Source organism: Gouania willdenowi, chromosome 6, assembly GCF_900634775.1.
Source record: "Gouania willdenowi chromosome 6, fGouWil2.1, whole genome shotgun sequence".
NCBI classification, from domain to species: domain Eukaryota; kingdom Metazoa; phylum Chordata; class Actinopteri; order Blenniiformes; family Gobiesocidae; genus Gouania; species Gouania willdenowi.
The window spans coordinates 56,162,564-56,306,742 of record NC_041049.1 but is presented as its reverse complement, the minus strand read 5'-3'; the positions used below and the strand labels follow the sequence as shown (position 1 = coordinate 56,306,742).

General features: G+C 38.0%; 6 protein-coding genes across 9 annotated transcripts in view; 1 reads left to right on the top strand and 5 right to left on the bottom strand.

Annotated features, from left to right (window-relative positions):
- Positions 1 to 28,448, bottom strand: part of anpeplb (alanyl (membrane) aminopeptidase-like b) — a 28,883-nt gene extending 435 nt beyond the window's left edge. Inside the window, exons 1-20 of the mRNA XM_028450630.1 lie at positions 27,648 to 28,448; positions 24,826 to 24,968; positions 24,611 to 24,744; positions 24,394 to 24,514; positions 22,026 to 22,180; positions 21,836 to 21,949; positions 21,179 to 21,322; positions 18,894 to 18,959; positions 17,049 to 17,114; positions 16,095 to 16,237; positions 15,390 to 15,469; positions 14,501 to 14,634; positions 13,805 to 13,860; positions 13,282 to 13,429; positions 9,270 to 9,358; positions 7,819 to 7,929; positions 3,943 to 4,110; positions 3,695 to 3,835; positions 1,299 to 1,362; positions 1 to 144 (exon numbers count right to left, since the gene is read on the bottom strand). The exon at positions 1 to 144 is cut by the window's left edge and continues 435 nt beyond it. Coding sequence (XP_028306431.1) covers positions 1 to 144; positions 1,299 to 1,362; positions 3,695 to 3,835; positions 3,943 to 4,110; positions 7,819 to 7,929; positions 9,270 to 9,358; positions 13,282 to 13,429; positions 13,805 to 13,860; positions 14,501 to 14,634; positions 15,390 to 15,469; positions 16,095 to 16,237; positions 17,049 to 17,114; positions 18,894 to 18,959; positions 21,179 to 21,322; positions 21,836 to 21,949; positions 22,026 to 22,180; positions 24,394 to 24,514; positions 24,611 to 24,744; positions 24,826 to 24,968; positions 27,648 to 28,255 — 2,829 coding nt within the window. The 5' untranslated portion in view covers positions 28,256 to 28,448. The remainder of the gene's footprint in view (positions 145 to 1,298; positions 1,363 to 3,694; positions 3,836 to 3,942; positions 4,111 to 7,818; positions 7,930 to 9,269; positions 9,359 to 13,281; positions 13,430 to 13,804; positions 13,861 to 14,500; positions 14,635 to 15,389; positions 15,470 to 16,094; positions 16,238 to 17,048; positions 17,115 to 18,893; positions 18,960 to 21,178; positions 21,323 to 21,835; positions 21,950 to 22,025; positions 22,181 to 24,393; positions 24,515 to 24,610; positions 24,745 to 24,825; positions 24,969 to 27,647) is intronic.
- Positions 28,449 to 32,482: 4,034 nt separating this feature from the next.
- Positions 32,483 to 42,146, bottom strand: LOC114465297 (uncharacterized). 2 transcript variants are annotated; one of them, XM_028450221.1, is made up of 3 exons: positions 41,894 to 42,146; positions 36,079 to 36,706; positions 32,483 to 34,355 (listed from the first exon to the last, which is right to left on the bottom strand). In XM_028450221.1, exons 2-3 carry the CDS (start codon positions 36,631 to 36,633, stop codon positions 33,768 to 33,770), a joined length of 1,143 nt encoding a protein of 380 aa, XP_028306022.1. In that variant the 5' UTR covers positions 36,634 to 36,706; positions 41,894 to 42,146; the 3' UTR covers positions 32,483 to 33,767. The 2 variants fall into 2 exon arrangements, with proteins under 2 accessions (XP_028306022.1, XP_028306020.1); XM_028450219.1 differs by lacking the exon at positions 41,894 to 42,146 and adding an exon at positions 37,702 to 37,968.
- On the top strand, positions 41,651 to 71,342 carry chka (choline kinase alpha). 2 transcript variants are annotated; one of them, XM_028450218.1, is made up of 13 exons: positions 42,512 to 42,649; positions 44,490 to 44,598; positions 45,122 to 45,188; positions 49,325 to 49,378; positions 57,049 to 57,162; positions 58,179 to 58,312; positions 61,503 to 61,607; positions 62,083 to 62,141; positions 62,242 to 62,329; positions 66,003 to 66,111; positions 66,185 to 66,291; positions 67,244 to 67,325; positions 68,607 to 71,342. In XM_028450218.1, the coding sequence occupies exons 2-13, from the start codon at positions 44,552 to 44,554 to the stop codon at positions 68,664 to 68,666; spliced, it is 1,026 nt and encodes a 341-aa protein (XP_028306019.1). In that variant the 5' UTR covers positions 42,512 to 42,649; positions 44,490 to 44,551; the 3' UTR covers positions 68,667 to 71,342. The 2 variants fall into 2 exon arrangements, with proteins under 2 accessions (XP_028306018.1, XP_028306019.1); XM_028450217.1 differs by lacking the exon at positions 45,122 to 45,188 and having other exon boundaries at positions 41,651 to 42,649; positions 68,607 to 71,340.
- Positions 71,343 to 82,078: 10,736 nt separating this feature from the next.
- On the bottom strand, positions 82,079 to 113,418 carry cetp (cholesteryl ester transfer protein, plasma). Its single transcript, XM_028450472.1, has 17 exons — positions 113,182 to 113,418; positions 111,879 to 111,993; positions 111,669 to 111,800; positions 111,147 to 111,217; positions 87,058 to 87,145; positions 86,524 to 86,593; positions 86,376 to 86,436; positions 85,936 to 86,027; positions 85,734 to 85,833; positions 85,310 to 85,389; positions 85,141 to 85,191; positions 84,898 to 85,050; positions 84,011 to 84,078; positions 83,903 to 83,945; positions 82,611 to 82,683; positions 82,366 to 82,451; positions 82,079 to 82,286 (listed from the first exon to the last, which is right to left on the bottom strand). Exons 1-17 carry the CDS (start codon positions 113,306 to 113,308, stop codon positions 82,209 to 82,211), a joined length of 1,488 nt encoding a protein of 495 aa, XP_028306273.1. The 5' UTR covers positions 113,309 to 113,418; the 3' UTR covers positions 82,079 to 82,208.
- Positions 113,419 to 114,502: 1,084 nt separating this feature from the next.
- On the bottom strand, positions 114,503 to 129,128 carry herpud1 (homocysteine-inducible, endoplasmic reticulum stress-inducible, ubiquitin-like domain member 1). Of its 2 annotated transcripts, none has more exons than XM_028448532.1 (9): positions 129,106 to 129,128; positions 128,139 to 128,301; positions 125,410 to 125,487; positions 123,759 to 123,827; positions 123,377 to 123,510; positions 122,352 to 122,465; positions 121,893 to 122,264; positions 117,704 to 117,830; positions 114,503 to 116,069 (listed from the first exon to the last, which is right to left on the bottom strand). In XM_028448532.1, exons 1-9 carry the CDS (start codon positions 129,111 to 129,113, stop codon positions 115,899 to 115,901), a joined length of 1,236 nt encoding a protein of 411 aa, XP_028304333.1. In that variant the 5' UTR covers positions 129,114 to 129,128; the 3' UTR covers positions 114,503 to 115,898. The 2 variants fall into 2 exon arrangements, with proteins under 2 accessions (XP_028304333.1, XP_028304334.1); XM_028448533.1 differs by lacking the exon at positions 129,106 to 129,128 and adding an exon at positions 128,432 to 128,527.
- Positions 129,129 to 129,666: 538 nt separating this feature from the next.
- Positions 129,667 to 143,636, bottom strand: slc12a3 (solute carrier family 12 member 3). Its single transcript, XM_028448531.1, has 26 exons — positions 143,263 to 143,636; positions 142,058 to 142,198; positions 141,456 to 141,531; positions 141,267 to 141,362; positions 140,827 to 140,966; positions 140,622 to 140,732; positions 138,944 to 139,055; positions 138,636 to 138,766; positions 138,450 to 138,534; positions 138,218 to 138,378; positions 137,763 to 137,870; positions 137,011 to 137,134; positions 135,690 to 135,791; positions 135,426 to 135,581; positions 135,251 to 135,350; positions 134,953 to 135,067; positions 134,716 to 134,853; positions 133,394 to 133,500; positions 133,232 to 133,311; positions 133,036 to 133,113; positions 132,853 to 132,951; positions 132,653 to 132,764; positions 130,841 to 130,927; positions 130,420 to 130,555; positions 129,901 to 129,968; positions 129,667 to 129,808 (listed from the first exon to the last, which is right to left on the bottom strand). The coding sequence occupies exons 1-26, from the start codon at positions 143,533 to 143,535 to the stop codon at positions 129,667 to 129,669; spliced, it is 3,078 nt and encodes a 1,025-aa protein (XP_028304332.1). The 5' UTR covers positions 143,536 to 143,636.
- Between the last annotated feature and the right edge of the window lie 543 nt (positions 143,637 to 144,179).

The following is a 144,179-nucleotide window of genomic DNA, read 5'->3' as shown; positions in this document are numbered from 1 at the left end:
GAATCCATTTGATTTCTTGGTTTCTTGTTCAAACCAACGCAGGACGATGTCTTTGTTCTCACGGACCCACTCAATGTTGACTTGGGTTTGTTCTATAGCTTGTTTCACTGAACTCACTTTGTGATCACTGGCAAAACGCTCCAGCTACACACACACACACACACACAAACACACACAAATCCTCATAGTTAGTGATACATACTTTAAAACATTTTTCCTACAATTAAACTTTGTCACAGCTCAGTAATGAAAGGATTAAAAAAATTGGGCTGCATCTGTAGCGTTTATTAGCACTAACCTGTTTTTACTCCTAATTTGTAACCAGTGCATTTTCATTGATCAACTGAAAAGATTGAAAATGTAGATTTTTTGTGACAAAATTGCATAGGAATACAGTTGCTAGGCAATGCTAATTAAAAACAGCAAAACTCGTAAGTTACTGTGTTAATAGGTAATAATAAGTGTTAACAAGAAAAAGTGTGAAATACAATTCTGCAAACATTATAAAGAGAACCTGAAGTAAAACCTTTAGTATTTTTTAATTATTTAATAGCAATACTAATAATTATTAATAATTAGACAAGCTGCGTTTGCCAAAGTAAATGCATGGGATGCAAGCTAAACCCTTCAGAGTAAGAATTACCCCTCAGAGTCAGTAAAACCCCTCGGAATTAGTATAACCCTTCAGAGTCAGAATTACCCCTCAGAGTAAATATACAGTAAACCCTCGGAATTAGTATAACCCCTCAGAGTAAGAATTATCCCTCAGTCAGTATAACCCCTCAGAGTAAGAATTACCCCTCAGAGTCAGTATAACCCCTCAGAGTAAGAATTATCCCTCAGTCAGTATAACCCCTCAGAGTAAGAATTATCCCTCAGTCAGTATAACCCCTCAGAGTCAGTATAACCCCTCAGAGTAAGAATTACCCCTCAGAGTCAGTATAACCCCTCAGAGTCAGTATAACCCCTCAGAGTAAGAATTACCCCTCAGAGTCAGTATAACCCCTCAGAGTAAGAATTACCCCTCAGTCAGTATAACCCCTCAGAACTACTTCTGATGCGAAGGAATATAATGAGGAGCCAGACCCCCCTACGATGGATATTTTTGGTCATCTTTTTCATGCCTTTGGGATTTGCATGCCTGGTATAAATAAGCTGAACTTATAAAAAGGGGGGGGCAGTCTCATGGGAAGCAGACATTATGTACACAGTGTAGTGATAGTGTATCAGGGTGGATGAGTTGGTGATAAATGACTGTTGTTGCTCCATCTGTGTAAGATTAAAGATAATAAACCCACCTCTTCCAGCTCAAACTGTGTGGAGAACCTGTTAGTCACTGCCATGATCATCGTTGACTCATCTCTGGTAAAATATTGACAAAAAGCTTTGAGAACATCGCACTGATCCACTGAGACAAGAGTGTTTGGCAGGTGTAAAACTCAACAGATACAATGTGGCACAACTATATCAAAACATTAAATATCCATGTAAAGTTTAATATAATTTTACAGTGTGGAAATTCTATAGTTTAACAATAAAGTGTTTTTTATTTTTTATTTTATAGAATCAGTGACTGCTTTCTGAAGCTTCCTAATCAGGAACTGCCAGATTAAGAGAACTAAATGTTGATGTCTGAGCACATTAAAATGCACGTCTACATTTACAGTGGCAGATCTGGATTATTCAATATGAGTGCTTAACCTGAGGTTCAATGTTCTGAAAGCGGTAAACACCTGTAATTCCAATCACTGTGGACTCTTGTGCATTTTAAATGTATGCATTTCAGCATTGTTAAGTTTCCTGTGACCAAACCAAGCGTGTCACTGTTTGCTCATGATATTAAACTTGTGGCGTCTACGTAAACAAACTTTCATGTCAATCACTTTAGCTACCTGGTAACAGCACAATCAGTGATGGTACACATTGGGAAAGGGGCACCTTTGCACTATGTGACACGTTTATAAGCTGCTGTTTATAGTCATAAGATCTTTATGGGTTCGTTTAGGTGACTTAACCACAGATCTTTGCTTTCCTTCAGCAGCAGCGGGAGAGCTTTAGGTGGCTGTAGTTTATGAGAAATCACAGGTTATACTTTGATTATGACTAATCAATCTGGATTATGCAGCAGTTTATCTTTGTAAATCATTTTCAATATAAATCATTAAAAAATAATGACAAAAAAAAGGAAAGTAGAAAGTTTTTCTAAAAACTGCAGTGATTTGATGGATTTTTAGATTGGATTCTTATCATATTGTAAGTCGTCGACAAAGTTACACAAACAGTTCTGATTAAAGGTAATGCAAAGTCATGTTGTAGTGTTACAAGTCAAATTTAGCAGTGATTGGTTATATAAATAAATAATAATCAACATGCAACTTTTTATTTTGGTCAGCTCTATTTAAATGGAATCCTAGATAAATAAATAAATACTTTATGATACTGGTAGACACAAAAATGAAAAAAAAAAAAAACATATTTAAACTGTTTTGACAATGGACCAATTTTGTAGCTCTAGTTAGTTTTTTTTTAAACTTTTTTTTATTATACTTGGGTGTTTTTTGTTGTTTTTTTCTCAAAACAATTGTATTCTGAAAGGTGGAAAAAGGCATTGTTGTTTTTGCTTGACAATTTTTGTAATCCATGATTTACTAATAAATCAAATTTGACACTTGTATGGAATGCAGACTGCTAATTGTGTGTTCTGGAGTAAAAGTGCAATTTTTTTTAATCAATGTGTTGGATTTTAAAACACTTATATTAAAAACTAGCGGTAACACTTTACTGGAACTTTTATACATGAGGCTGACATTACGCTGTCATTTTTCATTAGCATAAATGAGGTCTGGAATCCATCCTAATCTCCTTGTATTATTCAATGTTTAATACAGGCTATTAGTCTGGAAGCGGTCACAGGAAGTTTGAGTTATGGGAAGCTGAGCGTGGCGGGACAAACAAGCGCAGAGTAACCAATCAAACGAAGAGCCGACATGACACCCATAGTGTGACAAGATAAGCCAGTTCCCTAAATGGAGCGGACAGGAAAATTGTACTTTACAGACTTACGGTTTTAAAGCCTCTTTTTGTTGTGGTTTCAACAATATATCCAACTTAAGTATCTTAAAACAGAGCAGAACTGAACGTCTTCTCCGTGACGGACGCCATGTTTGTTTTGATACTGCTTGGCGCAGGAGATATGACGTTCTTTCTGTACGGCTCTGATTAGCTCGGTTTCTTTCGAACCGAGGAAGTGAGCAGAAACGGCGGCATTACCAATGTAAGTAAGGAAGTGGGTGTGGCTTATTGCCAGGCTATAAATAAGGTGTCATGAAGGCTGCCATTAAACTGTCATCAATGTCGTTTCGTACATTATGATACCTTTTGCTAAATGATGACACCTTTGGAGGTATGTTGGTATTTTTGGTGTTAGGTGGAGGGATCTAGTGGAGTTAGGGTTAAGGTTAGGGTAATGAAGGGTTAAGGTAACAAACAACACTTAATGGCAGCCTTCATGACACCTTATTCATGCTAATAACAGGTGTCATGTCATAATAATGACTGCGTAATGTCAGCCTTATGTATAAAACTTCAAGTAAAGTGTTACCAAAGGAACTTGCTAGTAAGATTGAAATGAAATGCACCATCGTGCAAAGGGTGATCAGTGGAGGCCAATGCCTGCATGGAACCAGCAACCTACCCACGACTGAGTGTTCCCCAGTGTGCTCGGATGAAGTTCCATGCCAGTGCCTGACCCGCTGCATTCATGGCTATGAAGCTGATTGTGGAAGCAACATCCCTGAAGCGGATCTTCTCAGAGTCCAAAGTGTACTTCAAGTATCTGTGAGATAAGAAAGACCCTTGACAAGCCACGCCAACATGATTGGGTTTCAACTTTTCACAGGAGTGCCTGTGAGGACAGGGATGTTATCATGTGTGAGCCCCTGCCTGTTCAGAAGCCAGATCTTCTTGGTGCAGGACATAGCGTATTGCAGGTACTCTCTCTCAGACGTGTCTCTGGAGCTCTGATACTTGTCCCAGGCAAACTCCCACTCCTCCTTCCCACCGGCAGCCACGGCATGGCAATAGATCATAGAGCGCAGGTTGGGGTGGATGCTGAATCACATACATTCATACTCACAATTCTTTATACGCTTATGGACTAATTCCTTTTGTTTTATTTGTTGATTAAACCAGTGGTTCTCAAACTTTTCAACCCATGACCCCCAAAATAAAGGTGCCAGAGACCGGTGACCCCCATTGTATCTGAAGGTGGTTGAACACAGACATGAACATTGAATAACAGTCAAGTAGAGACAGGGCCATCTATAAGGGGGGATAAAGGGAAGATCTATTGGGGGCCTGTCCACTGTTATATAAAGTATTATAATTTGTGTCATAGTAAAAAAAATTAAAAATTTAATCGGTTCAAAGTCACCAAAAATGGTGGAAAAGGTGGTGAAATGCGATATCAAAAACTACAGAAATTGGTTACAAGACATTAGAGTGGCTAAAAATGGACAGAAAAAGTGGTAAAAAAATTAAAAAGGGGGTTCAAAGTGTCAATATTGGCTTAAAAGTGGCAGAAAAAAGTAGGAACAATCAGTTTAAATTTGGCAAATAATCGGCATGACAAATCTTGAATGTGGTTGAATTGGTAAAAATATGAAATATGGTAAAAAAGAGGTTAAAAGTGGTGGAAAGGGTTTTTAAGTGCCAAAAAATGTCTTGAAAGTGGAAAAATGTGCAAAAAAGGCATTGAAATTTGATAGAGAAGTGGCAAAAATGAGAGTAATGTAGCAAAAATGCACTAAAAGGAGCAAAAATATGGCAAGAAAATAGGTTAAAATATGGCAAGTTTGGTGTAGTTGCAGAAAAAGGGTGAAAATAAGCAAAAATGGGCTCAAATTATCTGGCATCTGGGGACCCCTTCCCAGTGTCTCACGACACCAAGGTTGAGAACCCCTGGATTAAACTACTCTGGTACATTTTCAAATCTTTCCCCAAAAGTAGCATTGATGTAATTGAGAATCCTTAATGCTGGTGTTCTACTTTATTTGTTTCTCCTTTTTAAAGAATAAAAAACATCTATCTTTTTAACGTATGTCAGGGGTGTCAAACTCATTTTAGTTCAGGGGACCAGTTTGACCTAATGCGGGCCGTAGCTTTTAGGTGGGGGAAAAATAGCAACTTTAACATTATTGTGCCCTAGTTTTAAAAAATATTGATTTTGTTACCGAGTTTTGTGTAATTTAAAGGAATTTTGTGGAATTGTTCATGAGAAATTGCAAGATTTGTGGAACAAATGAGATTCTTTCCACAATTTGCAATTAAAAATGACTGCATTCATGGGACACAAAGAGAAACATGTCCCTAAAATATTGTGGAGTTGCTGAATTTGAGAAATCTACAACTGGATTATTTACGTAGTTATTTACACAATAATTCATGTTTTCTCTGTTGTTTTTACTTTCTGCTGTGGGCCAAATTGGATGCTCTAAAGGGCCGGATTTGGCCCGCGGGCCTTAAATTGGACACATATGACATATGTTCTCAATCTTGGTCTGGATGAATTCATTTTTGAAAGATTTATTAATCGTTTACAATGAATCAGGTCAGCGTTAAGGGGCGGATCCTGTACTCTGCAACCAGAATTGGCAGATGTTGACATCTGTAGCGTGCATGATTAGTTGTTGGGTTTTGCGAGTGGGAGAAACGAGCCATAACATGCAAACGCTGCATAAAAATGTGCACAATATAATAAAGGGATGATGAAAGCTTCCATATGCCAATAAAGATAAAAGAGGGTTCTCGGTAACCTTAGGCAATATCAAACATTTTCACATTCCTGATATCAGATTTCCACATTTTAAATGAGCACAAGTTACAATGTGTGAAAGATGCTGAAAAAAAGAAATGCATCCCAGCTGGAAAAAAAAAAAAAACCTTGATTGTGGGCGGGGCTCCTGGTGCAGTTAAGACACGCCCAGTCTATACTTTAAACACTCAAAAGAACCATTCTATGCTGAATAAACTTTTTCACACTTCCGCATTTTAAACCGGAAGTGGTGTGCAACAACTTCCTGTGGCTATAGCTTTAGCGTTAGACAGTGACAAACATGCTCATTATTGGCGTGGTTGCTCTTGTGGGGCAAGAAAACAGCCGTACCTGTCTAACCACGCTTTTCCGACGGACCCAGACCAAAGGAGGCGGTGGATCTAAGCAGTTAGGAGGGATGAGGGTCTGGAATCTGTATTCTACACTACACCGGTACTTCACGCAGGAGGAGTTTGTCAGCGGATCCACCATCAGACGCCCTAAAATGGAGCTGTTCTATCTTTCTTTTACTGGAATAATTTTATCGCACTACCGTAGAGCGAGTCTGCCTTCGAGAGGGCTCAGAAACGGCATCTTGTCCTCTTCATAGCAAGCTAGCTATGCTAAAGCTATGGTGCTGCTAGGCACATCCACCCACAGGTAAATAAGACAAACACATATCAGAATGTTAAAATATAATTTAAAGGTCTATAAAATGCCTCTCTTTAAACATTCCGAATATTTTAGCAGACTAAATTAGGTTTCTTTATTACAATGTTTATATTTCATATGTTGTATATAGCAGTTAGTTCACGAAGCTTCTTATTTTCTTATCTACTGTAGATAGCCGTGAATATATTCTTCAACAACAAAAAAACACGCAATTGCCTTCGCAATCGAGTTACTTAGAATTAAAGAATGTATTATTTATTTTGGGTAATTTGTGTCTACAGCTTCATATCAGTGCTGTAATAATATAATAATCCACTGTTGATCAACTGCTATAAAACAACCATAAATGATGTACATATAAAGCTCAAAACTGCTGCTCCAAAATTAAAACAGTATTTTTTCAGCCTTAGCACAGTAATGTAAAGTAAGCTGTGCATATTCCAGGTGCACATTCTGCTGTTGAAAATGCTTATGAAAATAAATGTGGAAAAACAAATTCACAGCATTTTTCTCAGCTACACAATGCTAAATATATCAGGCTAATGAGCTGCTGTTAGCAGTGACTCAGCAGTAGCGACAGGCTGCATATTTACAACAACATACTGTGCAATAGTTTGGCTGACCTGTCCCTGGATAACTGTCACAGTCCGTTAAAATCCAGTCGCAGCGTTAGCTTAGCTTCACTGATGCATCTTTTGGAGACAAAAATAATGCGCGTATTTCCACTCTGAGAAGCTCGTCCTGCTCTCGCATTGACTCGTCATGATTGGCGCAGATGATGTAAACAGAAACACGCTGACAATGCTTATTCTTCTACTGTTTTACCGCGTTGGGCACGGCATCCTGCAAAAATATGTAGCGCCACTGTAAACAGGAAGTACACTGCTGCTAGCAAAGTAACGGACAAACGCACCGTATTGTAGCGGTAACGGCGTTATTTCTTTTGAAATATATTGCGTTACAGTACTAGTTACTGTCAAATGCTCACTGGTTACAGGAGCCAAAAAAGTTTGAGAACCACTGATTCATAGGATGCATTTGTGTTTACTATAAGGACTGTATCATTTTTTTCTTCTATACTTCATGTGAACACAGTGAGAAAGAGTGTGTTTTGTATTTAGCAGTGCAATGTGCTACAGTTCTGTGCTCTGTGTGGTACTCATTTCGAAAATGAAGATTTTGACAATACAGTGCACTTTTGAAGCAAGTGTGCAGTGCTTTTAGAATTGTGTCCTCATAAAGAAAATAGGGTGCAGTGTTTAGGGAAATGTGTGGTATTTTTTCAGGAAAAGTGTCTTATCAATCGAGGAAAAACTGTAACAAAAGGTTCGTACTTGTTGGTGGAATTGCTCCTCATCCAGTTGGAAAATTTGGATTTAGCCATCTCTATGCACTCTGGAAGTCCATTGGAACAGGCCACGTCTATGGCAGTGATCTGGTTATGCCTTAGTGAGAAGAAACACAGTTTAAACACGGTGGACGGGTTCAGTTTAAATCTTCATTTAGACCTGGATTAGCTCTAGTAGGAGATTACTTAAATTAAGACTAGGACAAGTCTGAGACTATTTTAATCCATATCTAAGAAAGCTATTTGGAAGTAGTAGTAGTAGTAGTAGTAGTAGTAGTAGTAGTAGTAGTAGTAGTAGTTTATTTCTTCAGTCATTATAAACATTTAAAACACACGTCACATGTTTTCAGAGATCTTGTACATTACAATAAGAAAACATGTACTTTAAGTATTTCAAGAGCTAAAAGATACCTAACTGAAGGGTTTTAGGCTGAAATCAAGACTTATACTGCCTAACCCCATTTATAACTATGACACTATTACCAAAGTGTAATTTATTTCAATAAATACTTGATTAAAATGTGATTTAGTCTAGAACTAGGGCCTAACAACTGTATGGAAAACACGGTGCTGTTATGTATATGAAGTCATTTATGTGAGTGTATCTGAACCATAGACTGTAAAAAAAGATGGACGATGCACTCTCACAAGGACGCGAAGCTATTTTTTTTTAGCTCCCCCTGCTGACTGGCTGCAGTATCAGTCAGAAACCCCGCCTCCTCAATGATAACGGATTGGAAGTTGGTCAAACTGTGAAGTTAAAATACTTGTCACATAATTTTTTTCCAAACCTGAACTCTGCTGTGATCATTATTTATTATCGCCCGACTCTGTGTTCAAATGCTCATTTTTCTGTGAAGTTTTTTTTAAATAAGTTATTTGAGGTTGAAAACGGAACTTGACGTCATATCTGACGGTGATTGGCAGCCGATGATTGGGCAGTATGCAAAATGGGCGGAGTGTGTTACTAGGGCTCCTCCCGCCGGACCCTACTGCGCAGACTCTGGCTCCAAATGATGTCAAATTTCCAAGATGGCAGCACCCCTAAGCACCGTATTCTGGCTTCAAGAACGTTGAGTGGGAACTATGGAGGACGTGACGTTGATCTTTTTTACAGTCTATGATCTGAACACACCCAAAACAACCTCTATTACTTCATTAGGCTCTGTGCCTCATAAGCACTCACACATTATCGGCAGTCCATGAACAGTGCACATGTGCTGATTTGTCATCAACATGTGTGCATGTGATGAAGCCATAAACGAGCACATCTGCTCTCCATTGGCGCTTTTGGACTACACAGTGGATTTGTAAAAAACTTTCAATTGCAGCCATGTGTAAATCTGTAAACCATCACCCAGGGTTTACGTCCTGTCTGTATACAACAGCTCTGAGTAGCAGCTGGATTAGTAAAAAAAAAAATCTGTGTTTGCTCACTGTGAGGCGTGATCATGTGGCACCGATGAGTTGTCTGTTTCATTCCTGTAGAAGTTGTACAGACCCTTCACCTGATTCTGGAGGTATGTCTGTGGGCAGAGAGAACTTTAAAGGAAATCTTGTGGTGTGGGGGGGGAGGGGTTTACTACTCATAAATGTCTGTTGTGAAGATAAATAAATGTATGCAGTAAATCACATTTACTACCTTTAGAGTTAACTTTTATGGTTACTTTGGATTTTATTGTTCTTATTGTAAAACCACTTAGATGAAATGGAAACAAAAGCCTCAGTGGGGGAACTATGAAACAAGACACAATAAGGTATTAAATTTATTTTTGCCAGATTTAAGTAATCCCTCAACCACATTCACATCTGATGTCCAGCTGTCGACCCTTTTCAGGATCTCGTCTTTTCTCTGCGTGCGTAATTTCCCTGAGCTTGTGTGTGTTTTTTTTCTCTGAGCCCTTTGACCTCCTCCCACAATTCAAAAACTTGTACATTAAGTTCACTGGAGACTCCCAAACTGACCACAGGAGTGATCAAGTGTGTGACTTGGCGCGTGTGTTGTTATCCCTACGATAACTGCCTTGTGTGCACCCCACGGCAGGATAAATGGGTGTGAGTTGACAACTGGATGGATGAGCGTAAACTATAGGCCAACTTTACTTGAACACAATCTGATGCCTTTCTAAATAATCCCTGTAATAGATAGGGTTACGGGTCACGGGAGAAGTTGCTAATGACTCATCTCTGCAGTAGTGCCCTTCAGAATAAGGTCAGTTACAGCAACATTTACCGACACACTTTAAATTTGCAGAAGAGTTATTAAAGAAAAAAACTTGCCACCCAAATCATCAGTGGATAACATTCTAGAACTCTAGTCACTCATTTACGCTACGTTCAGACAGCATCGTATTTTGGAGAAGTCCAATTTTTTAGTTTTGTGTGCTCGTTAGGGGTGTCCATTGCCATGAATCTAACAATACGATACGATTCACGCTTTGCATGTCACGATACGATATGTCCCAATACTAAACAATACAATAACATTGTATCAGTAATTACAAAATTCACCTTGACAAATACAAAATGGTATAAGATTTATTTTATTTTTTCAAACTTGTGAGAACAAGCAAATGTCTAGATCAGGGGTCTGCAACCTGCGGCTCTGGAGCCTCATGTGGCTCTTTTACTCTTTTGCAATGGCTCCCTATAGCTTTAAAAGAATAAAAAACAATGAATTGTTATTTTTCTTACAGAGGGTATCGATGATTGATGACATTAACTTCAAATACAATTATGATAAAACAATTTGTTAAGCTAAAAAATAAATCACATTGTGCAATAACTCTGCCATCTTCCTACTTCATCAACCAACAACTTTCCTGCACCTGTGGCTAACCATAAATTTTAAGATAACTAAACTAACAAAAACACTATTCTGGAAGAAAATAGAGATTTTATTTGTTTGGGGAAAGATTTATTTAATTGCCAACATGTCGGCTTAATATGCATGCTTGATATGTTGCAAGAAATGAGCAATTGGCATGTGACATCACATGATCATGTGTTATCAAATTCAAGTTATTTTTTGTAACCCTTTCAATCCATTAACTCATAACATTTTTCTATACTATTTTAAGTGTTTAGAATTTTAAACACTATTTTCTTCATTGAGAAGGTATTTTTTCGGCTCCAGAAGGATTTTAATCCAGGTGAGATTAGACAAAATGGCTCCTTTCAGAGTAAAGGTTGCAGACCCCTGGTCTAGATCAAAACCAAGTGTTATGTTTATCAAACTGTCAAATTAAATTATTGTACAAATGTAACATACATCTAGAAAAGTGCCCAGTATGCTAAAGTGCTATAGCTAAAATGCATTGATGAGTGAGGTAGTTTAACAAGGTCTGATGTGGTTCACTGACATCTAGTGACCATCCGTTTATGTGCTATGCATATGTTAGCGCAATTTAAAAAAAAAAAAAATGTTAGAAAACATCATTAAAAAAATCGATTTGGACATTTTTTGGATCGATACGGTAATTGCGCAAGAAATATCGCAATTTATCCCCGAATAGATTTTTTCTTACGCCCTTAGTGCTTGTTCATATTACACATTAAATGCGACTCATATCAGTTTGGAGTATGAACTGAATGCAACACTGAAGTGACCCAATGTGCAAAAGATTTCCTGAGGTAATACTTTACCACGCAGTCACGCCTCGGCGTGTGTGTTTCTCTACAACCGAAGTCAGCATCATAACGGTCAACCACTTTTTTAAAGGGCCCATGTTAAGCTAAATTAACTTTTCTGTGCTTTAAACATCATAAAGTGCTGTATGGGCTTCATACACATTCCCAAAGTTTTTTTTTTCATTGATTCCCTCAGTCGTTAGTTAGAGGGTGATTTGCTCCTTTCTTACTGCAGGGTGAGCCCAAACACCTCGCTCCAATTTGATGACGCGTTCACACTTTGATGACAAATTTGACGTGGCACTCAGCTGGAGAAGCCGCGCCTCCAGGAAACTCTCTGCCATGATTGGCATGTAAACAGACACACCCACGAAGGTGAGCATTTCAGCGTCCTTCGTGCAGTGCTATGTATGTATTTTCTACAGTCTATGTATGTACCAGTGAACGCTCCGCCCCCACACTCTGCCTCATGTTTATAAAGCAGCATGAGCTCGGCTACGGAATGGGTGGGAGGAGGGAGGGCGGGCCGTCCTCTGGCCCTACGTCATCGTGCAGGGAGGAGGAAGGCAGTGTCCCGTCTATAGATACGCCCACTCATGAATATGCATAAGTAGGCCACAAATCAGCCTGTTTGTAGAGTTGCTCAGAAAGTGACTTTTCAGAGGCTAAAACTCTGGAAAAAAGGTGAGTTTTGGAAAATAAACCTTAAATACTATGTTTTTGGGGTTCTTAGAACAAATGGAGATGGGTGAAAAATAGTATGACATGGGACCTTTAAAGACTGTCCACTTTCCAGTCCGTCCTCCTCAATGGCTATTTTATTTTCCCCGCTGCTCGTACTGAGATGCAGAATTGTGATGTTTTTTGCATTTAAATGACATAAAGGTCAGATAAATGCGATAAATGGCCTTTCAGACATCAATCACATTGCAAAATATCAGATACGTATCAGATTTACGACCACAAATGAAAGAGGCCAAACAGATTGGATATGCTGTAGGTCGGATTAAAAAAAAAATATATATATCTGATTTAGGCCACATTTGCCTGCAGTCTGAACGTAGCCTAATTGTGCCTAAATTAACTGCTGGTGGTGTTTGTCAATCGCAGAATGATATCTCCCGTGCAGATAGGAGTTTGGCTGGTGAGTGGTTAAACTTGCACACATGAATGTACTTTATATGATGGTCAAAAGCTGAAAAATAAAACTTACTATTAATCAAACTGTTACTAATTCATGTGGGAAAAGTTTTTGGAGTCATTTATACCGTGTATCCTTCAAATATTCCTTTATATGTGGGCAACATTCAGCCAATCAGCTTTCGCATAATTTTCTCGTCATATCAGGCTAATTTTTTGTATTTCTGCTCCCAGACAAGTGTATTATGAAATAATATTTAAATCTGCCATTTTAGAGCTTGGTTGAATGTTATCATCTTCCTTGGACATTATGACATTATTCCTAAGACGACCAGGATCATTACAGTGGATGGATTTTGACGTTGCACTCACCAATAAATGAAAAACCGGCCTTGGAAAATGCCAATAGGTGCAACATTTGGATGCCAATATGAGCCATCTTACTACAGATCAACTCATTTCTTACAACTAAACAATGAAGACACCTGAAAACGGGAAAGTCTTCGCTACCATGGGAACCATCGGATGCCTTTAACTGCATTAAACCAGTTGGAGTTCCATGAATGGAGCACTTCCTTGAGTCATCACTACATCACAATTTGCCGAACATGGCTCATTTGAAGTCTCTTCATTTTTTGTCTTTATTCACTAATGATCATTTTCTTTGGAAGATACTTGCCTGCATTGGACCGTAGACCTCGCAGCGGTCAAACATAATGACAAAGTATTCAAGATTCTTCACTGCTGAATCCCAGGGAAGGTACGCTCTCTCTTTACTCAGGAAGCGGGTAAAGTTCAGTGCTAGAGTCACATTAACCAGTTTGGCTCTGAAGAAAAAATAAATTAAATTAGCCCCAAAGTACTGAGCTTCTTTCGTTACCCTGTGAGTTCAAAACTATCCAAAAACAGTTAAGAATAGGCTTCTGTTTATGTGTGTGTCTTCAATTGTTCTGATGTAATGTAACTACTAGTATCTGCAATTAGAACAAATGGTTTTCTGTTGCTTTGGACTGTACTGAAAGGTCGATTTGGATTTAAAAACTACAATGAAGGATGTCTAGGAAAAGGACATGGACATACTAATGATCATCAAACTATTTACTATATCCACTATGAATATACTTTACAAAATAAATGTGGTTTGCTGTTTTAATTTCGTGTTTTCTCTCGATTTCTTCTTTAATGTTAGTCAGAGTTGGTACCTTGCCAAGTTAAAGACGTCATCGATGAGCTGCCCTCTGTTGATCGGTGGAATCCGCTGGAAAAAAAAACCAAACGGACATTTCTCTTTGCATTAGGACGATCAATTCAATGAAACGGTGTTTCTGATTAACACATTTCTCATCAACCGGACTTTGGACTTTTCACTTGATCAATAAATGATATATTGATAAAAGAGGCTAGTAAAACTTGGCCCAAGTGTCTTATGTTGATATGTAACACCTGAGTTAGTGTTTTAAAGGAAAAACCTTTTGACTATATAGTACTCAATTATAAATCATAAAAATGGATTAGTTTTGGATTACAGTTTAGCTCAGTGACAGAACAATTATCTGTTGTCTTTTTTTGGCTTAAATTCTTTATGCTGAGGCCAGTTTGAATTACTTTCTGGTCCTCCAAAGACAATTCAGACATCACTGTTTCTTTCTTCTTCCTAGTTTGTAAAGGTTTTCCATGTGTAAAATGATAGTTTCATTGTTCCTCCCAAAGGCCTTGAGTCAGTTTCAAGTCACAGAAATCAGCCTGTTTAACATGCGAGTCCCTGCATTTCCAATCTGGTCCCAACAGGGGAATTCCAGCCCTTATCCTGTTTGGATTTCTTTCTTGTAACAACCCTATCCTCTGATGACAATAATCTGGGTTTATGTTTCATTCTGTGATTTTTGTCCAAAACTCACTTGTGGGTCTCTCTCCAGCTGCGTCAGGAGCCGTTCCCAGTTCTCTGGGTTGTAATTGACTCTATAGTATCCAGTGCTGTTCACGTTCACCAGGATCCACTCTCCACTCTTAGAAATAAACTCCTCCTTCTTTACTGATAAGGACAAGCATTGGCTGAATGTCAGTCATACCAATACAATAAAATATAGACAGAAAAACATGGACTTATTTGTATCTTTAGGTGGATGTTGTGGGCAGTTTATCAATCATTTCTCTTAATATATGTACACATTCTCTGTCTGCAATATCCTAACTTGGTTTATCCACTTGTTCTAACTGCCTCCATGAACTATAAACGCCTCCTTCCAGATGTTATGTCGGACCACTTCTTTTTTCTTTTCTTACCTCACAAACTTAGAATTATAATTATTTATTTTTTTGCCACATTCATAACAAAGACAGAGACAATTACAGAAAAAATGCTGACAGGTTACCATAGACTATTTACAAATCTTATATATTATACAACAGTGTGTGCGCGTGTGTGTGTGTGATATGATAATCATAATAATGGTTTTATGCTAAAAGTGGGTGAGGGCCGCAGACAATAACAACTTAATAAAAGACAAATATGTGGGGGAAAGGAACCATATATGTCTATATACTGTATATCTTTTGAAAGCTTGACTTAACAAGTTTTTGTTTGGTCTTTATATTTGGCCATGCTTGCACCTTGCAGTTCGTTTGCATATTTTTTCAGTAATCGTGACGAAAGCAAATAGAAAGTATTTTTTATTTAAGCCTGATTTTAAACAGGCTATTGTCTCCTTATCTTCAAACAAAGCGTGTCATGACATTTTTTTTCAGAGACCTGTGTTTACGTTGAGATTGTGTCCGTGTGTCTGTTACCTGGTCCTCTGACATCCAGCAGTACCATCGATGTGTCGGATGTATTTGACATGAATCTGATCGGGATTTGCCACCAAAGGCTATTCCAACAAAAGACAGGGTGCATGTTAAGATGTGGCCAGGACGTTTCATACACTCAAAAATCATCTGTATCAGCAACACGTTACAAATCCTCAGGGTTGTGTGTACGTAACATGACTAACTTTGGTTGACACTCCTGTGGTTTAAGAAGGACCTCAGTGAACAGGTCACAACAGGTGAAATGACTCACCGCAGCAACGTGGTAACAAAACACTGCCTTTACACAGTATAATTTACTGTAATCAGCTGCAGTGATTTCATGCAGGTCTGCCTACAACATACTCAGATGACTGATGTACTTTTGACAAAATACCTCACAGCTGGCTTTAATCACTTTAATGAAAGTCCAGCATTTGTTGGTTTGAACCATGTGACTACAATGTAACGTCTTCAGATGACTGTCCATGTAGCAATGGGTCAAATCATCTCAAAAGGGTTTTCTTGGACATTATAATAAGTTCATAGTACTCTAAAAGACGACTACATTAACTGTGCATCCATCTAATGCAGAACCTTTTTGACATGAGGAAACATTCACAATCATTTTCACATCAATGTAACCAGGCATTGATTCATTTTCAATTCTGTTTACGTTTCCCCATTCTCTGAATTTCAGGCACATACCTGGATTCAGCAGTGTTGTTGAACAGGAAATGTTTCTGGTAGATTTCACCTGAAGTTGTGTTGATGGTGATGACAGGATACCCAATTTGATTGACCCAAGGGTCCATCAACTTAGCAATGGAGATGGCACTGCTGGGGTCAGCCTACAAACACAAACTCAGGTTACGTTATTCAATAGTGTACTCTTAAGTGGTTCTAGATATTTGCAAAGATGTACACATGCATCCTCATGTTTACTTTGCAACTTTAATAATTCTGATGATTTGGATTCAACTTGTGGTGTTGCCAGTAAACAGATATAACGTAACAGGGCTGGGCAATTTTTAAAGCAACATTTGAGTTTCGATTCGATTTTTTTTTTTTTTCTTTCAATGCTCTTCAAAATGACTGCAGACATCAGATAAAATGTCAAAAGTGCAACTTTATTGCTGTGATTGTCCTCAAGAGTTAAAATGCATAGAACAATCCCAAAATAAAAAGTAAATGATTCTCTGTCATTCAACAATTTCAAGCTTTAACCCAGGTTTAAGTAAAAGTACAACAGCAACTTCACAGTAGCTTAAATTATTTGATTAAGAAATCAGATAACTACATATTTTATAACATATAACAAAAAAATAGCTCTACCCTTAGCATCTCAGCATAGTGGGAATAAAAATTGAAACGTGCCTATGGCACACATATAGCCTACTCAAAGGGTAAACAAAGAGGGGGCTGGCTCATATCACGCTACGGTAACCCACAAGGACAGAGAGCGAAAAAGTCAGAAAAACTGTGGTGCGAAAAACTTTTTTTTTTTTTTTTGAAAAAAATAAAAAATAATGAAATTCTTTTTTTTAACTCAAATTTACAAAATAAAAATCGTTTTTATCTACAAATTAGATTAATTGATTAAATCGTTTTTTTCTCCCAGCCCAATCGTAACTTTTTCAAAAAATGTCACCTTGATTTCACCTTTTGAATGTATTCCCAGAAGTCGTTCTGGTCTGCGGTTATTCCCTGGAATGCCTTCAGGTACATCTGCAGAACAGAGTTGAAGAACAGCATTTTGGGAAACTCATTTTTTTTCTTTTTTTTAGAGTAAGTTTTAAAAAATTAGCCTCATGGGGTCGAGGACAAAATCCAAACACAGCTGCTCGAAGCCAAACCCAACACAATATCAATTTAAATGCTTGGAGAAACCCATTTGCAGGCCTTGCAGGACTTGAAGGGAATGTTAAAATCGGCCTCTTCAAATATAATTCTCTTCCAGTAAATCATCACATCTCTCACGGGAAACATTATACACACAGAAAGGTGGGACACACACCAGGATAAAGCACACAGACTTTTGCAGTCAATCAGACATGAACCAGATGTTAAATTGTTTAATTTCCAAACATCGGTTTTGACATTTTGCTCAACAGATCATGGATCTGTGAACAGAAACTGGTGTTTGACATTATCTCATTGACAACATGAGAAAGTTCATGTTTTAGCCCAGAGGCTCAGTGGTCTATCCCAAAAAAAAAAAAAGAAGTGACGTGAGCTTTAAGTCACAAACTGATCCCAAAAGAAATAACAAATCTTGATCTAAACAAGTTAATGATGACAAACCTGCAAACATATTCAAAAGTTGGCTACAATATACAGCCTAACCAACAAAATATAAGATTACTCTTTTATTTAGCAGCTTTCTAATGCTTTTCTATAAGTTGAAACAAAAAGTACCCCGTAGTTTATATGATGACAGTTTATTGATTGAACAGACTAGTACGGTGCCTGTCAGAAGTATGTATTCATATAGTGGGAGGAGCTTAAGTAGAGTTGTCAATTATGACCAAATGAGTATGTGTTTGAAGGTTGGATGTACAAAGAGGTGTACATACTCTGTACTCTGTAGTGTTATAAAGGGGTTTATTTGTGGGTGCAAAGTAAAATACCGTGTGCGATTTCCCTGGTTTAATTCTATGGGACATGCGCATGATAAATGTGTTTGTTTTTTTGACTCATTTTTTTATATTTTTTTTCTGTAATGTATGTTTTTTTGAGTCATTATGTGTATTTTTGTATCTTTCTGATGTCTTTTTGTCCATTTTTTGTATAATTATTGTTTTTGTCGCCATTGTAATGAGATTCTGAAGTCATTTTGTGTATTTTTTGTAAATCTTTTGTTGTAGTTTTGTGAATTTCTGTTGTCATTTTGTGTATTGTTTGTATAAAAATTTAGTTTTGTGTATTGTGACTCATTTTCATATTTTTGTTGTTTTTTGTGTATTTTTTGTAATATATAATTTTTGGAGTCATTTTGTATGTTTTTGTGCCTTTCTGTGGTCATTTTGTGTACTTTTTGTCTAAATATGGTTTAGTTTTTTGTTTTATTTGACTCATTTAGTATATTTTTAGATGTGTGTGTGTGTGCGCGCACGCACACGCAGAACTTCCTTGGTTTATTAGAGAGATGTATAAACTCATTATGACAAGAAGGAGCTGTAATAAAACAATTGAGATAAGCTACTAACACAGCAGCTATAAAGATAAACTATGGTTTATTCCATTATAAAATAGTCTTCAAACAACTCTCTGAGTGTTCAGTTTTTCAAAAATCAAATGGTAATTTGCTTTTGTTACCAAATACTACAAAATGATGATTAAACATGAGCTTGAAAACACTTAGAAGGAAGACGTTAAAAAAAAAAAAAGTGATTGAAACAGTAACAGTACAAAGTAACCATTCAGCCTGATTACAAACTGTGTTTTGGAGGAAAATAAGAGTTATCATAAAGAATGACATGAAATCAAAAACAGTGTATGGCTTACTTTGATCCCATTGTTGAAAACATTTTCTCCAACAAAGTCAGCAAGCATCCGCAGCACGCTGGCACCCTGAGGGAGGAGCAAACAAAAAGTCCATGGAAATAGCAAGAAATACATTTTTTAATCGTACAAACCAATGGTTATAATAAAAAGAAAACTTAGAAAAATTACATAATGAAAGATAATTCGCCACACTGATGAGACAGACAACAAAACTGTACCTAAAAGGTGAATTTTATTAAGCTCTGAGGTTTTTTTTTGTGTGTGTGTTTTTTTAACGCAATATTATTAATCCTGTTGATTTAATCCAGACAGTTTTATGTGAGGAGTTCAATGAAAGAACTGGTGCCGTATGGACAATGATAATAAAGCACATAAAAACTGCTTGATTACAAATCCATTGTGGTGCTGTACGAAGCTAAAATGCTGTATATCATGTAGCTGTGTAATTAGCATGTTTGTTGGATTGGATATTCTAGTATAAAATGCTCTTCAGAAGAGCAATGAAACACTATAGAAAATACTAATCAATAATACAAATACTGAATTTTGATGCACTCCTATTCAAATTATTTTGATTACTCTCAAACATCTGCAACACAATCTCAAGGGGAAAAATTGATGAAAAGTCTGTTTTGTGTCAGTGTCACAATCTTCAAGAATGGTCTAGCTGAGTGCTTCCATTTATGTAGAGGCCAAGTACTTCAACTACAAACTTTAATTTTCCTCTCTTTATCAATAATATAATCAACAAGACCACCAAATAAATAAAATAAAGCTCCTCTAACTTTAGTATTTTCCCTACCAAAGGGCTTTCTAAACTTTGTACTAGAGTAAGTAGCTACTGCAAGTAGCTTTTTTGCTAGCGCTCTTCAGCTTAGGCTTCAGCATTTTCACATTGTTGCAAAATGTTGATAATAGCCCAAGTATTTATTTCAACAAACTAAGGGCTCTATTCTCCCATGCGCGTAAGTCCAAAAAGCCGCGCAGTAGCACTGTTTTTAGCTGTGTGCTATTCCCCCCTATACTTAAGTCAGTCACTTCATCCAAGTTACGCACTGTGGGTGGAGCGTCCCTGAAATGTGGGCATTCTCATTCAAATCTGGCTTTACGCGCATTCTCCGGTGTGCGTAAGTCCTTTTCCTCTTGCGCGCTTCTAACCCTGGAATAAGTGCAGCGCCCCAATACGGTGAAACATTATATTGCACTAGAAATATGGACTTAGTTACATTTGAAGCCGCATGGAATCAAATGTAATGTAGCTGTGATCACCCAGCTGCTGCTGCTACGCGATTAATTAAAACTGTGACAGACGCAGACTTCTGTCCACGTTGGACGCAGACTTCTGTCCACGTTGGACGCAGACTTCTGTCCACGTTGGTCACAGTGATTCAACTATTTTCATACTATGTCCAACGTAAAGTCACAGTTTGATCCACTACAGAGTGAAACAAGCTGTCATATGCAGATGAGGATGGAACACAAACTGTTCCCACACATATTTTAATGAGGCTCAGCTCAGGTCGCTTTAAACAATTTATATTTAAAACTGCGTATTATGGAAGCCAATAGTTCTGTTTCACTGTAAACATCCCTCTGTATTAAAGCAGGACGCTCTGCGCCCGTGTTATTTCCTCATATCTCCAGCATTTAACTCGGTCACGCTTTACAGCGACGACGATGATGATCAACTGTGACTCGAACAGAAGAATGTGGCCGATCCTCAGTCACACTGCAATAATCTGATCAATGATCAACGAAGGCATTTCAAATTAAAAGTGAACTTCATCATTTTCACGGATTTCAATGACATTTACAAGCGTTGGGAAAACTCCATGTTCCGTGATTTCTAGACAGCCCAAAAAAATGACATCACCGCCTCCTTTCCTTCAGCCTGCCTTCATTCACAGACTCCGTGGTTTTGTTCTACCTACGCGCGGTAGGCGTGTCAGGAGCCTGGAACGAAGGATACGCGTAGGAGAGAAGTGCGTAACTGCAGGCGCGCAAAAAAGCTCTTAAATTCAGACGGGAGAATATACTCCTAAGAGAATATGTTTTAATGAAATAGAATCTTTACTTGTTAACTTAACATTTGACTCAACATTTGATAATATCCTGTGTGTTTGGGTTTGTACAGTAATTCTAAAGTCAAACTAGCTGGCGGCTAACAAACCTGTGTTGCTATTTGCTATTGTGAATTAGCCACACTGGCTAGCGCTACTAAGCCATGGTGAAATCTTGGTGGTGGGGATGAGGCATTGTGTCTATTCACTATTGTGACTCCTAACCTTGTTGTAGGTGATGGAGTCGTACATTTGTCTAATGTCATCAATTGTCTGGACGTCCTCAGGCCGAGAGCTGAGAGGATGGGACGAGGTGAGAGCATCCGCCTCAAAAGCAAAATGAAGGGTTTCCATCATAAACACGTCTTTCTGAGGAAAAATACATGCAGGTCGGTCAATTGCTAGAATAAATATCAGTATTTGAAACTATTTATGAAAAAGATCATTTTAAGTTCGGTTTCCTATATTCAAAAAATAAGAAACAAATGAAGAAAATGTAATGTACATGGAATTGTGGTAAAAACCAAAGACATCATCATCAATAATAATAATAATTAATGTGCGTGTTTTCCTTGTATAAACAGTTTAATCTGCTCGCTGCAGCCGTTAATGGGCTAATGAATTGTTTGATGGATCTGAATTAAAAAAATTACTGTAATGATGACATTGAGGTTTTGTCTTCAAGCACCAGCATTAAAGTTTTACTCTTTAGTTGACAATTTTCAGCCTCGGATTTCCCGAAAACCCTTTTTCAAACTAATAAAAACTAAAGCTCTTAAAGATTCTATTCAATCCCAACCAATTGTTCCATCAGTTACTAAATTGTAGGTAGATTAAATTTCATGTAAATCTACTACCAGTATAGACAAAAATACTACTCACCATTTTAAATGTGGGCTCTACATAATCTACTGCAGGAAATGAAAAGTAAGTGGCAAAGCCTTCCTTTAGCCAGAGATCACTCCACCATTTTATGGTCACCAGGTTTCCAAACCACTGATGAAAAATGTATAAAATATGAGAATGATCAAAATGCCATTGAGTGTCAGTTGCCCACAGTTTGGCTCCTGACCTGGTGTGCCAGCTCATGTGCGACGATAATGGCGATATCTTCTTTGTGTAGCAGCGAGGACACTCCCTCCTCAAAGAGCAGGGATCCTTCCACATATGTAATAAGTCCCCAGTTTTCCATTGCAAGGGAGGCCAGGTCTGGCAACGCAATTTGGTCTGGAGGAATCAACAACAAAGGTGAATGAGCCTGGGAGCTGAGAGGCAACAGAATGTTTAAGCAGATGGGCTAACAATAAAGGGAACGTATTATGAAAAATCCAATTTTGCAGTGTTTTTGAGCACATATGAGGTAACTTGAGTGTCACAAAATGTGAAATAAAACCATCCAGTCCTTTGTGGTTTGTGTAAATCTTACAACACAGTACAAATACCCGCTGCTTTTTCCACCCATGGACTCCACCCCCAACTCAATTAAAACTTTTGCGTAAGTCCGCCATTGTTTTTTTCGCTAGCGAAGGAGTGAAGTTGCGTTCTCACCAAACGCAACTGTAGCGAATGCAGTTACTTCAATCCCCCGTGGTTATCACTATGTGATGTACGTTCATATCGGGGCTGTGTTGTAGGTCGATGTGTTGTTAACTGGCAGCATTAGTTTGTGATCTTTGAATCTGAGGCTGAAATGTGCACAAACAAAGTAAACTTTACTCTTTACTATACTCTGTACTCTGTACTGTTATAAAGGGGTTTATTTGTGGGTGCAAAGTAAAATAGCGTGTGCGATTTCCCTGGTTTAATTCTAAGGGACATGCGCATGATAAATGTGTTTGTTTTTTGACTCATTTTTTTATATATTTTTTTCCTGTAATGTATGTTTTTTTGAGTCATTATGTGTATTTTTGTATCTTTCTGTTGTCTTTTTGTGCATTTTTTGTATAATTATTGTTTTTGTCGCCATTGTAATGTGATTCTGAAGTCATTTTGTGTATTTTTTTGTACATTTTTTGTTGTAGTTTTGTGAATTTCTGTTGTCATTTTGTGTATTGTTTGTATAAAAATTTAGTTTTGTGTATTGTGACTCATTTTCATATTTTTGTTGTTTTTTTGTGTATTTTTTTGTAATATATGATTTTTGGAGTCATTTTGTATGTTTTTGTGCCTTTCTGTGGTCATTTTGTGTACTTTTTGTATAAATATGGTTTAGTTTTTTGTTTTATTTGACTCAATTAGTATATTTTTAGATGTGTGTGTGTGTGTGTGTGTGTGTGTGTGTGTGTGTGTGTGTGTGTGTGTGTGTGTGTGTGTTGAATCATATATTCATACGGCGGTGTGTTTACTTAGGCTTGTGAATGTTTATGAGCCAGCCTTGTGTTTACCACAGAATGTTGAGAAGTGGGTTTATGCTCTTTATGTCTTCATTTTAATTATTATTCCCCCAGAAAACCTGAAAAGGGGAAACATTTTAACCCCTTTTTACTTATTTCCTTTGGCCATTTTGCAACATTCTTTGTCCCATTTTCAAAAAGCTCTGACACTTTTTTTTTTACAGATTTTAACTACCTTTTGCCAATGAATATCTATTTTTTTTCCTTTTTTGTGTCAATTTTTGCCTGTTCTTTTATCCAATTTTTGTCATTTCTTTAATTTTTTGGCCACTTTACATCCTAACAAGCTATAAATACCACTTGTTTACTTTCTCCCCTGCATTTTGCCTCTTTTTGTTCCACATTTTTGCCCTTTTTCACTATTGTTGCCACATTTTGCCCGTTTAATCTACCCTTTGCCATTACATACCACCTAGTTCCTTCTTATTTACCCATTTTTTTTGGCCACGTTTTTCCCACTTTTGGACCATTTTTTGGCCACCTGTTACCATGTCTGCCTCCACTCGCTCGTCAAAAAAAGTAAAACGTAGTGGACTGGACCGGCTCACTTTGGGTCGACGGCCCAAGGTAAAGGTAAAGAGAAAAACCTTATACAAATGCAACCTGTGACAATCTGCAATCTTTACTAAAGCAACAAATATGCTGTGTTTACTATAGAGAGTCTTTAAAGTGCGGTGGCTGAGAAGTGCAAAAACATGTTTAAAAATTCCACAACAAATTTACAATTTCGAAAAGAACTTTTGCACTTACAATGCACCATTTTAAATCTGTGTCAACATTTGTAAGAGTTTTGCTATTTGCATTTTTTCTTTTAGTTCATATGTAAATTTGTTATGGCATTCATACAAGCGTTTTGCTGAAAAATTTATATTTGTTGTGGTATTTGTAAATGTGTTTTGCACTTCTCAGCCACTGTCCTTTAAAAATGTGTTTTCACACATTATGTGTGAGCAAAAAAAAAAAATCTGAAATGTTCAACAAACCTTCATCTGTCAGAAAAGAACAATACCAGTTGTAGAAGGACATAAGTTCAAAACAAATGGTTACCGAGCTTCCCCAGTGTATAGTCAATTTCAAAAAGCTTCTCAAAGAACGTCAGAGTCGATCCAGCGATGTGGGCGGCATATTTTGTGTGTCCTTTTTCAGTGGCTTCAGGTCGTGCATACGTCTGCACAAGAGAAAAATGACGTTAACGTAAACATGATATACAGTACATTCATACAGTTGTACTGAAGTAAAGATTAATCTCTGGAATGACACAAACTTTTATTTCCACTCGTTCGTGAGACGAGGGAATTGATGTAAACTCGGAAACGGCAAATGCGAACAAGTAGGTGGACATTCTTGGTGTTGGATAAAATTGAGTGTATTTCCATTCATCATCTATAATATTGGAGACTGAGAGAAAGGAAGGACTGTTAAAACCTTTGACGGTAACTTTTATTAAACTCTTTATTACATACTTTTTCCTCCTCTCACCTAGAATCGCTGTATTTCCCAGAGCTGATGTAGTTCGTCTGTGGATGATGGTCAAGTGGAATTCTGCCTTCATTGCTGGTTCATCGAAACAAGGAAATAACATTCTGGCATGTGTTGGCTCCATGTTGGTGGCAACAAGAAACCTGAGAACAGGATGTTCTGTTTGGTTAAGTTGGTTCTTCATGAGCTGAAGATAAGTAGTGATACTTATTTATTGGAAAACTCTACAACAGGGGTCACTAACGCGGTGTTCGCGGGGACCACGTTGCCTTCATGGACCATGTGAGGGTCCCTCAGGAGCTTTAGTCACAAATGAGCTCCATCTAAAATCTGATTAACGTTGCAGGATTAAAACTCACAACTATAAATACATATGATAGATGTAGTTAGTACTTAGTACAGTTAAATATGTTTTTATTTAGTATTAAATTAACCATCTTTCAATAACATGAAACATTGTGACAAATGTTTTTAGAAGCTGCAGATTTGGTGTAACCGCATGTTATATATAATAATATGATATTAAAAAAATTAAATGCAAGGTGGATTTTCCAAATTTTACATGTTTTACAATTAGTTAAAAGTTGTTTGTAGCTAAAACAACTACATAGGGATTTTCTATGAAATGTAGAAAATGAAACAATTGAATAATAAATTAAGAGAAATTGTGTTGAAACGTAAACATTTCCTACTTTTTAAGTGCCTGCTAGCACTTATATCTGGTTATTTTATCAGAACCAGATATAACTATTTAGACATATGCTTAGTCCAGATCAGAGATTAGAGGTGTACTGCTTCCAAACAAATGACTCATGGTAACACCGATTTTCTTCCAAATATTATAATTTTTTTTTTTCTTATCTTTTAAAGGGCCCGTGTTATGTTAAATCAACTTTTCTGTGCTTTAAACATCACAAAAGTGCTATTTGTGCTTCATACACATGCCCAAAGTGCTTTTTTCATTGATTCCCTCATCTCTGCCGTGATTGACATGTAACCGACACGCCCACGATGGTGAGCATTTCAACATCCTTCGCGCAGTGTAATGTATGTATTTTCTACAGTCTATGTATATTCCAGTAAACGCCCCGCCCCCACGCTCTGTCTCATGTTTATTAAGCAGCATGAGCTCGGCTACGGAGTGGGTGGGAGGAGGGCGGGTCGTCCTCTGGCCCTACGTCACCATGCGGAGATGAGGAAGTCAGTGCCCCGTCTATAGACACGCCTACTCATGAATATGCATAAATAGGCCACAAATCAGCCTGTTTGTAGAGTTGCTCAGAAAGTGACTTTTCAGAGGCTAAAACTCTGGAAAACAGGTGAGTTTTGGAAAATAAACCTCAAATACTATGTTTTTGGGGTTCTTAGAACAAATGGAGATGGGTGAAAAATAGCATGACATGGGACCTTTAACCTTACACAACTACAATTGCATATAACAAATTTTAGACATCTTAAAACACATTTTAGACATCTTAAAGAAAATTATTTACAGACAATATCTGTTAATTTCAAAAGATATACACACAAAACGCCTACACACCGCAAACAACATACCTGTTAAGGACTTTGGTCATGGTGGTGGGTTTTACAGTATGTGACGCTCAGTCACAGCTACAATGTTATCGTTTGATTCACTGTTCAGAAACAAGCAACAACATTTTTGCTGAGCAATACACTCAAAACTATAATTTTTAAATCTGTAACAAAAGTGAAATAACCAATACAAAACACAATGCTAGTTTTAATTAATATTTCAAATAAATGTATTACCTCCTGACAAAGTATGAACCAAAAGTAGACCTTAAACCACACATAGGCAACTGGCGGCCCAGGGGCCACATACGGCCCTCGGTCTAATTTTGTGCGGCCCCAAAAGTAAATGTACAAAATGACGGAAAAATACACAAAACAAGAGCAAGAATACATTAGGAAATACAAATAATTACAACATTGCAGGAAAATACAGTAAAAGACAAGAGAAAACAGAAAATACTTCAAAAATTAACAAATACAACAACAGTAATACAAAAATTACTCAGAAAAATAAACAAAATTACAGAAAATAACAACAAACGTACACAAAAAGACAATACAAACACAAAAAATGACTCTGCAAACCCTCCACAATATTAACAAACAAGCAAAACGACAACAGAAATACACAAAAATGACTTTAAAAAATGCAAAATGGCAACATAAATACACAATGACTCCAAAAAACATATATTTTACAGGAAAAATACACAAAAGGACAACAGAAATGCACAAAATGCCTCACGAGTAAGACAACAACAAACATACACAGAATGACAGAAAAACACACAAAATTACAATAAAAACGTTTTGTTCTTTGCTGTATTAATGCTCATATCGCTCATTATTCTAAATGCTGTCATGAATGTTGATCATGTGGCCCCGCTGTAATAAAAGTTGCCTACCTCTGCCTTAAACCATGGAAGATTCTGTTACATTACACAGGGGATCTGGACCAAAATACTGATTTTGGATCAGTTTCAATAATCAAAGAATCCCATTTCTTATCACTGGCGAAAATTTAAATAAATGCCATCTCAGTACATAATTGACAGATCTTTATTCAATTTGACTCAGTTATGTCGGGTTTGTTCCAGATAACTGTCAATATCTGGCAGAGAGGACATTTAGTGCTTGGCTGAGTTTTTCTTTTTTTAGTTTTGAGCTTTAGAATGACTTTAGGATAGTTCTACAAACTTATTTTTAGAAGAAAAAAAAATACTTTTACAAGTGTATTTAAAATGTTTCTTCAACATGGGACTTTTTCTATGGAAGAAGTTACTTACCTTAGGGCGTTTTCGTCATCTTCATCCTTGGGATAACCTTCAATGTATACGCATTCATAAAGTCCCTCAAGAGAAGCTGAAACCTCTCCCTCAAATGCCAGAAACAAACTGTAGTTCCCTCCAGCCATCAAATCCTCCTCCAAGTTCACTTTAAGAAAGTCGTTGACGTCCTCCTGCTGTTCCAAGTCAGAAACACCAATTTGTTCATTTGTGTCTTGGTTCATCACCCAGGGGTTGGAAAGGGTTAAGTCCATGCTGTGGAGGTAGATGCTGCGCGCTGCTTGGGTGCAGTGAAAGTGAACCGTGGAGTTTCCAGTGAAGAGCATAGTCTGATTAGGACTGGTTACATTGACCATCTCAATGATTCTGGTGTGAAACCAAGGCTGGAGGAAGATCTCGTAGCTCTCGGGCACCAGGTTCGTTGGCAGACGGCTGTCCGGCGGTGGAGCCGTGGTCGTGGGCGAGAAGGTTGGAGGTGGCGTCGGGTTCAAGATGTTAATCTCAGACTTGTACAGGATGGTCAGGGTGATGATTCCACTGATGATGGAGATGGTCAGCACGGCAAAGGCGGCGGCGAAGGCCTTGGACATACTGGACTTATTCGGCATGGCTGCCAATGGTCAGGACTGAAGGTTCCGTTCACAGAATTAGCTGATACGAGCTCCAGGATGCATCTGGTTATGTTTCTGCACTGACTGCTGTGTAACATCACTGTAACCTCCCTCCCATAAACTGGGCTTGGCCTGAGCAATTAGGCTTCGTGTTAGGATTAGGCATTAACCTGGACTAAGGAGCAAAGAGTAAAAGTGTTGAGGAGGGCGATGTTGGTTGTAAATGATCAGTTACGCTGTGCTTGTAAACATCTGGAGGTGATTTAATGGTCCTGCCACTAATACGGGGGGTTAGGTAAACCTCAAGGAACGCTGAATTCATCACTGCACTACGCAACTCATCACACATTCCTATAAACACTAAATACAACCACACAACGCCCTCAGAGTCCAGAGCATACATTGTTTCTGCGCTCCTTTACTTTGAAATCCACAGGCAGGTACAAGCCTCAGCTGCAGGGGCGAGGCTGTCCATTCAAGTCCAAGCAGACAACTGCATTTAGCAAAGAGAAATATATCAGAGTAGGACTGAGAAGTAGGATGGATAAGATAGAAGGAGGGTTGAAAATGAGATGAACAGAGATATGAGAAATACTAAAGAGACCCATCTAAGGGAGTGGTTCTAAACTTTTTTGGCTCAAGTCGACCCTTTCTCTTACTTTAGAATCCAAGTCCCCCCTTATGTCCGACTACAACATTTTCCTAAGAATTGTGTGAAAAAACAACTAACATAATGCATAATGATGGAATAGATCAGTGTTAACACACATTTCAAATAATCTCCTTTTGTAAATAAGTGGAACAGTATTTAGTGTCTCCTGAAGAGATTTATTTCTGTAGTTTTTGTCATTTACGGTCATTCCCTCCTGATGGGACCAAGACTGACCTTTGTATTTTGTGTAATTTGTTGTTGTTGTCTGTTCTTTTTATTACTCAGTATGTTTTTCTCTCATTTTGTGTTTTTGTTGTCGTTTTTGTGTGTTGTTGGTATTATTATTGGTGTCATTTGCTTGTTTATTATGTCATTTTTTATGTTTCCCTGTGATTTTTGTGTATTTTGTAGTGATTTTGTGTGTTTTTCTCTCATTTGGTGTGTCTTTGTCGTTGTTTTGTGAGTTGCTGGTAGTATGACTATCAGTTTTAACTAAAAATAAACATAAAACCTCAAATTTTTAATGCTTTCATTTGTAAAAATTTCCCCCTTCTCTCTCTCTCTCTGGCACAACTACCTTCAGGTGAGGCAAAAATGCCAATTTATGTTAGAAGGAAAAACCGAGTGGAGATCAGAGAAGGGCAAGAGGCCAAGGCAGTGTGGTATGGCAAGCTCTTTTAACATTTAATAGCTACATTTGACTATCGGAATTAACATTATAGATATCAACAACATAATTGTGACTACTCAATCAATTTTGACTAGTCAAAAATACAGTTACAGATATCTGCAATGACGTCATGAAAAAACGCCCTTTGCCTCGTCACGCATCCTAAATGCCACTTGCTGATATCTGTAACTGAGTTTTGACTCATCGAAACTATGTTTAAAGATATCTGTAATTACATTGTGACTAGTCAAAATTGTGTTTATGACTCATATGACACTGCTCATGCAAGGCTTCTCATTGGATACCAAACCTATGACCTGGATGAGAGAATAAACATAAATTTAGTGTTGACAGAAGAAATGGCAGGTGCGGTAATTGATAAGATCTTTAGGAAATGGGCTAGTTTTAGGTTTAGGTTTTTGGTTATCTTTCTCGATTCATCCCACCGAAACAATCCTTCAACCACTTCAGTTTGGTGTAGAGATGAAAAGGCAATGCACTCTCAACAACAGGTACCATGCTCCAAGATCAGTCAGGGCCTCGATGTGATAAAGATGTGCACGTCTCTCCTCATTCCCTTCTCTCCCACCTTTTTTCGCGTCCTCCTCTTCTTTTCCACTCCTACCTTTTTCGTTCCAACTCCCGTATTTTTCTCCACCCGAAACCGAATGAGAGTGACCAGGGCTGGGTCTGGGATTAGGGTCAGGTTATCTTTCTTGATTCATAGGGTTAGGGTTAGGGTTAGAGAGAAGTTACAATCAAGGACTTTGTGGGGAGCAACAGCTAAGTTCACTCGAGAGTTGTGCAAGAAATCTACGACGTATTGAACCTTTTTTTGTCTCACATTTGACCTCCCGCCCATTGTTAGCTCCTCCTCCTACCTGTCATGACAGATATCTGCAATATCAGTTTGCCTAGTCGAAACTCTCGTACAATTAAAGTTAATGATATCTTGAATTTGAGCTATCTCTAACCACGATTAATTTAAAGATATCTCTAGCTTGATAATTGATATCTGCAACTAAATTATGACTAACCATAACTCCATTTAGAGATATCTACAAGTGCATTCTGACTGGGTGTAATTCCAGTTCAAGATATCTATAACTTCATTTTGACTAGTTAAAACGTGATTAAAGATATCTTTAATGGATGGAAGTTGAAGATATCTTGATTTGGAATCGTGACTAGTCAGAATGCACTTGTAGATATCTCTAAATGGAGTTATCGATAGTCATGATTTAGTTGCAGATATCCACATCTCACATTGCACCTATCAATAACTGAATTAAAGATATTTGTAATGACAAACCTCATACACATGGGGAAAGTGAGGTCATTTATCCTAGGAGGAATTACGTTGAAATTATAGATCCAGATGAGTTATTAAATGTTAAAAGAGCTTGCCATAGTGTGGCTGGTCAACGTAAGAGCAAGGCTCTGGCTAGATTTTAGATTTTAGAAACACATTGTAGACTTGGACGCTTTTAAACAGCGCTGGTGTTTTAATAATATTGTTTGTTCAGTTGTTGATGAAGTCTTTATGAGTTAAACTCTCTTTTAAAAACATACTGGGTTTTAACTTTTTAATGCATTAGCACTTTATTAAATTGTAAAAACTAAATCTATGTAAATAAAATGTTTTGTAAAAATAAGAAAAAAATTCTCTCTCTTAAGTACCCAGAGAAACACTAATCTAAGGGAAGTCCAACAGCTGCACATCCACCACCACCACCATACATATTTTACACATCAAAGGAGAGGAAATAGAGAGAAAAATACAATAAAAAGAGGAAAAAAGACAGACAGCTTTAGTTGGGAGTGTCTCTTTATCCACAGCAGATGTTGGCTCTGCAAAGTGGATGTGAAAAAGTAACTGCAGTGAAGCAATGATGAAGAAGAAGTCACACTTGTGAAAGAGACCACGCACATTCCTGAGATACATCACAAAAAGCTGATTTATCTCCTCAGACACACCACCGCTAGAGCTCATCACTAAATGTACAAACTGTCCTCAAACAATCTCCGGATGCTTGCAGGGTTGGGGTCAATTATATTTTTCAGTTACAATTACATTTTTAATTACCCTTGTTCAATTACGATCACAGTGACCAGCATTTTTTCCAATTACAATAATTTTTTTTATCCTGGGAAAATCAATTACACTTGTGTTTTCGATTACATAAGTTCAATTTCAATTAATCACAAATACTGAGCCTGAAATAACCTAAGAAAAGTTAACCTTGCTCTTGTGTTAGCATCTATTATTATAACAGGTCCTAAATCAGCTGTAAAATACACTAAAAACAAATACATATCATCTAATGTATTTTCTTTCTATTGGTTACTTTGTTAAGCTTCCTAATCAGTGAAAACAGGTTTTAATACTTTTGGTGTGGGCGTCTGAGCCTTTTTTGTGTCAGTATACCCCTCAATTTTAATTTCTTTTTTAAAGGTAAAATGTAGGAAACATATTTTAATAATTGTTAATGGCATATGTGTAGAACTGTACATAGAACTGTAACACGGTTCCACAGTTTTGCGTTAAATTATAATTGACAATTTTCATAGAATTTCCACGGCAATTAGTCAATTATCTCTACTCAATTACAATTTCATCAGAATTACATTAATTTTTTTTAATTACAAATACAATTATAATAATGCCATAATTGTAATTAATTATGAATTAATTGCTTGTAGAAGTGAAATTTAATATGAGGGTGGAAAATATGGTACTATCCTGTGCTGCTGTTTTCTTTATGAAAAGAAAAAGATGTCAGTCATTATTAAATGAAATTAATTGTTTTTATTTGAAGCAATGTTCACATTTACAGCAAGGAAGAAAAAAAAAACACAAGATATTCAAAATAATCAAAGAACAATCTTCACTCATGCGCTGGTGTTGCTGCAAATAGAACACAACTTAGAGAATGTCGACCTCTGGTGGACAGGAATATGGTTGCAACGACACTAATTCAGTTTGTGAACTCTGTTGATTCCAATGGTTAAAAAAACTCTGTTTACGGTGCACAATATGAAGAAAACAGCGCACAAATCTGAACTTTTTTAGCGGGACAATCACTTCTGTGAAATGTTTTTGTTAATAATTCAACATCTTATTTTGTTAAATGGATCTCCCCATTAGCAAGATTTTGATATTTGTCTTATTCTCCCACACGCAGGCAAACACTCATAAATATTATTTCTTGTTTAGAACAAACAAAAAAGCCTAAATAATAATAATAATAATAATAATAATGCAATTAGCACAAAGAAAGATTAAAAGAAAATTAGTCCAGGTCTTATTCTTATCTTTTGCAGCCTTACAGTTCAAGCTACATCTTTACCATCCTGACATTTTGTTTCCTATCCAATGTTTTTATGTTCAAATGCATAGCTTTATAGATCATATTTCAATAATTTAAAAAAAAACAGTCTGATGCTCACGTTCTGTGCAGCTTGGCATTGCCCGTGAGAAATTCAAGTATTTATTGAATGAAATTTAAAACAGATGATACATGTATAGAACATTCTGGTTGTTTCCTATTGAAGAGAAAAACTATTCTAGTCATCAGATTACAAGAATAGCCTAAAACATATTGAGAAAATGAAAAAAAAAGCTGTATTTTTATGTTATAAACAAAGCATTTTGGAGACTCGTATGTATATGAAAAGTTGGCTTTGAGAAGACTTGAAGAAAACATTGAAATTTTAATTCACAGATTATTTTTTATTTTTAAAAAAGATACTTTTTTTTTTAAATCAGTAAAACTTTTATTAAAGTGAGACCCCGTTAGTGCTTCTACAAATGATTAAACGTCTTATCACAGATTTCACTGTGCATCTTATTTTTAGTTTCAACTGTTTTCAGATTAATTGACCTAGAGATTAAAAAAAGTAAATTTAAACCCAACAACCTTCTGGATTAAGACTTTAGTTATTAAGACTTGGAAAATGTGCTTTTTTATTTAATCTTCTCAAAGGATATGGTTTTTTTTTGGACTTTTGGTCACATCAGCTGTGAGACGGTGGAAGAACTTTCACTATGAAGCACCTTTACTTTTCCATCACTAACAGAACAAACTGAGGTCACACCAATCTCTTAAATTCCACATTTCACTTGGGTCACACTCGGCACACAAACGCTGGTGCATTTGTTTTTTACTTCTATGTTAATGGTCCGCCTACCACAGCCAGCTGTCCAGATGTTGAACACAGTAACAGGACTGGTCCAGGATAGTGGACAGCTCTGCATAGTTCCCGTCCCTCCACGTGGGGAGGAGCTTTTCGTTATTGAGGGCCTGGAGCTTTGGTGTCCCCTCCCGGAGGACGTGATACAGGCAGGGCCACCGACTCTGGATCCTCAACCGGGTCCTGCGGTCCAAAGTGATCCCTCGGACTATTTTCTTAGCTCGAAACTCACGGAGCGACGGAAGCTTCAAGCAGGAAAAGACCAGGCCTCGGCTCGGAGACACGTCCAGGAACTCCAGAGAGTGTGACTCCAGAGTGTAGGAGATGCCCAGGTTCCTCAGGGGGACCAGGACGTGTAACGTCAGGGACTTGAGGTTGGGCAGGGATTTGGTCAACGTCTGCAGTGTTGTGGGGGTCACGCCTTTGAACACCCAGAAGTATTTGAGCTCCAGGATTCGGAGCTGTTGGAAGTGTGTGAGCAGAGACACGGATAAATCCGACCAGTCAAAATGTAAACGCATCTTAGCGATCCGAGGGCAGCTGTCGGTGAGTTTACTGAGCAGCTCCTGAAAACTGTTCACCTGTTCAATGAGACAAACACAAATGAGCCACAGATGCCACGAGGGGTGGGGAAATAAATCAATAAACATAAGAATCAAGATTCTAATCATCCACAATTCTGAATCGATTCATAACCTTCAAAAATCTATTTTTTTTTGTAAGTCAAACAATACAAGTAAAAACAACAAGTACAGGATGAAAGCTGTTATACAGTATATATATATATATATATATATATACTGTATATGTATATGTATATATGTATATATATATATATATATATATATATATATATATATATATATATATAACAAAAGGAGGAGTGTGTGTGCATCAGAGCTGAGGAGGAGCTGAATAAGTATCTGGAGACTGATCCACTGTCTCTCTCAGAAGACCTCCTTCATTGGTGGAGGTACCATGACACAGCTTTCCCTCTACTAGCGCCATTAGCTAAACACTACTACCTATGTATCCCTGGTACTAGTGTTGCAGTGGAAAGAGTATTCTCCACCGCTAGAGACACTGTGACAGAACAGTGAAGCAATCTCAGTCCAGAAGATGGAGATCAGCTTCTTTTTCTGCAAAAGAACCCTGGATTTTCCTGATGGACAGTAATCCCATGTGGACAATTATGGACTGTGTAATCCTACACACCAAGCCCAAGATGTGTCCACCCTTATGTGATTTGTTGAGAAATCACACAAAATAGCAGTTCAAGTTTGCAGTGTTATTTGTATGCTTTTATTTTTGAAATATCAAATAAAAACACCAGTTTCATTGTTGTGTATTTTGAAATGGGAACCTTATGAGAGAGAAAAAGGCAATTTTGTTTATGAACATTAGCTTTATTTTTGTAGCTTATTCTTGTAGTCACTGAGAATAGAGTCTTACTAAAAAAAGTTTTTATTTTGAAAAATCACACCAAACACCAATTTGTGTTACTTGAGTACAGTTTTTTTTTTTTAACTTCTGGGAGAAAAATGCAGCTAGCCTATGCTTTCATTTAGGCAATTTTATTTTATTTCTTGTACAGAAAGTAAGTTTTTATTTGTTTAGCATGAATAACTGTTACCTTTTGTCTTAAGTTTGCCTTTGTGTGATATTGTTTTGATGCCGTAATTTGCCTCAACACACTATGCATTGTATCAATTGTGACACCCTCAAAGATTCATATCCCTAGATGCCAATAAATAAACTCTTTTACACCGATTACTAATGACGTGATGAGGACACAAGATCTATTTACCCGTTTCCTTCTTTTCTCATTTCGAACAAACTACAAGAAACCATTATTCATTGTTCTGTATTCATGTGTCAGTTTGTGGTTCAGGTTTGAGACTAAAAATAAATAAATTACCGTAGGGTTCTCCGATATATTGTTAGCACTTGTAACTTTGTAAATCTTCCATTTCTGCATCTGTTTTTTTAATCTTAGACATTATTAGATATTATTAAAAGCACTCTAACTGTATTTTTGTGGTCATTTTGTGTTAGTTTGGAATCATTTTATAAAACCTAGCTCCACAATTACATTATAAATGGATGAATGTCTTTGCACATGTTTTAAGAAATGCATTTATGACCTATTTAATGTGTTCAGAAAAAAATGTCTGAATTTGCTTTACACAGACTTTAAACGAGTTGTTAAATATCGGCATACCAGACATCAGCAGAAGAAAAAAAATCGAACATTGTGCATCCCTAGCTAGGATCAAAATCAATTTTGGAAAATTCGACACCAACCTGGTCCATTTTGGTGATGCTGTCCTGGTGTGAGCTGGAGCTGGAGTGGACCCTGAGGTCCAGTGGCTCCAGCAGAGTAAAGGTCCAGTTCAGGTCCAGGTGGCTGAGGTCTCTGCAGTGGACGTTATCCAGCAGGTGGCTGAGCAGTTCGCTCCACTTGTTGCAGCGATCGCCCAGGTCGAAGCTGGCCTTCAGCGTGAGCAGACTGGCCCGGCGAGAGATGAGGTGATGGGTGTAGTGGTGCACCCACGCCTTCCACCGCTCAAACTCGCGATTGGAAACCAGTAGACCCTCCTGGCCCAGGTGGAAGACGCCGCGACGGGAATAGTCTGCCACGCGCCACAGCTTCCAGGAGCGAACGAGGCAGCTCCAGCTGACGCAGACCAGCGCACAGCTGCACTTATCCACCTCGTTTAGGAAGGACAGGACGTGCAGCTGACATTCAACAGGCAGGAAGTTAAAAGGAAAGTAGTCGTCTGCAGCTTTACGTCGGCTGCTGACGGGCACCAGGGGGCGTTTTCGTGGGGACATGATCATAGATGAGTAACTGGTCATTGGTGGAAGTCAAAATCTCCATCGGCTGGTTTTGTGGTCCAGTTTCTTCATAAACACTTGTGCCCGATGCAGACTGACGATAAACAAACATAAAAAAAAACAAAGAAAGCATTTTGATTAGAAAGGTTTTCATCCAGAGCTTAATGCAGATTCAGTTAAAAAAAAAAACTGATCCAACTTAGAGCTGGATGACATATCGGGATTCAAGATATATTGAGTTTTCTATTATGACAATATAGAAAAATACAATATTGCCTATATCGATATATATATTTATAGCTTATTGTTTCAAAATACTTGTTTTAGGAATCGCTGCTTTCACTACTTCTCAGGATGGATTGTTGAGTGTGCCCTAACCCAGATCTACCACTAAATGAGCCAGAACTCACTCACACGTGCTGTCCCTCCTAGAAGAAAAAGCCAAAAGTGGCACTTGTGCTACTATTTATTAGTAAATGAGCCTGTGTGGCATTTTGCATCAGCACATTTAACTCAGAATTGTCTTTCTGGTAAGACTTCATTTGAATTAAAACCATCAAAATATATATCGTATATCGCCATTTTAAGAAAGAATATTGAGACATTTGTTTTGGTCCATATTGCCCAGCCCTAATCCAATACCACAGTGGGCACATAACTGTCTTTTAAGAATGATAAAATAATAATAATAAAAGAAAAAGCTGTTCATGCAATAAATACATCTTAAATGTAAACTAGTGCACTACACAGACAAAGTAATAATCATACTGACGCCATTATAATTGCAGAATTATTGTTAAGTATTGTTATTAATGATGATGAGAAAACAACGTGTTGACATGTGTGACAAGAGTGTCACCTGCGTAGTATTTCATATTGACACTTTATGAACACCTCACCACGTGATGTTTTATATTTGTGAAGCCGCGGCACAACATGAAGCTTTCATTAGCTTCATCCTTCACTTCCACGATTCAACATTTATCATTTTCCACAGTGACAAAAAAGTAATGTTATTTATCCCAACAACACTAAGGCACGTTGTGCGTTTATAATGTGGTAGGACAGAAAGTAAAGTTGAGTTTTTACCTTTTAGTCCTGCATCGTTCTTTCTGTGCTCCCCCTTACAGCTAAGCGGCTAACGGAGTTAAAATAAAAGCCTACAAATAAAAAGCCCAAAGCAGGGCGTGTTTTGTAATTTAATGAAATTCAACTGTACGTGTGGATTTTTGCCTTGGATTGGATTAAACTTATTGGATAAAACCACATTTTAATTATAGGATTATATTAGCTTGAAGCCGTGATACCGGCTGATTAGCTGCACAACAGTTGAGCTCTGTTTTTGTTTACGTTCTGGCATCATGATGATGACGACATCAATATGCGTCGAGGGACTTATTTTGCTACCCGGAGTCGCACAACCGGGCGGAGCTTAATGAATTAGCTCAAAACTCAACGTCTCTTCATTTTCCAATAATATAACCAATGTTGGGAGTAACTAGTTATTTTTGTATTATATTACAGTAATATATTCCTTTTTTGGAGTAATTCAGTAGTATAACTCATTACAAAAGTTAAAAGTGGTAATATATTGTGCATATTTGCCTTGTTTTCTCACTGTTTGCAATTGTTTGACGAAAAAAAGATGATCATTATAGTTAAATATAACTTATGGGGAACAAAAAAAGAGTTTTCTGCTGATAAAACTTAGACCGATGTTATTTGAACACTATCAGTGTAATATAATTAGTGTTCTGGACCAAGACTAACTCAAAGTAGTGTAACTCAGTTACATTTTAAAAAAAAACAATATTGTAATACAAATATATTACATTTTTATCCCAGTAACTAGTAATATAAATATATTACAAGTTTAGAGTAACTTACCCAACACTGAATATAACACATTAAAACAATGGATGTTAGTAAAGAGTGATGACGTATGATGTTTGGTACAAACTGTGGCATTTTAAAAGCCTTACCACGCTACACTCGCAATGTTTCTAATTCTTTGTGATATTTACCCCTTGTGTTTTGACTCTTTTTTTGTTTGTTTGTTTGTTTGTTTTTTTGTACGTTTGTGATAAAGGATTTTGTTGGAAACACGTTTTGCAAATAAAATTGGTAATCCAATGTTTACTGGTAATTCCCACAACAGCCACTTTCAGCTCAGAATTAGTTTATTTCTTAAAGAAAAAAATAAATAAATAGTCCCTTTTTCAATCTTGGAAATAGAAATCATTAGATTAGATTAGAGATATTTCTTGAAATACGTATTGCAAGAAATAGTTTTGTGTTATTATTAAAGCTACTTTCAATTCTCCCCTATATCAGCTACTATAATGAGATTTGGGGCAACACTTATAAAATTATTTTAGATCCACTCTGCCAATGTCAGAAAAAAGCCTTAAGAATTGTTCATAATGTAGGATTGGGGTCATACAAATGCGCTGTTCTAAACATCTCACATAATGAAAATTGAAGACCTAAATAAATGTAAAAATCTTGTTGTGATGTATAAAGCAAGTCGTAATCTTCTCCCTGTAAACATTCAGAAATGGTTTAAAGGTAGAAAAGGAAATTATAATTTAAGAGGAGTATTTGTGATGAGAAAACAATGCGTTCACACCACCCTTAAAACTATGTGTATCTCCCAAGTAGGAATAACTCTGTGGAATGAGTTGGATAAAGAGACTAAAAGAAGCCAAACACTAGGACACTTTAAAAGAATATATAAAGACATTATCTTTAGGAAATATGCTGGAGAATACTCATATTTTTTCATTATTGTACAGTGTATTTATTTTTGTATAACTATAAATAATAAACGGAAAGTAGGATATGTGCTTTGTTATTTGTATGACTTTAAATTATGCTTTTTGTTTTCCTTTGGTTGTACGACCATAAACGATTGTTAAAAATGTACAAGCATAGACTCATGCATGTGTTGTTTGCAGGGGTATACGCTGAAAGTTTGTGTAGTGATAAATTAGATGTACGAGAGATGAGGGGTAGGTTTTTACGAGTTGTTTAAACTTCTTCCTGCTCCTTTTGAGCACAATTGTTTTAGTATTGTTGTTATGTAAAATAAGTTTGTAATACGCCGCTCAAACGAATAAATAAATGAAATGAAATGAATTGATTGTGTAGTGTGAGGACTTTGGATTGATTGCCATCCACATTCAGGGTTTTTTTTTTCTTTTTGTCATGCTACGTATTTATGAATTGTTGTGATATTCATACGTAGCGCCCCTCATTGGCAAGTACTTCTGTTTGCTATTAATAAGTAGATTAAACTAAACTACGAAGCTACATTTGACTATCTGGAATTAACATTATAGATGTCAACAACATAATTGTGACAACTCAAAATAAAATTTTGACTAGTCAAAAATACAGTTAGAGATATCTGTAACTCAGTTTCGACTAGTAAAAACTGAGTTACAGATATCTACAAAACGTCACGAAAAAATGCCCTTTGCCTCGTCACGCATCCTAAATGCCATTTGCTGATATCTGTAACTGAGTTTTGACTCCTCTAAACTATGTTTAAAGATATCTGTAATTACATTGTGACGAGTCAAAAATCGTGTTTATGACTCATATGACACTGCTCATGCAAGGCTTTTCATTGGATACCAAACCTATGACCTGGATGAGAGAATAAACATAATTTTAGTGTTGGCAGAAGAAATGGCAGTTGCGGTAATTGATAAGATCTTTAGGAAATGGGGTTAGGGTAAGGGTAAGGGTAAGGGTAAGGGTAAGGGTAAGGGTTAGAGTTAGGGTTGGTGTTAGGGTTAGACTTAGGGTTAGTGTTAGGGTTAGAGTTAGGGTTAGGGTTAGATGGTTAGAGAGAAGTTACATTCAAGGACTTTGTGGGGAGCAACAGCTAAGTTCACTTGAGAGTTGTGCAAGAAATCTATGACGTATTGAACCTTTTGTTGTCTCACATTTGACCTCCCGTCCATTGGTAGCTCCTCCTCCTACCTGTCATGACAGATATCTGCAATATCAGTTGGCCTATAGTCGAAACTCTCGTTCAAGATATCTGTAATTACATTTTCACTAGTTACAATTAAAGTTAATGATATCTTGAATTTGAGCTATCTCTAACCACAATTAATTTAAAGATATCTCTAACTCGATAATTGATATCTGCAACTAAATTATGACTAACCATAACTCCATTTAGATACAAGTGCATTCTGACTGGGCGTAATTCCAGTTCAAGATATCTAAATATATAACTTCATTTTGACTTGTTAAAACGTGATTAAAGATTTCTACAAATGTCACTAAAGATATATTTAATGGATGGGAGTTGAAGACATCTTGATTTGACTATTCAAAATTAAATTGTAGATATCTCTCGAGCCGTGGATAGTCATAATTTAGTTGCAGATATCCACATCTCACATTGCACCTATCCATAACTGAATTAAAGATATTTGTAATGACAAACCTCATACACTTCAATGGGGAAAGTGAGGTCATTTATCCTAGGAGGAATTACGTTGTGGATATCTGAAATTACAACTGTGGATAGGAAGAATGTCATTGTAAATATACAAAATGTTCATTTTGACTCGGAAGAATTACATTGCAGATATCTGAGTTGCAGATCCAGACTAGTTATTAAATGATAAAACGGCTTGCCATAACTAACCCTAACCTTCTGAAGTGGATTTTAATTTCTTGCCCGGAATGGTCACATGACTTCCGGTAACGTCATAGGTCACGTTCGAATAGACCCTTTCATTATTTGTAAATACTGTGATGTTTTTTGTTGGGCGGGGCTTAGCCTTGCCATTGTCTTTGTTTTTTCTGAATCTGCTGGAATTATATTAAACTTTAATTTACGTCCACTAACGTTATTCTGGAACCCAAACACACAACAACACGACATTCTAAAGCTGTAACGTTACGAGCCTCCACAGTCTTTAGCCAGCGGCGTTTCCTGTTTGCCTCCAGCAACGTCACTAGTGACGTAGGCCATTAAAGGGTCTTACGGCTACGTACGGATAGCCACTTCTATTAGTATACATCCAGTCATATTTCAGTAATATTCATATACTTTCCTTTAAATTGACATATGCCCCTTTACATTTGTATACAGGGGATTTCACTACAGACGTCAGTAGGCGTTTTAATGCAGAACAACATTTCTGAATACTCTGAATACTCAGCCTTTCACTAAATGATCTGCATTTAAAAAACAAAAAAAAAAAAAAAAAAAACCGTAAAACAGCACACGATATTTGTAACGGTGTGAACAAACCTGCCAGTCAGCAGGTTCAGTTTCCTGACAATGTTACCACGGTAACGTACTCGTAGTTACATCTCGTTCAGGAATGGAATTCTCAGTTTCCCTCATTTGAGCCCGAACATACTCAGAGTTAGAACATAACCAGCGTTCAGGAATACCCCTCCGTACAAACGTGACCTACACAGTTCGGCCTGTGCAACAATAAATAAGTCATATTTCCGTTATTTGCGGGGCCATATACAGGTTTGTTGCGGCCCTGCAGGGCTGTGTCTCTGCCAACCAATCAGAGGAGACGAGGACAACCTGGGTCACGTGACTCACTTCCTCCCTCCTTTAAGACCCCGCACGTCCCGCACGCCTGATTCATTCGCTGCCAGTGAACATTGTAACCGTCTACAAAGCTAGCGCTGCTAATTCTAGCACCAGACACGACCTATAAACGTCCTCCATCATCTCTGAAACACAAAGACCAGAGAAGAGAACAAGAGGAGCAGCAACGTCTTCACTAAAGCCGAGTCTTCCTTGAATGATGAAAACCAAATTCATTAATGGAGTCTCTAACTCCCCCTCCATGTCACTGGGTCTACTGGTCACGGAAAACGCCCTGCACGTACAGCCAGACACCCGGGACCAGGAGTGTGAGGAGCTGGACGTGGTCGAACATCCCGATGTGGAGACCCGATGTAAGGCGTACCATTGGTGCAGGGAGTTCCTGCACGGAGCCTGGAAGAAGCTGCCCGAGGAGGACTTCCACATCTCCGTCATCAGGTAAAACAATTCATTTAGTTTCTCCGGTGGTTAGGATGAGATAATCCTCTGATAATCACACACACTATGATAGCACCATGTATTACTGTGGGAAATACATCTGAACCAAGAGGCCTTCTCTACACAGGCCTATATATATATATATATATATATATATCAAAACTCATATCTTAATATTTTTTTTCTCAAAATGCCGATATACAATATAACTCCCGATAATTTTAATTCAAATTAAGTCTCAGCAGAAAAACAATTCTGAGGTAAATTTCCTGGTGAAAAATTCCACACAGACACATTTATTAGCAAACAGCTGATCTATAGACCCCTTAACTCATTCAGTGCCAGCCATTTTACAGCATTTTGACGAATTTTTAAAGACCCACAGAATATTTTGTACTATGACAATCTTAATTCTGACACCAGATTCTGAAAAAATAATTGTGTTTCTAGCTTGTTTCGTTCTTCCGTAATCAGTTGTTGAATAGAGCCAAGTTTTGCACAAATTGCCAGTTTGTGACAAAAAAGCTGCGAAAAACGGCTTTTTCCAAAAAAAAAAAAACCTATTAGTGACTTTAAAGCATTTTTTTTTTTTGCTATAGGGACACCTCAACAGTGATTTCCTTCTATAAAACTACAAAAACAACACTGAGACTGGGCTTTTAATGGCAATATTATTAATATTTCTTTATCTATGTCAGAATTGAATGGTTTTCTTACTGGATTTTGGCCATCCTCCAAGTCTCTCCCCCATCATTCTCCACACATGCAACTTCCTCCTTCTCCCGGACATGCCGAGTGTTAGCGCTTGCCTTGTTTTTTTTAATCGCTTTCTCTCACCATTACGACACTCTCAATAGTCCTCTTAGTTCCACACATGCTCTGGGCGAGTGTAAGCTGCTGTGATGTGTTGGTCACTACATCATGGTACAAGCTCATTCACAGGAGAGCTTTGTCACACTGTCCCCTAGCAACCCCAGCCAAAAAACACAATTTACGTCTATACGTCTACACGTGAATGGCACTCAATGAGTTAATGGCCCACGTCACTCGTGACCTAGCTGGAGGCAAACAGGAAACGCCGCTGTTTAAAGACTGTGGAGGTTAATACTGTTACAGCTTTAGAATATTGTCTTGTGTGTTTGGCTGCCGGAATAGGAGGAATAACGTTAGTGGTTGTAAATTAAAGTTTTATAGGATTCCAGCAGACACTCCTGCTCAGAAAAATTAAGACAATTGTGGATTGGCCTCCAGGCTAAGCCCCGCCCAACAAAATATTTCACAATGTTTTCAAACAATCAAAGGGTCTATATGTTCTACTTTGGTCTTTTTCTCCTCTAAAGGACACAAACGCTTGCTCGCGCACACGCATGCACACTCGTGGTGCGCGTACACACAATAACACTTGTGCACAAACACACACGCACAATAACACTTGTGCGCACACACACATGAACACTCGTGTGCGCACACAAATACACGATCACCCATAAGCACTCGCAAGCACTTGTGCGTGCACACACACAATCACTCATGATGCACGCACACACAATCACTGGTGCACGCACACACGAACATTCGTGATGCGCGCATACACACACAATAACACCTGTGCGCAAACACACAATCATTCGTGGTCACACACACAAATGCGAGCACACACAAACATTGGTGGTGCACACACACACAAACACTCGTGGTGCGCAGACGCATACAAACACAGATATAAAAAAAATACACATGCACAAAAATGCCCTCATTATTTCATTGCTGGATTATGTTTGGACTTTAGGAGGTAGTTTGTGGTGCAGCTGTAATAATATGTTTGTTTGTCCTTTTTAAGGGGGGGTCTGAGCAACAAGCTCTTCCTGTGCAGCCTCCCTGACAGCTGGGACTGCGTCGCCGATGAACCCAGGAATGTCCTGCTTCGCCTCTATGGGGCCATCCTGCAGGTGGGAGCCACATCCCTGTTCACTTACTGATCTACTGTTGAAACGCAAAGCATGTGAACTGTCAGGTAGTGAGTGTATTAGTGTAATAAAGTAGCCACCCTACCTCTGTACTAGTTATCAGTGAAAGTATATAAAATAAATGTATAGTTTAGTGTAAGAATCCAACACAACAATGACAGTGTGTATTTAAAACATTGAGATAACAGGTTTATTTGGGGTAAAAACTGGCAGTTCATCAACTAAATCGATGTGTTTGGAAAGCAGTGGTAAGGTTTTAATGTGTATAAATCATTGAGATAACAGATGCTGTGGTTTGATAGTCGCACAAACAGGTTGTTGTTTTCGTGTGTGTGTGTGCGTGCTGGCTCATATGCTTAAATCAGTTTATGCAAGCATGTGCGATTATGTTTCCAAGTTGTATGCATGCATGTATGGTTGTGTTTGTGTGCGTGTGTGTGTGCGTGCGTGCGTGTACACAGTGATGTACCCCCATGGCTGTACATGCATGTGTTCTTTGCCGTAGGCTTCCCAAAGGAGCGTGCCTTCCTAGGGCACTCTTGTTTCCAGGTGAAACCCCACCAAAAAACACGGTACAGTATGAGATCCCTGAAATCTCAACCAAATATTCAAACGTAACACACTGTTTTTTTTTTTTTCAATAACATTCGAGGGGGAGATACGGTGTGGAGGGAAAGCAGTGTGAAAATCACTCACGGGATTCCCCCTCCCACCACCTGTCTGTCTCCTTTATTTCTATAAACGAACCGCCAGCAGAATGAAAGTAGTTTAGAACCTAGGTTCCCAAAGTGGGGTATAGGTATTCCCAGAGGTACACAGATTGTTATAGTTGGTACACGAATAAAAATTAAGAACAGCGCGACAACATTGGAAACTAGAATATAAATGGACCAGTAGTCAGGAGCCTCCATGCATTGCCTCAGATTACACATGCAGAGCCCCCTCATGCAGCCTCAGACAAGGGCTGCACGATTATGGCCAAAATGCTAATCACGTTTTTTTTTATCAATATCGTAATCATGATTATATTCACAATTATTTATCATATTAGGGAAAAATCTGAGTTTTTATTGCACTACTTTTAAACAAACAATATATGAACCGTTTACAGTGCAAAATTAAGCTTTAAAGTGGAATTATAATTAAAAAACGTAATTAAAAAACTTTTACCCCAAGAATTTAAAATGTACAAATGGCTAACCGAATAAATACACTATTACAGAGTGCAGAGTCCGTATTTTAAATGTAAATATTGCAGACGATCAGGGTAATTTAATCGTGGCAACCAAAATCGTGATCACGATTAAAATTTGATTAATTGTGCAGCTCTACCTCAGACAGAGAAACAATTTCATAAAAAAAGTGCAAATATGAAACATGACTACCTGTCAACATTGAGCTTTTGACTCAATGTTCCACAGTGTGGATAGAAAAATGAATGGGATATATATATATATAATTTTGGTAGCCAGAACATCACCACAATTTAATGACGTGTTTCTTGTCCCATTTATCAATTTTTCTGAAAATTTTATCCAAATTCATTCATAACTTTTCAAGTTATTTTTCTCTACTGACAGACAGATAAACGGAGGGTAAAACATAAGCGCAGAGCGGCACTGCATTAGCTTAGCATTTGCGTAGCATATAATTCCAACATCATCACTGTTGAGGACATCATCTGTGTTCTAAAACACTGTTTAACAGAAGTTCCACAGTGTGGATATATATATATATATTTTTTTTTTTGGTATCCAGAACGTCACCAAAATGTATCCGTTCATAACTTTTTAAGTTATCTTGCTAACTGACAGACTAACAGATAAACGGGGGGTAAAGCATAGCCTTACCCGCTCTTCGCTCCGCCTCTGCACTTCGCTCTTGGCGGAGATAATAATAAGAATAATAATCATTCAGAATACATTGTTTTCTTGTGTGCTTACAGATTATTATTATTTTCATTACATATTTTTCTTTAACAGGATAGGTAAAATTCAGGGACAAATTTCACTGTTGTGCTGCATTGTATTTTACATTACATTATGTTTTTTAGAGTACATGAATTCAAGTTAAATGTCTGAAGGGGTACGAGACTGTGAGAAGTTTAGGAACCACTGGTTTAGAAGTCAATCAGTTCAGTTTTTCAGCGAGTGGATGATGCTGACAATGACTCTGCACATCGATGAACAGCAACTGTCTTCTGCCTGTGCAGGGTCACCTTTGCGCTAAGGCTGGACAATATGGATCAAAACTCGTATCTCGATATTTTTTCTTAAAATTAAGATGTAAATAACAAGTATTTTGTTACAAAATAAGCTATAGAAGATATGTATCTCGATATAGGCAATATTGTAATTTTTGTTTTTTACTTATTTATTTAGCATACATAAAAAAAAATTAACACAAACAATTTAAAACGAAAACCAACAAACAAACACTAATAAAATCACGAGACTAATATATAAACAAAGTACACAAAAAAAATCAAAAGACAAATGAAAATTTTGAACAAAATATTGATTGAAGATCAAGGAAGAAATACAAACTTAAAATATATATACATACATACATACATATTACACATGGATTGTAATCATGGTGGCATAGAGTCAAGTGAGAATATCGCTATATGGCCAAAATGGAAATCTCGATATATCTTGAATATTAATATATCGCCCAGCCCTACTTTGCGCTATGATGAGAGAAAACATATTCTGCTTTACCTCTTTTTTTTTTTCTTCACCTAAATCTTTTGGCGTGACGTGGCCAAGAAGTCCAAAGTCCATAATTTCAGTCTCATCCTGCAGTAAGAGAGACAAATTCTCTGTGAGATTAGCAGCTTTAAACTATTTGATTTCACGACTGAGCTAAAAACAATGGACTGCTACATCTCTGTCACTGTGTGGTGTGCTCATATTTGTTGCTCATAGCAATTGAACATCATCACCAGATGAAAGCCAGATCTAAAAACTAAAAAAAGGCATAGAAGTACCTGCTGAGGAGGACTCACATTAAGTATTAACTTGAGTGTACTTAATTGCTAATGGGTGACTAAGCCTTTATTGCAGGTAAAGTATGAGTTGGGGGCAAAAAGCAATAATGTCCATCACCACGGTAACTGTAGCCATCTGTGCCACAACCTAAATGCCTCTCAGGATGAATTCCTGACGTCTAATTAAAAAGCTAATATGATTAAGGAACTCTGATATGGTGTGGGCTGCTAATGGTTTAACTGCTGGTAAAGATGTTTCTCAGCAATGAAAGTATGTGATGACGAGGCGGTGAACGTACTGTATATGTAGCAGCAGCTTGGTGACTCATTGCTTGCTGACTTGCAGTCTAGTTTCTTTTCCTGGCCTGTTTTATTGACCTAAAGTCAATGTTGTTTGACCTGAAATGTAAAAAAAAATTAACTTTCATTAAAATGAAAAAGTAGCCTTCAAATTACAGCTTCAAGCTAATGGCCAGTGATGGAAGAAGACTTTTATAAAAGGGGAGAACAAAGACTACACACTTATTTAAAGCTCTAAAACCAATGTAAAGCTGTCAATACCACTTAGATATATCTTCTTGATTGAATGCTACACAGTTTGTAACTAAAGTTCAATTTGCATCTTTCTGTCATTTAAAAAAAAAAATGTATTTGTCCAGTTAAACTATTGTAAAGAAAATACTGTAATTACTTACTGTAATTGTGCATCTTTTAATGTGACGTGCTGTGTGTTGCCAATGATCTGGGGGTGGGGCATGTCGTCCTCAAGCTCCACCCCTTATAATCACAACATAAATATTCTTTACTACAGAATAATGGTGGTTAATCAGCCCGGTTACCTGATTCGATTTGATTGCAACTATTAAAATATTGATTTGATTAAAAAATACAATATTTAATTATTCATTCGAAATGATTAGATTTTAAAAAGTACATTTTTTTTCTTTAAATTGCCTGGTTTGTATTACAATTTGAATAAATGAAAATAATTGATCTTTGGAAATGTAATAATCGTCATATTCGCGATGAATCAATAATGGATTTTTTTTCACCAACCCTATTATAGAGCATATTAAAGGTAGAGTCAATTTGGTCCAGTTAGTGAAAGGAACAACTGAATGGTAAACTGTAAAGATGATTTTGGGCACAACTTCCTGTGTGATAAAGCAGTTTGGCCATGGGCCAGTTGAAAGTATATTTTGGTCACCAGTGTAAAGCCATTATCCAGAATCTGTTTGTTTATTTTAATTAAGCAATTTCTTTCTTTATATTTCATCAATTTATCACACATTAGAAAGTATCAGCCCTAAGCTTAGGGAGGATAGTTTTACAACTGTTAGATATTGTCCTGATGTGACTTGACGAAATAAACAGCAAGTTCTTCTGGTTTGTACTTTGTACTCTTGGTATATACTGTTTATACTATACTTGTTATCATGCCCTTTTTTTTTGGTCTTGACCATAAAATGAACCTTTTCTCCTCTAATAGCTGCCATTTACTCCAACTGCAAGATTTCAATATGAATCTCATTTTCTAGCTCAAACTCAAGGCCACGGGCTAAACATTAAAGAGAATACATGGAACATAAAGTAAAACTGTCTGTGTGCGTTTGAACTGGTACTGTACCGTGTGCCCATTAGGAATAGCCAGGCCTAAATGTTGATGCATTTCACCAGTATTCATGGATACTTCTTTTCTTTTTCTTTTGTTGATAGATGTCCTGTAATAATGGTGATTCTCAACAGTCAAACAAAGAAAATCTCTTCCAAGTAAGTAACTGATGATGATGATGATGCCTTGCAGTATGTTTCATGATGCTGAATTGTTGCTTTGAGTCACTTCCTCTCTGATATGCTGAACCAATAGGCATCACAGGAGAAACTGGACCTTTTTATTACTTTGCGGGTTGATTTTTTATTTTTTTTTATTACACTTGATTGATTTTGTTTCTAAAGCTTCCTAAAGCCCAAAAGACTGACTGCTAGTCAGAGTTGGAGTCAGTTATAATTGTGATTGCGTAATTGATAATTAATTGCAATTATGACGTAATTAATTTAAAAGATCTGCTGCTGCCGTAATCGTAATTAAATTGTATTTGAGTTCAGATAATGACTCTGTAATTGTGATTGCCGTGAAAATTCGATAAAAATTGTCAATTATAAATTGAAAAAACTGGGGAACCATCTTACAGTTATTGTTATGTACAGTTCTACACATATGTGGTTAACAGTTATTAAAATATGTTTCATATTAAACTTTCCCGCATTTTACAATTTTAAAAAAAATTGAAACTGAGAGGTGTACTACTGACACAAAAAGGCTCAGACACCCACACCAAAAATATTAAAACTATATTTGAATTGATTATGAAGCCTAACAAGGTAACCAATAGATAGGAAATAAATTAGATGGTGGATATTTGTTTTTAGTGTATTTTACAGCTGATTTAGGACCTGTAATCATCAAGAGATGCTAAGAGGAAGCTAAGACAAGATTATTAGGTTATTTATTTCAGGCTCAGAAAGTAAATTAGAATTACGTTCTCAATTACTAAAGTTCAACTACAATTAATCAGAATTACTGAGGATATAGAATAATTTGAATTGGGAAAAATGCTGGTCACTGTTATCATAATTGAATTGTAATTGAACATGGGTAATGGAAAACTTAATTGTAACTGAAAAATGTAATTGATCCCAACCCTGCTTCTAGTTTTTATTATTTGTTGAATGTTTTATCACTCTCTCAAGTTTTTCATTTGAATCCTTAAATCCACACATACGTCATTAAAGAGCCCGTGATCAAATGTAGCTTGCAAATGTGTTATCGGCTTTTACATTTTTTTTTATCTCCACTAACTAATTAACAAATGACAAAATCATAATTTACTCAAAATCACCATCTATCGATTCAATTTGAACATTCATTGTAACAACACTTGCAATGGAAAAATCAGTCTAAGGTCGAACAAACAGGAAACAGGAAGCCACAATGCCCTCTGACTTAATGTGGCCACAACCTTTGACCGTTTCTTTACAAAGCGCGTCACCACTTGATGTCTTGTGATATGGGTGAGATCATCTACTACCACTACAATTACACACACACACACACAAAAATCATTATTTGTATGATTCAGAGTAGAAGTTTTTCTTAAGTTGTTAGCTTGTTAGCTTTTAAGAGTTTATTTGAGTGAAAATCACGATGAACGAATGATAATAGGTAAAACAACTTCTAAATCATATTTGTATTATTTTTGTAAATATCTGAATCATATTGGTATGTATTTGTTTATTATTATTATATATCCTACTTTATTTTCTACTACTGTAATGTGTGTGTTTCTGATCCCTATTTTTTAACAGTTTTTTTACTTAATTATACACTTATTTATTGTTTATTCTTTCTTTTGTCTTTGTTAACATTTTTATTCTTTTCTTTGTGATTTTTTTTGTTTTGTGGCTGTAACAAAAGCAATTTCCCCCTGGGATTAATAAAGGAATTCTGATTCTGATAACATCAACATCAAAATATCTTGGAGGAACAAATTTGATGAATGCAAAAAAAACTGCGTCCAGGTTGTACCCCCACAGTTGGGGGCTTGTCCCGACATGTTCACATTAGTGGAGTCCAGTTGCTCCTCTGCAGGAGTTTTAGCTCAGCCTGCTTGCAGCAAACTGCCAGTAACTCTCTTCTCCATTCTACTTCCCTGAAATATGAAAGAGGTGTGATTAATCACATGCACCTACGATTAGTCACCCACAGAGTCCCTCCCTGAATCGTCTCCGCCTACCAATACATGCACATCAAACTCCCGTTAAAAGCTGAAGATAGGCACCAGCAGAAACTGGGACCCTGAATAAAACATTGAATGTAGTTCTGTCCAGTTGACTTTAATTGAAATATTTTAGATTTCATGACAGTTCACTGAACCTGCTCAGGGTTTTCAAATTATCAAGATACAACTTGGAGGTTATTGATCTAGGAATGGTGAAAGAAGTGTCAAAAGTCTGGAACTAAGTGACCCCATGAGTGTAAACAGGAGTGCTGGTGATCAGTAACTGTTACATAACTGTATGTGTACATAGTCTGTCTGGACAAAATGTGTCCCAGTGGACCAGGTCTGAGCCTCATTAATGTATCCCTTTAGTGGCTCACACTGACACACATCGCACAGGAGATAAGAATTAAGGTTAAAGCGTGGGCAGTTGTCTGTCTGATGCATAAAGTACCTGCATCACTTTAAGGTCACCTGGTAATTAAGTCAAAGCAGAGGAGATGCTTAAAGTGTGTTTTGTGTAATGATAGAAAATTTAACTATATTCAGAGAGGGAATTTTGGATTAAAGTGCATACTAGCAATGGTAGAAACATCTTAAATAATGTGCCTAATATCTGTTTCCTTGGCTAGAGTTCAGCTAGGACGTGTCCTTGACTTGTTGATGATTAACCTCTTGATTGAGTTGACAGCTTGTCTGACAGGGTGACCCTAACCAAACATGACACTAAAACGCTGAGCAACTACATAAATAGGTCAGACCGTGCTAAACTGGGGCTAATGGAGGGATTGCAGGCTTGACAGATGGTCAATATGAGACCAAAGGGGTTCACAATGTAGACCCTTATGGTGACTAAACGGTTAAACACAAGCTCAAGTTTTCACAAACTACAACTAGCGGGTTAGCTTAAATTCTAGCCTGAGATGCCTTGCCAGTTAATCATAATTATAGACTTTACGATACATACTGTATACAAATCCATACATACAAGCTTTGTCCTCTTCTGTTTATCAATAAAGTTAGAATGAAAATACATTTTGATCAATTTTGACATTAGAGTACGTAAATACAATTAGACTGAGTTGAGATTACATGGATGTAAAGACGGCATTATTTACTATTTACTTTAATTGTTTAGTGTTTAATGCATTATCACTAATGTAGATGTAAGCCAAAAGGTACCTAAAGCATTAATGAATGGACACCAATGTGATTCAGGATTTGAAAGGAAAAAATAAATAAACTAAGATTTAAATGAAGGAAAAACAATATGTCTCTTGTTTTCGGGTAATTTTTGATTGATTTATGGCTTTCAAATTCAGAAATGTTAAAGTATCCAAAATATATATCTCTAAACATTATCGCCAATAAATTTAAACTTTTTAATTACACACTTAGTCTTGAACTTTGTAGGGTTTTTAACATTACGTGTACTAGGGCTGGGCAAAAAATCGATTTAATTGAATTTGTAGATAAAAACGATTTTTACTTTGCAAATTCGCGTTTAAAAAAAAAACCATAATACATATATACATTTTTTTTTTTTTCTCCACCACAGTCTTTTCGGACTTTTTCGCGTTCCGTCCTTGTGAGTTACCGTAGCGCGATGTGAGCCTGCTCCCTCTTTGTTTATATTTGTTTACCCTTTGAGTAGGCTTTAATTTTTTATTCCTACTATGCTGAGATGATAAGGGAAGAGTTCATTATTGTTTTAATTGTAATGTTATATGTTATAAAATATGTAGTTATCTGATTTCTTAATCAAAAAATTTAAGCTACTGTGAAGTTGCTGTTGTACTTTTGCTTAAACCTGGGTTAACGCTTGAAATTGTTGAATGACAGAACCTCATTTACCATTTATTTTGGGATTGTTCTATGCATTTTAACTCTTGAGGACAATCACAGCAATAAAGTTGCACTTTTGACAATATATCTGATGTCTGCAGTCATTTTTAAGTGTATTGAAAAAGAAAAAAAACAATCAATAATCGAATAGAAACTCAAATTGCCCAGCCCTAACGTGTACAATCTGACAGAAGTCTTTCAGTTCCATTTTGTGGTTAGGAAAAAAAAACCTTCAACCTACATACAAGTATGTCTTTGCTTCAGAACAAAATGTAAAAGTGGATGCAGGATCTTAAAAAAGCCTGCAGAGAGTTCAGTGTAGGTCATGAGTGATGTATAACGTTCTTCTTTTTACTGAGGTTGTAGGTTTGTAGAGGAAAGCACTAGAATTAATGAAGTCATTTGTCATCTGTCAGACAGACTCCATGCCCAAAAGTCCCCGTTCTGCTTACTGCACAAGATCAAATATCACAGGATACATGTCGAGATCATATTGGGTCAAGAGACTATTTAAAACTGAACATTAAGCATTTCTGTAGATAAGGCCTTATGTAACCAGGCAGAATGTCCTGCCATCAAACGACCTGGCAACAAACCAACCGTGCTGAATGTCCAGGAGACAGATTCAATATTTGTTTAATATGCTCATGCTTTTGGGAAAAGCTATTTAAATTGCATTTAAGTATTGTTTAAATTCAAAGCACCTGCTAAAAAGACTAACACAAATCATGTAAGGATATTATAAAGCATTGCTAACATTGTTTTTTTTCTCAATTCCCACTGGGAAACAATGGCTCAGGGTTTTAGAAAATCCCCTTTCTGATCCAACACACATGTATATAACGTTAATGTTAGACAGCTGTTGTCCTCAGCCTTTATTTCACTTTCTCTAATGTTCAGCATTGTTGCTCAAAATATACTCTTATGAATAATTCAAATATGATGTACAAACTTTGCGCAAAGTAGGAGCTGTTCTCACTATGAATTGACTTAAAATGAAATTCTCACCATATAATCAACCTTGTAATCTTTTAGATGCAACTTGTCTGTAGTTCATCAGAGCTGTGCATCTGCCCCCTGGTCTTTCAGTTCAATCTGTATTATCCCGTCTATGATAACCTTATTGTAACGACAATGGCAACAATAAAAGTCAAAATGTTTTATTACTGCAGAGCAAATCAGTCACCCTATGTGTAAAGTTTTTTTCACCACGATGTTTCCAAAGATATTCACTAAGTATGCACTTTAAATTACGATGTAACATTGAGTCGTAAAAGGGGCCATACTTCTTTCTTTAAGCAGGCTTCCTGCTGAAGAGCAATTTAAAAAAGTGATCCACTGGCTAGCAGCCAATGACCACAGCAGTCTGGTCCAAATCAGGATATTTTGCAACGCTTTATCTAAACAGTGATTACCTTAAGTAAGTTCAAAATGCAGGATGTCATTCAATGTTCTTTACCGCAGCTTTAGCTTTCGGCTTTAGCTAGGTTAGCGTTGAAGGAAAGAGTCACATAGCATTACAAAACAAGGACTATTGCCAATGAAGGATGCCTTCAGACAGCTGTAGAGTTATGCTAACTGCTAGCATTAGTATTTGCCAATAGGCTGGGTAAAAAATGTTATTGGTTTGATTTTCACCTGTTAACCAGACTAATCTGGCATTAACTTTAGGGTTACTTTATAGCACTCAGCATTATTAGCTGAAATAAACATGACTTTAAGGTAAATTCATAGCACTGTTAGCAATATTAGCTGAAATAAACATGACTTTAAGTTAAATTCATAGCACTGTTAGCGTTATTAGCTGAAATAAACATGACTTAAGGTAAATTCATAGCACTGTTAGCGTTACTAGCTGAAATAAACATGACTAAGGTAAATTCATAGCACTGTTAGCGTTACTAGCTGAAATAAACATGACACTGTTAGCGCTACTAGCTGAAATAAATGTGACTTTATAGTAAATTCATAGCACTGTTGATGCTACTAGCTGAAATAACATGACTTTAAGGTAAATTTGTGCTATTAGCTGAAATAAACATGACTTTATAATAATTTCATAGCGCTGTTGGCACTACTAGCTAAAATAAACAACACTGTTAGCGCTACTAGCTGAAATAAACATGATTTTAAGGTAAATTCACGGCACTATTTGCGCTACTAGCTGAAATAAACATGATTTTAAGGTAAATTCACGGCACTATTAGCGCTACTTGCTGAAATAAACATGACTTTAAGGTAAATTCATGGCACTATTAGCGCTACTAGCTGAAATAAACATGACTTTATAATGATTCATAGCACTGTTGGTGCTACTAGCTGAAATAAACATGACTTTAAGGTAAATTCACAGCAGTGTTTGTGCTACTAGCTAAAATAAAGGTTATTTTTTAGAGTTTAGAGTGCCTTGTAGGTATGAAAGTTGTCTGACTTTCCTAATCTAACTCAGGTTGGGTCGTACAAGACTCCATACAAGCCCTGAATTCATTTGTCCTGCTAACTTTGCTGTGAAGTAGGCAAGCATTTTATTTCCTCAGCCAGTGACTTCTTGCCTATTTGGTGAAATGCCCAGTTTTCAGTCTTTTTCACTCAAAAGACTTAAGTCAGTCAGAACCAAGTCCGGGTTTTGTTCCCAAACACGTGTTTTAGTTGTTCAAGAAAAGGTCACCTTTGAGCTCCTGTTGTGCCCTGGGCAACATGTGTCTCTGTTCATGAAACCTTAAAGTTTTTATTCAGCTCCTATTTTTTTTTTCCCAGTGCAGGGACATTAAGCAAACCTCAAGTAACCCTAACAGCAGCATTTCTCCTCATTCAGGCCTTTCCATCCATCTCCTACACCCGCTGCTTTCTTTTCATGCCTTTTTCAGACATTGCTTTAAGCCTGCTGTTGTTTTAGCATTTGCACATCTCAGACTTCAAGAGCTTTTTTCACAAAGCAGCTTTGGCAATCCGCCCACTAAAAGACTTTGGAAATACCTGAGCTGATGATAACAAGACCCCCTTCACAATTTGATCCTCACAACAATAACTCTACATTCGTAAAATCCGACTTTTACATCATGAAATTTCTTTCGTCAAATACTTGTTAATCTCTACAATAGAAAAAGGTGTCGTGTATTTTTGTTTGACTCAAGCAGTTTCAGCTATTAGTCTGATGGTGGTACGCATCATAACATCATTATTATTGCATCGAACATTAAACTAGACTGCGGTTTCAACCTTATCATAAAAAAACAAAATGCTGCACCTGTAGAAGATGAAAGGAGTTAAGAAATCTGATTTCAGACCCTGTGACCTGCAGTAGAAGCTCTTTGTGTTTCTCATTAACACTTCAAAGCGCTGGGTGGTAAGCAGGGGGGGCAGAGGTGGATTCCCCTCATTATTGATTGATGTTTTTATTTCAAACTTGTAAAATGATAAAAGAAGTTTAGAAAACAAAAAAATGATTAATTACAACAGCAGAAATGGACCTTTGATATGATCCACAAACACCTTAATCCTACCCCTTTAATCACTACCGATTTTTAAGTACAACTAATAATACAATTATTTACCCATATATCATTAAACGAACAATCTAAATATTCACAAATAGCCCATAGCTAATCATCAAAATAGAATCAGATTCATTCCTCTACCTTGTGAAAATAATTTCTTTATACCTATTTTTATACTGAATTATGTTTGAACAATGTTTTACTCATTCTGTTCCATAATTTTACTCCACAAATTGACATACAAACGCTTTTCAAAGTTGTTGAGACACTTAAAACCTTGAAATGTAACGTTCTCCTTCTGCTGTGTGTGTGTTTGCAGGGTGCAGAGGCCATGGTGCTCGAGAGCGTGATGTTTGCAATCCTGGCAGAGAGGGAGCTTGGGCCGAAACTCTACGGCATTTTCCCTCAAGGTCGCCTGGAGCAGTATGTCCCTGTAAGTTACAGATGTTCCAACCACATGCAGCTGTGGCCATTACCACAGGATGACTAGGGTCACTGAATGTGGATTAAACCGTTACGCACTCAGAGAACATGCAAACATACACCCAGACTGCACTGAGATACTGTATCAAGCTCAAATCAACTATCACGTATGTTACACCTTTGGCCATTTTTACAAAGATTCACACTTTATGCAAAACAAATATTTGTGATACTATGATATGTAACTGATATGTACAATTTTTTGCTGTGTGTAGATTTTATGGCTCTGTACTTTCAGCATTATAATAAATGAAATTAAATTGACAGTATTGATTACAACTCTAGGATAAGTGCATGAGTTCATTGTTACATTTTGCCTTTTTTGATTTATTCATATTAACTGTATTTTCTGTTAGCATCTCTTATAACTGCTCCTAAATCAGCTTTAAAATACACTAAAAACATTTAATATCTTATTACTTGCCTATTTATTGGTTTTCTTGTTACGCTTCCTAATCAATGAAAATATAGGTTTTAATATTTTTGGTGTGGCCGTCGGAGCCTTTTTTTGTGTCAGCACAACCCTTGATTTCAAAACTTGATATGAAACATATTTTAATAATTAACTACTAATTGTTAACTAACACTAAACAATTTTAATAGAATTTTCGTTACAATTACAAAGTCAATTATCTAAATTCAGTTACAATTAAATTACAAACAGCAACAGATTTTTTCCATTACCATTTCAATTCTAATTATGTCATAATTGTCATTAATTACCAATTACGTGATCGTGATTATAATTGACCCCAACCCTGTTTGCCTTTGACAAAAATACAATATTTTAACATGTTAGCATGTTATCAGAGTGATAGTAAAGGTTTTTTGGATGAAGTGTGACATCTTATCTTGTGAACTGAGGATTTTTCTCAACAGAATGACGACATGTTTATGACTTGAGTCACCGTGTTTATCTTTACGTTTATCATGATCACATAATTAACAGAATTGCTATCTCTGCAGAGTCGTAAACTGGATACGTGTGAACTGGGCGACCCAAACCTCTCTGCCGAGGTTGCAGAGAAGATGGCCAGGTTCCATATGATGAGGATGCCCTTCAACAAGGAGCCAAAGTGGCTGTTTTGCACAATGGACAAGTGAGTCATTTCATTACACGCACACAAGAGCATCAATACTGCACCACTGACCACTTATTGATTAGCGTTATCAGGACAGTCGGTGTGCGTTTCCGTTTGAAGTGCTTTATTTATCTGGTGGTTATGAGCATGAGGTTGCACAACGTTGGAGGTAAAGTCCGTCGTCCAGTGAAATTCCTGTCTCTAAATACTCTACTGTCGTCATACAGGAGTGCAATTCAAACATGAGTAATTTGACCGACTAGTCTGGAAATTTCCATGTCAGACCTAAAGATTTAGAAAAGTTCCAGCGTCGGTATGACAAGAATAGAAATGAAAAACCACATAACGTTTTAATACAGCTAGACTTTGGATGTTGTGATCCAGTAGATGCCCTTCAAACTTCAAGAATCGCAATTAAAGTGCCCTTTAAAGCAGCGATTCTCAACTGGTGGGTCCTGACCCAAAAGTGGATCACAGACCTGTACTGGGTGAATTGCGGACAGCTGGTTAAAAATAAAATAAATACTTAAAGCTGCTATCCGGAGTTTCTGAGAAACATCTTGATGTCCCGCCTTAAATAGCCCCACTTCCTCCCACTGCCTCTGCCAGTCTGCCAGAAGCCACGCCTCTACTTTTCTGCATGCGCATCGCGAAAAGTAACAAGGTCGCATTGGGTGCATTGATATAGGTCTATGGGTCAGGATAGAGCCAAAATCATATTTACCTGTTTGCAGTTGTGATGAGCGGCCTTGTTTCTGTGCACAGTTACACATTCACTTTGATTGACAGACTCAAAAACAGGAAGTCAAAGCCTATTGGCTGGGCACACTCTGCGATCCTTTCTATTTGTATGGGGTCTATAGGATGAAGGAGGGACTTATATACATTAATGTATATGAATGGCCACAGACAGTAGACCATAGTAAAAGACTTGTTAGGTACTTTATTGAATTTCAAAAGAATCATACATTAACATAGATTTCTCAGAAACTCTGGGTATCAGCTTTAAAGTCTCATGTTGGACTTGTCTTTTATTTGAACTTAACATTTCTTTTTACAGGCATGTTGTGAAATGCATGTTGGACATGAAAATATATAGATTTATGCTTTTACAAAGATTTCATGTGTGTTTTTTTTCAACGACTAATTTTGAAAAACTAAATTTGGTTGGTTGAAGCCTGCGAAGCCAAACAAACTTTTGCAATTTTGGGAAACTTAACAATCAGTTAGATGCATTTGTGTGGTCATCTGTTCTGTTCAGTAACACCTGAAACACAAATTTACTCCAGCTGATATTCCATCATTTAAAAAAAAAAAAAAAAATTGTGCATTTATTTTGATTTAAAACTGTTGTTTAAAATGACTGACTACCGTATATAAACACTGACTGCAGCAACTCTAAATAGAATAAGGCAATTTTTATTGTTTATGTTTATTTTTGTATTCACAGTGCTGTGAATACAATTATGCTACTTCTAGTTGGAAATATTTCCTGCTACAGTAATGAGGACCTGATTTCTTTAGGACTCAAAGCCCAATTGTAACAAAGAATTAAGCTCTACACAGTTGTCCTTTGTCTATACACAGAACTTGTATTATGGTTAAAAAATGTAACTGCACCCACAACTGCAAACTGAACTTGTCCATGTTGTGTCACACATTTCTGGCTTGATTTAGATTAAATAAGATCCAAAAATACTGAATTGCATGTATTTTATTTAAGTTTTATTTTGATAGCGAACTAGGGAACAGTCAATCAGCTGTCATATTTTCTCATTTGACTCTAGAGCAGCCCTGTAATGCTGGATACTTATTTACATACTGCATACTGCTCATAGTCCCATTGTTGTTCATCTACTGCAGGGGTCACCAACACGGTGCCTGCAGGCACCAGGTAGCACGCATGGACCATGTGAGGGGCCCTCAGGAGCTCTAGTCACCAGTGAACTCCATCTAAAATCTGATTTACTTTGCAGGATTTAAACTCTCTAAGACAGTGATTCTCAACTAGTGGGTCGGGACAAAAAGTGGGTCGCGGACCTGGTCAAAAATAAATAAATAGGATTTGTCTTTCATTTTGAAAGAAAATTTTCTTTTGACAGGCATGCTGTGAAATGCATGTTGCACAGGAAAATATAGATTTATGTTTTAAAAAAGATTATATATGTGTGCTTTCAACAGCTATTTTTGAAAAACTAAATTTGGTTAGTTGAATGAATTGTGGGTTGTGATTTAATGACTGTGGCAAAATGTGGGTCCCAGGGTGAGACCAGTTGAGAACCCCTGCTCTTTAAATGTTTATTTTCATTAAAACATTGTGGGCAATATTTTACAGTGCTGCATATTTGATGTATGGGTTGTGGCATGTTATATATATATATATATATATATATTTTTTTAAACACATGGTAGATTTTCAGAAAAATATGACATAATGTGGTGGCCTAGTGGTGAAGGAAGCAGGCTTGTAATCAGAGGGTCACCGGTTTGAATCTCACCCGGTCAATAACTGTGGGATGTTGAGCAAGTCTCTTAACCCCCAACTGCTCCCCCACAGCTCCTCAGGGTTAGGGTCAAATGCATAGAACAAATGTCATATATGTGTAAACATATATGACATTTGTGTAAACATATATGACCATAATTTAAGGCGAAAGCCCCTGATTTAATGACATTTTTCATTTATAATTGTTACATTTTACAAATGTTACATGTTGTTCGTTAGAAGCAAGTGAAATAGGAAGATGATCATTTTAAATGTCATAAAATATATGAAATGTAATGAAAATGAAACAATTTAATAAATTAGGAGACATAAAGTGTTGCATGTTGAAACCTAAACATTTCCTACCTTTATAAATTACTGCTAACCTTCTTTATCGTCTTACCCTCTAATTAAAGTGAAACTGTTAACATTTGGTATTTAAGAAGTTATTTTCTAACTGGTAGCCTTTTGGACTATACTGTACCTACGAAGTAGCTCTAAGTTTCAGAAAGGTTGGCGACCCCTGCACTAGTGAATCAATGAGCTGATGAGAAAGTAGTTTAGTAGAATAGAAGTGGGTCCTTTGTTGTTTATACGTACGATACATGGAACAAAAAATAATCTTTAACCGTACTGTTTGAACTTGAAATGTATCCAACTTCAGATTTTATGTAACATGTTTCTGAGTGAAAACGTGCTGAATAACAATCACTCTCTCACCAGGTACTTGAGCCAAGTCATGAAGCTGAACTTCACCAGAGAGACCCAAGCACGCCGCTTTACCCGCCTGCTCAGCTACGACCTCCCGTCAGAGATGGATGTGCTAAAGTATGTTTCTACACACACATGCACATGCACACACTACAATACACACATGGGACGAACATGCTCGTGCCTGTAATGAGTCCAAACGTGGCGTTATGTAACAGAATGTGCAGAATGTGTAGCTCCCGTGATGTTGTTAATCCACAGAAACACGCTGACTCTCCACTGTTACTTCCCCTCTTTAAAAAAACACCTTTGTTTTGTTATTAGAAGTTTTTCTAAAATATTAAGCATATTTTTGTTTATCACAGATAGTCAATAAGGTGAAAATTCAACTTAGCTTTTATTTTGTAACGTTTTAATGTTTTTAACTTTCATATTTTATCTAATCTTTGCTGCTGTAATACTGTAAATTTCTCTATTGTGAGATGAATAAAGGATTATCTTATCTTATCTTAAAGTTGGTGCAGGTGAGATTTATGTGAGATCTGTTGTCCAGTCTGTAGCTTTGACGTTTCTGTTTCTCACCCATCCTCAGGTCACTGTTGAAATCGACTCATTCTCCTGTTGTTTTCTGTCACAATGACTGCCAAGAAGGTAAAGCATAAATGTATACATATATAGATGTATAAAGCTGGTCATTATCGTCCAAAGTTGAATTATTATGATAATAATGATTTTGGTATTTTTCTTTCAGGGAACATCCTGCTGCTGAAGGGACGTCAGAGCTCAGACAAGCACAAGCTGATGCTGATTGATTTTGAATACAGTAGTTACAACTACAGGTTAGTTTGACCAAATACTTAATGTTTGAAAGCCTGAATCTGGAAACCTGTTTATTTTTAGGTTGTGTACTCCTCTTCCTGTTTACTTTTGCACCGTTAACGTGTTTGTTTTTAAGACCACTCCTTATATTTGCTTTAAAGTTTGTGCAAGTTTGATTTCATCACTGTCGGAGAAAAGTATAGCAAAGTGATACAATGGATTATTAGACACTTTTTGAACTGGTACATACAGTATGGCAATAATATAGCATGGGGAGATAAAAGAAGTCTAGTCCTAATGTTGTTGTTTTTTTACCCTATATTTATATAGAATTTTACTTATTGCATATAGATGACAATGTATCTAACTGATAGTTTTGTAACAGTTATAAAGTTTACTTTTCCATTTTGAACTTTTTTTTTTTATCAATAGGACAAATATATAAACAAAACGCTAAAAGTAAATTATTAATGAAATTAATATTATTTTATGGCAGCAACTAATCAACAAGAAATGTATGTTATGAGAAAAAAAACATTCACATTTTGTATAAAAGACATTATAGAAATATAATTTTATCCTATATTAGACATTAACAAATTGTGTCAAACCTCTGGTTTCTATTCTATGTTATCTTTCATAAGCTCTTACTGTGACTGTACTTTTTATTGTTTTTCATGTACTTGCATTCTGTGCTTTTTATTTGTTTTAAGAACATTTTAGTATGAGGCCACATGCGGCCTTTGGTCTAATGTTATGCGGCCCGCTAAGTAAACGTACTAAATGACAGAAAAATACGCAAAACTAAAGCAAGAATACATTAAAAAAAAAATACATAGAATTACAACATTGTAGGAAATTACAATAAAAGCCAAGGGAAAAACACAGAAAATACTCAAAACACAAACAAAACTACTCCAAAAATGAACAAAACGACAACAGTGTTACATAAAATTACCCAGAAAAATATGCAAAATTACAGAAAATGACAAAACAAAGAGACAAGAAAAACATGAAAATTTACTCCGCAATCCCACAGTACTGACAAGCAAAATGACAACAGAAATACACAAATGACTCCAAAAAATGTGAAATAACAACCCAAATACACAATATGGCTCCAAAAAACATATTTTACTGGAAGAATACACTAAAGGAGAACAAAAAGGCACAAATTGCCTCATAATGAGCAAGACAACAACACACATACACACAAAATTACTATAAAAACTATTTTTTCTTCCCTGCGTTAACCCTCAGATTGTTCATTATTCTAAATGCTGACATGAATGTTAAACATGTGGCCCTTCGATCAAACAGTTTCTTCATTTCAGTCTGAACTAATCTGCTTAATGTCTGCCTGTTTTATTTTTTGTAATTCTTTGTTTAACCTAAAGTGCTCCTAAACCAGACGAGGAGGTAAAATAAAACAAAGAAAGTGTGGGAGATGAACCCAGATACTGAATCAGAATAGAAATAAGAGGGGGAATGACACTGCAGTCTGCCTATGGTGGTCATAATTCAAGGCTCCTCCCTCTGTTCTCAGCGGTTGTTATGTAACAATATGCTGGCCAAAGGAATGGGGGGGGGGATTTCCAGGTCTCACCTCTGATAACAGATATTGGTTGTGCTTATGCATCTTATGTCTTATTTTACATCTCCTGAGTGTAAACTTCTGATTTTCCATTTTTTGAGTAAACAGTGCAGATTACAGTCTAATCCCACCTCTTGTACAGTATATGTGATGTGATTTCGAACACACACGTTACCCAATCCCCCAAACATGTGAGTTTAGACGGGAAGGCCACGCCCACCAGCCTGCACATTGTCTGGATGTTTTCCTTTTTGTTTCCATTGACGGGCATGAGGTGGATGTGGAAACGGGGTAGGCGCTAGGCCAGAGCCCCCCCCCTTCCCCTTTCAGTGCTGGTGAAGGTTTTGTGTTAGAAACAATCTCCAGCTTCTGATAAGAGTGTGGGAATCAACAGAAGCAGCTGAAGGACACAGACTAGCAGCCAGTGTGAAGGACAGAATTCATTACAAACAGTCAAAGTGTTGGTGAAGTTGCATCTGCTGATTTATTTATGAACATGTGGTGGAATAGACTGGTTTATTTAGAGCACTCAAGGTGACACTCAGTCCAGTGTCTCTAGAGCACGTGTCAAACTCAAGGCCCGAGGGGGAAAATCCGGCCATTTTGAGCATCCAATTCAGCCCGCAAGGAAAGGTTAAAATGACTGGAATCATTGTGTAAATGAAACTCTACATTATTTGCTGTGGCTCACAGTTTTCCTGGTGCTTATATGGCACGAATGCAGTCATTTTTAGTGTTTAACCCGTTAACGTCCACCGTCCCGAATACGGGTCAAAATGCACGTTCTCACTCGTTCACGCTTTTAAGGGATTAAATGCTTCTCAAATACAGCCCCATATCACAAGTGTCATATACCGTTGGAAAGTTTAGAAAATCACTTTTTTAACCATACAAACCATTCTAAGAGACAACCATCACAGCAAACATAGTCAATTATTTAGTCAAACTTCGGGGGAAAATTGGGGACATAAACAAGCTAGCCTCCTCACCTTTAAAGCAGTGCCATGTCTTACTGAATCCATATATTCCATCAAAAGTGGTCTCAAATATTCAATATTTATCCCAGTATTTAGTCCAAAACACAGTAAAACTACTGTAAAAAAATGAAAAAGTAACATCTTATTCACTAGAAGAAAGCAGCGACGCGCTAATTTCTTCTTACTTTTTTAGCTCTTTGAGGCTGACCGTGTCATTAAATGGTTGAAAAAGCTGAAAATTCTTACAAATGTGTTTACTTTTCCTCAAATTATTTTCATTAATTAAGTAGAAATTGGTCACAAAATTTAGGAAATGTTTAGGTAAGATCCTGTAGGGACTGATATCTGTCACTTATTACTTCGATATGGTTTGTTTCTTACATGTTTTGTATTTTATGTATACTTAGAAGAGCAAAATATGGCTCAATGTTGAAATTAGACACTTTCCTGCATAAAATCTGTGGCCCACTTGAGATCAAACTGCTGCGTATTTGGCCCCTGAACTAGAATGAGTTTGACACCCCTGGTCTAGAGACTTTGCACAGTAGTTGGAGTTTTTAAACAATAAACTGATAACGTAAAGACATAGTGTAGGCCTCAGATTAATTGATCAAAGTGCTCAAGAAAAGGTTGAAAATTACGCTAAAATGTTTATTTTGATCTACACTGTAAACACTGTCTTATTGACATTGTCGGGAAACTTTTGCACATTACATTGAGGTGTTTTTACTTCATTCTTACGGCGATTTCTTGTTTCCTTGCCGGACAAGGAGGACAATGATTGGCTTGACTACATTTTTGTTCTGGTTTGTTCCCAGTATTCCCAGTGTTATCACTTCATTCCATAAGACATTCAATTTTGGCCAGATTTCGATTTTTCCATACAAGTCCTAAAATAAACATGCACCATTCCAAAAGTGTGTTGGGAAGTCACTTCAGAAGCTTTTCTTTTTTATTGCTGTATAAGGTCCACATTATCTCTTTATCTGACTAAAGATGATCATCTCCAGCAGCTTACACTACAAACATGAAACTGGAGGAAATCAACAGAAAATGAACGTTTGGTTGTAAGATCTCATGAATTCTCTGACCTCTCATACTCTACTTCTGTTAACCTCACAGGGGATTTGATATCGGAAACCATTTCTGTGAATGGATGTACGACTACAACAACGACGAGTTTCCTTTCTTCAAAGTCGACGCTCACAACTACCCTTCGAAAGCCCAGCAGGTGTGTTTGTGTGTGAGGGAACGTGTGTGTTTTGCCCTTTGAACTCGTGACCAACGCAGATCTTTATTTGCAGCTTCACTTCTTTGAAAGCTACCTGCGTGAGTTCGATCCAGACTTTGATAAGCTGTGCGTTGAGGAGCAGATGAAGCTGAAGGAGCAGCTGTACGTGGAGGTCAACAGGTATACATAAAACATAAAGTTCATATGTAAAAAAAAAAAAAACATAAATACAGCAAGTGCACAACATGTTGACATCGCATTAGGTTAGGGTTGTGGTCAATTACATTTTTCAGTTATAATTACATTTTCAATTACCCATGTTCAATTACAGTTATGATTATGCCATAATTATCTCCCGCCACAAAGTGTGGAAGGGGGATATTGGTTTGAGCTCCGTACGTCCGTCCGTCCGTGTCAAAAGGGACAGCTTTTCTCAGAAATTGTTTAAGATAGGATAACCAAATTCGTTGTGTGGCTACAGGGTATCAATACCTTGATGAAGTTGGAAAATGAGAAGCCCACAGTTATTTTTTCCGGAGTTATTGCCCTTGTTTCGTTTTATAGATTCTGTTTGAGGTATCTTCAAAAGGGACAGCTTTTCTTGGAAACTGTTTAAAATAGGATAACTAAATTCGGTGTGTGGCTTCAGGGTATCAATACCTTGATGGAGTTCGAAAATGACAAGTGTGCAATTATTTTTTCCGGTGTTATTGAACTTGTTCTGTTTTACTTTACTCTGAGGTGACTTCAAAGGCGACAGCTTTTCTTAGAAATCGTTTAAAATAGTAATTTTATATTCTGATGTGACAATATTTTCTTATGTATACATCTAAGTTCTTAGATTTTGGACATTTAGGAAAAGGTTGCGAGTTATGAGAACCAATCTTGCGGGGGGAGTTGATGACTGTCTTTTTGTTGTACTTAATTATCATTTACACAATTATAATTGACCCCAACCCTGCATTAGTTTTAATCCCATAGCTATTTTTGCTGATATTTTGTACATTAATTAAAATTTGTTTGACCAGGACAAAAACTGAATAATTAGTTTAAATCTTAGTCATTAAAAACAGCTCCAAAGTGATTAAACACCTCCAGACACATTGAACGATATCTTTCTGTGTTCTTGCAGGTTTTCCTTGGCGTCTCACTTCTTTTGGGGTCTGTGGTCCATCATTCAAGCTCGCCTCTCCACTATTAAGTTTGGATATCTGGTGAGTTTGAAAATGTATTTATTATTCGTGAGATGTTTTTTAAAATAAATACTTAGATTGTGTGAATATTAGTCGTTTTAAATGAGTCGGGAGTCAAATCTCCATCAATGGCATTCTGAGCTAGATACATGGGAGCAGAACATACAGCTACTACATTGCAGCATATGCTTTATACCAGGTGGGCTGGGACTTAAGAGTGGGTCACGGACCTGTACTGGGTGTGTCGTGGACAGCTGGTCAAAAATAAATACTTAATATCTCTCATGTTGGACTTGTCTTTTATTTTGAAATAAACTTTTCTTTTGACAGGCATGCTGTGAAATGCATGTTGCACAGGAAAATATATAATCTTTTTTAAAACATAAATCTGTGTGTTTTACAGCTATTTTTGAAAAACTAAATTTGGTTGGTTAAATTCTACAAGAAAAAGCGGGTTGCGATTTAATGACCGTGGCAAAATGTTGAAAACTCTTGCTTTATACTGTTAGTGTGGTGCATGTATAAGCACAATAGCTGCACCATAACACACAGCGCATGATGTAGTTCTACACTAACCTTACTGTTGTGTTAAAGCTTGGCTTGAATAATACGGCACAGGTTCTGTTTTTTAGTTTTTTATGTAGAAGAAAAAAGGAACTCAGAAAGTGACAAATCCAATCAATAAACAGCAGCTATACCAATATAAATACATTTTCACTCTGCTCATTTTTCATAAAGTTCCTGCTTTAAAAACTAAACAAAGACAAGACAATTTAGCATTTTTATTTAAACCCATAATAATATTCAGCAATTTATTAGATAATGACAGTAATCTGGATCAGTACCATTATCATTCACACTCGTAAGACATTTCTGTCCCCATTAATAATGTTTCATTAGGTCCAAATGTATGGGAACTCCCATTTAAGAAAAAAAAAAACAAAAATCCAGATGAATTGCGCAATCCGTATCTGATGAACCGACCTGACATAACTGAGTCAAATTTCATATTGATCCATTCCGATATGAATCTTTCAATTTTCACCAATTTTTTAAGCTGATCCAGAGTCAGTATATTGATCTGGATCCTGTCTAAAATGTAAATAAATTGTCCATTACATAAAGTCTATCTTTGTTTAAAATTCTATCAAAATCTGTTAAACAGACAAACTCCAGAGGTAATAATAATGTTCAGCAAATAAAAACAACGTTGTCATCAGCATAGCTGTTGTGGCAGTAATAGTTACAGTATCTTGTATAGCTTTCAGCAGTGTTTCATTAATGTTAATGATTGTGTTGCAGAAGTACGCTCAGGCCAGATTCGACGCCTACTTCCAGCAGAAGAAGATCTGGGCGGTGTAACGGAGCAACGTCACTCGATTGGCCACGTGTTCTGCCAAACAAAGTGTGGAAGCCTGGAGGGAAGTGTTTCTGGCTGAATGAAGATTCCACGCTTTACTCCCCCCTCTCTACACTCCGCGGGGGCTTCATCAGCTACTTTTAGTGATGCGCCGAGCAAAGCCAAACCTTAGCATCTCATGGCTAGATGCTTCAAGTTCAAGCATTCAATATCCATTGCAGCTCGGAGGTTTACGCTGGTATAACCCCAATTTGTGGCTAGAAGCTCAGTGGCTCAATCTCTAATGCTAAGTCCAGGCTTTTCGAGCAGAAAAAAAAATCTAATTTAAAAAACAACTATCGGTTCCGGCTTGATCAGAAACATTGCATCAATGTGTCTGTATGGATCGTTTCTTTTTGGGAATGAACTCGACTAGAGATGACGTCAGAGTAGCAGCTGCAGCTTGTCTCGGCTGTTGGGATGAATAACGACTGGATCGTCCGGACTGACTATGCTCCATCAAATCAGAATCAAAAGCACTAGAATTCTTCTTCACGATGAAACATTTAAAGGAATGTTTTTCATGTAATTTGGGAAAAAAAAGTCTCATCTCTTGTTGCTGGTAAAATAAACGTGGGTTTCCTCCATTTAAATCTCAGTTCAAACCATTTATATTACATTTATTTGACATAATGTTTAGTTCAAAGCATTTAAAATCTCCAGCCAAAGCGACATTCCCTTTTCTTTGAGCAGTTCAGCGTCACAGTTGCTAACGTTGTTCCTGAGAATACTGTGACTTTGCTTTTAGCATTTACTGGTTTTTGCAGTTAGATTGATGAATGCACTAAAAAATGATGGCTGATGCATTTCAGCATGAACAAACAAACATTGCAGGCTTTGGACTTGCCTCACTGGATGGATTAACTGGATGGAATATTAATGTATAATGTGTAAAACTATCTAACTGTTGCTGCGCCATTTTTACCCACAACTGGCCTAATGACTAAAGCAGTTAAAACTCTGCTGTAGGATCAGAGGTCTTTGTGATGGTGGTTATTCAAATTTAGAATAAATACTTTTTTAAAAAAAATGACACAAAGCCTTATTTTGCTTATGTAAAACCATCAATTTACGTTCAGTTGTGGTGTACAAAATGCAGCTTCGTCTGCCCCAAAATCTCTCTCATTTGTCAGATTAAACTGACTTAACCGGAGACAATCCTGATTTATTTACCCCCAAAAGCACTTGATGATCGGCTGCTCACGGATTCCGTCGGTTGAAAGGCAACTATGCTAACGGGCTGCTAACAACAAGCGGAAGTGTCAGAAAAGACATCCCTAATGCAGATAGACATTTGCACGTACGAACCAACACTGTGCTGCATTTATTAAATGTGAATTTTAGTGGATAATGTGACTCCATGAGGCCAGCTTATCTCTACCTCTCCTTTGCCCATTAACACTGATTCTTGCATCACCTGCTAGTAACAGAGCTAACGTTACCTCTGAATGATGGCTATAATCATTAATTACGGTTCACTAGAGATTATACTTTTGTCTGGCCATTTTTTGTTTTTGTCAGTTCAAGAAACTTGATCTAATATTTTTTGCTGAGCCTTTCGCATCAAACGCGAATGTTTTTCAGACTTTGGGTATTTGTTCTGGTAACATTTAGTGTTAAATTTGGAAACTGTGCAGAAGTCCTTGACCAGCTGCGTAGTGAAAAAAACAAAAAAATTGTTGACTTTCGAATAAGAAAGTGTTTATTTTATCTATTTTAATTTGCTGTTTTGGTGAGGAGGGTTCAGCAAAGGTGAGGCATTCGATGTTTTTAACGAAAATGTGAAGATTGGTTAAGTTTGCCACACATTGTATTAACTACCACAAAGTGCAACCACCACAATGGCTGTAATGTGAGCAACAAACAGCGTTCCACGGTGTTTGAATGTTGGCTGTTGCACTTTTCCAGGATTTTTTTTTTTTAATTATTATTTTTGTCTTTAGTTGTCATTAGCGTGCTTTTGTTGTGTATTTTGGTCTTTCTTTTGAAAGTGTTTTGAAATGTGTTTTTACTGTGATTCAATAACTGCTGATGTTCACCAGCAGAATGTTCACCATATTGTACACGAGACATTCATTGGGTTTTGCAGTGTTACAGATGAAACTGTCCCTTTTTCATCATTTTGTGGCACTTTTGATTATTCAAACATGTTTTATAGTGTTCGTAATAATCTGCTTACTTTAGTATGTTTTGAGTTGAGTTTTTTTAAAAAAAAATTTTTTTAAGTACTTTATGTTTTGAATAAGTGCATTTTTCTGCATTTTAAACTTACACTTGTTACTTCTCTTTGGACCAAAACAAAGCATTTTTCTACTAACTAAAGCTGTGATCAGTCATTTACAGAGAAAAGAGACTTTCACGTTATGTCATATTTACTGACGCATAGATAGGCTGTCCAAAGGCAATTTTGTACCATATCGTTTTCCATGTGAATGTACACTCTGTAATGGTAACACTGTAGTAAAAAACTCCATCTGTCATGCAACTCACAGTGATAACCATTGCTCTATATGCAGCTGTACTGAATGCAAATGTACTCCTATCTAATTGTGTGTAAGAAAGAAAAAAAAAAAAAGATGTCGGGTGAACTGTGGCTGCACAGAGATGGCCTTTGCTGTAAATTTATAGCTTTGCACAAATAAAAGGAAAATAAGATGCAATTTAATATTTGTAGATTTTTTTTTTGTTTGTCATTTCTTGACCATGCACTGTCCCCCAATGCATGACTGCAGAACAAAATGCTGTGTGTAATAACAGAGAAATATGCTTTAACTTTAGCATAAGTTTTGTTTTATTAAGAAATGTTTACTGTAGCATTAATAATAATAAAAACATTTTCTGGCAACAGCAAACTGCTTTATAAAGCCATAGCCTTCATTCTGAATTTCTTGTGTTTGACCTCTAAAAACTCTGCTAAAGTAACTTTCCATTTCTGGTGTTGAGGCAAAAACTGACAATTTTTTTTATTTATTTTTATTTATTCAGTTTATTTCCGACATGGTTATATTCACTTTTTTTTTTTTACATTTTTTTTTTTTTTTTTTTTTTTTTTTGTACATGCCGAAAAAGGAGACAAGAGAAGCAGGTTGCTTATCTGGGTCCCGTCCCCTGTTTTACCATCGCAAATTTACATGGGTTTACATGTCTCTCTGGTCAAACATTCTTGAGTTGTTCTGAACAGTCCTTTTTTGTGTATTCTCATCTGTAGTCAGTGTTGTCTTTTTTTTAATTTTTTTATTCCTCCTCCTCTCTATCGTTGTTTGTGTTGGCCTTGTTCCCTGCCAGACGTTGTTAGCATTCCTCCAGTTCAAGAATAGTTCCTCTTTCGAAGGTGTTTGGAAGGTTTTTCCCTTTTCATCCATAATGTCACCACTCGGGATTGTCTCTTTTGGACACACATGTTTGCAGCTTGTTTTGTCTCTACATCAAGGTTAATCCAGCTGTTGTTAGTTCTATTGGCAGTGTTGTATTTTCCACTGTTAGATTTAACTTGTATAAACACATTATTATATCTTAGTTCATAAGCAAGGTAGTAATTTCATTGTACAGGAAAACGTGTTTCTAACTGCACATATGACAATAAACACTTTGAATTTAAATTTAATGTAATCCTTAATCACCCCACCACCTAGCAATTGAAATGAATAAATGACAGACCTTTTTTACTCTTGGTTTCCACATTTAATTCAGTCTCCGTAAAAAAATCACAGTCTGAGTTTTGTTTCCAGTGTTTAGATAGATCTGGGTCCATATCCATGATTACCATCAGTAATGTTGTTGTTTAGGTGGATCCTTCGTATTTTCCCAAGTCTTCCATCGTTTTGATGAGGATTGGTTTTCCGTTCTCTTCTCCCAGTGGTGTGATGTAAATCCTGCAGTTCCATGTCCACATCTTTAGAATCTTTCCTCCTTTTTTTATTTGGCGTGCCTTCCATGCGATGCTTGCATTTTTTTTGTCAGGCTTTCATTAATAAAAACCTTCGTTTCCTTCAGCTTTCTTCCTTGCTTCAGTAGTTCTCCTTTGAATTTCATATTCGTGAAGGTTATTTTTACAGCTCTGTTATCATTTTTCTTTGGCAGGAGTTGATGTTGTCAGGGTTCAGGACAATGTCCTTCGACTCCAGGTCATCAATGACCTGTTGTTCAATCGATTTTGTTTCTTCGTCACTTGCGTAACTCCTGGGTTTTATCTTTAGGCCTGTGATGATGACATCTTTCTCTCTTTCCTTTTGTTCCAGCTGTTCAACCCTGGCGTTCAACAATTTTATCTCTTCAGCATTTCTTTCATTCTTTTCTTTCAGTACCTTTGCTTCGCTTTGTAGGTTTTCCAGTGAGTTTTCCAGTGTCTTTTCCAACAACTTTATCTCTGCAGATAGGTTTCGTAGACCCTCGCGTATCATCTCCTTGACCTCTTCCAAACCCGAATTGGGTTCTGTTTTCACCATTTTCCTTCAGACTTGGGCCCAATTTTTTAGGCTGTTCAGCTGTAGCCAGCTGTAGCCAAGATCGTGTTATCGGAGCAAATGAAAACACGTCTGCTCTCTCCAAAGACCAGAGATATCAATATGATAAATGTTATTTTTTTGGATCTCTCAGCCCCTTCAAATTCATGAATTCAAATAAACTCCCCAATATTTGCAGGGCTCAGTTTTCCTGTGCTTATATCACATGATGGCAGTTATTTTATATCTCAAATTGTTGAAAAATTGCCCACAGAAATTTAGGTGAAGATCCTGCAGGGACTGATACCTGTCACTTTTTGCTTGGCTATCGTCGGTTCCTTGCACCATACTTTATATATCATTTATGTATGGAAGTCTAAACTAGGGCCCAATAATGGTAAAATAATGCAAGTTTACCTTTTTGCCTAAAATCCATGGCCCACTTCAGATCAAACTGGTCTAAACTCCTGCTTGTCTGCTGAAGAACTGAGATAAATCACGGTCATAAGAAGAAAAAAAAAATAGAAAGCGTCTATTTGTACGGTTGCCGTACGGACAACCCCCGTTGCTATTGGTACGGTTACCGAAGTACGTACGTAGCGTCTTAGGGTTAGGTTGAGAGTTAGGGTCAGGTTTAGGTTATGACCCAAAATTGCAGCAATTTTTAGGATTAGGGTTAGGTTTAATCACGTGACCTAAACTGGCAAAATAGGAGCGCTGCGTATGGATAGAATGTCGGTATAATGATACGGTAACCGTACAGATAGCCACTGCCTAAAAAAACCCACTTCTTCTGTTACTGGACTCCATATCCCACAATGCAATGCGCAAAAACTTTTCTCACAGTTAATGGATCAAACGGATCAAAACAGACTTTCAAAATGACAATTTGAAGCTTTTACGTCTTTCCCCGAGCATCTTATCATTTAAAATAGTTGAGTGTTTCTAACATATTTTGAACAAGTAGCCAGTAACGTTAGCTCTGTGCTGATATGAGTGATTTTCTGCAGGTGCACAAAAAAAAAAATTACACTCTGACTAATTAATGTCAAAACTATTTTCTGAGAGTGGAGGTCATTTTGGTTTGGAGGGGCAGAAGAAGCACTCTTCACAATGATTAAGGATTACATTTTACAATAGCATGCAGTTATAGAAAACTAGAATGGATAAACACAACATCTTTATTGTTCAGATAAAACTTTAATTTATAAATCAAACCAAAAAAAAAAAGATTTGTGCTGCTTTTTGAAACTGAAAAAAAAACTCTTTTGGACAAACTTCATCTTTTAAAGGACTCTGCTTTAAAAAGTGGTGATTTTTCCCCCTGATTGATTCTATCCTGCTGGGTTGTTACTATAAAAAATGTTGCAGTCACAGGGTAAAGGTACATGCAGTGTTCATTGCAATAATGGGTTGACTGATGTTATAACACGTCAGCGCTGAAAGCAGGGATGACTCACACTTGGCTTGGTGGAACAAAGCTGGAGCCAAATGCACATTTCATTAAAGAATGGCCAGATTATGACCTTTGTTGGCCTTAGCTCCTCCTCTCTGCTTCACATCTCTACCAAATAGTTGCAGTTCATTGTGTTGGATTGTTTATTTTATATATTATCAGGACTCAGGCGATACACCATCAACGCTAACAGAGAATAAAACTAAACATGTACCAGGGTTGGGACCAATTCTAATTGTAAATACAGTACGTACTTGATAATTAATTACAATTGTGGCGTAGTTATAATTGTATTTTTTAAAATCTGGTGCTGTCGTAAATTGTAATGAAATTGTAATTTAATTCAGATAATTGACTTTGCAATTGCAATTGCCACGAAAATTCTAGAAAAATTGTCAATTATATTTTAACGCAAAACTGTGGAACCATGTTACAGTTCTATGTACAGTTCTACACGTGTACTTAACAATTATTAAGATATGTTTCATATCAAACTTTCCCACAATTTATCATTTAAAAAAATTGAAATTGAGGAGTAAATGACACAAAAAAGGCTCAGACGCCCACACCAAAAATATTAAAACCTATATTTTCATCGATTAGGAAGCTTAACAAGGTAATCAATAGATAGGAAATCAATTAGATGATAGATATTTGTTTTTAGTGTATTTTACAGCTGATTTAGAACTCGTTATCACGAGAGATGCTAACAGAAAGCTAACACAAGAGGAAGGTGAACTTTTATTAGGTTATTTATTTCAGGCTCAATAATTGTAATTTAGCGATTGAAAAAGTAATTGTAAATGATTTTTTGGGGATATAAAATGATTGAAATTTAATTGTAATTGGAAAAAAAGGCTGGTCACTGTAATTGTAATTGAATTGTAATTGAATATGGGTAATTGAAAACTTAATTGTAACTCAACCCCATGAATCTGAATTTTAATCTGTTCATCTGATGAATGTTTTTTTAAGAAACAAAGAGTAGAAGGTGGAGCGTGAGCTGCTTGTGTGTGTTTATGGTTGTGTCTGACAAGAAGAATGTGAGCTTCTGGCTATTTAGACATGGGGGAAGGGACAGGGGTCACCAACCAGAGCCCCTAAACGCTGGGAGCAGTCAGTTGACCTGCAATCCGACTGTGTTCAGAGAAAATGGCAGGAGAGAAACAGCAGCAGCAGGAGAGAAATTTAGCTAAATGTAGGCACATCTCATTGGTGGGGGATGCAACACCCCCACTTTTCTCAGGGGCATTCATTGTTGTAAATGGTCCAGTTAGATTGATTGAATGGTGATCAAACCAATCACAGCCATTTGACGAAGCCGCCGTTCTGAGAAGGTAAACAAGTTAACAGCGATGAGTAAAGTAACAAAAAATGAGTAACAGGTGGCAAAAAAAAATGGTCCAAAAGTGGTAGAAATGTATGTAATGGCAAAAGGAAGCTTAAATGAGGAAAATGTGGCAAACAATAGTGGAAAAAGGGCAAAAATGACAAACAAAAACAGTCGAAATGTATGGAAACAAGTGTTATTTATTGGGCAAAGGTAGGTTATTCGGATGAAAACTGGCAAAAAAATAAATAAAAATGGTTAAAGAATCAACAAAAATTGGATAAAAGTGAAGGGGAAAAAAAGAACTTGGAAAAATTGACAAAAAATAGCAGAAAATAGATATTTATTGGCAAAAGGAAAAAAAAAGTGTAAATTTTTGGGGAAAAGGGGCAAAAATGGGACAAAGGAAGTTAAAAAATGGCCAAAGAAAAAGATTAAAAAAAAGGGTTAAAAAGTTGAAAGTGTCTCTTTGTGCGGTTGCCGTGCGGACAACCCCTGGTGCTATTGGTACGTTTGCCAACGTAACGTACACGTACGTAGCATGTTAGGGTTAGGATTAGGTTATAACCCAATATTGCAATTTTTAGTGTTAGGTTTAGGGTTAGGGTTAGGGTTAGTCTTAGTCTTTGTCACGTGACCTAATCTGGCCAAATAGGGGCGCTGGGTACGAATAGAATGTCGGTATATTGATACGGCAACCATACAAATAGCCACTTCCTAAAACTTTAAAGTAGAGATGTCCTGATACAACTTTTTCACTTCCGATACAATACCGATATTGCAGCTTTGAGTGTTAGTCGATACCGATATCGATCCGATACGTTATCAGCATGAATCATACATACTTATATTACTTATGTTGTAGTGTGGAATGTTAGAAAAGGCTTGATCAAGTGATGTTACTCAAACAGAGAACAATAGTCAGCAACAGTAGGGATGAGAAAAACTGACCCATTTATTATTAACCAATTGGTTACATAGTTTTTAACCTTCAACATAATATCTACAGTATTCTACAATTGAATAAATATGATTTAATATACATCGGTGATTTTAGATGCAGTCCGATAAAATCCGATATTCATTTTCTGGCTCATATCGGACCGATATCCGATAGTAATATTGGATCGGGACACCCTACTTAAAAGTTTTCTGGAGGAATAATAATTAAGACTAAGACATAAAGACCCACAGGTTGAGTATCGCTGACTTAATAACAGCTGTGTCATGGTTTTATAGTAAATTCATTTAATAAACTAAATTGGTAGTCAAAGGTTGCCCTACCCTCACTTTTAAAATCGCTGCTTCACCCCAGGCAAAATTTCTTAATATCCATGTTGTGATCTACATTTAAGCAGATAAATCTAACACAGGTCTGCATTTCCCCAGCTATGGGGGGGGTGGGGGGGGGGGGTGCTGTGGCCTTGGTTCCCACAGGCTGAGAACATGTCAGGAATGCAGTGCAGAGCAATGTCTATACAAAGTGGCTGAAGGGTTGGCAGGCTGGACTGGGAGCTTTCTGCTTGTTTACAATGACGTGATGCTGAATGTTGACCTGTGCATGGGCCAACCTCACCACTCAGACAGGATTAACCAAACTGGTGGAATGCACTATGTCAGGTAAACACCCCAACAGCGTCAAAAGGTGTTACTGGTGCAAAGTCAATTTAACCACGGCTCGTAACTGTAACACATACAGTAACGACTAGATTCACAGAGTAAATCATAAAACCTGCAGATGTAAATGAGCTCCAAGCTAAAGTTGGTACAATGCATTGATGGAAACCCCTTAAAAAATCAAACAAATCTATACAATTAGCATTATATCAAAATAAAATCTAAAAATACTTGTTCTTTTGTCTGATTTGTTCTTAATAAAACATCAGACTCACGGTAAAACAGCAAATATTCCTTGCAAATATAGACAGCCTAATTCTATGGAATAAATAATAAGAATAAAGATCTCGGACTGTGTAAAGAGCAGCAGAGTTTTTGTCCTGCCAGGAAGATATTTTTCAAATGTTCTCACAAACAATCGTTTAATTTCATGGACTTGTGTTGGAATAGCGACCCATCCAGTAGCACTATCTCTTTATGCTGGGATGACATATCGTGCAATAATATCGCAATTTTAAAACATCGCAATATCTATCTTCGATGGTACGACTGTTATTGTGTAATGCAATGTCTGTCCTAAGAGTGTGTCTATTAATCTGCAGGAGACATAGTCAATAATATCCAACGGTCTCAATTGGTGCCAGAAAATGGTATTTTTGTTGGAAAAACAATGTCCATCATCATAAATGTGGGCTGTGTAGACTGTTTTAGTTTGATGTAAAAAAAAAAAACAAAACAAAAAAAAAGTTAAATAAAAAAAACAATAAACTTGTGCAAAGTTGTGAGGAATATTTTTCGCAGAATGTCAAGATGATGACATGGTTTGGTTTGGTCAGTCTGTGTTTGCTGTTCTATTTGCAGTGTGGCACTTTCTACACCTTAAACATAATAAAAAATAGTCTTTTTATGGAATTGTTTGTTTAGATTCCTATTGAAAAGGTTATATCCAGAGTAAGTATTAATTATATCTAGAGTTAAAGTCAAATGAAATCGTGGTTATTTTTCCAACTGCAATTATTTTGTCTTTTTTTTTCTCCCCTCTTTTTAAAATATTGCATCGTATCGTGAATTTTGTCTAATGTCTCACCGCTATTAATCTGTGTAAACTGTTTAAATGAGAGAATAAACAACTTTGTATAGCCTCAAACTGTGCTTATAGTAACCTATGATAAGATGCAGACAGTTCTCTGACACTGAACCAGAACCAGTTCTAATTATAGTCAATTATCTCCACCTGGTGGCTACTGACGTTAGGGTTAACACAGACACATTTAGTAAGTAGACACAATTTAAAATCACCGAATGAAATTGATTTATAGTGAATTCAAACAGTAAAATCTGAATAGTTTCTGAAAGACGTCACAAGCTGATACAGGAGGTAGTGGTTACAGAATTTAGATTAATTATTTAAATAAATAAATAAATAAATAAATAAATAAATAAATAATAATAATAATAATAATAATAATAATAATAATAATAATAATAATAATAATAATAATAAGCAAAAAACTACCTTTATTTACTTACATAGCTATTCAAAAGAGACTGGTATTTCCTAGGCCAGTGGCTCTCAAAATGGGGGGCGTGACGTCATAACGAAGGGGAGGGGGAGGGGGCGGGGCTAAAATGGCCTCGCTGAACCACAAGCATGAAAAATAGGAAATGTTTTTCTTTGCACTTCATTAATAGCTTTACAACTGTTTCAAAATATGTGATTGCAAATGTTAGGTTATTTTTATGAGAATTGAAGAAGAAGAATAGTGGGGGTTTTTTAAAGACTTTTCTTTTTTTTTTTTCTTTTTTTTCTTTTTTTAAGAAACTACGGACGCAATCATTATTTTCCTCGTGATGTCCCCTGGCGGGCTCCGTAAGAAACAACTTTTTTGGCAATGCATAGGCGTAAAATCCAATGGATCATTAATATTATTATTATTATCCACCGGTATCCATGAAGTTACCGTAGTATTGTAGTTGGTTGCTAATGAATTCAACCAGGACTCCAAGCTCCGAGTATGCTTTACGACGACTGTGTCCTCTTGAACTAAAGTATCCTCTTTACCTGTCCGTCACTAATGTTAAAGTTGTGCCAACTGCAAAGTAAAAATCAATGAATGGATGAATATCCAGCGCTGTGGATGACGCCATTGTGATGAACTCTGACCCAGAACCAGTCTCTGTGTTTTAAAAAAAAAAAAAAAAAAAAAAAAATTACGAGATAATCCCCACAGGGAAAAAAAATTAATTCGGAAAACGGATTTTAAAAAAAATATGAATTCGGAAAACGGATATAAAAAAAATTAATTCGGAAAACGGATTAAAATATTATTTCGGAAAACGGATAAAAAAAAAAAAATTAATTCGGAAAACGGATTTAAAAAAAATATTATTTCGGAAAACGGATTTAAAAAAAAAATCAATTCGGAAAACGGATTAAAAAAAATATTAATTTGGAAAACGGATTAAAGTAAAAATTAATTTGGAAAACGGATTTTAAAAAAATATTAATTCGGAAAACGGATATTAAAAAAATATTATTTCGGAAAACGGATTTAGAAAAAAATTAATTCGGAAAACGGATTTAAAAAAAATATTAATTCAGAAAACGGATTAAAAAAAAAAAATCATTCGGAAAACGGATTTTGAAAACAATATTAATTCGGAAAACGAATATTGAAAAAAATATTATTTCAGAAAACGGATATTAAAAAAAATTTCTTTCGGAAAACGGATTTGAAAAAAAAATGAATTCGGAAAACTGATTAAAAAAAATTAATTTGGAAAACGGATTCAAATATTATTTCGGAAAACGGATTAAAAAAAAAATTAATTCGGAAAACGGATTTAAAAAAATATTAATTCGAAAACGGATTAAAAAAAAAATTAATTCGGAAAGCGGATATTAAAAAAAATATTATATCGGAAAACGGATTTTAAAAAAATTTAATTCGGAAAACGGGACATCGGGGGGCAGTGCCTCTGGATTGGCAGACCGGGGGAGGGTGTGTTCCAATTATAGAGGGATCACACTCCTCAGCCTCCCCGGTAAGGGGAGGTCTATTCAGGGGTACTGGAGAGGAGGGTCCGCCAGGTCCACATGTGTTTTATGGACCTGGAAAAGGCATTTGACTGTGTCCCTCGGGAATTCCTGTGGGGGGTCCTCCGGGAGTATGGGGTATCGAACCTCCTGATAGGAGCTGTTCGTTCCCTGTATGACCGGAGTCAGAGTCTGGTCCGCATTGCCGGCAGTAAGTCGAAATCGTTTCTGGTGAGGGTTGGACTCCGCCAGGGCTGCCTTTTGTCACCGATTCTGCTCATAACTTTTATGGACAGAATTTCTAGGCGCAGTCAGGGCGTTGAGGGGGTCCGGTTCGGGGGCCTCAGTATTGCATCACTGCTTTTTGCAGATGATGTGGTCCTGTTGGCTCCAACATACCGTGACCTTCAACTCTCACTGGATCGGTTCGCAGCCGAGTGTGAAGCGGCCGGAATGAGAATCAGCACCTCCAAATCCGAGTCCATGGTTGTCGACCGGAAAAAGGTGGAGTGCCTTCTCCGGGTTGGAGATGAGGTTCTGCCCCAAGTGGAGGAGTTCAAGTACCTCGGGGTCTTGTTCACGAGTGAGGGAAGGATGGAGCGAGAGATCGACAGGCGGATTGGTGCGGCGTCTGCAGTGATGCAGAGTCTGCACCAGTCCGTCATTGTGAAAAGGGAGCTGAGCCAAAAAGCGAAGCTCTCGATTTACAGGTCGGTCTACGTTCCAACCCTCACCTATGGTCATGAACTTTGGGTCATGACCGAAAGAACAAGATCACGGGTACAAGCGGCCGAAATGAGTTTCCTCCGTAGGGTGGCTGGGCTCTCCCTTAGAGATAGGGTGAGAAGCTCAGTCATTCGGGAGGGGCTCAAAGTAGAGTCGCTGCTCCTCCGCATCGGGAAGAGCCAGATGAGGTGGCTCGGGCACCTAATTAGGATGCCCCCTGAACGCCTCCCTAGTGAGGCGTTTTAAAAAAAAAAAATTCATTCGGAAAACGGATATTAAAAAAATATTATTTCGGAAAACGGATTAAAACAAAAATTAATTTGGAAAACGGATTTAAAAAAAATATTAATTCGGAACACGGATATTAAAAAAATAATATTTCGGAAAACGGATTAAAAATAATATTAATTCGGAAAACGGATTTTAAAAAAAATCAATTCGGAAAACTGATTTTTTTTTTTACTGACTACAATGCTCCATTGTAATATATATATATATATATATATATATATATATTTATTAATTATTTTTTATTTATTTATTTATTTATTCTTTGTTATTTTAGGCATATACCTCAGTTAAGTTGCACTAAAGTCAAAGTTGGTTTATTTTTTTATTTTAAGTTGTTGACACATGACATGTTAAAGCCAATGTTTTAGTGTAAAATATGCCAATAAAATACATCTAATACATAATGTTCTCATGAAGGTGTACACATTTACAGATGAGTTGTTTCTTAAGTCACATATTTAAAAAAAATATCACAATAATGGCCTTATACTTTAATATCGGGATATTACGTATCATGTCGTGTCGTGACCTATGTATCGGGATACGAATCGTGATATCCATTGGCTTGTTCCTGGCCTGATATGCGTGACAGTGGTCATGATGAAGCTACTGCAGTGTTTTCTTGAGGAACTCCACCAGGAGGTGATGAGGGAAACCAAAATCCATCTGAATCACTGAAAATCCCTGTGACAGAGGAAGAGATGTGAGGACTGATGATGTAAACGCAGAGAGGCAGAATGAGATCATAGGGTACGTCACGTACATCCTGAGGAATCACTTCGGGGTTGAAAATGTCAAAGAGGTTTGTCCCTTGTTTGTCCAGCAGTCTGGTCAGCTCAATCTCAAGGACTAGAGAGAAAAGGGTTTCAGGTTAACAATCACATTGACCTTTTTACTCCCAAATTAATAAATAACAATATAAATAGACTTGATTACCATACAGCATACAGCATGGCATAATTCTCTATATTCAAAATACCAAATAGTGTAACTTGATGTGTGTCATACCTTGGAGGACTTTGGGAATGCCGATTTTCTCCACAGCTTCACTTAAAAACATCAACTGTGACTCATCTATCATCTGGAAACGGAACGAGAGACAATTAGACAAACCACCAGGTTTGGGGGTTTCCCAAACATTATTTCCCCATGTACCCTTTAGCCTTTATTTATTATTAGCTCATGTTATACATTGTGCATTTGTATCTGCAGCCTCGTCTAAGCTCTTATGTGTCTCGTCCAACGTTAACCTTGAATTTAGGCTTTTTTTTTCATTTATTTCTGATGTTTTGATAGTTTTAGAATTTGAACTTCAGCTTTTGGTGTAATTTAAAGAGTTGTGCCACAAATTATTATTGATGGAGGAGGAAAAAAGTCAGTGTACATGTAAAAAAAAAAAAAAAAAATTGACAAATGTTTCTGTGCACCTCCTGAGAGATGTTCAAGTACCCCTAGGGGTACACGTACCCCAGTTTGGGAACCACTGGCGTAATTGATAATTCATTACAATTATGGCATACTTATAATTGTAGTTTTAAAAATCTCTTGCTGTCGTAATGAAATTGTAATTGACTTTTGATAATTGACTTTGTAATTGTAATGGCCAAAAAAATTCTATAGAAATTGTCAATTATAGTTTAACGCAAAACTGGCGAACCTTGTTACAGTTCTATGTACAGTTCTACACATATGTAGTGAACAATTATTAAAAAATGTTGCATATCAAACTTTCCCACATTTTTCCATTTAAAAAAAATGTAATTGATGGGTATACTGACACAAAAAAAAGGCTCAGACGCCCACACCAAAAATATCAAAACCTATATTTTCATTGATTAGGAAGCTTAACAAGGTAACCAATAGATTTGAAAGAAATTAGATGATTGATATTTGTTTTTAGTGTATTTTACAGCTGATTTAGGACCCGTTATCATAAGAGATGCTAACAAAAAGCTAACACAAGATGAAGGTTAATTTTTATTAGGTTATTTACTGTATTTCTGGCTCAGTAATTGTGATTAATTGTGACTGAGAACGTAATTGTAATTGACTTTCTGAGGATAATAAATAATTGTGATTAAATTATAATTGGAAAAAATGCTGTTCACTGTAATCGTAATTGAACATGGGTAATTGAAAATGTAATTGTAACTGACCCCGACCCTGGAAGCCACATTATGAAATCCACACTGGCTCAATGAGAACATGCAAACTAAACTTGGCAAAGGCCCTTAGGGGTTGAACCCACAACCAAACTTTGGTGCAGTGTGTGCGTTTGGGACAAATGTAACACAACTTACTGTCTGATGGCGTTGGGGCGGCCCAGCTTCAAACACGAAGATCCTTCAAAGTGAAAAAATCAAACTTCAAAACCTCATCCATGCTTTAAAGTTTGAGTAAAGCCTTACTGTTCAGAGTCACTGTGGAGAGAGAGCTTCTTATCTGCATAGGATGCTGTCACGTCTATGATAACATCCTGCAATAAACAAAGAACACACATTAGCTCAGTTAATACTATGGGGCGTCGATCGTAAAGTTGCACATGCTAAAATAAACAGCAACTTTTTGCAACATTTAGCAACAAACCACATGACTTTTTTAATGTTACTTTTGATCAGATATAAAGCAATATTCATTGGCCTCAATGAGCTTTTATTTTGCTGTTTTTGGGAAATTTGCATATTAGCTAAATATTTAGTTACACCCGTGATGTTTAGATTTAACGTTTAGATTTAGATTCAACATTTAACATTTAGATCAAAAATTTAGATGTAGATTTAACATTTAAATTTAGATTTAACATTTAAATTTAGATTTAACATTTAAATTTAGATTTAACATTAACCATTTAGATTCAACATTTAGAAGGAGATTTAACATTTAGATTTAGATTTACCTTATTCATTTAGATTTAACATTTAGATTTAGATCTAACATTTAACATTTAGATTTAGCATTTCAATTTACATCAAACGTTTCAATTTACATCTTGCATTTAACATTTAGATTTACCATTTAGATATAACATTTAGATTTACCATTTAGATTTAATATTTAACATTTATATTTAAAATTGACATTATATTTTTATGAGAAAATAACATGACAAATTTCACAAATATTGCTGTATATCTGGTCAAAAGTAACATAAAAAAAATTCACATATGTTTTGTAAGCGTGGTTTGTTGCTAAATGTTGCAAAAAGTTGCTGTTTATTTTAGCATGCAAAACTTTACAGTTTCTACATTCTGTGAGCAGAGGAGTGACAATGCACTGCCTGAGTTTGGAAAGGTACCGTTTTAAAAAACAAAGCTGGAATGTGAGGACTCCCACAGAAGATCTGTGCAGACGCCTGTGCCCAAACAGTCGTACCCGAGGTGGAAGTGTTCAGCCAGGGGACGGATGAACTCCACACTCTGAACTCTGGAGAAGCCGATTCTGTCAAACACTGGAAATCCAGACACAAAATGAAATGAAATAGCAATTGCGGCAAAGAAGCGATGGAATTGAGGCAGAGAATATTGTCTTATTATGGTACCTCTCTAAGATCCTGAGGCATGGTGGTGGAGAGATTAGTCCTGAAGAGTGCCTGGAAGTATATTCATAAACCTGTGTCTAAGGGGCATCTTCTACACCTACACTGTGTTGAGGTACAACATGCATGAGTAACACAGTTCATGGGGGTTCCCCCTCTGTGAGGAACTTACAGCTAACTCTTCTCCTGTGAGGTTCAGCTGGAATCGACCATCGTGGTGAGCAGCAGTCATCATGGGGTTCAAAACCTCATCTACAATTCCAACATAGCAAAGTGTTTCATCACCAACAATGCACCGAGTCAAAATGAGAGACGATCTGAACCGCTGACGTCAACATGAAGAAGAATAGTCTGCTGTATAGTTTTGGGCTCATAGTAAAGGGAAAAACTGGACAAAAATGTGTTTATTACAACTTATGTTCATTGAACATAAGTTGTAGGAGGAGATGTGTCTCATAGGTTTTTCTTTGCCCATGTTCAGTTTAGCATTCAAGTATATCCTCAAAAACAAACTACTGAACACTTTATAGCAAGGCCGTTCACGTCTCTACATTATATAGGCTCTCAAAAAAGAAACTAAAACTGGACCTTCAGACCTGATATCCAGAAATAAAGCATCCTGTTCTCTGTCAGCTGACTGGGATGGAAAGCTGAGTTGTTGATCACAGCTGACATGTTGTTGTAATTGGTCAAACCCTGAAGAAGATTAGAAAAAAAAAAAACTTTTATGCAATGAGGATTATGTGAACTTTCTCGAATTCAATCTGCATTGAACTTTTACTTCTGCATATACTGTACCTTGTGGTAGGACTCGACGTAGTTAGCAGTGATTTGTGGAGCCGCAGTGACTCCGATGTCCACACTGATGTCTCCGTCACTGAGAAATTGTTCTTTTAACATACAGTGCAAAGATTCACAGGTTCAGAAACATCTGGAGGAACTTATATATCTCAAATGTAAAATAATTATGGTGTAAAATAATGCATTTGGTTAGGCATAGATCTTCTAATAAGTATGTTTCAAATGTTTTAGGCCACATTTATTAAAACAGCGGAGGATCCCTTTAATGGTCCATTAAACACACTGGAAGGGTTGTAACAGTTCAGAAGCTGCTAATAAACCAGCATCCATGAGCCGAGGTGTGAGTGAGAATAGGATTCTGCTTTTAATCCATTCCCAGCTGTGATAGTCATGGCTCGTCGTAGCAAAGAACAGTTTAATATAAAGTGATGACGCACCAGCTGTGTCTTGAATGAAGTCAGCCAGTATATTTGCCACTTTGTTGATCTCCTTGCAAATCTGCAAACAAATCAATGATTAACTTTGTTTGTAAAAACCAACCAGTGCAGGTGCCGGTGCAGCGCTGCACAGGTGTCCACTCCTCACCTGTCCTTTAATGACAAGCTTGACGGTGAAAGTGACGAAGTCTGTGAAGAGTTTCTTCAACCAGTTCGGCCTAAAAAAAAACACAAAACCGACATACAGTAAGTTAGCGTAGCCACACGCAGCTCGCACACAAAGTTATACAGGCCGTTGTGTCGTTTCAATATAAGTCATCTCAAGGTTAAAGTTCATCAACACTGTTTGACACACACTTGAGAATCAAACCAATTACCTATTTTGATTATGTTCATCTAAATACGGGGCCTCCAATGCCCTTGGTGACCCACAGTTCTCCTGTTCTTGTCTCGCATGTTAATTGCTACTGTTCTTCTATGTTCTCTTTAGACGGGATGATACATTTTGTGTAAAGCACTTTGTGGTTTTTACCTGCTTTATGAATAAAGATTACTTATACTTACTTACTTACTATTGTTTGGATGATAACCCAATTTACCACTTGATCACTGGCCATGTTCTGCTTCTTTGTCATGTGATCTACTTCTCAACCATTATAAAAAAAAAACAAGATACACTTACTCCTTGTCTCCCTGCAGGTGCAGATGCAGCTTGTGAAAGTTCAGAAAACAGTCGGATGTGTCTGCTGCGACTCTGTCTCTACCACAGTCTGACAGGATAGACACAACACAAGAATCTGCTGAATCTGATCATTGATCAATAACTACTAATTTAAAGCAGAACTAAGTAAATTGCGCTTAGCGCTCCCCCTCCTCCCTTTTGATTATGTCACTGTCGTAAACACTCTGCACCCCCCAAGGCAGCAGCTCCTCCCTCCCGCTACAGTGAGACAGGCAGTTAGTGGCTTCCTAAACTTACTAGAGCAAAATTAAAGCGGTTACCTTCTTGAATAAGCCTACGGCGGAGCTATGAGTTTTAACGTAACACAAGGGGCGGAGCTAATATTTGTAATGTAAAACAAGGGGCAGAGCCAATAGTTGTAACGTAACACAAGGGGCGGAGCTAATATTTGTCATGTAAAATAAGGGGCGGAGTTATTATTTGTAATGTAAGACAAGGGGCAGAGCCAATAGTTGTAACGTAACACAAGGGGCGGGGCTATTATTTGTAACATAACACAAGGGGCAGAGCCAATAGTTGTAACGTAACACAAGGGGCGGAGCCAATAGTTGAACCGTAACACAAGGAGCTGAGTTTTTAATTGTAACGTAACACAAGGGGTGGAGCTATGGTTTGTAACGTAACACAAGAGGCGGAGCTATTATTTGCAATGTAACACAAGGGGCGAAGCTATGCTTTGTAACGTAACACAAGAGGTGCAGCTATTTGCAATGTAACACAAGGGGCGGAGCTAATATTTGTAATGTAACACAAGGGGCAGAGCCAATCGTTTAACGTAACACAATGGGCTGAGTTTTAATTGTAACGTAACACAAGGGGTGGAGCTATGATTTGTAACGTAACACAAGGGGCGGGGCTATTAATTGTAATGTAACACAAGAGGCGGAGCTATTATTTGTAACGTAACACAAGGGGCGGAGCCAATAGTTGTAACGTAACACAAGGGGCGGAGCCAATAGTTGTAACGTAACACAAGGGGCTGAGTTTTTAATTGCAATGTAACACAAGGGGCGGAGCTATGCTTTGTAACGTAACACAAGAGGTGGAGCTATTATTTGTAATAGAACATAAGGGGCGGAGTTAATATTTGTAATGTAACACAAGGGGCTGAGTCTTAATTGTAACGTAACACAAGGGGCGGGGCTATGAATTGTAACGTAACACAAGAGGCGGAGCTACTATTTGTAACGTAACACAAGGGGCGGAGCTATTATTTGTAATGTAACACAAGGGACGGAGCCAATCGTTGTAACGTAAGACAAGAGGCGGAGCTATTATTTGTAATGTAACACAAGGGGCGGAGCTAATATTTGTAATGTAACATAAGGGGCGGAGTTAATATTTGTAATGTAAGACAAGGGGCGGAGCCAATAGTTGTAACGTAACACAAGGAGCGGAGATATTATTTGTAACGTAACACAAGGGGCAGAGCCAATAATTGTAACGTAACACAAGGGGTGGAGCTATGATTTGTAATGTAACACAAGGGGCTGAGTTTTTAATTGTAACGTAAGACAAGGGGCGGAGCTATGCTTTGTAATGTAACACAAGAGGTGGAGCTATTATTTGTAATGAAACATAAGGGGCTGAGTTTTTAATTGTAACGTAACACAAGGGGTGGAGCTATGATTTGTAACGTAACACAAGGGGTGGGGCTATTAATTGTAATGTAACACAAGAGGCGGAGCTATTATTTGTAACGTAACACAAGGGGCTGAGTTTTTAATTGTAACGTAACACAAGGGGTGGGGCTATTAATTGTAATGTAACACAAGAGGCGGAGCTATTATTTGTAACGTAACACAAGGGGCGTAGCCAATAGTTGTAACGTAACACAAGGGGCGGAACCAATAGTTGTAACGTAACACAAGGGGCTGAGTTTTTAATTGTAACGTAACACAAGGGGTGTAGCTATGATTTGTAACGTAACACAAGGGGCGGGGCTATTAATTGTAATGTAACACAAGAGGCGGAGCTATTATTTGTAACGTAACACAAGGGGCGGAGCCAATAGTTGTAACGTAACACAAGGGGCGGAGCCAATAATTGTAACGTAACACAAGGAGCTGAGTTTATAATTGTAATGTAACACAAGAGGTGGAGCTATTATTTGTAACGTAACACAAGGGGCGGAGCCAATAGTTGTAACGTAACACAAGGGGCTGAGTTTTTAATTGTAACGTAACACAAGGGGTGGAGCTATGATTTGTAACGTAACACAAGGGGCGGGGCTATTAATTGTAATGTAACACAAGAGGCGGAGCTATTATTTGTAACGTAACACAAGGGGCGGAGCCAATAGTTGTAACGTAACACAAGGGGCGGGGCTATTAATTGTAATGTAACACAAGGTGCTGAGTTTATAATTGTAACGTAACACAAGAGGCGCAGCTATTTGCAATGTAACACAAGGGGTGGAGCCAATAGTTGTAACGTAACACAAGGGGCGGAGCCAATAGTTGTAACGTAACACAAGGGGCTGAGTTTTTAATTGCAATGTAACACAAGGGGCGGAGCTATGCTTTGTAACGTAACACAAGAGGTGGAGCTATTATTTGTAATGGAACATAAGGGGCGGAGTTAATATTTGTAATGTAACACAAGGGGCTGAGTCTTAATTGTACTGTAACACAAGGGGCGGGGCTATGAATTGTAACGTAACACAAGAGGCGGAGCTACTATTTGTAACGTAACACAAGGGGCGGAGCTATTATTTGTAATGTAACACAAGGGACGGAGCCAATCGTTGTAACGCAACACAAGAGGCGGAGCTATTATTTGTAATGTAACACAAGGGGCGGAGCTAATATTTGTAATGTAACATAAGGGGCGGAGTTAATATTTGTAATGTAAGACAAGGGGCGGAGCCAATAGTTGTAACGTAACACAAGGAGCGGAGATATTATTTGTAACGTAACACAAGGGGCAGAGCCAATAATTGTAACGTAACACAAGGGGTGGAGCTATGATTTGTAATGTAACACAAGGGGCTGAGTTTTTAATTGTAACGTAAGACAAGGGGCGGAGCTATGCTTTGTAATGTAACACAAGGGGCGGAGCTATGCTTTGTAACGTAACACAAGAGGTGGAGCTATTATTTGTAATGGAACATAAGGGGGGGGAGTTAATATTTGTAAGGTAAGACAAGGGGCGGAGCCAATAGTTGTAACGTAACACAAGGGGCTGAGTCTTAATTGTAGCGTAACACAAGGGGCGGAGCTATGAGTTGTAACGTAACACAAGGGGCGGAGCTATTATTTGTAATGGAACATAAGGGGCGGAGTTAATATTTGTAATGTAAGACAAGGGGCGGAGCCAATAGTTGTAACGTAACACAGGGGCTGAGTCTTAATTGTAACGTAACACAAGGGGCGGGGCTATTATTTGTAGTGTAACACAAGGGGTGGAGCTATGGTTTGTAACGTAACACAAGAGGCGGAGCTATTATTTGTAATGTAACACAAGGGGCGGAGCTAATATTTGTAATGTAACATAAGAGGCGGAGTTAATATTTGTAATGTAAGACAAGGGGCGGAGCCAATAGTTGTAACGTAACACAAGGGGCGGAGATATTATTTGTAACGTAACACAAGAGGCGGAGCTATTATTTGTAACGTAACACAAGGGGCGGAGCCAATAGTTGTAACGTAACACAAGGGGCGGAACCAATAGTTGTAACGTAACACAAGGGGCTGAGTTTTTAATTGTAACGTAACACAAGGGGTGGAGCTATGATTTGTAACGTAACACAAGGGGTGGGGCTATTAATTGTAATGTAACACAAGAGGCGGAGCTATTATTTGTAACGTAACACAAGGGGCGGAGCCAATAGTTGTAACGTAACACAAGGGGCGGGGCTATTAATTGTAATGTAACACAAGAGGTGGAGCTATTATTTGTAACGTAACACAAGGGGCGGAGCCAATAGTTGTAACTTAACACAAGGGGCGGAACCAATAATTGTAACGTAACACAAGGGGTGGAGCTATGATTTGTAACGTAACACAAGGGGGCGGGGGCTATTAATTGTAATGTAACACAAGAGGCGGAGCTATTATTTGTAACGTAACACAAGGGGCGGAGCCAATAGTTGTAACGTAACACAAGGGGCGGGGCTAATAATTGTAATGTAACACAAGGAGCTGAGTTTATAATTGTAACGTAACACAAGAGGCGCAGCTATTTGCAATGTAACACAAGGGGCGGAGCCAATAGTTGTAACGTAACACAAGGGGCGGAGCCAATAGTTGTAACGTACACAAGGGGCTGAGTCTTAATTGTAACGTAACACAAGGGGCGGAGCTATGAGTTGTAACGTAACACAAGGGGCGGAGCTATTATTTGTAATGTAACACAAGGGGCGGAGCTATTATTAGTAATGTAACACAAGGGGCGGAGCTATTATTTGTAACGTAACACAAGGGGCGGAGCCAATAGTTGTAACGTCACACATGGAGCTGAGTTTATAATTGTAACGAAACACAAGGGGTGGAGCTATGATTTGTAACGTAACACAAGAGGCGGAGCTATTATTTGTAATGTAACACAAGGGGCGGAGCTAATATTTGTAATGTAACATAAGAGGCGGAGTTAATATTTGTAATGTAAGACAAGGGGCGGAGCCAATAGTTGTAACGTAACACAAGGAGCGGAGATATTATTTGTAAAGTAACACAAGAGGCGGAGCTATTATTTGTAACGTAACACAAGGGGCGGAGCCAATAGTTGTAACGTAACACAAGGGGCGGAACCAATAGTTGTAACGTAACACAAGGGGCTGAGTTTTTAATTGTAACGTAACACAAGGGGTGGAGCTATGATTTGTAACGTAACACAAGGGGCGAAGCTATGCTTTGTAACGTAACACAAGAGGCGCAGCTATTTGTAATGTAACACAAGGGGCGGAGCCAATAGTTGTAACGTAACACAAGGGGCGGAGCCAATAGTTGTAACGTAACACAAGGGGCTGAGTTTTTAATTGCAATGTAACACAAGGGGCGGAGCTATGCTTTGTAACGTAACACAAGAGGTGGAGCTATTATTTGTAATGGAACATAAGGGGCGGAGTTAATATTTGTAATGTAACACAAGGGGCTGAGTCTTAATTGTAATGTAACACAAGGGGCGGGGCTATGAATTGTAACGTAACACAAGAGGCGGAGCTACTATTTGTAACGTAACACAAGGGGCGGAGCTATTATTTGTAATGTAACACAAGGGACGGAGCCAATCGTTGTAACGTAACACAAGAGGCGGAGCTATTATTTGTAATGTAACACAAGGGGCGGAGCTAATATTTGTAATGTAACATAAGGGGCGGAGTTAATATTTGTAATGTAAGACAAGGGGCGGAGCCAATAGTTGTAACGTAACACAAGGAGCGGAGATATTATTTGTAACGTAACACAAGGGGCAGAGCCAATAATTGTAACGTAACACAAGGGGTGGAGCTATGATTTGTAATGTAACACAAGGGGCTGAGTTTTTAATTGTAACGTAAGACAAGGGGCGGAGCTATGCTTTGTAATGTAACACAAGGGGCGGAGCTATGCTTTGTAACGTAACACAAGAGGTGGAGCTATTATTTGTAATGGAACATAAGGGGCGGAGTTAATATTTGTAATGTAAGACAAGGGGCGGAGCCAATAGTTGTAACGTAACACAAGGGGCTGAGTCTTAATTGTAACGTAACACAAGGGGCGGAGCTATTATTTGTAACGTAACACAAGGGGCGGAGCCAATAGTTGTAACGTAACACAAGGGGCTGAGTCTTAATTGTAACGTCACACATGGAGCTGAGTTTATAATTGTAACGAAACACAAGGGGTGGAGCTATGGTTTGTAACGTAACACAAGAGGCGGAGCTATTATTTGTAATGTAACACAAGGGGCGGAGCTAATATTTGTAACGTAACACAAGGGGCGGAACCAATAGTTGTAACGTAACACAAGGGGCTGAGTTTTTAATTGTAACGTAACACAAGGGGCTGAGTCTTAATTGTAACGTAACACAAGGGGTGGGGCTATTAATTGTTATGTAACACAAGAGGCGGAGCTATTATTTGTAACGTAACACAAGGGGCGGAGCCAATAGTTGTAACGTAACACAAGGGGCGGGGCTATTAATTGTAATGTAACACAAGAGGTGGAGCTATTATTTGTAACGTAACACAAGGGGCGGAGCCAATAGTTGTAACGTAACACAAGGGGCGGAACCAATAGTTGTAACGTAACACAAGGGGCTGAGTTTTTAATTGTAACGTAACACAAGGGGTGGAGCTATGATTTGTAACGTAACACAAGGGGCGAAGCTATGCTTTGTAACGTAACACAAGAGGCGCAGCTATTTGCAATGTAACACAAGGGGCGGAGCCAATAGTTGTAACGTAACACAAGGGGCGGAGCCAATAGTTGTAACGTAACACAAGGGGCTGAGTTTTTAATTGCAATGTAACACAAGGGGCGGAGCTATGCTTTGTAACGTAACACAAGAGGTGGAGCTATTATTTGTAATGGAACATAAGGGGCGGAGTTAATATTTGTAATGTAACACAAGGGGCTGAGTCTTAATTGTAACGTAACACAAGGGGCGGGGCTATGAATTGTAACGTAACACAAGAGGCGGAGCTACTATTTGTAACGTAACACAAGGGGCGGAGCTATTATTTGTAATGTAACACAAGGGACGGAGCCAATCGTTGTAACGTAACACAAGAGGCGGAGCTATTATTTGTAATGTAACACAAGGGGCGGAGCTAATATTTGCAATGTAACATAAGGGGCGGAGTTAATATTTGTAATGTAAGACAAGGGGCGGAGCCAATAGTTGTAACGTAACACAAGGAGCGGAGATATTATTTGTAACGTAACACAAGGGGCAGAGCCAATAATTGTAACGTAACACAAGGGGTGGAGCTATGATTTGTAATGTAACACAAGGGGCTGAGTTTTTAATTGTAACGTAAGACAAGGGGCGGAGCTATGATTTGTAATGTAACATAAGGGGCGGAGCTATGCTTTGTAACGTAACACAAGAGGTGGAGCTATTATTTGTAATGGAACATAAGGGGCGGAGTTAATATTTGTAATGTAAGACAAGGGGCGGAGCCAATAGTTGTAACGTAACACAAGGGGCTGAGTCTTAATTGTAACGTAACACAAGGGGCGGAGCTATGAGTTGTAACGTAACACAAGGGGCGGGGCTATTATTAGTAAAGTAACACAAGTGGCGGAGCTATTATTTGTAACGTAACACAAGGGGCGGAGCTATGCTTTGTAACGTAACACAAGGGGCTGAGTCTTAATTGTAACGTCACACATGGAGCTGAGTTTATAATTGTAACGAAACACAAGGGGTGGAGCTATGGTTTGTAACGTAACACAAGAGGCGGAGCTATTATTTGTAATGTAACACAAGGGGCGGAGCTAATATTTGTAATGTAACATAAGAGGCGGAGTTAATATTTGTAATGTAAGACAAGGGGCGGAGCCAATAGTTGTAACGTAACACAAGGAGTGGAGATATTATTTGTAAAGTAACACAAGAGGCGGAGCTATTATTTGTAACGTAACACAAGGGGCGGAGCCAATAGTTGTAACGTAACACAAGGGGCGGAACCAATAGTTGTAACGTAACACAAGGGGCTGAGTTTTTAATTGTAACGTAACACAAGGGGTGGAGCTATGATTTGTAACGTAACACAAGGGGCGGGGCTATTAATTGTAATGTAACACAAGAGGCGGAGCTATTATTTGTAACGTAACACAAGGGGCGGAGCCAATAGTTGTAACGTAACACAAGGGGCGGGGCTATTAATTGTAATGTAACACAAGGAGCTGAGTTTATAATTGTAACGTAACACAAGAGGCGCAGCTATTTGCAATGTAACACAAGGGGCGGAGCCAATAGTTGTAACGTAACACAAGGGGCTGAGTTTTTAATTGCAATGTAACACAAGGGGCGGAGCTATGCTTTGTAACGTAACACAAGAGGTGGAGCTATTATTTGTAATGGAACATAAGGGGCGGAGTTAATATTTGTAATGTAAGACAAGGGGCGGAGCCAATAGTTGTAACGTAACACAAGGGGCTGAGTCTTAATTGTAATGTAACACAAGGGGCGGGGCTATGAATTGTAACGTAACACAAGAGGCGGAGCTACTATTTGTAACGTAACACAAGGGGCGGAGCCAATAGTTGTAACGTAACACAAGGGGCTGAGTCTTAATTGTAACGTCACACATGGAGCTGAGTTTATAATTGTAACGAAACACAAGGGGTGGAGCTATGGTTTGTAACGTAACACAAGAGGCGGAGCTATTATTTGTAATGTAACACAAGGGGCGGAGCTAATATTTGTAACGTAACACAAGGGGCGGAACCAATAGTTGTAACGTAACACAAGGGGCTGAGTTTTTAATTGTAACGTAACACAAGGGGTGGAGCTATGATTTGTAACGTAACAGAAGGGGTGGGGCTATTAATTGTTATGTAACACAAGAGGCGGAGCTATTATTTGTAACGTAACACAAGGGGCGGAGCCAATAGTTGTAACGTAACACAAGGGGCGGGGCTATTAATTGTAATGTAACACAAGAGGTGGAGCTATTATTTGTAACGTAACACAAGGGGCGGAGCCAATAGTTGTAACGTAACACAAGGGGCGGAACCAATAGTTGTAACGTAACACAAGGGGCTGAGTTTTTAATTGTAACGTAACACAAGGGGTGGAGCTATGATTTGTAACGTAACACAAGGGGCGAAGCTATGCTTTGTAACGTAACACAAGAGGCGCAGCTATTTGCAATGTAACACAAGGGGCGGAGCCAATAGTTGTAACGTAACACAAGGGGCGGAGCCAATAGTTGTAACGTAACACAAGGGGCTGAGTTTTTAATTGCAATGTAACACAAGGGGCGGAGCTATGCTTTGTAACGTAACACAAGAGGGGGAGCTATTATTTGTAATGGAACATAAGGGGCGGAGTTAATATTTGTAATGTAACACAAGGGGCTGAGTCTTAATTGTAATGTAACACAAGGGGCGGGGCTATGAATTGTAACGTAACACAAGAGGCGGAGCTACTATTTGTAACGTAACACAAGGGGCGGAGCTATTATTTGTAATGTAACACAAGGGGCGGAGCCAATAGTTGTAACGTAACACAAGGAGCGGAGATATTATTTGTAACGTAACACAAGGGGCAGAGCCAATAATTGTAACGTAACACAAGGGGTGGAGCTATGATTTGTAATGTAACACAAGGGGCTGAGTTTTTAATTGTAACGTAAGACAAGGGGCGGAGCTATGCTTTGTAATGTAACACAAGGGGCGGAGCTATGCTTTGTAACGTAACACAAGAGGTGGAGCTATTATTTGTAATGGAACATAAGGGGCGGAGTTAATATTTGTAATGTAAGACAAGGGGCGGAGCCAATAGTTGTAACGTAACACAAGGGGCTGAGTCTTAATTGTAACGTAACACAAGGGGCGGAGCTATGAGTTGTAACGTAACACAAGGGGCGGGGCTATTATTAGTAAAGTAACACAAGTGGCGGAGCTATTATTTGTAACGTAACACAAGGGGCGGAGCCAATAGTTGTAACGTAACACAAGGGGCTGAGTCTTAATTGTAACGTCACACATGGAGCTGAGTTTATAATTGTAACGAAACACAAGGGGTGGAGCTATGGTTTGTAACGTAACACAAGAGGCGGAGCTATTATTTGTAATGTAACACAAGGGGCGGAGCTAATATTTGTAATGTAACATAAGAGGCGGAGTTAATATTTGTAATGTAAGACAAGGGGCGGAGCCAATAGTTGTAACGTAACACAAGGAGTGGAGATATTATTTGTAAAGTAACACAAGAGGCGGAGCTATTATTTGTAACGTAACACAAGGGGCGGAGCCAATAGTTGTAACGTAACACAAGGGGCGGAACCAATAGTTGTAACGTAACACAAGGGGCTGAGTTTTTAATTGTAACGTAACACAAGGGGTGGAGCTATGATTTGTAACGTAACACAAGGGGCGGGGCTATTAATTGTAATGTAACACAAGAGGCGGAGCTATTATTTGTAACGTAACACAAGGGGCGGAGCCAATAGTTGTAACGTAACACAAGGGGCGGGGCTATTAATTGTAATGTAACACAAGGAGCTGAGTTTATAATTGTAACGTAACACAAGAGGCGCAGCTATTTGCAATGTAACACAAGGGGCGGAGCCAATAGTTGTAACGTAACACAAGGGGCTGAGTTTTTAATTGCAATGTAACACAAGGGGCGGAGCTATGCTTTGTAACGTAACACAAGAGGTGGAGCTATTATTTGTAATGGAACATAAGGGGCGGAGTTAATATTTGTAATGTAAGACAAGGGGCGGAGCCAATAGTTGTAACGTAACACAAGGGGCTGAGTCTTAATTGTAATGTAACACAAGGGGCGGGGCTATGAATTGTAACGTAACACAAGAGGCGGAGCTACTATTTGTAACGTAACACAAGGGGCGGAGCTATTATTTGTAATGTAACACAAGGGGTGGAGCTATGGTTTGTAACGTAACACAAGAGGCGGAGCTATTATTTGTAATGTAACACAAGGGGCGGAGCTAATATTTGTAATGTAACATAAGGGGCGGAGTTAATATTTGTAATGTAAGACAAGGGGCGGAGCCAATAGTTGTAACGTAACACAAGGAGCGGAGATATTATTTGTAACGTAACACAAGGGGCAGAGCCAATAATTGTAACGTAACACAAGGGTGGAGCTATGATTTGTAATGTAACACAAGGGGCTGAGTTTTTTAATTGTAACGTAAGACAAGGGGCGGAGCTATGCTTTGTAATGTAACACAAGGGGCGGAGCTATGCTTTGTAACGTAACACAAGAGGTGGAGCTATTATTTGTAATGGAACATAAGGGGCGGAGTTAATATTTGTAATGTAAGACAAGGGGCGGAGCCAATAGTTGTAACGTAACACAAGGGGCTGAGTCTTAATTGTAACGTAACACAAGGGGCGGAGCTATTATTTGTAACGTAACACAAGGGGCGGAGCCAATAGTTGTAACGTAACACAAGGGGCTGAGTCTTAATTGTAACGTCACACATGGAGCTGAGTTTATAATTGTAACGAAACACAAGGGGTGGAGCTATGGTTTGTAACGTAACACAAGAGGCGGAGCTATTATTTGTAATGTAACACAAGGGGCGGAGCTAATATTTGTAACGTAACACAAGGGGCGGAACCAATAGTTGTAACGTAACACAAGGGGCTGAGTTTTTAATTGTAACGTAACACAAGGGGTGGAGCTATGATTTGTAACGTAACACAAGGGGTGGGGCTATTAATTGTAATGTAACACAAGAGGCGGAGCTATTATTTGTAACGTAACACAAGGGGCGGAGCCAATAGTTGTAACGTAACACAAGGGGCGGGGCTATTAATTGTAATGTAACACAAGGGGCGGAGCTATTATTTGTAACGTAACACAAGGGGCGGAGCCAATAGTTGTAACGTAACACAAGGGGCGGAACCAATAGTTGTAACGTAACACAAGGGGCTGAGTTTTTAATTGTAACGTAACACAAGGGGTGGAGCTATGATTTGTAACGTAACACAAGGGGCGAAGCTATGCTTTGTAACGTAACACAAGAGGCGCAGCTATTTGCAATGTAACACAAGGGGCGGAGCCAATAGTTGTAACGTAACACAAGGGGCGGAGCCAATAGTTGTAACGTAACACAAGGGGCTGAGTTATTAATTGCAATGTAACACAAGGGGCGGAGCTATGCTTTGTAACGTAACACAAGAGGTGGAGCTATTATTTGTAATGGAACATAAGGGGCGGAGTTAATATTTGTAATGTAACACAAGGGGCTGAGTCTTAATTGTAATGTAACACAAGGGGCGGGGCTATGAATTGTAACGTAACACAAGAGGCGGAGCTACTATTTGTAACGTAACACAAGGGGCGGAGCTATTATTTGTAATGTAACACAAGGGACGGAGCCAATCGTTGTAACGTAACACAAGAGGCGGAGCTATTATTTGTAATGTAACACAAGGGGCGGAGCTAATATTTGTAATGTAACATAAGGGGCGGAGTTAATATTTGTAATGTAAGACAAGGGGCGGAGCCAATAGTTGTAACGTAACACAAGGAGCGGAGATATTATTTGTAACGTAACACAAGGGGCGGAGCCAATAATTGTAACGTAACACAAGGGGTGGAGCTATGATTTGTAATGTAACACAAGGGGCTGAGTTTTTAATTGTAACGTAAGACAAGGGGCGGAGCTATGCTTTGTAATGTAACACAAGGGGCGGAGCTATGCTTTGTAACGTAACACAAGAGGTGGAGCTATTATTTGTAATGGAACATAAGGGGCGGAGTTAATATTTGTAATGTAAGACAAGGGGCGGAGCCAATAGTTGTAACGTAACACAAGGGGCTGAGTCTTAATTGTAACGTAACACAAGGGGCGGAGCTATGAGTTGTAACGTAACACAAGGGGCGGGGCTATTATTAGTAAAGTAACACAAGTGGCGGAGCTATTATTTGTAACGTAACACAAGGGGCGGAGCCAATAGTTGTAACGTAACACAAGGGGCTGAGTCTTAATTGTAACGTCACACATGGAGCTGAGTTTATAATTGTAACGAAACACAAGGGGTGGAGCTATGGTTTGTAACGTAACACAAGAGGCGGAGCTATTATTTGTAATGTAACACAAGGGGCGGAGCTAATATTTGTAATGTAACATAAGAGGCGGAGTTAATATTTGTAATGTAAGACAAGGGGCGGAGCCAATAGTTGTAACGTAACACAAGGAGTGGAGATATTATTTGTAAAGTAACACAAGAGGCGGAGCTATTATTTGTAACGTAACACAAGGGGCGGAGCCAATAGTTGTAACGTAACACAAGGGGCGGAACCAATAGTTGTAACGTAACACAAGGGGCTGAGTTTTTAATTGTAACGTAACACAAGGGGTGGAGCTATGATTTGTAACGTAACACAAGGGGCGGGGCTATTAATTGTAATGTAACACAAGAGGCGGAGCTATTATTTGTAACGTAACACAAGGGGCGGAGCCAATAGTTGTAACGTAACACAAGGGGCGGGGCTATTAATTGTAATGTAACACAAGGAGCTGAGTTTATAATTGTAACGTAACACAAGAGGCGCAGCTATTTGCAATGTAACACAAGGGGCGGAGCCAATAGTTGTAACGTAACACAAGGGGCTGAGTTTTTAATTGCAATGTAACACAAGGGGCGGAGCTATGCTTTGTAACGTAACACAAGAGGTGGAGCTATTATTTGTAATGGAACATAAGGGGCGGAGTTAATATTTGTAATGTAAGACAAGGGGCGGAGCCAATAGTTGTAACGTAACACAAGGGGCTGAGTCTTAATTGTAACGTAACACAAGGGGCGGAGCTATTATTTGTAATGTAACACAAGGGACGGAGCCAATCGTTGTAACGCAACACAAGAGGCGGAGCTATTATTTGTAATGTAACACAAGGGGCGGAGCTAATATTTGTAATGTAACATAAGGGGCGGAGTTAATATTTGTAATGTAAGACAAGGGGCGGAGCCAATAGTTGTAACGTAACACAAGGAGCGGAGATATTATTTGTAACGTAACACAAGGGGCAGAGCCAATAATTGTAACGTAACACAAGGGGTGGAGCTATGATTTGTAATGTAACACAAGGGGCTGAGTTTTTAATTGTAACGTAAGACAAGGGGCGGAGCTATGCTTTGTAATGTAACACAAGGGGCGGAGCTATGCTTTGTAACGTAACACAAGAGGTGGAGCTATTATTTGTAATGGAACATAAGGGGCGGAGTTAATATTTGTAATGTAAGACAAGGGGCGGAGCCAATAGTTGTAACGTAACACAAGGGGCTGAGTCTTAATTGTAGCGTAACACAAGGGGCGGAGCTATGAGTTGTAACGTAACACAAGGGGCGGAGCTATTATTTGTAATGGAACATAAGGGGCGGAGTTAATATTTGTAATGTAAGACAAGGGGCGGAGCCAATAGTTGTAACGTAACACAAGGGGCTGAGTCTTAATTGTAACGTAACACAAGGGGCGGGGCTATTATTTGTAGTGTAACACAAGGGGTGGAGCTATGGTTTGTAACGTAACACAAGAGGCGGAGCTATTATTTGTAATGTAACACAAGGGGCGGAGCTAATATTTGTAATGTAACATAAGAGGCGGAGTTAATATTTGTAATGTAAGACAAGGGGCGGAGCCAATAGTTGTAACGTAACACAAGGAGCGGAGATATTATTTGTAAAGTAACACAAGAGGCGGAGCTATTATTTGTAACGTAACACAAGGGGCGGAGCCAATAGTTGTAACGTAACACAAGGGGCGGAACCAATAGTTGTAACGTAACACAAGGGGCTGAGTTTTTAATTGTAACGTAACACAAGGGGTGGAGCTATGATTTGTAACGTAACACAAGGGGTGGGGCTATTAATTGTAATGTAACACAAGAGGCGGAGCTATTATTTGTAACGTAACACAAGGGGCGGAGCCAATAGTTGTAACGTAACACAAGGGGCGGGGCTATTAATTGTAATGTAACACAAGAGGTGGAGCTATTATTTGTAACGTAACACAAGGGGCGGAGCTAATATTTGTAATGTAACATAAGAGGCGGAGTTAATATTTGTAATGTAAGACAAGGGGCGGAGCCAATAGTTGTAACGTAACACAAGGAGCGGAGATATTATTTGTAAAGTAACACAAGAGGCGGAGCTATTATTTGTAACGTAACACAAGGGGCGGAGCCAATAGTTGTAACGTAACACAAGGGGCGGAACCAATAGTTGTAACGTAACACAAGGGGCTGAGTTTTTAATTGTAACGTAACACAAGGGGTGGAGCTATGATTTGTAACGTAACACAAGGGGTGGGGCTATTAATTGTAATGTAACACAAGAGGCGGAGCTATTATTTGTAACGTAACACAAGGGGCGGAGCCAATAGTTGTAACGTAACACAAGGGGCGGGGCTATTAATTGTAATGTAACACAAGAGGTGGAGCTATTATTTGTAACGTAACACAAGGGGCGGAGCCAATAGTTGTAACTTAACACAAGGGGCGGAACCAATAGTTGTAACCTAACACAAGGGGCTGAGTTTTTAATTGTAACGTAACACAAGGGGTGGAGCTATGATTTGTAACGTAACACAAGGGGCGGGGCTATTAATTGTAATGTAACACAAGAGGCGGAGCTATTATTTGTAACGTAACACAAGGGGCGGAGCCAATAGTTGTAACGTAACACAAGGGGCGGGGCTAATAATTGTAATGTAACACAAGGAGCTGAGTTTATAATTGTAACGTAACACAAGAGGCGCAGCTATTTGCAATGTAACACAAGGGGCGGAGCCAATAGTTGTAACGTAACACAAGGGGCGGAGCCAATAGTTGTAACGTAACACAAGGGGCTGAGTCTTAATTGTAACGTAACACAAGGGGCGGAGCTATGAGTTGTAACGTAACACAAGGGGCGGGGCTATTATTTGTAGTGTAACACAAGGGGCGGAGCTATTATTAGTAAAGTAACACAAGGGGCGGAGCTATTATTTGTAACGTAACACAAGGGGCGGAGCCAATAGTTGTAACGTCACACATGGAGCTGAGTTTATAATTGTAACGAAACACAAGGGGTGGAGCTATGATTTGTAACGTAACACAAGAGGCGGAGCTATTATTTGTAATGTAACACAAGGGGCGGAGCTAATATTTGTAATGTAACATAAGAGGCGGAGTTAATATTTGTAATGTAAGACAAGGGGCGGAGCCAATAGTTGTAACGTAACACAAGGAGCGGAGATATTATTTGTAAAGTAACACAAGAGGCGGAGCTATTATTTGTAACGTAACACAAGGGGCGGAGCCAATAGTTGTAACGTAACACAAGGGGCGGAACCAATAGTTGTAACGTAACACAAGGGGCTGAGTTTTTAATTGTAACGTAACACAAGGGGTGGAGCTATGATTTGTAACGTAACACAAGGGGCGAAGCTATGCTTTGTAACGTAACACAAGAGGCGCAGCTATTTGCAATGTAACACAAGGGGCGGAGCCAATAGTTGTAACGTAACACAAGGGGCGGAGCCAATAGTTGTAACGTAACACAAGGGGCTGAGTTTTTAATTGCAATGTAACACAAGGGGCGGAGCTATGCTTTGTAACGTAACACAAGAGGTGGAGCTATTATTTGTAATGGAACATAAGGGGCGGAGTTAATATTTGTAATGTAACACAAGGGGCTGAGTCTTAATTGTAATGTAACACAAGGGGCGGGGCTATGAATTGTAACGTAACACAAGAGGCGGAGCTACTATTTGTAACGTAACACAAGGGGCGGAGCTATTATTTGTAATGTAACACAAGGGACGGAGCCAATCGTTGTAACGTAACACAAGAGGCGGAGCTATTATTTGTAATGTAACACAAGGGGCGGAGCTAATATTTGTAATGTAACATAAGGGGCGGAGTTAATATTTGTAATGTAAGACAAGGGGCGGAGCCAATAGTTGTAACGTAACACAAGGAGCGGAGATATTATTTGTAACGTAACACAAGGGGCAGAGCCAATAATTGTAACGTAACACAAGGGGTGGAGCTATGATTTGTAATGTAACACAAGGGGCTGAGTTTTTAATTGTAACGTAAGACAAGGGGCGGAGCTATGCTTTGTAATGTAACACAAGGGGCGGAGCTATGCTTTGTAACGTAACACAAGAGGTGGAGCTATTATTTGTAATGGAACATAAGGGGCGGAGTTAATATTTGTAATGTAAGACAAGGGGCGGAGCCAATAGTTGTAACGTAACACAAGGGGCTGAGTCTTAATTGTAACGTAACACAAGTGGCGGAGCTATTATTTGTAACGTAACACAAGGGGCGGAGCCAATAGTTGTAACGTAACACAAGGGGCTGAGTCTTAATTGTAACGTCACACATGGAGCTGAGTTTATAATTGTAACGAAACACAAGGGGTGGAGCTATGGTTTGTAACGTAACACAAGAGGCGGAGCTATTATTTGTAATGTAACACAAGGGGCGGAGCTAATATTTGTAACGTAACACAAGGGGCGGAACCAATAGTTGTAACGTAACACAAGGGGCTGAGTTTTTAATTGTAACGTAACACAAGGGGTGGAGCTATGATTTGTAACGTAACACAAGGGGTGGGGCTATTAATTGTTATGTAACACAAGAGGCGGAGCTATTATTTGTAACGTAACACAAGGGGCGGAGCCAATAGTTGTAACGTAACACAAGGGGCGGGGCTATTAATTGTAATGTAACACAAGAGGTGGAGCTATTATTTGTAACGTAACACAAGGGGCGGAGCCAATAGTTGTAACGTAACACAAGGGGCGGAACCAATAGTTGTAACGTAACACAAGGGGCTGAGTTTTTAATTGTAACGTAACACAAGGGGCGGAGCTATGATTTGTAACGTAACACAAGGGGCGGAGCTATGCTTTGTAACGTAACACAAGAGGCGCAGCTATTTGCAATGTAACACAAGGGGCGGAGCCAATAGTTGTAACGTAACACAAGGGGCGGAGCCAATAGTTGTAACGTAACACAAGGGGCTGAGTTTTTAATTGCAATGTAACACAAGGGGCGGAGCTATGCTTTGTAACGTAACACAAGAGGTGGAGCTATTATTTGTAATGGAACATAAGGGGCGGAGTTAATATTTGTAATGTAACACAAGGGGCTGAGTCTTAATTGTAATGTAACACAAGGGGCGGGGCTATGAATTGTAACGTAACACAAGAGGCGGAGCTACTATTTGTAACGTAACACAAGGGGCGGAGCTATTATTTGTAATGTAACACAAGGGACGGAGCCAATCGTTGTAACGTAACACAAGAGGCGGAGCTATTATTTGTAATGTAACACAAGGGGCGGAGCTAATATTTGCAATGTAACATAAGGGGCGGAGTTAATATTTGTAATGTAAGACAAGGGGCGGAGCCAATAGTTGTAACGTAACACAAGGAGCGGAGATATTATTTGTAACGTAACACAAGGGGCAGAGCCAATAATTGTAACGTAACACAAGGGGTGGAGCTATGATTTGTAATGTAACACAAGGGGCTGAGTTTTTAATTGTAACGTAAGACAAGGGGCGGAGCTATGCTTTGTAATGTAACACAAGGGGCGGAGCTATGCTTTGTAACGTAACACAAGAGGTGGAGCTATTATTTGTAATGGAACATAAGGGGCGGAGTTAATATTTGTAATGTAAGACAAGGGGCGGAGCCAATAGTTGTAACGTAACACAAGGGGCTGAGTCTTAATTGTAACGTAACACAAGGGGCGGAGCTATGAGTTGTAACGTAACACAAGGGGCGGGGCTATTATTAGTAAAGTAACACAAGGGGCGGAGCCAATAGTTGTAACGTAACACAAGGGGCTGAGTCTTAATTGTAACGTCACACATGGAGCTGAGTTTATAATTGTAACGAAACACAAGGGGTGGAGCTATGAGTTGTAACGTAACACAAGGGGCGGAGCTATTATTTGTAACGTAACACAAGGGGCGGAGCCAATAGTTGTAACGTAACACAAGGGGCTGAGTCTTAATTGTAACGTCACACATGGAGCTGAGTTTATAATTGTAACGAAACACAAGGGGTGGAGCTATGGTTTGTAACGTAACACAAGAGGCGGAGCTATTATTTGTAATGTAACACAAGGGGCGGAGCTAATATTTGTAATGTAACATAAGAGGCGGAGTTAATATTTGTAATGTAAGACAAGGGGCGGAGCCAATAGTTGTAACGTAACACAAGGAGTGGAGATATTATTTGTAAAGTAACACAAGAGGCGGAGCTATTATTTGTAACGTAACACAAGGGGCGGAGCCAATAGTTGTAACGTAACACAAGGGGCGGAACCAATAGTTGTAACGTAACACAAGGGGCTGAGTTTTTAATTGTAACGTAACACAAGGGGTGGAGCTATGATTTGTAACGTAACACAAGGGGCGGGGCTATTAATTGTAATGTAACACAAGAGGCGGAGCTATTATTTGTAACGTAACACAAGGGGCGGAGCCAATAGTTGTAACGTAACACAAGGGGCGGGGCTATTAATTGTAATGTAACACAAGGAGCTGAGTTTATAATTGTAACGTAACACAAGAGGCGCAGCTATTTGCAATGTAACACAAGGGGCGGAGCCAATAGTTGTAACGTAACACAAGGGGCTGAGTTTTTAATTGCAATGTAACACAAGGGGCGGAGCTATGCTTTGTAACGTAACACAAGAGGTGGAGCTATTATTTGTAATGGAACATAAGGGGCGGAGTTAATATTTGTAATGTAAGACAAGGGGCGGAGCCAATAGTTGTAACGTAACACAAGGGGCTGAGTCTTAATTGTAATGTAACACAAGGGGCGGGGCTATGAATTGTAACGTAACACAAGAGGCGGAGCTACTATTTGTAACGTAACACAAGGGGCGGAGCTATTATTTGTAATGTAACACAAGGGACGGAGCCAATCGTTGTAACGTAACACAAGAGGCGGAGCTATTATTTGTAATGTAACACAAGGGGCGGAGCTAATATTTGTAATGTAACATAAGGGGCGGAGTTAATATTTGTAATGTAAGACAAGGGGCGGAGCCAATAGTTGTAACGTAACACAAGGAGCGGAGATATTATTTGTAACGTAACACAAGGGGCAGAGCCAATAATTGTAACGTAACACAAGGGGTGGAGCTATGATTTGTAATGTAACACAAGGGGCTGAGTTTTTAATTGTAACGTAAGACAAGGGGCGGAGCTATGCTTTGTAATGTAACACAAGGGGCGGAGCTATGCTTTGTAACGTAACACAAGAGGTGGAGCTATTATTTGTAATGGAACATAAGGGGCGGAGTTAATATTTGTAATGTAAGACAAGGGGCGGAGCCAATAGTTGTAACGTAACACAAGGGGCTGAGTCTTAATTGTAACGTAACACAAGTGGCGGAGCTATTATTTGTAACGTAACACAAGGGGCGGAGCCAATAGTTGTAACGTAACACAAGGGGCTGAGTCTTAATTGTAACGTCACACATGGAGCTGAGTTTATAATTGTAACGAAACACAAGGGGTGGAGCTATGGTTTGTAACGTAACACAAGAGGCGGAGCTATTATTTGTAATGTAACACAAGGGGCGGAGCTAATATTTGTAACGTAACACAAGGGGCGGAACCAATAGTTGTAACGTAACACAAGGGGCTGAGTTTTTAATTGTAACGTAACACAAGGGGTGGAGCTATGATTTGTAACGTAACACAAGGGGTGGGGCTATTAATTGTTATGTAACACAAGAGGCGGAGCTATTATTTGTAACGTAACACAAGGGGCGGAGCCAATAGTTGTAACGTAACACAAGGGGCGGGGCTATTAATTGTAATGTAACACAAGAGGTGGAGCTATTATTTGTAACGTAACACAAGGGGCGGAGCCAATAGTTGTAACGTAACACAAGGGGCGGAACCAATAGTTGTAACGTAACACAAGGGGCTGAGTTTTTAATTGTAACGTAACACAAGGGGTGGAGCTATGATTTGTAACGTAACACAAGGGGCGGAGCTATGCTTTGTAACGTAACACAAGAGGCGCAGCTATTTGCAATGTAACACAAGGGGCGGAGCCAATAGTTGTAACGTAACACAAGGGGCGGAGCCAATAGTTGTAACGTAACACAAGGGGCTGAGTTTTTAATTGCAATGTAACACAAGGGGCGGAGCTATGCTTTGTAACGTAACACAAGAGGTGGAGCTATTATTTGTAATGGAACATAAGGGGCGGAGTTAATATTTGTAATGTAACACAAGGGGCTGAGTCTTAATTGTAATGTAACACAAGGGGCGGGGCTATGAATTGTAACGTAACACAAGAGGCGGAGCTACTATTTGTAACGTAACACAAGGGGCGGAGCTATTATTTGTAATGTAACACAAGGGGCGGAGCCAATCGTTGTAACGTAACACAAGAGGCGGAGCTATTATTTGTAATGTAACACAAGGGGCGGAGCTAATATTTGTAATGTAACATAAGGGGCGGAGTTAATATTTGTAATGTAAGACAAGGGGCGGAGCCAATAGTTGTAACGTAACACAAGGAGCGGAGATATTATTTGTAACGTAACACAAGGGGCAGAGCCAATAATTGTAACGTAACACAAGGGGTGGAGCTATGATTTGTAATGTAACACAAGGGGCTGAGTTTTTAATTGTAACGTAACACAAGGGGCGGAGCTATGCTTTGTAATGTAACACAAGGGGCGGAGCTATGCTTTGTAACGTAACACAAGAGGTGGAGCTATTATTTGTAATGGAACATAAGGGGCGGAGTTAATATTTGTAATGTAAGACAAGGGGCGGAGCCAATAGTTGTAACGTAACACAAGGGGCTGAGTCTTAATTGTAACGTAACACAAGGGGCGGAGCTATGAGTTGTAACGTAACACAAGGGGCGGGGCTATTATTAGTAAAGTAACACAAGTGGCGGAGCTATTATTTGTAACGTAACACAAGGGGCGGAGCCAATAGTTGTAACGTAACACAAGGGGCTGAGTCTTAATTGTAACGTCACACATGGAGCTGAGTTTATAATTGTAACGAAACACAAGGGGTGGAGCTATGGTTTGTAACGTAACACAAGAGGCGGAGCTATTATTTGTAATGTAACACAAGGGGCGGAGCTAATATTTGTAATGTAACATAAGAGGCGGAGTTAATATTTGTAATGTAAGACAAGGGGCGGAGCCAATAGTTGTAACGTAACACAAGGAGTGGAGATATTATTTGTAAAGTAACACAAGAGGCGGAGCTATTATTTGTAACGTAACACAAGGGGCGGAGCCAATAGTTGTAACGTAACACAAGGGGCGGAACCAATAGTTGTAACGTAACACAAGGGGCTGAGTTTTTAATTGTAACGTAACACAAGGGGTGGAGCTATGATTTGTAACGTAACACAAGGGGCGGGGCTATTAATTGTAATGTAACACAAGAGGCGGAGCTATTATTTGTAACGTAACACAAGGGGCGGAGCCAATAGTTGTAACGTAACACAAGGGGCGGGGCTATTAATTGTAATGTAACACAAGGAGCTGAGTTTATAATTGTAACGTAACACAAGAGGCGCAGCTATTTGCAATGTAACACAAGGGGCGGAGCCAATAGTTGTAACGTAACACAAGGGGCTGAGTTTTTAATTGCAATGTAACACAAGGGGCGGAGCTATGCTTTGTAACGTAACACAAGAGGTGGAGCTATTATTTGTAATGGAACATAAGGGGCGGAGTTAATATTTGTAATGTAAGACAAGGGGCGGAGCCAATAGTTGTAACGTAACACAAGGGGCTGAGTCTTAATTGTAACGTAACACAAGGGGCGGAGCTATTATTTGTAGTGTAACACAAGGGGCGGAGCTATTATTAGTAAAGTAACACAAGTGGCGGAGCTATTATTTGTAACGTAACACAAGGGGCGGAGCCAATAGTTGTAACGTAACACAAGGGGCTGAGTCTCAATTGTAACGTCACACATGGAGCTGAGTTTATAATTGTAACGAAACACAAGGGGTGGAGCTATGGTTTGTAACGTAACACAAGAGGCGGAGCTATTATTTGTAATGTAACACAAGGGGCGGAGCTAATATTTGTAATGTAACATAAGAGGCGGAGTTAATATTTGTAATGTAAGACAAGGGGCGGAGCCAATAGTTGTAACGTAACACAAGGAGCGGAGATATTATTTGTAAAGTAACACAAGAGGCGGAGCTATTATTTGTAACGTAACACAAGGGGCGGAGCCAATAGTTGTAACGTAACACAAGGGGCGGAACCAATAGTTGTAACGTAACACAAGGGGCTGAGTTTTTAATTGTCACGTAACACAAGGGGTGGAGCTATGATTTGTAACGTAACACAAGGGGTGGGGCTATTAATTGTAATGTAACACAAGAGGCGGAGCTATTATTTGTAACGTAACACAAGGGGCGGAGCCAATAGTTGTAACGTAACACAAGGGGCGGAACCAATAGTTGTAACGTAACACAAGGGGCTGAGTTTTTAATTGTAACGTAACACAAGGGGTGGAGCTATGATTTGTAACGTAACACAAGGGGCGGGGCTATTAATTGTAATGTAACACAAGAGGCGGAGCTATTATTTGTAACGTAACACAAGGGGCGGAGCCAATAGTTGTAACGTAACACAAGGGGCGGGGCTATTAATTGTAATGTAACACAAGAGGTGGAGCTATTATTAGTAAAGTAACACAAGGGGCGGAGCTATTATTTGTAACGTAACACAAGGGGCGGAGCCAATAGTTGTAACGTCACACAAGGAGCTGAGTTTTTAATTGTATCGTAACACAAGGGGTGGAGCTATGGTTTGTAACGTAACACAAGGGGCGGGGCTATTAATTGTAATGTAACACAAGAGGCGGAGCTATTATTTGTAACGTAACACAAGGGGCTAATTACTAATATGTTATAACATGCACTTTATTCTGACAGACCTTCACCGTACCTTATGTTGTTTTTATGATAACTGTGTTTGTCCTGGCTTGAATCTTTAAAGTGTACCTAAATGTTGTGTGGGGGGGGCATTTGCAATTTTTTTGTACTGTAAAATTACAATAAAAAAGATTCTGATTCTGACTCTGATGTGGCATTGGTTCACTGTCCACAGGCGAGTTGGGTTTTGATTCCTCCGTAAAATTTTTCAAACTTCTCTTTTGAGAGAGGCATCACAAGACCACCATCTGACCAGTTTAGTACCTGCTCACTAACATATATGTTTATCAACTGTGGGAGGAAGCAAGAATACGCTGATAAAAACCATGTGACATGGGGAGAACATGCAAACGGAGTCAAATGATGCCACAAGGTGTTTCTGCTGTCGTCAGGTCCAGAAGTTGGAATAAATAGTAAATATGAATCCAAAGCTACTTACAAAGTTTGGGGTTGATTCCAAGGTCGATGTTTGACTCCACCTCAAAGTCAACAGAGTTTGTGATGTTGATGCTAGTGGTGAAAACACAATAAAAGGATACATAAAGTTTTCAATTTAATTTAGATTGGGTTAAGATTTCATGCTGCTTATTATTATCAATACAAGTATGCTGATACAGCATTATACCAGTTAACCATGCTAATAGCTCATGCTAATTACCTTTTTTTAATCCTTCCTTCAAACAACTGGATAATGAAATATATGAGAGTGAATTCATTAAGTGATTCTTTAGATTTGTCTTAATAATTTAAATGTTTCCTTAAGATTGTTTTTTTCACATCAAATATGTCAAACTTATTAAAAAATAAATATATATATAAAAACATATTTGATAAATTGTTTTTTTTAAAAACACAAGGCAAAAATTCTGAAACCAAATGATTATGAGTATTGCCACTGGAATTGCTTTTGAAGTCTGATTTTCTGCCATTATTCAACTTGTTGACTGTTCATCAGACTCACAGCCAGTTGCCGTATCCGTAGTGAATGGTTCCTCTGAACAAAGCGGACACGTTGCTAATCTCCATGGAGATCCCTTCACCAGGAAGCAGCTCAAATGCACTCTTGCCAATTGTCAGGTTCTGTATCTCCAAACTGAAAAGAAGAATGTGTAAATTGTCATTGTGTCATTTCAAATGCAGCATCAATGTGTGTATTGTAGCGTCCACTCACTTCTCCAGTCCATAAAAGACTTTTCCCATGAAGCGAATGTATTTCTCTCCCTTCATACTGGGATAACGGGCATGTTTAAAAGCTGCCTCGATCACTTTAGTCGTTTTGTCATTCACTGCCGACAAAAGAACAGTGAGGTCAGAGGTCACAGAAGGAGAAGGTGAAACCACATCTCTTAACCTGATTAGGCTGGATTAGGCTTTGTTATATGGGGCGCAGATTGAAAAGTTGTGCATGTTAAAATAAAGAGCAACTTTTTGCAACATTTAGCAATAAACCACATTTTAAAAATGTTGGTGATTTTTTATGTTACTTTTGACCAGATTTAGAGCAGTATTTGTGAAATGTGTGATGTTTTTTCTCTCATATGAAATACAGATAGGGAGTGGTGGCCTCGTGTTTCAGGAAGCGGGCTTGTGATTGGAGGGTCAACAGTTCAAATGTCACATGGGCCATCACTGTGGGATGTTGAGCAAGTCCCCTACCTCCAACTGCACCCCCTCCGCCCCTCAGAGATGTGTATGTGTAAACATATATGACAATAAAGAAAGGTGAAAGCCCCTGATTTATTTAATTTTTTTCAATAAAAAATATGTCAAATTAAATCTAAGTAAATGTTAAATCTAAATCTTAAATCTAAATCTTGAGTATTAAATCTAAATCTAAAATGTTAAATCTAAATGTTAAACATTAAATCTAAATATAAAGGTTGAATCTAAATGTTAATTACATTTTTTAATAAAAATATAATGTCAAAATAAATCTACAGTCAATGTTAAATCTAAATCTAAATGTTAAATATTAAATGTAAATCAAAATGATAAATGTTAAATCTAAATGTTAAATATTAAATCTAAATATAAATGTTGAATCTAAATGTTAATTTCATTTTTTGATAAAAATATAACGTCAAATTAAATCTACAGTACACGGTATTTCTAAATCTATATGTTAAATATTAAATCTAACTCTAAATGATAAACGTTAATTCTAAATGTCAATGTTAAATAATAAATGTAAATATAAAATGTTAAATCTAAATCTAAATGTTGAATTTTAATGTTAAATATTAAATCTAAATGTTAAATCTAATTCTAAATGTTAACAAAACCCTTTTGCTGGACATCTGGTCAAAAGTACCATAAAAAATTTCACATACATTTATTTTTAAACATGGTTTGTAGCTAAATGTTGCAAAAAGTTGTTTATTTTAGCAAGCACAACTTTACAATCACTGCCGCATATTGTTATAAACTATTGAAATGAATTTGATACATCAAATCACTGAATGAGTCCAACTTACACACAACAGCAGCAGGGTAAGTGAGACGGCACACAGCTCCAGTGAATCTGTATGCAGAAGCCTGGTCCTGCAGGCAGCAGCGGGACACCCCAAACAATGACAGCAGCAACAAAATGTTACAGTACATCGTGCACTTGAAATATATAAACCTGATGAGAAAAATAAATATTATTCCAACTCAGGAAATCCCATATGATTTAAGGCTCACGGTCTTGTGAAGGGAAACCCTGTCCTTCAAATCACTGATTCACAACTTGATGAAGGACAAACAGCAAAACGTAGATTAGTGTCCCTTAAAGTAAACTGATCAAAGTGCAGAGCACTTCTGTGACGTGGGGGAGGCAGGAAACCTCAAGTTAAACCACAAAGTTGTTTGCTTTTTAAAAACGTCAGGAGATAAAAACAACGCTCTCTTGTTTTAGTTGCTCTAAAGAAGCACAGGAGGAGAGCAGCTTTACAGTAGGCAGACCCTAAAGCAGAGGTGGGCAACTTCTATCACAGCGGGGGCCACAAAAATAGGTTTGTTTGATCTAAGGGCCACATTATCAACATCCATGTCAGCATTTAGAATAATGACCAATCGGAGCTTTAACACAGGAAAGAACAAAGAGTTTCTATAGTAATTTTGTGTGTTTTTCCATCATTCTGTGTAAGTTTATTGTCTTGCTTGTTAAGATTGCATTTTGTGCATTTTTCCTGTAAAATGTTTTCACATTTTACATAAGCTCCTCCTCTCCATCCCTCTCAAAGCTAAAGCTAAACCTAGCCTGCAGGGCAATTAATGTCGGATATTAGCGAAGGCCATTTGTCCCTCAATTTAGCCAAGAATGTCCTCAAAAACCTTGTTCCACAGGACAAAATTGGCCTCAAGTTTTTGGTCATCAACCTATTATTATCCTCTTTTTGCAGAGCGTTGTTCACGTAAGCTTCTGTGTGTAAATTACAGCCCTTTACACACACCCAAAAAATTGACTTTATCTCCATACAATTTAAAATGGCTATGATAGCAAAGTTCTTAAAAAAGAAAGACATTTCATTGACATTTTTGCCTGCAGAGAACAGAGCTGTTTATGGACTCTACAGTAAAACCAGTTGTTTCTCTATTTCAACAGATGGTTAGAAAACACACATCCTGTGGATTATAAACAGTGTGTAAACAGCAGGTTGTTTGTATGGTGAGGCCTCTTTAGCCTGTATATTCAGTGTGTGCATGTGTCCTATGACTTGGTGTGGGGAAGACTTTGCAGTTTCAACATGAGGTCAACAAACTGTGTGCACATTCTGTGCTACAGCTAAGAAAGAACAGCTCGCACAAACTGTGAGCTATTAAATAAACCTTTATTGCATCTTATTTCCCAACATCTCATTATACAGCACAATAACCCTCATAAACATTAAAATGTACAACTTTAATTTATGCCAACTGAAGCCTACAAATTAGTGCCTGAAAAAGAAAGAATAATTTTACGGAAATACTTTTCAAAAGCATTAAAATGATTAATCACGTTTCATACAAGTTCAGCCTTTAGCTGTACTTGTAGTTTTCTCAATGGTACCAATGATTTTCTAGCCAACAGAGAAAAAAAAGCTTTAACTTATCAAGTTGTGGAATTAAAAAACTAAAAAGCTCTGTAAGCAAATGTTATAAATGTGTGTCACATTTCCAATATTAAACTTGAACTCAAATCTTTCATCTTTTAACCTAAAAGAAAAAAAGAAAGTGATGTACAGTTGGTCTCAATAAGAAAACTTAAATATATATATATGTATTAACCCTTTTTTATTTCTAGAAGCTTGCATGAGAAGTGTGTGGTGTGTAAATACATTATAGTTGTAATTCAAAGATGCTTTTGTCATTCAGACAGAATGAGTTTGGTCACGATAACAATATCTTTACAAAAAATGGCTAACATGACTGATGCTGCTAAAAATTACAATAATCATATTTTCAGTTGTGAAAACTAGCAAACGTAAAAACCAGCATGTTTTGTTGGCACATTTTTAGTCTGTTGTGATTGGAAATAAGTCTAAACAACTTCATAGTGAAACCCTAAATAACAATGGTGCTTCTTTTTTCCCCTTCTTTAACAAAAAAAAAAAAAAAGGAAAAAGAAAAAAGGCCACTTCTTTTGATCCAAGTATTTCTTGTTACTTGAAGCTAGAATTATTATTAATAATAAATTTTATTTAAAAGCGCCTTTCAGGCCACTTTACAATAAAAACAGAATAATAAAACTGTCACAGAATTATTGGTATTCAGTTACCTATACTATACAGTGAATGTAGGCCATGATGGAGATGGGAAACTAAAGAAATCTACAATATTTATACAGTTTAGTTTAAAAAGTCCTCCTCCTCAGGGATTACCTTTACGTGTACCCACATGTGCCAATTACTGGTGATACTGGGCAGTAGAAAGGTCCCTGGACTGTCTTTTCTGAGTTACAGGTCAGGTCACAGTTTGTCGTTAGGTAGCATTACAAGGTTCACACAGACGACTCGTAAATACCGGATAGCTCTAGAAGCCTAAAGCTATCATCTTTGGTATATAATAAGAATTTAATGGGAACCACGTTAGACTCTCCATCAGCTGGTGTTTTCTCCCGTGCTCGTCTTCAAATGCAACTCCTCATCTTTGGTGTTGGTCTCCTTCAGTCCAAAAGACACCACTTCATCCACCTTTACTAGAAAAATGTTGTCCCGAATGTCCCTAGTGGTCAGTTGGCCACGCCACGTTGACCCTCAGGAATGAGTGAAGAGAAGAATGTTTTGAAGAAGACCCAAGCCGTCCACATGATGGACACCCTGTGAGGAGCCACTAAAACTGCAGTCATCACACCTGGACCCTCGGCTAATTCCTCCGTCGGGATGTCAGCGGGATCCTCACCCTGAAAAAAAAAATAATAATTGTAATTTCACATGTTTAACAGTAATATTCATCTCACCAAACACAAACCAACATAAAGGCAAGGCTGTGCAATTAATCGAAATTTGATTATGATTTTAATTACTACACTCAACGATTGCAAAAATAACAATCAACAAAAAATTATCTAAAAAAAAAAAAATTGTATATTTTCACAAATACTAACAGAGTTGTTTAATGCACACTCGTCAGCTAGCTCCTCCACCCCACCCCTTTCAAAGCTAAAGTTAGCCTGCAGGCCAACCAGTGTCGGATATTAGTGAAGGCCACTTGTCCCTTAATTTAGCCAAGATTGTCCTCAAATACCTTGTTCCATGGGACAAAATCACCTCCAAGTCTTTGTCAACAACTTATTCTCTAGAGCGCTGTTCACGGGAGCTACGCATGCTGCCGCACTTAGTAATGCCGCAGCTGCAGATATCTGTGAAAGTCCTGATTCTTGAGGCCATGTTTGTCCTTTATGTCTGAAAACTCATCACTGCCCAATTTTTAATAACTTCCCAGTGCATCTCTGGACCATTGTCCCATTATTTAAACCTGCTTTCTAATTTGTTGAGCAAAATCTGAATCAAACACAATCCACCCGAGGAACCTACATTGATTTCCCAAACTATATTTCCTCACAATATTAGACCATATTTTAATTGCTACCCCTAACCATGGATTTAGATACAGTTTCCACTGGGACCTCAGTTTCTCGTCACTTATTATTGTTTGTACTGGGAACCCCTCAAATAATCTCTCCTCAATATCATTCCACCTTTCGGAGTACCATGCATCGCATTGGTTTGACAGGACCCTTAACTATGCAACTTGGAAATAGCTTTTTACACAGGAAAGGGCTAAACCACCCGCTCCCTTTGGTAACTGTAGTGTTCTATATTTTAATCTTGGCTTTGCGCCATGCCATATGTGTCTAGAAATAATTTTATCCCATTCCTTAAATTCTTTTGCAGTCACCTCAACTGGGATGTTTTGGAAAAAGTATAGTAGCCTGGGTAATAAATTCATTTTGATCACTCCTACTCTTGATGCCAAACTCAGGTATGGTATTAACTCACTCAGTGCCATTGACGAGATAACTCGTCATTTGCGTTTTTTCACGGGGATTCCTAGAAAACACCCTGGCGGAGGTCCCTCATCAATATCTAAGCTGTGGGGTGTTGTAGTGACCAACTGTGCCCTGAATATGGCAGCAGTGCAGCTTTAGATGAGAGATTAGCCACTGATGCTACCCAGCAAAGGAGGAAGAAACAAGAAGGAGTGGTCACCCCTGCGTGTCGGGAGGGGGTACAAATTTTTTTTTTACATTTGTTGCATTGTACCCAAAAAATTGGGTAGCATAGTTATTTCAGTATGCTATAGAATGGTACTATGTGCTTGAAAAAAAACATGATACCCCCCTTTAAAGATGCCCCCATTTTTCAGAGTACAGGGGCCAAAATTGCCTTTTTGGTTGAACAATCGTGATTTCAATTACTACTAAAAATAATTGTGATTTTAATTATTACTAAAAATAATCGTGATTATTATTTTTTCTATAAACAAGTCGCCCTATTTAAAAGTTTTGGTGGTTGACAAATTTAGGATTCTTACCACATTTAGGTCTTGGTTCTGATCCCTGTTCTCATTTTGTTGATTGTGCTGGACCTCAGGGGCCTGCAGGGGATTGGGTCCTTGGACCTGCATTCGCCTTCTGAAGGGAAACCAGCCAGCATTGTGTCTGTAGAGAAGATCACACAAAACTCTTTAAAAAAAAAGAAAAAAGAAAAAAAAAGTTGAACACATGCAATAATGAGTTTCTTCATTTAATGAGCCACATTTTAAAAGTAAGGAATACCCTTTTTAAAATCTACACAGAAAAGGTGGTAACAATCAATGTCCACCATGTGATGTCCACCATGGATGATAAAAGTAAAGCTGTGGCATAGTAGGTAATGTATGTAGCAAGGTTGGGGTCAATTGCATTTTTCAATTACAATTATGTATTCAATTATCCATGTTCAATTACAATTACAGTGATTTTATTCCAGTTACAATTAAAATTACAATTATTTTTTTTTCCCCCCCTGAAAGTCAATTACAAGTATGTTCGCAATTACGTGGTAACAAGTCATTTTTGACCCATGTCTTAAATCAGCTGTAAATTACACACTAAAAAAAATATTATCCATCATCTAATTTGTTTTTCATCTCTTGGTTACCTTGTTAGGCTTCTTCATCCATGAAAATATTGGTATTAATGTTTTGGGTGTGGGTGTCTGAGCTCTTTTTATGTCACTATACCCCTCAATTTATTTTGAAATGGTAAAATAATACTCAAAAGAAGTGACGGACAAAACTTGATATGAAACATATTTGAATAATTGTTAACTACATATGTGTAAGCTATATAACTGTAACATGGGTCCCGTGTTTTGTGTGTAATTGTGTGTAACCCTGGTATGTAGTAATAAATGCTGGGTCTCATTAAAGGTTCAAGCTGATTCAAACACTGATGCATTGTTTACATTGTTCGTGTGTTTGATGTGATAAGAAAATAAAAATGACTAAAATAATTGGAAATGCAGCCAAGCTTTCCACGTGTTTAAACATTAACCCTACTGAGTAATTATTAGTCAAATTGAAGGTCACACCATCACCAAACTAAAACACACACAAATTCAACACCTGTATAAACATGTGATTAATTTCCCCTTCTTCAACACAATGAAATCGAATGCTTTAACTGTTTCCTTCTTTTCAGTGTTACCCAATGGAAAGTGAAATGTGCAGGATTTGTGTTCTAGTAGTAAATGTGTGAGGGTGACACTGTAGGTTATGTAAACAGAGGGTGAGAACATGGAACATGTGGAGAGAAGGAACAGCTTGAAACTGATAAAGAATGCCTGATATGATACAGTAAGTCGATGTGTTTTTAAACCAACGAAACAAATGAATAGAAGCAGGACAACATAAAGTGTTAAAATGTTGAAAAACAAAATTAAAAATAAACTCAAATATTCCTAAAAAATAGTATAAAATAGAAATAAGCTTTTATTGTTTTGCTAGCTACACCAACAGACTGTGTTAGTCCAGTTTACTGAGGAGAGTTGATCTGTTGCAACAGTGCTGAAAAAGTATGGTTTTCCCTTTGAAAGTGTCATTATTTAGGGACAAAATTGCAGCCAATGGAAGAAACATACCCTGAATTTATTTTGGCGTCAAATTTAAAGCACCAGAAAACACACTATGTATCGTCAAATAATAAAGGTATAACTTTTATAAACTGTTTTCTTGTGCTTTAATGTGTGTGTATTCACTAGCCCAAAGAATAAAAGAAATGTCACAGTTTGTCCTAAAAGACAATACAACATGCTTAAAGCTGATATACGGAGTTTCTGAGAAACGTCTTGATGTCCCGCCCTAAACCACTCCACTTCCTCCCACTGCCTCTGCCAATCTACCAGAAGCCATGCCTCTACTTTTCTGCACGCGCAGCGCAAAACATAACAAGGTCACATTGGTATAGGTCTATGGGTCATTGTTATTTTTTTGGCGATGGACATATCTGAGGTAAGAGCCAAAATCATATTTAACTGTTTGCTGTTGTGATGTGCGGCCTTGTTTCCGTGCAGTTCCGCATTCACTTTGATTGACAGTATCCGCTACAGAAAGTTGAAGCCTATTGGCTGGGCGATCACGGCGCTTTTCACATTTGTATAGGGTCTATAGGAAGAAGGGGGGACTTATATACATTAATGTATATGAATGACCACTGGCAGTAAACCATAGTAATAAACTAGTTAGGTATTTTTTTGCATTTCAAAACAATCATACATAAACATAAAAACTCCGGATAAGAGCTTTAAACTTAACCCCATGCTGCTGCAGCATCAGAAACAAAGTCAATGTAACCAACAAGACAAACATGGAGCTGTTAGCTCTGCCCTTCATGTTTATCTGGTGTTGATAAAAACTAGCAAGATAAATGTTCTAGATGAACTCAAAACTATAAAAATCATTGATATAATTCCAACTGAGGAATGATGAGCTGGGAATTTAGAGGATGTGCAGCAGTGTTCGTAGCTGCCAGGACGTTTCTGAAATAAACCCTCAGTTCTTCCCGATTGATTTTTATTAGACAATCTCTTAAATTAATCACATGAAAGTACCCCAATCCCATTATCACCTTAATATAAAATAAACCACTTTATTTAACCACAAACTATAAACCAAAAATGAATGTCACTGGTTTGTGAGAACTAAAAAAAGGGGAAGAAGCTAATCAAAATATGACAGACAGTGAAACTACAAAATGTGAGTTGAATGTCAATTTTGCCATTAGGCAGCTATGCAGTATTTATCAGGTCAGTGTGAGACACATGAGGCTACAATCCCATCCCCATCACTGTGCTTTGCTACTTTTGTTGCAAACATATTTAAAAGATGATCAGCTATTTCTGTTGATCATCTTACATCAGGCATCGCCCTGTAGTTCCTGGGGACTCAAAAATTTATTAACTTAAAGAGTAAATCTTGAGGTTTTGGCAGGAAAATAAAAAAAATGCCTTGATTATGGGCAGGGCTCCTGGAGTAGTAAGACACGCTTAGTCTATACTTTAAAATCTCTAAAGAACAATCTATGCTATGTTAACTAGTTACTCAATACTCACTATTCCTCGATTCACAATTCTCTCATTCCATGCTACTCACCACAGATTGCAAAATTTCACAGGAGGGGCGGGGCTAAAAGTGGTGGTTCATGACATCAGAAGCCACTAAAACTTCACAAAACTCCATTTTCAGCCAATAGCAAAATTTGATTGAAGTAGCTGGGTTTCAACCTATACAGGGCCGTCACTCTTATATTTCTACAATAAAATATGACAAACTGTAATACTAAAATGTCAAGATTTTTTTCTTACTTTTTTATTTCACTCCAATATGTATTTGCACTATGTTTATGTATCTTAATACTATATCTCAGCCATTGCTTGTGTCAGTTTTGTTGCTTTAATCTCTGCAGCATTTTGTTGAACTCTGATTGTTTTAAATGTGTTTTATAAATAAAGTTTGAGTCGAGTTGAAAAGTTGGACTAGAATCAATTAACAACACTACTTCATACCAAATAAATTTGTTTTCAGCAGTGTTTAGGTACCCTTTAAGTAACCAGTAAAACACTGTTGATTGATTTGTTGATACTGAATCTTTGTGAATTAACAAAAATCCAGTCTGCAACTCTCATAAAAGGGACTTTGTCATATTTGCTAAAGCTGTCACTATGTAAGGACAACTTTACATCAAACTAGTAGTTTGTGTGAAAAAAACAAGCTCATTGAGTCCTCCTGCTGCTCCTGCAGCCTTTGGCAGATTGCCAGAATGTACCGCGACCGAGCAAAAAGAACCAATTAGAGCCAGGATTGTGTTTGATGGGCTGTCTGACAGCTGCTGCTCACAGGCCCCGCCCCTTTCCCGGGCTAGAGCGCCATCTTTTATTACAGTGTATAGTCTGGAAGAGTAGAAGATGGAATTGGTGACTTTTCTGCTTGATAGTTAATTACTTCTGCTTGATTTACATTATGTTTGATTTAACAGAGTATGTTATATTACTGTGATGTTGCTGTCTGGCTAACGTTAGCTTGTTAGCTCCTCTGAGGGAAGGACTTTGGAAAGTTTGGAGGCAGGGCAAGAGAGCAGCGGGGAGGGAGGGGGAGAGAGGGATCTGAAAGTTGCGGACTGCACACTTAAAGCCCAGTTGTTTAAAACTGATTAGTGTGGTGAGTGTTAAAGTGGTGAACTCACAGGTACATGAGGAGGAGGGTGCTCATCACCAGCAGGAAGCGACTAAGGTTGGAGTTGAAGTAGATGATCATGAGCAAAACGCCAAATCTGGCCGCAGAGTAAAGCCAGTCCAGCCAATCAGTGTCCATGTCATCCTCGTCCTCCATCACAGGTCCGCCCTGGGCGTTCATACGCAGGTTCTGGTTGGCTGCTCCAGCATTCATGAAAGCGCCATCCGGAGCAGGGTTCTGATTGGCTGGCAGGTTGTCGATGGGGTTCGGGTTAGCTATGGGGGCGGGCACGTGTACTTGGTGGGCAGGAACAGGCGGGTACTGGCCAACAATGGTGGGGTGGGCAGAGGGAATCGTACCTGCAGCTGCCAACGCTGCCTGGCTGTTTGGGGAGCAAAAAGAACAAGTGTTGTCAAGTCTCAAACAGAGAATAAAGGACAATTTCTTAAGTATGCGAGTAATAACTCACTATTGCATATAGTACTGTCGAGCGTAGACCTGTTGGAACCAGAGCAGCTGTTGAGGGCTGTACAGAGAGTAGGTGGGAAAAGCTGGCTGGGTTATCTGAGGGGGTCCAGGTCTGCTGGAAGGGACAATAAAAAACACTCATATACCATCTTAACTGAGTAATAACAAACACAAGCAAAATACCTATTAAAGACTAATTAATGTGCTAATTTTTAAACATTTAAATCAGTGTTTCTCAAATGGGGGTACGTGTACACCTAGGGGTACATACGCGAATACAGTATGTGTATATGATATATGTAAAATTCTGTACATAACCTTTCCCTTTTTATTCACTCAACTTAATTTAAACTTTTGTTCCACACATGTATACTGAAAGCCTATTTTTATTATTTATTATTTTATCTCATTGTGTTTTGCACATCACAAATGTGTGATTACATTATGTATTGTTGCTTCTTTCAGGGCAGCTCTGAGTTGCTGAAAGTAGTTTTTAAAGTAAATCACATTCAGGGCACTGTCCCTTTAATAAAGTGTAAACAGCCACGTGAGCTGCAGCAGAAGCTCACAGCGACAGAGTGTTTTCTCAAATGTCTCTCAGTGCTTCTAACAATCAGAACTGATGAAGTTTAACAGAGGACAGATGTACATCTGCACAGAACCCTGCTAACACAGGAAGCAGCACAGCTCACTGTGTGTCCGTGCACTGGGGGGGAGCGGAGCGTACCTGTTTAAGCGCTTAACAATTCCTCTGTGTCTGTAATGCCGACATGCTGACTAACAAATGGTGTGATTTGGAAGAGAAAAAAACATTTGGATGTGCTGTGTATGGACCACAGACATATGGCACAGACATGGCACCGCAAGGGTTAAAATGAAGACGGTTCTACGATCTCCGTGATTTGGGAGATCGTCGTCATGTTTTAATCCTTAACAATCTAATATCGTCAGATCGCAAACCCTTAGAGCCAAGTGATTCTGAGTGATCGTTCACAGTCAGCATGAGTTCATCTTCTCATTTCTTACTCTGTGGTAGAAGTCCACGTCTGAGGCTGTGAAGGAGATGCAGGAGCAGCTTCTGTAGTCATCGCTCTTCTCTGCCTCAGCTCTGGTGTGCTGGGAGTCTGGACAGGCATGATGGTGGGGCCAGACGAATGAGACTGTTGTAGGACATTACAAAAGAAATTCAACCAGTAGAGATATTCAGCCTATTTAAAAACCCTGGAGCATTTGAACAATCCCAGGTAAACCATGAATTTTAACTTCTAAACAAGGAACTGTAAGGTAGGAAATCCAACCAATGACTATCATTTGTAGTTTATGGTTTATGGAGTGGTTTTGGTCAATGGACTGCAACTAAAACCTGACAAACTCATTACTGGAAGTGTTGGGCTCCTTCATGCCTCACCTGTGTCTGCTCTCCATGGGGTGGGGTCCTGATGGCACACACCAGATGCAGTGTGAGAACACTGTCTGCCTGACAGAGAGGGGATACAAAATGGGTAAAATGTATTCCTTTAAACTAGGGGTCACCAACACAGAGCCAAAGAGAGAGAGAGAGAGAGAGAGATCGTTTATAATGTGTGTAAACTGAGGTCTGGCCCACACCCATTAGGGCTCATCATGTCTGTGCCAAAGTCTTGAAAACAGTGAGAGGAGTGGGATCAGACTTTTATTTTCAAATCATTTACCACTATGAACATTTATTAAACAAAAATATATTCATAGTAAGGGTGTAAGAAAAAATTGATTCAGCAATATATCACGATTTTTCAATGCGCAATTATCGTATCAATCAAAAAAATGTCAAATACATTTTTAATCATGTCTTAACAAAAAAAAAACTTTTAACTGTGCTAACATAAGCATAGTGCAGGTCACAAGACGTCAGTGAACCACATAAGACCTTGTTAAACTACCTCACTCCTTAATGCATTTTAGCTTAAAAGTTGACATACTGGGCACTTTGATAGATGTAGGTGGTTACTTCTTTTTTCTTTGTTTTTAGAACTTAGGAACTTCAGAATCAGTTGTTAGAGGTAAAAGTTTACCTATTTTCGAAAAATGTTATTTAACAGTTTGATAAGCACAACACTTGTTTTTGATAGCGGTACCAGTTAGTTAGTTACCAGTTACTACTTCTCGCAAATCTTAAAATGATCCTCATTGTTTTTTCAGCCAATTTGATGTGTTTTACTGTGCTGCATGTGTCTTATTGTGCTGAATGTGTTGCTGTTGTTGCCTTGTCAAAAAACAATTTCTGTCACTGCTTCAGGAAAGACAATAGTCTATTTATTCTAAAAAAAAATTAATTGTATTTCATACCATTTTGTACTTGTAATGGTGAAATTTGTCATTATTGATATTGCGATATATCGATATGTATATTGTATCGTTTAGTATCGGGATATTTGGATATATTGTATTGTGACATGCAAATTGTGTCGTCAGATTCATAGCAATGCACACCTCTAATTCAAAGTGTCATTAGTTTAGCATTTTTTCCTCATATTTTTCATGATAGAGCAACACATTTAAAACATTTGTTCACATATTTTGTTAATTTGTGAATTTTTCCCCCTAAAATTGGCCTTTGTAAAACAAATAATTAAAAATTATAAATCTTCAAAATAAATAATAACTTACTACTTGATTCTATTTGTTTGCATTTGAAACAGCGCTAAACTTCTCCAAAAATGTGCATATATTTAAAGCAGATAATAATGTAGGCAAATCCTTTATGCACTCAGCTCTGAGTGTCGTCCTACAGCTCATACTGCCCTGCCTTCAGAAATGCAAACCTCCATTGAATCACAAACAAAAACCCATAGAAAAACCAGTGAAACACTAGCGTAGTCTTTTTTTTAAATCTCATAAATCAAGGCAGCCTTTTCACAGGCTACTCAAGCCTTTCAGCGACTTCCTATTGACTGAAGAATGTGCGTCAGAAATTGAAAGTAAATTCCACTTTCAGCCCACTTTGCAGTAACATTGTGAAAATGCACTTCCCAAAAACACTAAGGTTCAAATCATGTGTGAGTGTATATTTGTATACAGACTTGTCTGAAGAGATCCTTGACATGCAGATGATCAGGCAGCAGTTTTCCAGCGTAGATCAGTCTCTGGTCATTCACAGCCTAAAGAAAATGACAGTTTGAGACAACATGTGAGACCAAAATTCAATCATTTATTACAGGACTCGAGACTGTGAGCAAATTGGTTGCATATGCAAGTATTTTTTCAGTGTGTGGGAGAAAAAATTTCATCTGGTGCAATCTGTGCGAGTGCGTAAGATGACCTTATTTGAAAATCCAAAAGAAGGAAGTGGAGAGTTACACACTGAGGCATCCGGGCACCAATTGCATCTCGCTATCGCTGCGTAAATTAGTATCACGATGTATATGTCACCGTGTGTGTGCGCGTGCGTGCGAAAGAGAAGGAAGGGGGGAGAGGAAGGGAGAGGACACTGTTCTGATATTATTTTGTATAATATTGTTTATATTATTATATTATTTGTATTTGGTATTGTATTACTTTGTAAGGCAGCAATGACTTGAACCACATAAGTCAAACTGTATAAATTACCCTGTTCTTCTTATATTGTATTACAGAACATGCACTCAAAGATGACAGAGTGTCAAGAGCAACAGGGCTGCGCAAGAAGGTGGTGGGGCACTTGTCTCACAGCTGGAAGAATAAGGCAGCAATGACTGAAAGACAGAGGGAGCTCAAACTTCCTGAGCACAACCTCATCACTGAATGCCCAACAATATGGGGATCCAAGGAAATGATGATTGCCAGGGTGCTAGAGCAGATCAAAGCCATTTCTCAGGTATTGTCAGGTGACAATATGCATGCTCCCTCATCCCAAAATGGCAGGTTTTTGAGGTGTTGGAGTCTGTTCACAAGGCACCGCATCCACTCCTGGACTTTACAGATGCTCTCTCTGGAGGAGTATGTGAGCATCTCCTACCTCAAACCAATTCTTCACCTTCTGGCCACATCAGTCCTGGCTGAAGATCAAGAGGACACTGACCTGACTAAGTCGATCAAAACCAAAATCCTGGCATACCTTAATGATAAGTACAGTGACCCCAGTATCCAGGAGCTATTGGATGTTGCATCCTTCCTAGACCCCAGATTTAAACGCAGTACATCACCCGCAGACAGGCATTCCCACCATTAACCTCGCCTCAAGACGGAAATGCTGGAGTCAGAAAGGCACCAGGCTAGTAATAATTATCTATATCACCGACACACTTTATATTAATTTATTTGCAATCTAACTTCAATACTAATAGCTATTGTTTTTTTTCATCTAATAGAAGAGGTCGTTCAGAACGGAAACCACTGCAAGGCCTCAAAGTGCACAGCCCTCCGATAAAAAGGTGAAGAAGTCTCTTGCCAGCTTCTTCAAGACTACTGTGCACTCTTCTGCTTCTTTAATGCAACCTGAAGATGTCGCTGAGGCAGAATTAAACAGCAACCTCATGACTCCTACGATTGATGGAGAAGATGACCCCCTTGGCCTGGTGGAAGGTGCACGACCAACTTTCCACAACCGTGCAATATGGCCCGCAAGCATCTCTGTCTAGCACTCGCTCGTCTTTAAATCGTATCACCAGATGCCAGGCAATACAAACCCCTAGTGTCTGGGATAAAAAGAAAATCGTTTAAAAAAATATATAACTATATAATAAAAAAAAATCAACTAAAATCAAAACAGTTACGTTTTAGAAAAACCAAAAATGCACATGGCTTGATCAGAAATCATGAACTTTCATGTGAAACTGAGCTTCTTCATTCACACTTTGAATATTGGCCTGCCACACCTTGTCTTTAGACTGCCCACATCCTCCTCAGTGAAGCATTCACTTTCTCCAGTGTCTCATGTTGGTATCTCCTAACATCAGGGGGCCATTTCATCAAAGCGCGCTTAAAAGAACCAGGCATACAGGTTAAACCTGGTTTACCAAGCCGCCTCTGACCACGCTGGCGTTTTCCATTTCATTAAACTTCTATCGGCTCAGCAAAGCCAGCTGACACAAGCTTCTTGCTGTGCTTCCATGGCAACTAAGGTGTTTTCACTTTGATGAAACGGGAGTTCCAGTTAGTTCCCAGTTAAACTGAGCTGGACTCTCAGGTTACACCTGGAAACCTGTGTTTGATGAAATACCCCTTGGTCTGACATCAAGAGAATTAAATGAAGATTATATTGTGAACTAAACACTTTGCAACAGGTCTTAGGAACAACTTAAAACTGGACACATTATAACATTATATAAACATTTTTTTTTTTTTTTTTTTTTTTTTTTTGTTGTTTTGGTTTAATTTTACAATTTAAGGTAGGCCATACTGGAAGAGTATTGTACAGACAAGAAAAAGGCCAAAAAGAGGAAAAACATAAAATGTCAATTACCTTAACACTAGAATATAGAGGTATTGTTGCTAAAACACACACACACATATATATATAAATAAATCTCATTAGACAGGGATAAAATAAATATGTACTTTTAATAGGTAACAGAAAGTTGCAAATATTGTACTGTTGCCCTTGAGTGTGTTTTCATATCGGTGACAAATAGGTACCACCACTAATGTGGCTTCTAAGTTCTGTATTTGTTGGGGGGAGAAAAATAAATTTTGTACGTGTACACATGGCCACAATCAAGCACGCACGCACAGCTGGCCGGTGTCATCACATGACATTCTACAACACAGCTGCAGGCTAACTGCTAGCACCACTGCTAGCATTAGCCAGGGCTAACTTTCAGCGCAAACTTACCGGTTTTGTCGGGTAAACCACGGACAAATGCGTCTTAAGCTCTTTGACAGTCCACTTGAGATAGACACCGTCGACGGTCACGTCCTCTGTAGCATTGCTAGGCGTTTTGATGTGAAGACAGATCGTCTGCTGCTGAGAGTCCCCCATATTTCCACTCTTACGTCTAGATTAAAAAAAAAAAATCAGGAATAACTGTTGTAAGTTAAATTGTTTGAAAATTAGAGATCGTCAAACACTTGGTTGAAGCGGCACATATATATATGTATATAAAAAAAAAAAGCTACACGGAGTACCAGACTAATAAAGTCTACAAGTGTTTCCGCTTCAGTTCAGGAATTTTACAGGATGGACGATGTTTCCTAACACGCTGTGGCCGCTCCTGATTGGTTACTGTTAACTCGTGTTCTGTGACGTGGCAGCGTCATGACACCACGGAGCATGCGCAGTGGATATTCGCAGATATATATATATATATAAAATCGTTTTTGTCAACATGGGATTTTTATGTTATATTTAGTCACAATCTGGTAATTGTCACTATTTAGTCGACGGAAGCTATGACCACAAAATGAACACTGATGAAAACCTCTCAAAAAACAAGCAATTAATCGGTCAAATCAACCATACAAAGAAAAAAAAAAAAAAATCTTTAAAACAGCTCATTTAACATTGTAACAAATAAAATAAATTAAAATTGAAGAATTGGGTGGACAGATAAACCCAGCTCAAGCATAAACAGGATACAGAAATGGATGTATTTTTTTGATTTATTTTTTTGTCATTGGAAGAAAATCAGAAAATCACAATAATTTTACTTGTAGAGCCAATAATCGAATAGCATATGAACTACAGTTAAAGGATGTGTCAGGGCAGCCTCCATGGCATCAAATTAAAGATTATTTAGAAAACTATATGATTATCATAATTCACAAAATTGCAAATAGCCAGCTCTCTTTATTATACATACCCACACATGTAGCTCAACACAAAGACAACTGATCCATCTAAAAAAAAAAAAAAACCCATGTCTTATTCAGAATCTGCTTTGTGAGGTGTTTGAGATCTTTAATGTGAGGCACATTTTTAACATTCATATGCAAAGCGATTGACAAAGAATGGTTATCAGAATGCAAGAAATAATATAATAATAAAGAGATGTGAAAACTTTATTGTTTAAATGTAGAATCAAGCAATAATAAGAAACAAAAGCACAATTCTTGCAGTAAAACTTAAGATTTGGTTGTAAAACTAACTTTAAGTTAACATACTACTGTATTATAATACATGTCTTTAGAAAATACAGATGACATTTTAGACGACCACATGGTGCGTGTACAAAATCTTTATATAATGTGACTTTTTTAAAACTATTTTTACAATCATCAAAAACAATGCGATCTCATGATGGTAGTTTACATGTACAATGCAAATTATATTTTAACAAGAGCTACAAGATGATTATTGTTTTAATTGGCTCTATATAAATAACGTTGAATTAAATTGAATTGAATGCACTCAAAGACGTGTTTTACTGGCAGTAGAAGGTGAGCACGTTTTCCTGGTTTCCTCTGACTAAAAGCACTGGAGGTCTGAGGTCCTGTGACACGATGTCAAGCCAGGCCAGGTAAAGAGAATTGGGACATGCTCCTCTCCTCCCGACAGGCATGGTGCTGTTAGAAAATAAAGTAAATAATTTAGATGAGCAGAAATTAGTTTTTGTCGCAACCAGAAAATATTCCATTGAAAAAAGAAACCTTCTTACATCACAATCAGTGCAGCCTCCCTGGAGTATTCCTGCAGAACCTTGTTAAGACCAATCTGACGAAGAGACTAAATCCATGCGGAGGGTTTAAACATTTGAAAAATACATTGGAGAAAAGGGTTTTCAAATGTGCTTTACATGATAAAACATTCAATTGTTTAAAATCAATAAGAACATTTAAAATCATCAGTAAAATCAATTAAAATCATCAGTAAAATCATCATTACATCAACAACATGACAAAAAATCTCCCTCTCAATCATACGCAGTAGAGAAAAAAAGTGCCTTTAACTTTGATTTAAAAATGTTCACATTGGATGCTGACTTCAGCTCTGCTGGCAGTTTGTTCCACTTCTTTGCAGCATAACAACTAAAAGCAGCATCACCATGTTTACTGTGAACTCTGGGCTCCATTATCTGACCTGTGTCCATAGATCTGAGAGACCTGCTGGGTTCATACCTGACTAACATCTCACTGATGTATTCTGGACCAAAACCCATTCACAGATTTATACAAACCTTGGCCTTGTTCCTCTCCAAATCTTCATCAGTAATCATCCAGGGCTGCTCTTGCTTTCCTGGCTGCTCAGAATTGGAGCCTTTTGGAGCCGAGTCCAACCTAAAGCAACTGATCATGTCTTCAAACTGATGAACACTGCAAAAGACAAGAGCAGAGATTCAAATTGAAATGGGTTTGGGCTAATCTGGACTCTACTCTTTGTTTGGTGGTTTTTAGTTTGGGAAAACAATTAGAAACTGGTGCGTAACCTACCTTCTAAAACATCCAAAAAGGAAAAAAAAAAAAGAATTACTCTTCAACCTGTTCATACAATTTGTTGACTTTCTTTGTAAGAAAAATGATATCAAACGCACCCACCATTAATAAATGTTTTTACTACACCACCCTTTATTAATCTGCTCTGCACTTTGAGAGTCTTACTTTCCAGGCTGAGGATTCTGGAGGATTTCTGGAAGCACCTTCACTTCATGAAATCCAAGACGAAACTTCTTGATTAATGCCCAAACTCTGAAATGAGATCACATTGGCAGAAAGCATTTTCACAGAATGTTATTTTTTCAACAGAAATAAAATACAAAACAAGAGCACTCAGAGAGAGCAAACCTCATCCAAGTGCCAAATATCGTCTATGCCAGATATTGGCAGTTTTCTCAATCAGTGATTGTGATCATGGTACCATGATCATTACCATTTTAAAGGCTTGGAAGACATGTCTATCTCCATTAATAACAATACAGTAATAACAGAGTAATTGATGACTCAACCAAGTTAAATTTCATAAAGAAAAATACTAACTGAATGGAGAATTTTTTCAAATTTTGCCAATGATGATAAATAGAGATTATTCAAATTTTGAAACTGATCCAGAATCAGTATATTGGTCCAGATCCCTCTGAAATTTAATGGAATCTTCCATGGTGTAAGGTCTATCTTTCGTCAAAAATTTGTCAAGATCCATAAGTAATAACCAGTAATAACTTTTCGAACAACAAGTGAAAGTTAAACTTGTTTAACAGCAGGATTGTTTATGATCAGTTCCTCCTTTCCTATCCACTTTTCCCTAACTCCTGGAAGTGTTTAAGCGGCAGTCATGATGAGGAGCATTCAAATTGTCTTAAAGCTAAGGAAAGGAGACTCAATGCTTCCTTTATAACCTCCTTTAGACTAGGAAGCACTGATGCATTCTTTACCAAAGGCGACGAGATAATGCAAAAGTCTGCTCACGAAGACTGAAAAGAGATGCAGATCATGTAAGTTACCAATGCAAATACGTCTTGAACAACTTTGAATAATCTAAAATCCATATCTTTGATATGCAAGACATATCATGAGATATGGCGACCGTAGCTCAAGTGGCAGAGGGGTCATCTTTTGATTGAGAGGTTGGGGGACTGATCCCAGTCTATACCTGTGAAAGTGTCCTTGGGCAAGATTCTGAAGTCTAAGTTGCTGCCAGTGGTTGACCAGCGCCTTGCATGGCAGCTCAGTCCCATTGATGGGTGAATGAGCTGATATTTCATAGTGCTTTGGGACTACTTCAGTGTAGGCAGAAAAGCGCCATAAATATATAGAAATCAAGTCTATTTACCATTTACCACAATATACAGTAAGATTAAAACTGACATAAAACAGAGCATTCTGTCCTTCAAGAAAATTCTATCACATTATGTTTCATTCAACATATTTCATTCACCTAGGAATGCTTTGTGCAGTTGTACATTTATATGCCTACAAAGTTATGTCGGCCTATATCTTGCATAAATGTAACAATTTCATAAAATCATACTTTTTTGGATTAATGTTGTTTTCTGAGTGGAAGGTGAGTGTGAGAAACCATTCTCAATGTGACCTTCTATTAGACATCACTAACTTTCCACTTAGTGAAAGTGTTCTTGGATTGTCAATACAATGTGAAGGCCTTTACCTGACAACTTTTGGAAGTCTACTAACACCTTTCCTTAAACCTGTGATGTCATCCATGAGGTTAAGGCAAAGTGGATAGGAAAGGAGATAGGAGGGACTATTCGGACACAGCCAAGGTCTCACTCAAATCAGGATAAATGAGAGTTGTTTGCCTAAAAACACGTGAGCGTCCATTCAAGGAAAATTGAAAAACCAATAACTTTCCAGGGACAAATAAGAATATGTTGCTTTACTTTAGTCATTTGGTCAAGTTGCAGAGTCCCAAAAGATGTAATATGATCAAAGCACTCAGAGGCACAACACTCATACTCTTCTCTCTGTTCGTCTTTCTTCTCCCTCACTCCGCCCACAAACACTCGGACCTTACACCGAGCCCAACGCTTTCTGCGAGTCAGCAGGTAGGGCAGCAGCAGGGTCAGACCTGGTAAAAACACATAAATGGAAACCAAGTTGAAGAAGCACTCTGATATAATGTTGTCCAAGTGAACACAAATGTCACATTATCAAACCTCCATCGTCACACAGCCAGTACACATCAATGGTCTTCTTTGAATGCTTTTTCTGGAATACAGTAGTCATCTGATCCTCTGGCTCTGTGCGTACAAATGCTGCAAACATGTAAGACACAAAACATCAGGACATATAGGAACACACATGGTTAACTGTTATACCAAGACATAAGTTGTACATACATGAAGTGCTTGTTTTAATCTGAGCAGAACAAGGATTGTGGCTCATCATCTCCAGATCTCCATCAAAACCTAAATTAACTGTGATAAACATAGAAAGTCACTTAGGTGTAAACTTTCTCTCCTTTTTTGACAAAGAAGGTAGGAAGGTTATGATGTTATGGTGTCAACCTAATCTAATGTGTATTAAGTCTCTCACCATGTGTGTGAGGTAGAGTGACATCCAGTCCTTCGTTCATTCTCAGCAAACACACACCGTACTGCAGGTCGAACGCATCACTGAAACACAAACACACGCATGCATTAGGTTAGACTGTATCAGCATTATACAGTAGTTATAGTAACTGTCTAATGAACTTACTGCAGTATTTCTACATATTGATGAGCGGCCTGTGGTGAGTCGGTACGCCAGTCGTTTTTGAAACCCATTACCAGGACATTCGGTTTGATGCGTCCCAAGCCTGCCCCCTATTGGACACATCAGGTTGAGGACAATGATAGTGATCACATCTTACCCAGATAGCACGCATATGTCTCGCCAATGTCGGCCTCATATCGTGCGTTGGCATTCTACTCCTAATGCGTCATTTTGTGTGTTTCCCCCCCACCAGATTGGTGATACCACTTGTAAAATTGTAGAACTGTAAAATGTCACTTCCTTGAAGCTGTTTTTGTGCTGGGGCTCTTTTGGCTATGCAGCTGAAAATACATTTATGATCATGAACAGCGTCTCTATTTATTTTGTCCACACATAATAAGCTATTTAGTGGTAGTATATTGTTTTCTGTTGTTGTTGTTGTGATATTGCCACTTTCCTATTACTTTTAAGTAAATACTCGACTATGGATATGGAGATATTTATACTAATTGAATGATCCGATCTAAATAAAAGTTAATATAAGCTGTAGAGAGGCCATGCTGAGCATCTTTAATCCATCGTCCAAACGCCGATGTCTCTGCAACGTCTGCCCAATGAGCAAACGCACTCCATAATACGTCTCGCCGATGCAACTTCATTCATCGTCGGGGAGATATATGTGTGCTATCAGGGTAGCTTCATGTAGGGACTTGAAATAGTAACTAAACCCCTGCTTTCTCCTGACCTGCCACTAGGAGGTAAAATTAAAAAATGCCTCGATTATGGGCGGGGCTCCTGGAGCAGTTAAGACACACCCAGTCTATATTATAAAATCACCAGTGAACAATCTATGCTATGTTAACTAGCTACTCATTACTCAATATACCTCTCTATTCACTCTTTTCTCAATCCAACCTAATCAGGACTGATTGTAGAGCCCACAGGTATTAGTTTTTATAAAAGGGGCGGGGCTAACAGTGCTTGACGCAAGATGGTCCAAAATGATCTTGTTCTCAGCTAATAGCAAAAATCAATTGTAATAGCCGGGTTTCAACACATAGAGGACAGTCACTCTGACATTTTACAGCTAAATATGTCAAATTGAAATACTTTGACTAAAATGTTGGGAGTTGGACCAGGATTAATCCACAGCCTTACTTCATACCCAAATACATTCGTATTGAGCAGAAAAAAAGTGGTTTTGGGGTTTAGTTACTCTTTAAAGATTTGCACATTGTTGTTCTATTATGCACTGACCTTATAAAACCTAGTTTGGTTGCTACATCAATGATCGTCAAATCAAACAAATTAGTTGTAACTCTAACCTGCAGCAGTATTTTAGCTCCTGATCGCAGGTCAGAGGCGATTACTCCTCTGTAGAAAGACTTAACTTTCCTTTGATTCAACCAGGTGATGTGATGGTCGCTGCCAGCCTGCTCCATCACGGATGGAGAAGGACATTCCTGCAAATAAATAGAAACGAATCCAGCTGAAACCTAAACGCTTTTGGTAGGTTTTTGTATTGTATTGTATTTTTCACTGGCTTCAGCTGATGCACTCACAGAAGTCACCACATTTCCACATATCATAAGACTGAGCTTTTTTGTGAAACAGTCAACAAGATCCACCAGAGCAGGGCGAGTACTGGGAGAACCCGAGAGCACCAAACACTGTGGCCTGGAAAGATTCAATTGAAACAAAAAAGATGCAAAGTCCAAACATTAAAAAGTCACATAGATTTTCCTCTTTGGATTAATAATCTCTTGACTGACCTTCCTATAACTCTTCAATTTGATCAAAACGGATCAAATATCCACAAAAAAACAGATGAGTGTTCTTTAAGACAGGCCTTCTACTGACCTATAGTTTTTGACATGGTCTTCCACATGGTTCAGTCCAACACACTGGTTCAGAGCGATGTTATAGGAGCTTGCCTGTACCGATGAGCCCCAGTTCACATCTAAACACAGCACAGTGTGAATAAATGATCTGCACAGCCAGTGGAATATTTTTCACTGGGAATAAGTGCTTCTACCTGGCTTCTTGTAAAGTGTGTACCCCAAAAGAATGAAGACAATACCAAAAGCAATGAGGGCCGCCCACCAATTCAGGAGAAACATAATCACTGCACAACCAACAGCGGCCAGCAGTGAGAGCCACTTACTGTAGAACCTGAATGATGGACGCCAACCTGGATAGACAAAGATGGGGTGGGACCAAAGAGCTTTCATTCTACAGCATTTGTAGAACCAATCCATCAATTAGAGTCAGATGTGTCATTTACACCTGGATATCATACCAGGTGAGTTGGTAATGGAGGCGTGGAAGCAACTGAGGTTGATCAAACAGTAGGAGCAGAGGAAGAAATTGGAGATGATGGGAGCAATGGTGTTGAGCTCAGCTGGAGATGAGAACAGAGAGAAAGGATGAAGATAACAGTTTTTTTTATTGTAATACTAAACAGTTACTGAGTGAGTCTGCCTGGCATGACTGTCAACCACAGAACACCAAACCAACTGCAAAATTATGGGGCGTCGATTTTAAAGTTGTGCATGCTAAAAATAAACAAACCATGTCTAAAAAAACGTGTGCATTTTTTATGTTATTATTTTTTACCAGATTTACAGCAATATTTGTTGAATTTATTTTCTTGTAAAAATATGTCAATGTTAAATATTAAATGAAAATCTAAACATTAAATGAAAATCTAATTGTCAAATCTAAATATTAAATGAAAATCTAAATATTAAATGAAAATCTAAATGTCAAATCTAAATGTCAAATCTAAATGTCAAATCTAAATGTCAAATTTAAATGTCAAATCTAAATGTCAAATCTAAATGTCAACTCTAAATGTCAAATCTAAATGTGAAATCTAAATGTCAAATCTAAATGTCAAATCTAAATGTCAAATCAAAATATAAATGTCACGAGTAAAACTAAATATTTAGCTAATATGCAAATTAACCGGAAGTACCAAAATAAAAGCTCACTCTGGTGAATTTGCAAATTAGCTAAAGATTTAGCTTCACATGTAACATTTAAATTTAACATTTGGATTTAATATTTCACCTTTACAATTAACATTTATATTCATATTTAGATATTTAGTATTTAACATTTATATTTAACATTGACATATTTTTACGAGAAAGAAATGACTCATAATATATTTCTGGAAATCTGGTCAAAAGTAACATAAAAAAACGTACATATGTTTTTTTAAATGTGGTTTGTTGGTAATTGTTGCTGTTTATTTTCACATTGTTGCTAAACGTTGCAAAAACTTTGTTTTACCATGCACAACCTTACAATCGGCACCTCATATGAAATGAAAAAAAATGTAAAAGATACAAAAACATGGCAAATAAGAACGGATGACCCCTGAAGTAGAAAGGACTAAGATTTTAGGATAATTTAATCAAACTCCCACTGATAATGCAACAGAATGCTTCATATGTGGTCAAAACTGGGATATGGTTTCTTTTTAAATAATTTTACTGCATTCCCCCCCAAAAAATACTGTAAGTACATCAGCCGCCTTCACTCATTTACACACAATCTAAAGGTGTGTGCTCAATGGCCTCATTGATGTCATGTTTTTTTTTCTTAAACCTCACCGATAAGGATGAAACAGGCAGCAATCACATAGGTGAGCAGGTAACTTCTGAGTGGTTCATGGTTCTTGCCATATCCTTTGCCAAAGAAGCCGATGAATGGGTAGAGTTTGTCCTTACAAAGACACTGAAACACAAAAAGGTAAAGGTTACTTTTAGTTATGTCAACTCGTAGGACATGTTGGTAGTTCATAAAATATGCAAATTAATATATGAATATGAATATGTGTTGGAGTAAAGAACAGAATGCAGCGTTATTTTAACACCCTTTATAGAGTGACACTTTTAAGAAGTAAAATGCAACAGTGTTTTTGTAAATTATTGTCATTTAAACATCGGTACACTCATAGTAATAACTATGACCATGCCTAGCACTATTCATTATAAATTCAAACTGAATAGTAGGGGTGGATTGATACGATGCAAGATATTAGGTTGATGAAAGCGATACAATACACATTTTTGAATCTGTCTTTGAATCCTGTATGAATCACGTATAGATTAAAAAATAAAAAAAATTCAATAAAAAAAAGTCTAAGGTTAGATATTTTTTTAACACTACTGACACACCTGTACAGAGCAATGATCCCCAACCAGGGGTACATGTGCACATCAATTTGAGTATATTAGGGGTGCACATAAATCATTCATGTATTTAGTTATGACACTGGTAAAGTGGCCAACATAACAGAAATACATAATTAAATGGCTTTAATTCCTAGTAATTTTAACAGTGTGGGTCTTTCTTTCTGTACCTGGAAGACTTTTGGGGCAGACACCAAGCAGGCTAAAGCAGAAGACAGAGTTGCCCCAAAAATACCAGCAGTGATGAGTGGAGCGAAGCCTGACACCATGCTCATTGCCTGAGGACAGAAATGTCTCATCCAATTGGGACAGTTTGTCAATTTCTAACAAGGGAAAATGCATTTCATGAGGTAACCTACAATAACTAGTCTCTACAGAGAAATAATGAGCTATTTCACACTGATGTCGACATTATTTTATAGTTGTCACTGTCACTGTAACTGACTGAAGCTGTTTATGTCAAGACAGGTTATCAGAAAAAGAGTACATCTGAGCTATGTTGCCTCCAAGTGACAAAATGCAGCTACTGCAGACCTTTTTCTACCACATGAATCTGATATAAACATAGATCAGAACTTTGCAGTCATTGCTGAACGTAAACAAACCAAATACAAGAATTATGAACCTGGTAATAGTTACTGATGCCATGAGTGCACGTCTTATTGTTGATGCACTCTGTAAAGTCCCATCCATATTTACAGGCCGAACCAACACAGTCCTCAATGGGAGTTGAGCGAGACAAAGTGTCGTTCAAAAGCCCAGACGCATCTCGCACCACACAGGCTCCTGTTAGGAAAAACACACACAATCTGTCCACAAGAACAATCTACAATCCAAAAAAGTATTTAATCCTTTACCGATTGTGGCGGAGATAATTAAGTAGGAGATTGTTGTCCAAAATATAGCCATCAGGGTCCCTCGTGGTATGGCCACTCCAGGATTCTAGGAAGAAGAAAAATAATTAGCAAAAGAAAAGGATTGGCTAAAAAAAAAAAGAGAGATCAAGGATAAATACCACTAGAGTCAGTAAATAAGAGGAAAACCTTTAGGTCTCCTGAGATGTTGGCTCCCGATAAGATGCCTGTGGCCGAGGGAAAGAAAATTGAAAACATGCCAAAAAAGCTGCCGTCAGGACCCCGCCAGTTGGGCACAAAATTGGTGGCAAAGATATCCGCTGTGTAAGGTAGAAAAGAAAAGATTTGTCTTCACAGTCCAACAGAAAGTTGTCTGCCTAATCTCATGCCTCTTTAGGTGGAGAGTAACAAAAATAATAGCATTTACTATTTGGTTTTACAAATGATAACGAAAGAGACAATTAAAATAAAGCAACACAATATTGTATGATCATTACCTTTGTAGTTAAAGAAACCCTTGGCTTGTTTCTCAGGTGTAGCTGGAATGACGGTTCCAACAATGTAATTGACAAAGGAGACCATGATAATAAGGAAGAACAGAATCTGCGCCTGTGAAAAACACAAAGTTAATATGCAGATCTCTTACTCACCACTGGTTATCAGAAAGTGTGACAGTAAATAATGTAAAGATTTCTATGTTTTACGATAGCTGTGCCACGTTTCTCACCATATGTGTGGGCCAATTTAGGCGCAGATTAAGATTAGTTGATGTGAATTTTTAATATTTCAACCAAAACTGGTCCAAATATTTTATAAGATAGCTGGGCCACGTTTGGTACTTATTTGGTGCACCAGTTTTGGTTCACATTCAAATTAGTCGATGTTAATGTGCTAAAACTGGCCCAACTATGTTTTAAAGGGGCAGTATTGTGAAAAAACAAATCACTTTATAATTGTTTTGCTATTTACATCCCTTTAGCCTCATTCAGAGGGCCAAAGTGGAAAAAGTTTTGTTTCCTCCCCCCTTGTTAGTCCACATTTTGTAAAAAGTCAGCTTTAAATGGGCGAGTTGGATTTTTCTCGCCATGTGACGTCGAATCGCAAAAACTTTTCCTCCTGACAATCTTGGCTCCTCCTACCCTATAAGAATGTGAGCTCCCTTCCTATTAAACTACCTCACAGGTAAAACAAACACTGTGATTTAATATAGAATATACATTATAGTTGATTGTCATATATGTAAAGCTACATCACACAATGTGTTATCTGCATTTAACCTCTCCCTGAGGAGCAGTGGGCAGCCACAGAGTAGCGCCCAGGGTGCAGTTACAATCAGTTCCATTTTTAGTACCTGTTATACCGCCTCGTATCGCTTTTCACATGATCTGACATGTTTGTGACCCAATGCTACGCAGTGGTTGGACAAAACAGTGGACTATCATTTTGAATGAATTAGTTCTGTAATCAGTAGAGGAGAGGATGAAAAGAAAGTGACGAAACAGCTCCGGTGACTGTTTGAAACAGTTAAAACAGCTGACTATCTTCGCTGCTGCTGTTGTAAACACACAGCAGCTTTTGTCGGACTCACAATCACAATAACCGCTATAGTATTGTGTTTTACTGTAATGTGCAGTTTTTTGGCTGAAAACAATAGGTGCGTGCATAGCAAAAAAAAATCACGACGGTAATAAAGCTGTTGTGTGGAGTCAGCGTCTATAGACACGCCCACTCATGCATATGCATGAAGGCCCCAAAACAGCCCACTTTCATTAACCTGACCTTTCAAACGGCTAAAACTCTGGTAAACAGGTGAGTTTGAGAGAATTAACCTCAAATACTGTGTTTTGGGGGTTCTTAGAACAAATGATGAGTAAAAATGTGCATAATACTGGACCTTTAAGACAACTGGCCCACATTTACAGCATCATCTGTGGGCCAGTTTTGGTTCACTTACAGAATGACCACTGTCACTTTGCCAAATATTTACCAACTGTGGGCCATATTTGTTTTTGGATATTTGGGCCAAACTCAACATTTACCTCATGGGCCAATTAGGCTCACATCCGTTTTGTATGGGGCGAGAAAAATGCCAAAAGTGCGGATCATTGCCTGATGTGGCCCACGCCCGTATGCTATCTGGGTGCCATCTAGAGCTTAATCACTTGACTCATTAACCTTGGACTCCCATGCCATGCCAGCCATTGAAATACCAAGCAGACATGTGACCGTAACAATGCCAATGATACGAATGTCATTGGTTTGGTCCACCATGACAGCTCCATGTTCCTGAGGAAAGATGTTTAAAGAGACTTTAAAAATACATCAAAATATCAAACAGTATTTAGAAAAACAATGTGTCAGCACCCTTGAGGCTGCTTACCGCCATTAGGTCTCTGACAGTCTCTGCAAAGCCCACAGTGTGCATGGCCACAGCTACAGCATTGGCAAAAGCAAAAATCAGACCTATGGATCCTCCCAGTTCTGGACCGAGGCTGCGGCTGATCAGGAAGTAAGTTCCACCTTTTGGTGACAGAGGGTCAGGATATAGAGAGAATAAGCATCATGGGGTGTTTGTTTAAGTTCTTTGGAGCACTGATGATTGAATTGTGGACAACGAAGGTAGCTTATACACTGTCCTGGTGTTTCTGTAGAGTATTTCCTATTTTAGAACATCAATAAATCATTTATATTCATTCTCTAATCAAATAGTGTGTACGAGTATGGACGCAAAACCATGGGGCATGAACTGTTCCCATTGCCGCTGTGTGGGTTTTCTCAACACATTTGTTACATGGGTTACTTACAACAAAGTGAACAAACCTGATTTGACTTTGCCATTAGTAGCAATGGCAGAAGTTGACATTCCAGTGATCCCAGTTATGCAAGAAGACACCAAAATAATCGCCCAAGTCAGTCCTGAAAGCAAGGTAAAATACAAAAAAACTGGCAGCAAGAAGCAACGAAATAGAGCTATGTATAAAGTATACATGTTGAGCTGGTGGGCCTTACCTATGCCGGCTTGAGCTGTGATCCAAGGAAGCCTCAGGTACAGGATCACACCCCAGATGTTTAACATGCAGCGGATCTTCAAGCAGATAAAATGTTCAAGACCTCACTAGGTTTTTCTACTACTTTACCATCTGGCAAATCTCTGATAAAGTTTATTTCTCTTTCTTTAATGGTTGGTAATGTCAAAGGACAAATGTACCTCCACAAAAATCACAAAGTAAAAATACAGTGCGATGCAGTGGAAATGGATACAATATGGTTGTTATGCAAATCTTCCATCATTCATTCAAAATATGTAGATCATTCTAAAAATCCTTTATACCTCTAGAAAAGCATTTTCTATTTTTTTCCAGCCACCGTCAAAAAATTCACGTGCAACATCATCAAAGAACTTATTCAGTTCCATCCTTACTGTGCTAACTATTGCCACAGAATAAAATGGAGCAGAATTGAATTAAACTATGGAGTTTTACATTGTACACATTTGAAAATCCCTGCTCCATATCAATACAATAATAGCTATAGCGACCCATATGGCTGAAGGAAGTACTAACCCTAAAGTCATATCCCTTGACATCCTGTAGTCTCACAGGTCAACCTACCATGACTCCCTGCACCCAACCAAAACGGGTTGGTTGAGACGGGGGCGCCTTCTGCTCATCATCATCATCATCGCCATCAGAACTGTCTACGTCCATTTGTCCGCCTGTTGTTTCTTCATACATTGGAGGTTTGGAGTCATCCTGCTTTTTAAAAACACACACTGAGTTTATTTAATAAAAGTTACTCCTGTATATTTCATTTGTGATTATTTGGTAAAAGGTCTTCATTTATTAAGTGCTTTCGTTAACATCTCAGTTGTTCAAAGTTCTCTATAATATCACGAACATTCTAACACCAATGGTGACAATGGCAGCAATTTAGGGCTGGCTGCCTTGCCCAAGGACACTTTCACACATACACAGGTCTAGCCTTGGAATTGAATCCTGAACCTTTTAGTCCAAAGAGGACCTATCTACACCTGAGCTTTGACACCTGGATCATTTATATACAAAACAACATAATAGGTTTGCAGATGTAAGTGTAAGTGTGTCCAAGTCACATGTATCAAATTCAAGGACCAGGGGCCAAATCCGGCCCTTTAAAGCATCCAATTCAGAAAGTAAAAATGACGGAAAGCATGAATCATTGAGTAAATTACCAAATAATCCACTTGTAGATACCTCAAATTCACCAATTTAATACAACTCCACAATATTTTATGGGGCTGAATTTTTTGTTTGTTTATATTACATGAATGCAGTCATTTTTAATTGCAAATTGTTGAAAGAATTCTACATTTTTCCACAAATCTTGCAATTTCTCACAAATAATCCTGCAAAATTCCTCTAAATTACACAATCTGACAAAATCAAGATTTTTTTAAGTGAATTGAACTGATATCAAGAATTAGGGCACAATGATGTTAAAATTCTGTTTTCTCCCACGTTAAATCCCACTTGAAATAAAACTGGCCCATATTTGGCCCCTGAACTGAAATGAGTTTTACAGCCCTGGTCCAAGTCATTCAAATGTCGGTTTTCTGTTTCATTTGTACAGTACAACACATTTTCTATATTTGCTTGCTAAATATATAAATTTTTTGGGGGGAAAAATGTTTTATCAGATGTTGCAGGTCTGGAATATGAGGCTCTGTAGCATCCTTTGGCCATGAGAGGAACTCAAAACTGATTATTTCATGTACATTTGTTTAATGTCTTTGTTCACAAGCTATCATCTGAGCTGATTAAAAACTGAAAACTGTCACCTGAATGTTGGTGTGCAGCTGGTACAGAGATGGTCTCAAGCGTTTCCGTCGGCCCCACACCTGTGTGTTGGCGTAGAAGTCATAGTGTGGTGGGGCATCCAGTGTCTCGTAGCCACTTAAACTCACAGATCCATCGGAGACCTCACTGTTGTTGTGCTCATAGCTGGACCCATCAAACCCTACAGGTGTTGGTTTTTCTGTAGCTCCTGCTTGAGGAGGTTTTGGTGTGTAAGAATCCATCTGAACACCATCAAGGGCTTTTGGTATCTCCATTTTTATTTTTTCCAAACCATGAAAAGAAGTTTTCTAAAATTGCTTAAAATATTCAGACATGAACTGTCTTTCCTCCCTGAGGAACAGGTTTATCCTCCAACAGGTGGTGAGTATAAAAAGTGATTAAGCTGAGCATGGGTTGGCTTTATATCTGACCTTAACCGCGCAGAAAGAGCCTGAGGCAATACACGAAGGCTGGTTCAGTCAAGTTAAACAAGACTCATTACAAGAACTATTCAACCTGACATGCAGGATTTCACATTGAAGGGTCAACCAAAAACACATGTTGTACTATGTGTTGGTCCAGGAAATACACAGCGTCACCAATTAGAACACATGCCTTGAAGCTCTCCCTCTGAGATTGATCAAAATCTCTTATAAACATTAATGAATATTTGTAATGGGTTCTTTTGGTCGGACTGTTAGCTATGCAAGACATTTTTGATCCATAAGATAACCTTGACATACCAACCTAGCTTGTTGAACATTTTAAGATGAAGAGATTGAATATTGATCATTATTTATCAAGTGTTTATCACAAAGTAGTTATAGTTACTTGTATTGTTCATAACATGTGATTTTCATGAGATTGTGGACTGTTTATTAAAAAAAATGTTTAAAAAACTAAATAAAAAATTATTGGA

What these genes read in the sequence shown, in the direction of transcription:
- slc12a3 (XM_028448531.1), bottom strand. Translation starts at nt 143,535, where the DNA reads ATGGAGATACCAAAAGCCCTTGATGGTGTTCAGATGGATTCTTACACA. An exon ending in TAATGGCAAAGTCAAATCAG is followed by an intron (nt 140,967 to 141,266) that starts GTTTGTTCACTT and finishes TGTCACCAAAAG; the next exon opens with GTGGAACTTACTTCCTGATC. An exon ending in AATTATCTCCGCCACAATCG is followed by an intron (nt 138,379 to 138,449) that starts GTAAAGGATTAA and finishes TTTTCCTAACAG; the next exon opens with GAGCCTGTGTGGTGCGAGAT.
- herpud1 (XM_028448532.1), bottom strand. An exon ending in CCCATGGAGAGCAGACACAG is followed by an intron (nt 123,511 to 123,758) that starts GTGAGGCATGAA and finishes GTCCTACAACAG; the next exon opens with TCTCATTCGTCTGGCCCCAC. An exon ending in AGAACCAAGACCTAAATGTG is followed by an intron (nt 116,070 to 117,703) that starts GTAAGAATCCTA and finishes TTTTTTTTTCAG; the next exon opens with GGTGAGGATCCCGCTGACAT.
- LOC114465297 (XM_028450221.1), bottom strand. Translation starts at nt 36,633, where the DNA reads ATGACCAGTTACTCATCTATGATCATGTCCCCACGAAAACGCCCCCTG. An exon ending in GCATCACCAAAATGGACCAG is followed by an intron (nt 34,356 to 36,078) that starts GTTGGTGTCGAA and finishes CTCATTGAACAG; the next exon opens with GTGAACAGTTTTCAGGAGCT.
- chka (XM_028450217.1), top strand. Translation starts at nt 42,408, where the DNA reads ATGATGAAAACCAAATTCATTAATGGAGTCTCTAACTCCCCCTCCATG. An exon ending in TTCCACATCTCCGTCATCAG is followed by an intron (nt 42,650 to 44,489) that starts GTAAAACAATTC and finishes GTCCTTTTTAAG; the next exon opens with GGGGGGTCTGAGCAACAAGC. An exon ending in TCACAATGACTGCCAAGAAG is followed by an intron (nt 62,142 to 62,241) that starts GTAAAGCATAAA and finishes TTTTTCTTTCAG; the next exon opens with GGAACATCCTGCTGCTGAAG.
- cetp (XM_028450472.1), bottom strand. Translation starts at nt 113,308, where the DNA reads ATGTACTGTAACATTTTGTTGCTGCTGTCATTGTTTGGGGTGTCCCGC. An exon ending in AGCTTGTCATTAAAGGACAG is followed by an intron (nt 86,437 to 86,523) that starts GTGAGGAGTGGA and finishes ATTTGTTTGCAG; the next exon opens with ATTTGCAAGGAGATCAACAA. An exon ending in CTTCATTCAAGACACAGCTG is followed by an intron (nt 86,028 to 86,375) that starts GTGCGTCATCAC and finishes GTATGTTAAAAG; the next exon opens with AACAATTTCTCAGTGACGGA.